Here is a 144,179-nt window from a genome sequence, read left to right on the forward strand (position 1 = left end):
GGCCATGCAGCGTCGTTGGCACTGGAGCGAAAGTTTTGGCACTGTCCATAACACCCGACCGCTGCTGTGAAGCGGACCAACGGACTGTGGGTGTTGGGAGAAACTCTCCCTGCACCCGCAGGGTTGCCCGAAAACGAGCTCTGCAGAAGAGAACTGATGGTCCTCAGGCCCAACATGACCCACGGCAGTCTGTCCACACAACAACCGTCACTGAGGCACACACGGAGAGCGGCTTCCATTGAACGGTGGAACTGCTCACACAGACCATTGGCCTGAGGGTGATAAGCTCTGGTCCAGTGCAGTTTGACCCCAGATCATGGGCAATAGCACACCAAAACTCAGATGAAAGCTGAGTCCCTCTGTCTGAAGTGATAACCGACGGGATGCCAAATCAAGCGATCCACGAGCTAACAAACAATTGCGCCAGCTCCGCAGCGACAACGTGTAGTCCTATGAATGATGGCGAGGAGGTGGGTACACCCAGGGGACGGGGACGATGAGGCAACCAAATCCTCACTCACGTGGTCAAAACACCACCCAGGAACTGCGAACGGAGCCAAAGGAGCCTTGGCATTTCGATGCACCTTCACGTGTTAACTCGCCAAACAAGTACTAGCTCAGTTCCTGACGTCCTTCTTAAGTCCGTGCCACACAAACCTTTCTGTCACCAGTTGCTGTGATATCCTCCGGCTCGGGTGAGAAAGCCTGTGGACCGCATTGAGAAAGTGCTGCCACCAGCTTGCTGGCACAACCAGCCTGGGTCACCCCTTTGACACATCACACAGTTGTGAAACGTCCACCAGTTCCAACTCTGTGTCTGCCGAACGCAGCGCCTGCACGCTGGGTCTGAAACCTGGTCTGCCGCCATTGGAGTGTAGTCCACGCCCAATGGACTGCACCAGTGAAGGACCAGAAATACAGTCAGCCAGGAGGTTACGTTATCCTGCAACGTGCTGGATGTCCGTGGTGAACTCTGGAAAGATGGCGCTGCTGTCGAGCAGACCGAGGTTCAGAGACCTTAGCTTCTCATCCACAAAAGTTGTATCTGAAGAACCCTTTAGGAGAAAAGGAAAATGCCGCACTGCCAAGTACAGGCTGAGACCCTCAGGGTGGAACGTGCTGTACTTGCCCTCATTAGGGCAAAGCTGATGGCTGAAAAAGGCGAGAGGCTGCCCTACACCGTTGACAAGCTGCTCTTGCAGCATGCCGACCGTGCAATCTGATGCACCCGAGTTGAGAGCAATCTGCGTTTCTGGAAGGGGTTACACCAGCAGTGTTGCATTAGACAATGCCTGCCCAGTGTCTGAGAATACCTTGGACCAGTACTCTGTCCAGTCCACAATGTGCTTGGCAGCTTTGCCCCCTAAGGGCCTTGTAGAGGGGGTGCATGAGCTGAGCCACTTTGGGGACCAACCGATGATAAAAGTTTGCTGTGCCCAAAAACTCCTGCAGGGCCTTAATGGTAACTGGCCGAGGGAAACTCTTAATGGCCTCAACTTTAACCGCCAGGGAACTGCCCCCACTGGATTGACATGGTGTCCGAGGAAATTGACCACAGACAGTCCAAACTGGTTGACGATAAGCCCGAGCTGACTAAGGCATTTGCAAAAGGTTCTCAAGTGTAAGAGATGTTCATCCGTAGCAGGAATGGCAAATCCCTGAGATCACTGTCCACGAGGCGCTGAAAGGTCTGGGCTGCGTTCTTCGGCTCGAAGGAACTCAAACAAACCAAATGGTGTAATAACAGCGGTGTTAGGAATGTCACTTGGGTGGACAGGGACCTAGTCAGACCACGATTGAAGTCCACCTTCGAGAAAATAATTTTCCCTACCAGCCGGGCAGAGAAATCCTGGATGTGTGGGATCAGGTATCAGTCAGGGGTTGCGGCATTGTTGAGGTGGTGGGAATTGGGAATCACCACATGGATGCTACCTGCCCCCCCCCCCCCACCCAGTTTTCGTATGATGTGGAGAGGGGAAGCCCATGGATTGTGGAATGCCTGATGATGCCCAGGCACTCCATGATGTCAGACTTTGCCTTCTTGATGATGGCTCGCTCCTCTGGGTTGGGGTGCCTGGTGTGGGCGTGGGTAGGATGGTGGGTAGGATGTGGTCCTCCACCCCATGTTTAACGGTGGAGGAAGAGAAGGTGGGCGTGGTCAGGTCAGGTCCGGGAACTCAGTGAGACATTGGTGGAAATCACTGGAGACAGAAATGGAGCTGGACAACTTTGAAGTGCCAGTGGCACTGAGTGTGCCGCAGAGGGAATCGAAAGTCTCTGTGTTGATGAGGTGTTGATTCTGGACATCAACAAATAAGCTGTTGGCACAGAGGGAGTTGGCGTCCAGCAGGGGTGTAGACACCACCGCCAACACAAAATTCCAGCAGAACCTCTGCCCGCTGAAGCACAACACCATCTCACACTTACCAGAAGTCCAGATGGTACCACCATTCACAGCCTCGAGAGACGGTCCATATTCCCCAGATCGTATGTCCAATTTAGACATAGGCAGGATGCTCACATGAACACTTGTGTCACAGAGGAAATGGTGCCCAGAAACAGAGTCAGTAACAGACAACAACTTCCTGACCTGCTGATGCTCATAGCAGCCGTTCCATTTTCCCAACTCCTGGAATCCGCAGCGTGGGCGACATTTCTTAGCTCTCAGCCCAACCTTCGTGTGATAGAAACTCCTTCGTGTGAAGGAGACTGTCGTTGCGCCGTGGCAATGGTCTCATGTTCTGGTGGTGGCGAGGCGGTGAGGTCCTCCAGCCGCATGGTCACACAGGCTCTCTTGGTGACGGAAAGCGCCTTGTCAGCCTCTCTCGCTAGAGCTCGGAGGTCTCTGAGGGGAGAGCCAGCCAGGGCTGACAACACCTCGCCTGGTAGTTGTTGCAGGGAAAGCTCAAGATGAAACACAGCAGATGTCTGCCAAGGGGGACAACATGTGGTCCATCAACTCTGACAGCTTAGTCGCCTAAGCTGGACAGTGAGAGGAGCTGACGTGCAGGCTCAGACTCAGAAAGTTCAGAAGTCTCTAGTAGGAGATGCTTAAGAGTCTTGTACCTGCCAATAGAGCTGCTGGCTTGCCTTCTTCATAATTGCGTAAATACGTTGTGCCCAGGATAGATCTTCAGAGATGTTGACACCCAGCAACCTGGGTCTGCTCTCCCTTTCTACTGCTGAGTCCTCGATGAGAACTGCTGTGTATATCTCACTGCAGTACGTCTCCTCGATACCACCTGAGATTCTGCAAACAGCCCCTGTGTCATTGGAAATTCATAGATGCTGCTTGAGAGTAGAGGCGCAGATCAGTGGGAGAATTATGCACCTTTGGGGAGTGCTTCTGTTGATTGTCGTCGAGGAAATGTTAGAACTGATTTGAATTCACTGTGTTCTCCTGATGAGGTAGTCAAAATTTCAGATGCCGAGGAAGGTACAGAGGGCAAAATGTTGAAGCTTGTTGATTAGTATTGAAGAGATGATGGTGTTGAATGCTGCTGTAATAGCCCGATGTGGGCATTGCTGTTATTTAGTTGCTCCAAGGCTGAGTGGGGAGCCAGTGAGATTGCATCCACTGTAGACCTATTGTGGCAGTAGGCAAATAGCAGTGGGTTCAGGGCCTTGCTCAGGCAGGGGTTAATTTTAGCCATGCCCAAAATCTCAAAACATTTCATTACGGTGGATGTGAGTGCTACTGGAATATTGTCATTGCTGCAGCTCACCTGGTGTTTCTGATGCTCTTTTGAAACAGATGGGGACCTCTGACTGCAGCAGTGAGTAGCTGGAGATGTCTTTGAACACTCCAGCCAGTTGGTTGGCACAGGTTTACAGTGTCTTGCCAGGTACACCACTGGGGCCTGACATCTTGCGAAGGTTCAGCCTTTAAGACAGAGATCACAAATACTGCAGGGATTTACCACAGGTGTCATTTTATTCCTAGATTTCCAGCATCTGCAGGTTTTCTCTTGTTTGTGTAGTTCTATTTTCCCTTTCAGAGCAGCATAGAAGGCATTGAGCTCATCGGGCAGTGATGCGTCACAATGATTTATAACATTACGTTTTGCCTTGTTGGATGTAATGGCCTGAAAATCCATCCAGAGTTGACGTGCATCCAAGTTTGACTCCAATTTCATTCAAAATTTTTTTTTGTTCTTAAGATAGCCTTTCGTAGTTCATACCTGGACTGGATCAGCAGTCTTGCACGTCACAGATCTAGTCCTCAGCAGACTGCAAATCTCTTCGTTCATCATGATTTTTCATTTGAAAATGTCCAGTATGTTCTCATAGGCACACGTTTATCCTCACAGATCTTGATGAAGTTGGTGACAACTGTAGCATATTAATTCAGATTTGAAAATGGATCCCTGATTATTGTCTAGTCCACCAATTCAAAGCAGTTCTGTGAATGTCCCTCTGCTGCGGTCCTTGCCACTGGTACTGCGGTCCTCAGTCTCTGTCTGTAACAGAGGAGGAGACGTACAGGCAGGTGATGGGATTTGCCGAAGTGTGGGCATGGGGTGGCATTGCGCAAGTTCTTGATCGTAGTGCAACAGTGGTCAATTGTGTGGGCCTCTCATTGCATAAGTGACATGTCGGTGGTAGTTGGTGAGAGATTTTATCAAGCTGGCCTGGTTGAAGTCCCTCACAATGACCGAGAAAACATCAGGTTGCTCTGTCTTGTAACTGTTGGTTACAATGCTCAGGTCCTCCAGTGTGGGCCTGGTGTTGGCCAGGGGTGGACAGCACACTCCAACCAGGATGACAGCGAAAAACTCCCTCAGCAAACAGACTGGACAACAATATATTTCATGTCGGGGGAAGAGTGCTGAACAGATCCGCCATGCCTGTACCTCGATGAGTCAATCATGAAGCAAATGCAATCGACTCTGACTTTACCCGATGCCCCTGCCAGACCATATGGTGGAGGATGAAGCTCTTGGTCCAGAATGCTGGAGGTGAGCCATGCCTCTGTGAAGCTCAGTACACAGCAGTTAATAATGTCCCTCAGGTACTGCAGTCTTTCTCTGAGGTTTTCAATCCATTGACTACACTCACTCAAAAGATGGTGCGGGTGAGGGCCTCAGGGTCCCGCTTTTCAGTCCAGCCTAGCCCCCATGCTTTCTTAAATGGAAACAGCATGTTACTTGGGTGTCTGCAGTCTAGTATCTGCTGATTTGAAGATTGATAGATATTTTTAAATGTTTTGAAACAATGTCACTTCCTAAAGTACCTGTGACTGTGACTGGCCCAAATGGGAATATCTGATGATTCCCTTTGGAGATGCACATAAAATATTGTCGTTGTCCAGCACCATCTTACTAATGATAAGACCATTAGACCATAAGATATAGGGGCAGAAGTAGGCCATTTGGCCCATCGGCTCTGCTCATGACTGATGTATTTTTCCTCTCAGCCCTAATCTTCCGCTTTCTCCCTGTATCCCTTCAACCTCTGCCTTAAATATGCATAAAGACTTGGCCCCCACAGCTGCCTATGGCAATGAATCCCACAGATTCACCACTTTGTGAAACTCCTTTGAACTCTCTCCAATGGTAGCATGTCCTTTCTAAGATCAGGGGCCCAAAACTGCTCATACTATTCTAAGTGAGGCTTCACTAATGCTTTATAAAGCGTCCACATCACATCCTTGCTTTTATATTCTAGTCCTCTTGAAACTAATGCAAATATCACATTTGTCTTCCTCACCACAGATTCAACATGCAAATTAATTTTTAAAGAATCCTGCACAAGGCCTGTCAAAACCCTTTGCACCTCAGATTTTGGAATTTTCTCTCCATTTAGAAAATAGTCTACCCTTTTATTTCTTCTACCAAAGTGAATGACCGTATATTTCCTGACACTGTATTCCATCTGCCATTTCTTTGTCCATTCTCCTAATCTGTCTAAGTCCCTCTATATCATCTCTACTTCCTCAAAACTACCTTCCCCTCCACCTATCTTCATATCATCTGCAAACTTTGCAACAAAACCATCAATTCCATTATCCAAATCATTGACATATAACGTAAAAAGAAGCGATCCCAACACAGACCCCTGAGGAACACCACTAGTTACCGGCAGCCAACCAGAAAAGGCTCCCTTTATTCCCACTCTTTGCCTCCTATCAATCAGCCACTGGTCTATCCATGCTCGTGTCTTCCCCTGTGCCCCAGCTTCTGCAAGCTCTCACACTGGTTCAATGGTCCCTTCAAGATTACCCATTGCATCAACCCAGTCACTTATCGTCTCCAGCTGCCACTGTCCCTCAGCAACACATCTACCTTTCACATGTTCTGCCTCAAGCTCATTGTCCATGGACCTGAGCCTGCACCTCCAGATCATAGGATGGCGGGAGGTGATCCAGTGTACACAGTTTGCTGGTTTATGGATTCATGTTGCTTTGAATGGCGTGTGCAGTACCTGGTCGAATGGAGAAGGTACGTCTTGGTGCCATATGGTTATATTTTAGATCCATCACTCAATGCTGAGTTCCACTGGACCCATCAGGATTGTCCAGGGCTGTGGTGGTTGTCCTGACATGCCTGTCTCTGCTGACACTTCCCAGGAGTCACCTGCCACTTGTTCCAGACTCACCATCTGCAGCCTATTTAGATCCAGTTCAACCCATAGAAACATTCAAGGTTTGAAAGTCTTGGTTCACCTGAAGAAGAATGCTATGCCTCAGTTCCTCAAAGCATGACTATTTCCTTATAGTCCAAGGGAAGAGATTGAAGAAGAGCTGCTGGAAGCTTTTGTCAGTGAACAGGCTGAGTTTGCTGACTGGGCTACACTGATTGTTTTTATAGAGAAGACAATGTTAGAACACAAGAAAAGGTTTGAAGAGGAGGCAAAGATAGATAGAAACACCTGACTAACACTTTTATCTGTCACATGTCCATTGAAACATACAGTGAAATGTGTTGCTTGTGTCAAATCAAATCAGCAAGGATTGTACTGGACAGTCAACTCTCTGGCGCCAACAAAGTACACCCACAACTTACTAACCCTAACCATTCATCTTTGCAATCTGGGAGGAAACCAGAGCACTTGGAGGAAACCCAGCTTGTCACGTGGAGAATGTACAAATTCCTTACAGACACCAGTGGGAATTGAACCCTGATTTTATGACTGGCATTGGAAAGCGTTGCACTAACCGCTACACTACCAGGCTGCCCTACAAAGGTTCAGAGGAATCCACAACTATTACTACCCTTGAACTTTTAAAACAGACTCTCATTTAAGAAAGAGTCAACTAGGAGCATTTTCCAAAGGACCATGGGTATGTTTATCTCTGGTCTAACATCTGTTAAAGGCCACCTGCATGACATTATCCCATCTAGAAAGACAGAACGGAACGTAAAGGGAATTTAGATGATTTATTTCTTGATTCAGAAAGAAGGATTTTGGTTGAAGAAAAACTTTGCTGCAACAGGACTAATCTGCCTCGGTTCTCTTATCTTGTATCAAACAGGTTAATAGAATCTGGTGATCTGAGACGGACAAGCCATTGGAGTACGTGATATCATAAGAATCTGGCAGCAGCTCCTTCCAATCCATGGCTCAGTCAAACAAATTATGCTAATGGTAATGGTCAAATTACAAAGTTCAAAGTACATTTATCATCAAAGTATGTGTTGCGTATACAAAATTGAGATACATCTTACAGACAGCCACTAAACAAGGAAACACGAGAATAAAGCCTCTGAACTGGCTCCATGGCTGTATCCTGCAGCCATTGACACTTGTCTCAGTGCTGAACTTGAGTGTTCAAAGTGGACTGAAGGAGTTCCTATGTCCACCTACTTCTAATTCACAGGCTACAGTTTCAAAATAGAGAATGGTATTCACTCAGACTGTGGAGGTGTTGCTCTGGCTAACTTAGCTATATCCCTCAGAAGGAGTGGGGTGAAGCACATTCGCACAATTTCATATCATCCAGCCACAGACAGTATGGGAGAAAAGATCACTTGGACTGTGAAAGTGGTATGATAAAGATGGCAAGACATGAAACTAGGAGACAAACCTATACACATCAAGAAGACCAACACTTACTCTTGGGCAGGTGTGTCAGAGCACTTAAGGATTTGGTGAAACCAGAGCCATTTTAAAGCAGAGCTTCAATGTGCTTCATGACAAGAGGATTCATGATCATCATTTGTAAGTAAGTGATACTGTATTGGTGTATGATATCATGTAAGAAAAGTGGTTGTGGGGGAGGATCTGTAACAGCATTGGACCATTTGTAGTTGTGGTTTTGTTGATTATAGTTAATGCTGAAGCTTCAAGATTACATATTATACATCAGTCTTCAAATGAACCAGCTGAAGACTTGCTGCATGCCCATGTTTCATCATGTGTTCCTGAAACTGAAATAGTGAAGGAAAATTCAGCTTGAACAGAGATAATGCCGTCACTAGAGTAAAACATGCAAAGTGCTAGAGGAACTCAGCAGATCAGGCAGCGTTTGTGGTTAAGAAGGCATTCAGTGCATTGGCCTTCATCAATCATGGGATTTATTTTAAGAGCCGAGAGGTAATGTTGCAGCTATATAAGACCCTGGTCAGACCCTACTTGGGGTATTGTGCTCAATTCTGGTCGCCTCACTACAGGAAGGACGTGGAAACCATAGAAAGGGTGCGGAGGAGATTTACAAGGATGTTGCCTGGATTGGGGAGCATTCCTTATGAGAATAGGTTGAGTGAACTCGGCCTTTTCTCCTTGGAGCAATGGAGGATGAGAGGTGACCTGATAGAGGTGTAGAAGATGATGAGAGGCATTGATCGTGTGGATAGTCAGAGGCTTTTCCCCAGGATTGAAATGACTAGCATGGGAGGGCATAGTTTTAAGGTGCTTGGAAGTAGGTATAGAGGAGATGTCAGGGGTAAGTTTTTTACACAGAGAGTGGTGAGTACATGAAATGGGCTGCTGGCAGTGGTAGTGGAGGCAGAAACGATCGGGTCTTTTAAGAGACTCCTGGATGGATACGTGAAGCTTAGAAAAATGGAAGACTATGGGTAAAGCCTAAGTAGTTCTAAGTTAGGGACATATTCGACACAGCTTTATGGGCAGAAGGGCCTGTATTGTGCTGTAGGTTTTCTATTTCTATGAATTATAGCCAATGTTATTGTCAAGACCTTCATCATGACCATTCATCAAGATGCTGCCTGATCTCTGCTCTCCTCAGCATTTTGTATGTGTTATTCTGGATTTCCAGCAACTGCAGAATTCTTGTGTTTATAACATTGTAACTGCTTCATTGCAGCTGAGCTCCATTGCACGTAGGAAGGTAGATGGAAGTAGTAAACATGGGAACTTTAATTTTGCTTTTGATGTTGCAGCTGTCGCTTGAGTGGCACTGTGAACACCATGTCCCTCTCCTTAACGTCTTCATCTGCATTATGGGGAATGAAGGTAGTATGTGTCCTTAGGTCCTCTATAATATAGATAAAGTTTCCAAGTATGCATCTTTATAACTAATAGCACTGGCTAACTTAAGAATCTATCAAAAATGAACTAGGAGCAGATGGACAACAATGTGCCATGCTTTGGCATTTAAAAGGATCATGAATGATCAAGATTATGATCTTAACTCTGCATTCTTGTCTGCCTGTGGTAACCATTCATTTTCCCTGCTTCCTTGTTTATAAAGAATCTTTATACCTCTACTTAAAAAAAATTCAAAGATTCCACTCAAGTGCTCCTTAAAGAAATTCCTGAAATCTCATAAAAGAAAACATTCTACATTAAGTCGCAAGACAAAACATCTCCTCATCCACCCTGTTAAGATCTCTTTTGTATTTTTCAGTCAAATCCCTGAAAACTCTTCTAATCTTCAATGGATTCAGAACTAGTCTGTCCAATCTCCCCTTATTAGACAACCTTTCCATTCCAGGCATTTGTCCAGTAAATTTTCTCTGAACAGCTTCCAATATATTAACATCTTTTCTTAAATGAGTGCACCATATTGCAGATAGTATTGCAAATCCAACCTCATCAAAGCCCTGTATAGCTGAAACATAAGCTCCCTTCTTTTGTATTCATTTATCTTTGTAATAAACAATAACATTGTTTTAGAGTTATACTGCAAATGAATGTGCTCTTTGACCCACTGAGTCTGTGCTGACCATTGATTAACCATTTACATGAATCATTATTTATTATTCTGTTCATATTTCCATCAATTTCCCCCAAATTCCTTCATTCATCTACACATTAGGGGCATCTTACAACAAGTGACCAATTAATCTATCAATCCATAAAGCTTTGGCAAGTAGGAGAAAATTGAAGCATGTTTTGCAGGCAGCTCACAAAACATCTAGATATATTTCTTCTGAACTACTATTGCTGCAATCTGCAATCTGTAACTTTTGAACAGTCTAAACCACCTAACTACTTTCTGATTTCCTGAAGGACTCAGTGGACTTGATTCTCAGGAATTAAGGTATAGCATCTAAAGAGGATGATATCAGTGACTATTGTCATTACCAGAAGAAAGAGAGGAGGGGAGGATTTCAAAACGTTAGGTTGTAGAACTTCCTCTACCTGACATCTTGTTAGCAAATGGAGAGCAAGATAGAGGACCTAAGGACAAGATTGATGTATTGGAGGGAAATGAGGGATTGCTCTGTTCTCTTTCATGGAGACTCATCTCTCCTCAGACATATTAGTCCTCGATCAACTGGATGGGATGAACAAATAACTTGAAGAAGGCAAGAAGTGGGGTCTGTGTTTCATGGTAAACTCTTCGTGGTGTTTAAACGTAGCAGTCTTGTCATAGTCCTGTCCTCCTGACCTGGAACATCAAATAGTTAAGTATCATCTGTTCAACTAACTGGAGGAGTTCTCCTCCATGATCCCGAATAGTTTACATACTACCAAAGACAGATGTTAGGTAAGCACTCGATGAATTGAGTGCTATAATAAGCAAACAAGCAACAGTCTATTCTAATGACTTTCAAATAATTGCTGGGATCCTCACGCAGGCTTGCTTGAAGAAATTATAATCAGCACATCACCTGCCACACCAGAGATCCTAATAAACTCAGCCACTCTTACACTATGATTGGGAATGTCTCCATGCCTAGATCACATTTTAGGAAATCCAATCATCTGACTCTTCTTCTCCTACCTGTATACAGGTAGAGGCTAAAGACTAAGGTGCTAGAGATAAGGACAATGATGAGATGGTTGTGGGAAGCACTGGAGAGGCTATGGGATTGCTTTGAGTTGATGGACTGGGCGTGTTCATCAGAGGGTTTGAATGAATACACCATGATTGTCATGGACTTTATAAGGACACTCGTGGACAAGTGTGTTCCCAGAAAATCATTCAGAATCTTCTCCAATCAGAAGCACTGGAAGAACCAAGAGATCCACCGTCTGCTGAGGGCCAGATTGGTGCCATTCAGTTCTGGTGACTGAGGAAAATATAAAATGTCTAAATGCCATCTCACGTGTGCTGCACCAATTCAGGACCAAACCTGAACCACAGCTGCAGCAGGGCTTGAATGCCTACAAAGTAAAATCAAACAACATTTGTCGCAACAAGGTTTCACTCTCAGATGAATTGAATACTTTTTATGCTCACTTTGACCAACAGAACATGGAGGCACCATTATAAACTCCCACAGCCCCTGATGACCTTGTGATTTCAGTCTCTGTAGCAGATGTGAAAGTATCCTTCAGGAAGATTAAACCACAATAAACACTTGGCCCAGGTGGCATACCTGGCCAAGTCCTGAAGACCTGTGCTTATCAACTGGCTGGAAGGTTCAAGCAGACTTCAATTACATGGTAATCTGCTCAGTAACATTTACATCTGGTGGTGATGCAACATATCAACTACTGCCTGAGAAGCAACTTGGTTCCACCAAGTTGCCTATCAGCACAGCAGGTCAACAGCAGATGCCATTTCACTGGCTCTTCACCCAATGTGAAACATCTGGGTTGTGAAGATGTACACATCAGGATGCTCTTCATTGTCTACAGCTCTGCATTCAATATCATCATCCCCTGAAAACTAATCAATAAGCTCCAAGACCTAAGCCTCGATACCTCCTTGTGCCACTGGATCCTTGATTTCCTCACTTGCAGACCACAGTCAGTTTGAATTGGCAAAGATTCAAAGTACATTTTTTATCAAAATATGTATATTGTATACAGCCTTGAGATTCGTCTTCCCACAGACAGCCACATAACAAAGAAAACTTTGTTTGGGGTGGTATGGTAGAGTAGTGGTTAGCACAATGCTTCACATTACTGGTGATCGGGGTTCAATACCCATCACTGCCTGAGTGTGTACATTCTCTCTGTGACAACATGGGTTTCCTCCAGGAGCTCCGGTTTCTTCCCATGGTCCAGAGACGTACCGGTTAGCAGGTTAATTGGTCATTGTAAATTGTCTCATGATTAGGCTAGGGTTAAATCGGGGGATTGCAGGGCAGCACAGCTCGATATGCCTGTAGGGCCTGTTCCACATTGTATGTCAATAAAATAAAAAGTAATATTAAAATCTTGGACCCTGTTCAAAGACAACCATCAACCTCCCTCACATGCCAAAAATACAAATGATCCAAACAGCAAAAAAAAATTGAGTGCAGAGTAGAGAACACAAAATCTAACGAGTCCAGACATATTCAGTTCAGCTCAGTTCATTCCAATTCAGCTCTGTGTCATTCATTACCTGCAGGCCGCTCCGACCAAAATCACCCAAGAAAGCAACGCAAGAGAGGAGTGACCAGAAACCAGAAACACATCAAACCTGAACTACAGAGTCCAAACCACACACCGCACCGATTAAACCTTGTCCAAGACCCAGGACTCAGCGAGAGGGGGAGAGGGAGGCCATTCGAAAGCAGGGACTTTCCTCTAGGACCAGCAAGCGAGAGGAGGAGAGAGAACATCACACACAGACACCTTCCTCTGGCAGCAGTAACTGTAGGCCGGTAGACATTGCTAAACACGGGTTCTCCTTCTGCTCCCATGTCGATGATTTCAATCTTCCTCGACACTTGAATTGGTGAGAAATGAAGTTGATAATGGGCTCCCGCCCTACCTCTAGGCTTCCTTACATAAAGTCTGCATGCTTTGCCCAAATCCTCAGTGTGCACCAGTGGAGACAGCAAAGTGCCAGATCGCACAATCAGCCCGAAAACACACCACATGCACCCACAGGCTGAGCAATCCAGCAGAACTACATCAGAAAGAAAAAGAAATAGTTTCATCAACTATCTGCTGGCCATCACCTTTGGTCGTGCTGTTTGCTGGCGTGATCCTCAACTGGCAGCAACATCTACTCCAAAATCAGCATCAGAACAGGTGCACCACGAGACTATGTGCTTAGCCCCCTGCTCTACTTACCTTATACTTACGATTGTGAGGTTAAGTACAAATACAATGCTAAAGTTTGCTGATGACCCCTCTGTTGTTGGCTGAGTCAAAGATGGTGATGAATCAGCATATAGGAGAGAGATTGAACATCTGGCTGAATGGTGCCCCAACAACAACCTCTCATTCAACATTAGCAAAACCAAAAAAACTGATTATCGACTACAGAAGGAGGAAACCAGAGGTCCATGAACCAGTCCTGTTCAGGAGATCAGAGGTGGGGAGGGTCAGTCACTCCAAATTCCCTGCTCTTAGCACTTCAGATTATCTCTCCTGGCTGCCATTTCAAAGAAAGCTTGGCAGTGCCTCTATTTCCTTAGATGTTTGCGAAGATTTGGCATGTCATCTAAAACTTAAACAAACTTCTGTAACCCGACAGGAGAAGGTATCCTGAGTAGTTGCATCACAGTCTGGTATGGAGACACTCAATGCCCAAGAATGGAAGAGCCCACAAAGAAATGGATACAACCCAGGCCATCACAGGCAAATCCCTCCCCACCATTGAGCACACCTACATGGAGCACCCATCAATAAAGATGCATTCAATTATTGAAGCAACCATCAATAAAGACCCTCACCATCCACGGTGTGCTCTGTTCTCACTGCTTCCATAAGGAAGGAGGTACAGGAGCCTCAGAACTCGCAGCACCAGGTTCAGGAATAGTTACTATCCTCAATCATCAGGCTCCAGAAACAGAGGGGATAAGTCCCATAACCTTTAGACTCATTTTCAAGGAGTCTAGAACTCATGTTCTTGATATTATCTATTTATTATTATTATTACTATTACACATTTCTAAAAAAGTTTTTTGATTTGCATAATTTGTTGTTTTTTTGCACGTGGTTGCTTGTCTGTGTTTATTTGAGCTTATTCATTGATTCTATTGCTAATTATTATTTGCTGTGAATTTCCACAAGAAAATGAATCTCAGGACTGTATAAGGTGACATATATGTACTTTGATTATAAATTTACTTTGAACTTTGTGCTTTGCACTTTGTAGTTTCTTAGCACAAACTCCAGAGATGCTAAAAATACCAAAGTTGTTGATATATACAAGAGATTCTGCAGATGTTGGAAATCTTGAGCAACACGCACACAACAGGGGGACACGGTAGCCTAGTGGTTAACCTGATGCTTTGCAGTACATTAATTCCCGGTGCTGCCGGTAAGGAGTTTGTATGTTCTCCCCATGACTGTGTGGGTTTCCTCTAGGTTAGTGGTCACCAACCTTTTTAAGCCCAAGATCCCCTACCTCGGCCTTAGTGAAAGGCAAGATTGACCCCGGATCGATTAGTTACACGCATGCGCACTGGGGCAGAAAAGACCGGAAGTAAACCCCCACAACCTGGAAGTAGAAATAACGTATAAACACCAGGGGTACCCACCCTTTGTTGCACCACGGACTGGTCTAATATTGACAATATTCTTGCTGACCAGCCAACAGTGGGGGGGGGGGGGGGGTGAGGTGTTAAATGCGACGGGAATACAGCGATACTCGAAGCAGGTTCCTTATGTCCAGTTTATTCTGCAATTTAGTTTTCACGGCTCTCAGCACTTAGCTGTTGTCCTGCGCTTCTCACGGTTTTTCCGCTGAAAAAACTCAACAGGTTTGTCTTTAAGTGCAGGTGCTTGGACTCATGGTGCCAAAGCAGTTTTGAGGCTTCAATGCCTCATTTGACAACCTCCAGGCCCGAACTCCAGTCTCCCGCCTGCCCACCGTCAGCTGCCTTGACCAGGTGCAGCTGGTGGTGGGTGGGGTGAGAGGACAGGGTCAGGGCTGGAGGTCCCCGTACTGGGGCCGTGGTGGTCGCAGTCCAGAGTGACTGACCAATTGAGCGAGGGGTGTGTCTGAACACGCCCACCCCCCTTGTAGGATCTATTGGTCGACAAAAGTTTATTTCAGTAGATCGCAGTGCGGTAGCTGCTCTGTTACTTACGAAACCCTGAGCCCGAATTAGGTCGTCTGCTAATATTTTAGCACCAGGTTCCCCCACCAACATTTGGTGTGGTAAACAGGTTTAGAGGAGGTGCCCATCTGTCCGTGCTCCAGGCCAGTAGCAACAGCGCTTCCCGCCGGCCACCCAAGGCCAACCAGTGATCCCTGGCGCGAGGGTATCACTGTGTTTAGGCGACTGATGACCTCACGTGTATTCAAGTTCAACAGTGGGCATGACAGGGAATGAGGAAAGGTGCAGCTGACTCATATCTTTTCATTGCGGCCCGGTGGTTGGGGACCACTGAATTACACTGTGTTGTGCGTGGCGGGGAGCTACACACATGCGCACTGGGCAGAAAGAATGGAACTAAACCCCCACAACCCGGAAACAATCTCTCAACAGTATTTGTGTATTTATTTTTCATTTTTTTCTGGGATCTATTGGGAAAGTCTCAAAGATTGACCAGTCGATCGTGATCGATGGGTTGATGACCACTACTTTAGGTGCTCCAGTTTCCTCCCACAGTCCAAAGACCTACCGATTGGTAGGTTAACTGGTCATTGTAAATTGTCCTGTGATTGGCTAGGATTAAATCAGGGAATTGCTGGGTTTGAAGAGCTGGAAGTGATGTAACTCAAAAATAACTAAATTAATGCTTGAGGAACTCAGCAAGTCAGGCACCATCTATGGAAGGGAATAGCAGTTGACATTTCAGGCTGAGACCCTACTCAGTGCAAAGCATTAACTGCTTCTCCCCCACCCTCTACAGATATCTTCTGACTTGGGGAATTCTTCCAGCATTTTGTGTGCATGTGTGTCTGTTGGCTCCCTGAATAGACCACTAGCCAGAATATTCAGTGACACAACAGCTCTGTCCTGAATTATGCAGTAAATGCCAGGGATTACTCTTTAACCGTGTGTTAACATGTGAGATGAATACCTAACCTTAGCCTGAAACTTTCAATGACTAGCTGTAAATGTTGTCTTCACCTGCATAGTTTCAACAGTATAGAATCAGGATGTCCACATGCAAGGACATTTATTAACAAGATAAACTTTATTCGTAATAAAAAAAATCAAGAATAAACCGTGCAATGCCTTTTTATTCTTTACATTCAAAGTTGATGCTTTCAGTATTGTTCTATGATATTCCTACACGTCAACCAACAGCACTGCTGCCACTCCTGGGGTGGTATCCTATTCCAGTACTTGAGGGGCTTCCCCCTCTCCCCAGCTTGGCCCTTTCTCTCCAGGAGAAGAACCCTACATTGTGTCTTTCCCCACCAAGAGCTTGTGGTGGTCGCAACAAGCTTGAGTGTGTTCCTCAGCAGGTACTACTGCAATCTGGAATGTGCCAGTCAGCAGCATTCCTCCATGGACATCTCAGTGTGCTGACAGACTAACAATTGTCAGACGGTCAGAACAGTCTGCTCAGGGACTTGTGCAGTGTGACCTCCATCTTAAATCTCCATATGAAAGAATAGGGGTTGGCAACATTTGCGCCAAGTACAGCAGTAGTGAGAGCACCACAAACCTGAAGATCAGGTTCTTCCCAGTGTCGATTGGGAGTATCCTCCTCACAGTCCCAATTTCTGTTTTACATTCCCAATCTGCTCCAGCTAATTTTTGTTCTCTGAACCAGCTTCACATAAACAGATCTGATGGTAAAGGAGACTCTGGATCAATCGGCCCAGTTGCCAAAGAGCATGGCTTCACTTTTCACGTGGATTAAATCTGACCCTTGATGCCAGCTCAAGCAGGTTGCAAATGCTGATCAATCCGTAAAATTTGCCTCGGATCTGAGCACAAGATGGACATGTACTAGAAGGTTTTCACTTGGGTCCCTCCATTGTCTGACAGCATCAACCCTCTCGTGCTCTAGTCCTTCCAGATAGCTTCAGCTAAGAGTTCTATATAGCACATAATCAAGACAAGGGACTGAAGTGAAGTTAAATTGTGAACAGATTTTATTTCCTAAAGACTGGTCTCTTTTCAATTAATCTATGGTTATGTACAGGGTGAAAATACGTCTCTACCTAGGGAGGTGTAGGTGCACCTCCCTCCACTAGTCTGTGGTTCACCCCTGGGCAAAATGGGCCATCCCCACCACCCCTCCCCCCAATCATCTGAAGCCATGGGAGCAGGTGGTGAATGGTATTATGAGCAGCTGGTGATAACACAAGTTCTGGTTATAGAAACATAGAAAACTTACTGCACAATACAGGCCCTTCGGCCCACAAAGTTGTGCTGAACCTGTCCCTATCTTAGAAGTTACTAGGCTTACCTATAGCCCTCTATTTTACTAAGCTCCATGTACCTATCTAAAAGCCTCTTAAAAGACCCTATCATATCCGCCTCCACCACTGTTGCCGGCAACCTATTCCACGCACTCACCACTCTCTGAATAAAAAACTTACCCCTGACATCTCCTCCGTACCTACTCCCCAGCACCCTAAACCTGTGTCCTCTTGTGGCAACCATTTCAGCCCTGGGAAAAAGCCTCTAACTATCCACACAATCAATGCCTCTCATCATATTGTACACCTCTATCAGGTCACCTCTCATCCTCCGTCACTCCAAGGAGAAAAGCCCAAGTTCACTCAACCTATTCTCAAAAGGCATGCTCCCCAATCCAGGCAATGTCCTTGTAAATCCCCCCTGCACTCTTTCTATGGCTTCCACATTCTTCCTATAGTGAGGCGACCAGAACTGAGCACAGTACTCCGAGTGGGGTCTGACCCGGGTCCTGTATAGCTGCAAAATTAACTCTTGGTTCCTAAACTCAATTGATGAAGGCCAATGCACCGTATGCTTTCTTTACCACAGAGTCAACCTGCGCAGCAGCTTTGAGTGTCCAATGGACTCGGACCCCAAGAGTCTGGAGTCCACAGACTCTGGAGTATTAGAGTCTGGAGTCCATTACTTCTTGGTTCCTAAGTTCAATTCCATGATTGATGAAGGCCAATACACCATATGCCTTCTTAACCACAGAGTCAACCTGTGCAGCTGCTTTTAGACCAACTGACAATCTCTGAAGAATATTGACAATGGCTGGGGTCATCCATCTTGTAAAGACACTGCCCAGAAGGCGGCAATGGCAAATCACTTTTTCTAGAAAAATTTGCCAAGAATAGTCATGGTGATGGAAAGACCATGATCGCCCATGTCATGTGACATGGCACGTAATGAACAAATGATAGCTATGCATAATTGCATAGTTCCAGAATAATGCCTTATCAGGGAGAGAGAGAGCTTGTGATATGTTGAATTACTGGGTGAACGAGTAATCTTTGAGGTACTGCAAGTCTGTGTCTTTACTGATGCTTTGCTACATGCTTGAGTGTTTGGTCGGGGCATCAATGGTCTTTTTGCTGGTGGAGGAGGAGGGGTCGTTACTTTGCTGCTGTTCATGTGTGGGAGGGGAGGAGCTGGGGGACTTTGGGGTTCTAACATTTAACTGTCATTCATTCTTTGGAGCACTCCTCTGTTTTTGTGGATGTTGGTGAAGAAAAAGAATTTCAGGATGTATATTGTAAACATTTCTCTGACATTAAATGTAACTTTGAAACCTTTGAAGCAATTTTGGATCAGTGATGATATAATGACAATGATTCAGTATATTTCCAAATCAGGATGGTATGTGAGTTAAAAGAAGTTTTAAATCTTAGTATTCCCTTGCTTTGGCTCTGAGTAGTTAAGCCTACGGATTTGTTTGGAGCTGAGGAAGAAGACTTGGCTTATGAAAGTGGCGTATTTTGTTGAAGGCACAGGCATAGTGCATCAGAGATGGTGGGAGTGACCGTTTAAGAAGACACAATGCAATGTCCTTTATGGTGACTAGTTTGTCCTGGATATTGCCAAACCACTTGAGTTGTTTGTGCTGCCATTATTAATGGAGTCACTTGTAGATACCGAAAAGGATTAGGGAGTGAGAACCTGAGTCACACTCCATGGAATTCCAAGCCTTTCCGCGAGATGATGGTTGTGATTTATTGAACTGCAATCAACACAAATCTAAGCTGCCTGCAGGAGTCTTTATCAACTGCTTTCACAATTTCACAATAGCGTAGCTCTTGCTGGATTACATTAGGACCCCACCCCCCAAAACAAAATTCAATCTTAAATCAACTATTTCATCAAGTAGCATGGATGCCATTTTAAGGCCCATCTCCTGCTCAGAAGCTGAAATGGGCAACAACAACATCAACTTAAAGCTTCAAAAACAAAGGTAAAGTGGCATTGGGAGTTCATAGAAATATCTTTATAAAAGATTCAAGTGATGTATATAAACATTTGTTTGGATGAGGGAACTGCAACAGCACTGAAGTACACTGAGAATTCGAGATCACTGATCTTGCCATGGAGCAAGACTGGCTCCACTACTGTGGGAGGAAGGAGAGGGAGAAGAACATTTTAAATGAAAAGGAGAAGGATCCACTCTTTTTCCATCCTGAACTAAATGGCAGCAAGTACTCTCACACTAACTATTCGACTTAAATATGGAGTTGAACTTCATCCGAGTCAACGTCTAGATATGACAAGTTTATTTTGCTGGAAGAACTTAACACCAGCATTGGTAGTGAGTGGGTTGATGTGATGAGATTAAATGGAGCGGGGTAGATGAAGAGCAATAGGATCCCTCTGGGGATAGCTCTTGTAGAACAGTTTGCTCATCAGTACCAACAGTATTATACAAAATAACAAACACAATCCAACAAGGATGTACTCATAACCCAGACAACAGCACCCAGTCAACCGCATTGTCATCTGCCATCAAGACAACCACTTTGTCACAATTACCAACAGCACGTACAATGTAAAATTCTATAGAACCAAGTCGGTTAAGAAAACATTAAAATTTTGTATTGCTCACACACAACAAATTGCCCAAGATTAGCAGAGCTGCTTCTATCATTGAGAAATCTAGTAGAAAACGCAATGGCACAGCTGTTACAAGTAATGGTCATTATGGGTTCCAATGACCTCGGCACCTCCAAAATACTGATTGCTCAACCTCCATCTCTGACTCCAGCCTTGACCTCCAGGCCAGGTCTCAATGCGCTGCTGCTGAAACTCCTGTCTCTCTTTCCCCCACCACCATTCCACAATCCTGTCTCTCTCAAGTCGCACTGCCAGCTCTTGGGCCCTCAGAGACTCCATCTTCCTCTCACCCCAAACCTCCCTTCTCCTCAGACACTACCAACCTCATTCCTCCCTCTGATCCCAGCTCTCATCCATGCCCTTCCCTTCTGTCCTTCCCTCTCTGAGGCAGAACATTCTGACGTCAGTAAGGACCTCAACTTTGTGCCCACCTCAACGAGTTCCGCGCCCACCATGATGTAGAACTCTTTTTCAACCGTTTCTGTCTCTGAGCCTGTTTTATTGGCAAGGACTCTCCACCCTGCACTAATGACCCCTTCTCCCATCTTCAGCCCTCAACCCTTCCTCCTCTTCCTGGGCACACTGCCCTGATCTTCTGCCTATTCTGAACTTTTTTATTGCCAATTGCCACTGGGACATTAACTGTCTAGATTTTAATACCCCTCTCTCCTATTCCAACCTCACTCCTTCCAAACACTCTACTCTCCACTCCCCCTGTACTAATCCTAAACTCACCATCAAGCCCGCAGTTAAGGGGGCTGCTGGAGTAGACTGGCGTACTGACCTCTACCTCACTGATGCCCAGCGACAGCTCTCAGACACACCTCCTCTTACTTACTGCTCAATTAGGACCGCACTAAGGAACACCAGGCCATAGTCTCCCACAGTATCACTAACCTTATCAACTCTGGGGATCTCCCATCCACTGCCACCAACCTCACAGTTCCCGCACTCCACACCTCCCCTTTTTACCTCCTACCCAAGATCAACCTCCCTGCTTGTCCAGGTAGACCTGTTGTTTCAGCTTGTTCCTGCTCCAACGAACTATCTGCATACCCCAAATTTGTTTTATTCTCCCCTAGTTCAGTCCCTTCCTACCTACATCCATGACACTACACGAGCTCTGGATATTTTCAATGATTTCAGGTTCCCTGGCCCCCATCATCTTATTTTTACTACGGATGTCCAGTCCCTATACACCTCCATCCCCCACCAGGAAGGCCTCAAAGCTCTCTGTTTCTCTCTGGACACCAGACCCAACCAATTTCCCTCCACCACCACTCTCCTCTGGCTAGTGGAACTTGTCATCACTCTAAATAATTTCTCCTTTGGGTCCTCCCACTTCCGTCAAACAAGAGATATAGCCATGGACACTGGCATGGGTTCCAGCTATGCCAGCACTTTTCCTATGCTACATCAACAACTGCATTGATGCTGCTTCCTGCACCTGTGCTGAACTCATCGACTTCATCCACTTTGCCTCCAGCTTCCACCCTGCCTCAAATTTACGGTCATTTTTGACAGCCCCCTCCCCTTTCTTGATCTCACTGCCTCTACCTCTGGAGACAGCCCATCCTCTGATGTCTATTACAAACCCACAGACTCTCACAGCTACATGGACTGTACCTCCTCTCACCCTGTCACTTGTAAAAACACCATCCTCTTCTCTCAATTCCTCCATCTCCGCCGCATCTGCTGTCAGGATGAGGTTTTTTGTTCCAGATCGAAGGAGATGTCCTCCTCCTTCAAAGAAAGCATCTCTTCCATTTCATGTGCATCTGTCTCACCCCATCCTCCTGCCACTCTATCAGGGATAGGGTTCCTCTTGTCCTCACCTACCACCCACCAGACTCTGCATCCAGCACATAATTCTCTGAAACTTCCGCAATCTCCAATGAGATCCCACCACCAAGCACATCTTTCCCTCCCCCACCCTCCCCGCTTACTGCTTTCCAAAGGGATCACTCCCTGCATGGTTCTCTTGTCCATTCGTCCCTCCCACTGATCTCTCTACTGCTACTTACCCTAGCAAGTAGAACATCTGCCCTGCCCCTACACCTCCACCCTCACTACCATTCAGGACCATAAATAGTCCTTCCAGGTGAGGTAACACTTCAGCTGTGAGACAAATACTGTGTCCAGTGCTCCCGGTGAGACTATTAGGACTAAAGTATATTAGGAGACCACTTCATCAAGCACCTATGCCAGAAAAAGTGAGACCTCCCAGTGGCCACCCATTTTAATTCCTTCCCATTCCCATTTCGATATGTCCATCCATGGCCTCCTCCATTGTCGTTATGAGGCCACACTCAGGTTGGAGGAGCAACACCTTATATTGATAGCCTCCAACCCAATGGCCTGAACATCGATTTCTCAAACCACCAGTAGTGGCTCTTCTTCCCCCCCCCCCCCCACCACTTCACCATTGCCCATTCCCTTTTCCCCCCTCACCTTATCTTCTTGCCTTCCCATCACCTCCTTCAGGTGCTCCTCCCCCTTCCCTTTCTTCCATGGCCTTCTGTCCTCTCCTATCAGACTCCCCATCTCCAGCCCTGTATCTCTTTCATGAATCAACTTCCCAGTTGTTTACTTTGTCCCTCCCCTCCCAGTTTCACTAATCACCCTGTGTTTCTCCCTCCCTCTCCCCACCTTTTAAACGTACTCCTCATCTTTTTTGCTCTAGTCTTGCTGAACAGTTTAAACCTGAAATGTCGACTGTACTCTTTTCCATAGATGCTGCCTGGCCTGCTGAGTTCCTCCAGCATTTTGTGCGTATTGCTTGGATTTCCAGCATCTGCACATTTTCTCTTGTTTGTGACTAATCCTCCATCGTGAGTTCCAAGGATTCCCTCCCCATCTGTTGGAAGCATCTCCTTCCCACCTCTGTCCTGAATTGCTGAGCCTTAAAGCTCAGATTGTGATCCCTGGATTTATAGACACCAGAGCCAGAAGAAACATCACTTTTTATTCCTCTTAACTCAAAAGGTTGTAAAAGCTGTAAACTTAATTTCTGCTGACATGACAACACTCTCCCATCTCAAGAATCAGCCTCGTGGCCTTTCATTGCAAACGTTGTTCAGGTTCAGCACTTCTCTGCTTTATGAACTGGAAGTGTCTCTCTCACGCTCATGCTCAGAGGCTGAGGAGCCCATTGTACATTATCTGTCTTCTCCTAGGATTTTGGATGTTACTTGAGTTCCTATCTTCCCTAGCAAGGCCATCTGCAGCAAATTACGCAGCCCTTTCTGTAACAACCTAATTTGGAATGTCTTATCTCACACATTATTCTTCTGCTTGCACGTGTTATTTTGTATGGCTGGGGAACCTGTCCCAGTTTGTTGTCAAGGTTCTGTTGAGGCAGAGTGAATGGTTGTGACGGCACTAGAAATGTATCACTCAGTGTGTGGGGGGTGTATGTGGTTCATCACCATTTAAGCTGATGGTATGTACAGACACATCTTCCTTGGGTTTCTCAAAGGGCTGAGCTTCTCCTTAGATGCTTAAAGCAGGATGTTTCATTGCAGTAGATGATGTTTAATGTTTACAGGTCAGCCACTTGTTAGTTTTTTGGGGTTTGGCCTGTGCTTCAGTAAGGGCTGCAGACTTCAGTCAGTGTGTGGTGTTTTTAAAGTCTTCTCTCTGTGGCGGTCTTGTTCGGCTGTCAGCCATTAGTAATTTCTAAGAACAATGTTTTTGTCACTGTGCATCAGGAGGTTTAGTTCATGGTAGCACAGGGAATTATTTGAGCTTAGTGCTGTAGGGATGACTGTCACAGCTTCCAGGTGAGTGATGTCTACTGAGGCCGTATTTTGCAGTTGCTTAGGACAGGATATAAAATTGTCTCTGTTGTCCTGGGTGAGACTCATTGTTTGCAAATGAGCTTTACTCTTGTCTTGACTTAACTCCCATGTTGTAGAGGTATTGTTCATAAGACAGTGTATGGCCAAGAGTGAAGCCATGGTATTTTGGTGTCAGGGGTGAATGGCCAGAACTATAAGTGCTTCCCTGGATTTCAGATTATTCAGATGGATTAATTTGGTAGTGTTTGTTAAGTTTCCATTTTCTACATTAGGTTTTCCAAGTATACTGAGTGATATCATTTAAATATTCTGGAATGCCTTTACTCATCATCTTGTGTGAGGAGCCATAACTCTGGGTGCTTAAGTTGCCAATGTCTAGTGCCAGCATTGATTTCATAACTGTGTGTGGGCGTCTGATTTTACCTTCGGGATGTACAGGGATCAGACAGCTACTGCTGATGGAATAAATTGGGTAAATAATTTTATTGGATTTCATAGTTTACTTGAGTTTTAATATTATGTCATAGACAGAGAGCATGTCGACCCTGTCTTCAGGACTTCCATCCTCATTGTGAATGGTCAATGATGAAACCAAATTACAAACAATGGAAATATGAAATCTGGGCAGCCCAGCGAGATTCAGGGAAAAACTCCTGTCAGGGTGATGGTTGTGGTTGTAAGAGGTGACTCACCCAAGCTCTGTGTTCCTCAGGGCAGTGTCCTAGGCTTGGCCACCTTTAGCTGTAAACTTCTTTCCACCATGTCAAAAGCTGGTGAGACATGGGTGGGAACTGAAGTCCAGAGGCAGAGGATGGGGCAGTTGGCACACAAGTAATGGCAGCTTGTGGGGAGTTTATGAGGAAGGATAGGCAGATGATAGAGCAAAGATACACTCAGCCTGATGGTTTGAGATGTCTATTTTAATGCAGGGAGTATCATAAACAAGGTGGATGCACTTAGAGCGTGGATCAGTACATGGAACTATGATGTTGTGACCATGATGTCTCAGTAGAGGAATGGCTGCTGAATGTGTCCAGCTTTAGATGTTTCAGAAAGAACAGACAGGGAGGCAAAAGAGGTGGAGGAGTGGCATTGTTATTCAGAGATAGTATCATGGCTGCAGAAAAGGAGGAAGTCATGGAGGGATTGTCCACTTAGTCATTGTGGCTGGAAGTCAGAAACAGGAAGAGGGCAATAACTCTTCTGGGTGACCCCCCCCCCCACCCAATAATAAAAGAGACATTGATGATCAGATAGAGAGGCAGATTCTGGAATGGTGCAATAATAATAGGGTTGTTGTGATGGGTGATTTTAACTTTTTGACTGGAATCTCCTTAGAGAAAAGGCTTTGGATGGGTTGGAGTTTGTCTGGTGTGTTCAGGAAGGTCTCCTGACACAATATCTAGACTAGCCAACTAGAGAAGAGGCCGTACTTGATCTGTTATTGGGAAATGAACCTGGTCAGGTGTCAGATCTCTTAGTGGGAGAGTATTTTGGAGGCATTGATCACAACTCTATCTCCTCTACCATAGTGCTGGAGTGGCATAGGAGCAGACAATCTGGAAAATATTTAATTGGGGTAGGGGAAAAGATTATGCTATTAGGCAGGAACCTGGGAGCATAAATTAGGAGCAGATGTTCTCAGGGAAGTGCATGGAAGAAATATGGCAAATGTTCAGGGAACATTTGCATGGTGTTCTGCATAGGTATGTTCCACTGAGGCAGGGAAAGGATGGTAGGGTTAAAGAACCATGATGTACAAACAATGTAGAAAATCTTGTTACAAAAAAAAAAGAAAAGCTTATGAAAGGTTCAAGAAATCAGGTACTGATAGAGTTCTAGAAAATTACAACGTTGCCAGGAAGGAACTTAAGAATATGGAGAAATTAGGAGAGCCAGAAGGGGCTATGAGAAGGCCTTAGTGTCCAGAATTAAGGAAAACCACAAGGCATTCTACAAGTATGTAAAGAGCAAGAGGATGAGCCGTGTGAGAATAGGACCAATCAGGAGTAAGAGTGGAAACATGTGCATGGAGTTGGAGGAGGTAGTGGAGGTACTTAATTAATACTGTGTTTCAGTATTCCCCAGTGAAAAGGACCTTGGTAATTGTGGGGATGACTTACATCTGACTGAAAACCTTGAGTGTATAGACATTAATGAACAGAATGTGCTGGAGCTTTTGAAAGGTATTAAGTAAGATAAGTTGCCCGGACCAGACGAGATATACACCAGGCTACCAGGCCACTGTGGGAAGCAAAGGAGGAGATTGCTGAGCCTCTGGCAATGATCTTTGCATCATCAATAGGGATGGAAAAAATACCAGAGGATTGGAAAGCTGAAAATGTTGTTCTCTTGTTCAAGAAAGGGAGTAGAGATAACCCAAGAAATTATAGACCTGTGAGTCTTACTTCAGTGGTGGGTAAGTTGTTGAAGATCCTGAGAGGCAGGATTTATGAGCATTTGGAGAGACATAATCCACTTAGGGATTGTCAGCATGGCTTTGTTAACTGCAGGTTGTGCCTTTGGAACCTGACTGAATACTTCGAGGATGTAACAAAACATATTGATGAAGGTAGAGCAGTGGATGTAGTGTATATGGGTTTCAGTAAGGCATTTGATAAGGTTCCCCATGTAAGCCTCATTTAGAAAGAAAGGAGACCTTGCTTTGTGGATCCAAATTTGGCTTGCTCACAGAAAGCAAAGGGTGGTTGTTGATGGTTCGTATCCTGCATGGAGGATGGTGACTAGTGGTGTTCCGCAGGGATCTGTTCTGGGACCCTTCCTTTTTGTGATTTTTATAATTGGCCTGCATGAGGAACTAGAAAGGTGGGTTAGTAAGTTTGCTGATAACACAAAAGCATTGTGGATAGTCTGGCGGGCTGTCAGAGGTTACAGTGTAACAACGATGGGATGCAGAACTAGTCTGAGAAGTGGCAGGTGGAGTTCAACCCAGATAAGTGTGAAGTTGTGCAGTTCAATAGATCTAATTTGAAGACAGAATATAATATTAATGGTAAGACTCTTGGCAGTGTGGAGGATCAGTGAGATCTTGGGATCCATGTCCATAGGACACTCAAAGCTGCTGTGTATTGTTAAGAAGGCTTATGGTGTGTTGGCCTTCAACAACCATGGGATTGAGTTCAGGAGCCATGAGGTAATGTTACAGCTACATAGGACCCTGGTCAGGCCCCACTTGGAGAACTGTGCTCAGTTCTGACCACCTCACTACAGGAAGGATGTGGATACCATAGAGAGAGTGCAGAGGAGATTTACAAGGATGTTGCCTGGATTGGGGAGCATGCCTTATGAGAATAGGTTGAATGAACTTGGGCTTTCCTTCTTGGAGTGACAGAGAATGAGAGATGACCCGATAAAGTGTATAAGATGATGTGAGGCATTGATCATGTGGATAGCCAGAGGCTTTTTCCCATGGCTGAAATGGCTAACGTGAAGGGGCATAGTTTTAAGCAGGTACAAGTGGGATGTCAGGGGTAAGTTTTTCACACCCTGAGAGGTGGGTGCGTGGAATGCCCTGCCAGCGAAGGTGGTGGAGGTGGATATAATAGGGTCTTTTAGATAGATACATGGAGCTTAGAAAAATAGAGGAATATGCGGAAGGAAATTCTAGGCAGTTTCTAGAGTGGGTTACATGGTCTGCAGCACATTGTGGGCCGAAGGGCCAGAAATGTTTCTATGTTAAGTGGAGGTGTTTATTGATCACTACATAATGTTCAATCACATTCAGCAGAAGAAGACGTCAATACTAGGCATGAACCAGGCAGCATTCAGACATTGGCAGATAGTGACAAATAACATTTCCAACTGAAAAACTCCTGAGCACTTGCAAAAGGAATGTGTCTGAGCACTGCCCTTCAAACAACAAATCAGAGGTCTGCATTGACCACAAACTCAGCAGGATCAACCACATAAATGTCATGGCAACAGAGTCTGGTCTACCCTTTGGCAAATTATTCATGTCCTTGCATCACACAGCCTTTAGATCCGCTTCAACGTACAAGCCAGGAGTGTGAAGGTTTGCTCCTCGCTAACCTGGAAGAGCGTAGCACCTGCAACTCATATGAAGGCTGACACTATATAGGATAAAGCAATTCTCCCAACTGGATAAGAGGATAGTAATGGAGAACCAAAACATGGAAGGTGTAATAAAACTGATATATAAACAGAGAACACTGGACTAGTCAGCAGATCAGAAAAACAGAGGTTTCTTTCTTCTCAGAGGATGGTGATTTTTTAAATGTAAACTGAAAAGACTGGGTCCTTTAAAATATTGAGTTCATTAAGCTCTGATGATCAGAAATGTTGAATTCATTAAGCTCTGAAGGATCAAAAAAGTTCCAAGATGCGATATGAGATGCTGTTTTCTGTTCTACCGCCTTCAGGAGTCCATTGTGAGAGAGCAGTGGCAGAGGACTCAGTGGGGCTGGGTGGAAGTTAAGGTGGCAGGTGAATGGAATTAGAAGATCACACCTGCAGACTGAATGTCAGTGTTCCACTTCTGCAATTTGTTCTTGGCCAGGGAAGAACATGCTGCATGTTATTATAAAAATAAGCAGACCTCATTTGGAACGATAGCCAAGTCAACATGAAAGGATGCCTGTGACCCACAAGCAGCTTTCATTAACTGTATCACAGGGTAGCTCCTTGTCTTTGCACATTCCCATGAATCCCTTTCCTCTTTCTCTGGTGCTGTTAACTGAGTGAACTGTGGTTCCCTCCCTCTTCCTGTTGTTTCTGCCCTCCTCTTTCAAGGATGCATGCTAAGTAATATGACATGTGATGATCCTCCGTGCGTTGGTTAGCATAACTAAGGGAGGGAGCTGAGGGTGTGTGGAAGTGATGAGTGAACAAATAGAAATTTGCATAATTGTATCTGCAAGGAAATTGAGTGAGGGGGCAACATGTGGAATAGATATGACAGAACATTGACGTGATGAGGTGGTGTTGTAAATGTGCCGCCATCTTCAAGTACTTGACCTGGTACGGTTATTTAACTACTTTCAACACATGGAATCTAGGCACATGCAGCCAATTAAATTTGGCATTATGTTTAATTCCCTGGAAATTCTCAAGCAATATAAATAAATTAAATTTTGCAACTAGATGTTGCAACAGGCATATGACCCGGAGACTGGGTTACTGGCACTGAGGATGGGTCCGTGGTACAGAGGGGAAAGAGAGTGAAAAGGGGAGTGGTAGTGATAGGGACTCAATAGTCAGGGGAACAGACAGGAGATTCTGTGGATGTGAATGGGACACCCGAATGGTATGTTGCCTCCTAAGTGCCAAGGTCAGGGACGTCTCAGATCACGCCCACAATATTTTGGAGAGGGAGGGAGAGCAGCCAGATGTCTTGGTACATATTGGTACCAATGACATAGGAAGGAAAAGCAAAGATGTCCTGAAGAGAGAATTTACAGAGCTAGGTAGAAAGTTGAGTAGCAGGTCCTCCTGGGTAGTAATTTCTGGACTGCTGCCTGTGCCACACATCAGTGAGGGCAGAAACAGGATGATTTAGCTGATAAATGTGTGGCTGAGAAGCTGGTGCAGAGGCAGGGCTTCAGGCTCTTGGATCATTGGGATTTCTTCTGGGTTCAAAAGTGATGGTTGCACCTGAACCCGAAGGGGGCCAATATTTTTGCCTGCAGATTTGTTAGAGCTGTTGGGGAGGGTTTAAACTAATTAGGCGGGGGGGGGGGGTAACCAGAATGAAGGGACTCAGGATACTGTCATGTAATGAACTGGAGGTGATTAGGGAGCTTAAGGTAAAAGAACCCTTAGGAGATATGATTGAATTCAAGATGGAATTCAACCCAGATAAGTGTCAGGTGGTTCATTTTGGTAGGTCAAATATGATGGCAGAATATAGTATTAATGGCAGTGTGGAGGATCAGAGGGATCTTGGGGTCTGAGTCCATAGGACACTCAAAACTGCTACACAGGTTGACTCAGTGGTTAAGAAGGCATAAGGTGCATTGGTCTTCATCAATCATGGGATTGAGCTTAAGAGCTGAGAGGTAATGTTGCAGCTCTATAGGACCCTGGTCAGACCCCACTTGGAGTACTGTGCTCAGTTCTGATTGGGAAGCATGCCTTATGAGAATAGGTTTAGTGAACTCGGCCTTTTCTCCTTGGAGCGAAGGAGGATGAGAGGTGACCTGATAGAGGTGTACAAGATAATGAGAGGCATTGATCATGTGGATAGTCAGAAGCTTTTCCTCAGGGCTGAATTGACTAGCATGAGAGGGCATAGTTTTAAGGAGCTTGGAAGTAGGTACAGAGGAGATGTCAGGGGTAAGTTTTTTTTATGCAGAGAGTAGTGAGTGTGTGGAATGGGCTGCCGGTGATGGTAGTGGAGGTGGAAATGATGGGGTCTTTTAAGAGACTCCTGGATGGATACGTGGAGCTTAGAAAAATAGAGGGCTATGGGTAAAGCCTAGGTAGTCCTAAGGTAGGGACATGTTCGGCACAGCTCTGTGGACCAAAGGCCTGTATTGTGCTGTAGGTTTTCTATGTTTCTACATTTCAACTTGAAATTTGATAGGGAGAAAGTAAAGTGTGATGTAGCTGTATTTCAGTGGAGTAAGGGAAATTACAGTGGTATGAGAGAGGAACTGGCCAAAGTAAACTGGAAGGAGATGCTGGCAGGGATGACGGCAGAGCAGCAATGGTGTGAGTTTCTGGGAAAAATGAGGAAGGTGCAGGACATGTGTATTCCGAAAACAAAGAAATACTCAAATGGCAAAATAGTACAACTGTAGCTGACAAGTGAAGTCAAAGATAACGTAAAAACAAAGGAGAGGGCATACAACAAAGCAAAAATTAGCAGGAATATAGAGGATTGAGAAGTTTTAAAGAATTAAAGAGAGCAACTAAAACAATTATTAGCAAAGAAAAGATGAAATATGAAAGAAAGATAGCAAACAATATCAACATAGATACTAAAAGCTTTTACAAGTATGTAAAAAATAAAAGAGAGATATGAGTGGATACAGGACTGCTAGAAAATGAGGCTAGATAAATAATAACAGGGACCAAGGAGATGACAGATGAACTAAATAAATGCTTTGCATCAGTCTTCACTGTGGAAGAAACTAGCAATGTCCCAGTTGTTGAAGGGTCTGAGGGAGGAGAAATGAGCTCAGTTACTATTACAAGAGAAAAGGTGCTCAAAAAGCTGAAGGACCTAGGGCAGGGGTCGGCAACCTTTACCACTGAAAGAGCCATTTGGACCCGTTTCACACAGAAAACACTGGGAGCCACAAAACCCGTTTGACATTTAAAATGAAATAACACTGCATACAACGTTTTTTTTGCCTTTCTGCTATGTATAAACAAACTATAATGTGTTGCATTTATGAAATAAATGAACTCCTGCAGAGAAAACAAAATTACATTTCTGCATGCAACAAAAACATTTTGAACTCCGAAAAAAAGACGTTGGGTTGAAGGTTACTTTTAAGTAAAATACTCAATGCCTATTTGAGTCCTTCTTGTATTTATGAAAAACACCGAACTTAAATTGTCCGCCAGCAGCAAACCAAAAATAACGTCAGCCAGCTGTCAACCTGAAAAATAAAAGGACTATTTCACTGAACAATGAAAAAATATGAATATACGTAAAATAATAGGCAATTAAAATATTTATCATAGTTGGTTAATGGGATTTCTGCTCCTGGACCTCAGCGCACAGCGTCTGCACATCAGGGCTGTATGACGTCACCTTCATCTTTACACAGGATCGCAAGCTGTCATCTGTGAGGCGTGCGCGATGTTTGTTTTTAATAAAGTTCATGTTGGAGAACACCTGCTCACATACATATGTGAATCCAAAGATCGACAGGACTCCAAGCGCATACTTTATAATGTTTACATAAATGTCGGGGATAGCATTCCATGTTTGGAACACAAGTTTGTCCGGTTTGAGGAGGTTTTCAACGGGCAACCTCTTCAAGGTCTGCTGTCAAGCATCTAAACTTGGACACCCATTTGTCTTTGTCCGCTATGTCGGCCAGATCCATCTCAAGATCAGGTTGACTCACACCTGCCAATGCAGTCGTATTCAGTAAGGATGGATTGATGCTTAGCGGATTGACCGGGAAGGATAATGTGGTTTTTTTCCTCTCTGAACTCACTGAAGCGTTTCCCAAATTATGTTTGCATTGCGATGATTGCAAAATGTAAATACTCCAAATTTATCATGTCGTGAGCTTGCTTGAACTCTCTCAAATGGGGGAAGTGAGACAATGGGCCTTTCTGTAAATCTCTGGCAAGCACTGTCAACTTGTGCTCGAATGCCAAAACATCCTCCAACATGTGCAGGGCTGTGCGTCCTTTCCCCTGAAGAGCTGTGTTCAGCGTGTTCAGGTGTGCTGTCATGTCTACCATGAAGTGTAACTTTTCCAGCCACTCTGGCTGTTCCAGCTCAGGAAAGGTGAGCCCTTTGCTGCCCAGGAAAGTTTTCACTTCTTCCAGACACGCAACAAAGCGTTTCAGCACCTCCCCTCTGGACAGCCACCGGACTTTGTTGTGCAGCAGGAGATCAGAATATGCGCTTTCCAGCTTGTCCAGTAACAAACGGAAGTGACAGTGATTTAAACTTTTTGCCATTATTTTATTGACAATCTGAATGACAACATCCATTACTTCTGTGCATTCCAGAGGAAATGTTTGAGCGCACAGTGCCTCTTGGTGCAAGATGCAGTGAAAAGTCAGCAGCTTTCTGTCCAGCGACTTCTGCAGTAAAACCACAAATCCCGTGTGCGCTCCTGTCATACTTGGTGCCCCATCAGTAGCTACTGACATCAGGTGGGTAGTCTTTATTCCTTTGGCTCTTAAACAATTCAAGACATCCTCACAGATGTCCTCCCCTCGTGTTTGGCCTTTTAGAGGTATCAACTCAATCATTTCTTCCTGTGGCCTGGCAGAGTTTACATACCGGCAGAACAGCGCTATTTGTTCAATATCACCTTTGTCTTTAGACTCGTCACAGGCAATCGAGTAGGCCACAGCTGAATTGATGTCTTTAATTTGCTGTCTTGTGATGTCTTCTGCCATTTTTATGGTTCTGTCTTTGACAGTCTTTGCAGAGAGGTGCATATCCCTGATTTTCTGCACAATTTCATTCTTGTTTTTAAAGTCCGTGAATAGATGTTCTGAAATCTTAATGAAAGATTCTTTTATATATTCACCATCTGTAAACTGCTTCCCGTGCCTGACTATTTCCTGAGCGGCAACAAAACTAGCATACGTAGTTGATTTTCCAGACTTCATCCACTTCTTGAAATGATTTTTGCTCAGATCAACCTTCCGCATCAGTTCTGAAACGCTTTTGTCTCTCATCTCCATCCGGATATTTTTGAGCAAAGGCTGCGTGTTTATCCTGGAAATGTCTTGCGACATTTGACTTTTTGTTGTTTGCTAGTTTCTCATTGCATATTAAGCATACCGGTAAACCAGTCTTGTCAGCAGTGAAAGCAAATGAATCTGCCCACGTATCATTAAACATTCTGTTTTCTTCAGTCACTTTTCTTTTTTTAGAATTCTCCATAGTTAGCCTACCTTGGATCGAAAAAATAAAGAAATCGCGCACTGGCGGGTGTCAGGCATTGGCAGTGGTGACGTATATTAATAGCGACAAAAACACATTTTATTTAGATTGTACAAGATCACCATAATCTTCAAATTTAGAATTTCATTTCAAAAACTAACAAACTAACATAAAATACATTTTAATTAAATACTCGTCATTTATTTTCCAAAGTCACAGGGAGCCGCAGCACAGAGATGAAAGAGGCGCATGCGGCTCCAGAGACGTGGGTTGCCGACCCCTGACCTAAGGGTACATAAGTCACCCAGATCAGATGAACTGTACCCAAGGGTTCTGAAGGAGGTGCTGGTCGTGATCGTGGAGGCATTGGAAATGTCCTTTCAAAAAAAAAATCACTGGACTCTGGCATGGTGCCAAAGGACTGGAAAATTGCAAATGTCACCCACTCTTTAAGAAAAGAGGAAGGCAGCAGGAAGGGAATTATAGACCAGTTAGCCTGACCTCAGTGGTTGGGAAGATGTTGGAGTTAATTGTTAAGGATGAAGTTACGGAGTACTTGGTGACACAGGACAAGACAGCACAAAGTCAGCATTGTTTCCTTAAGGGAAAATCCTGCCTGACGAACATTTTGGAATTCTTTGAGGAGATTACACATAGGATAGATCAAGGGGATGCAATGAACGTTGTATATTTGGATTTACAGAAGGCCTTTGACAAGGTGCCACACATGAGGCTGGTTATCAAGTTAAGAGCCCATGGTATTACAGCAAAGTTACTGGCATGGTTAGAGCATTGGCTGACTGGTTGGAGGCAGTGAGACTGTCCTGTCTCCCTTTCTCTTCACCATCTACACCTCGGACTTCAACTACAACACAGAGTCTTGCCATCTTCAGAAGTTTTCTGATGACTCTGCCATAGTTGGATGCATCAGCAAGGGAGATGAGGCTGAGTACAGGGCTACAGTGGGAAACTTTGTCACATGGTGTGAACAGAATCATCTGCAGCTTAATGTGAAAAAGACTAAGGAGCTGGTGGTGAACCTGAAGAGGGCTAAGGAACTGGTGACCCCTGTTTCCATCCAAGGGGTCAGTGTGGACATGGTGGAGGATTACAGATACCTGGGGATACAAATTGACAATAAACTGGACTGGTCAAAGAACACTGAGGCTGTCTACAAGAAGGGTCAGAGCCGTCTCTACTGAGACTGAGGCCTTTTAACATCTGCCAGACGATGCTGAGGATGTTCTACGAGGCTGTAGTGGCCAGTGCTATCATGTTTGCTGTTGTGTGCTGGGGCAGCAGGCTGAGGGTAGCAGACACCAACAGAATCAACAAATTCATTCGTAAGGCCAGTGATGTTGTGGGGGTGGAACTGGACACTCTGACGGTGGTGTCTGAAAAGAGGATGCCGTCCAAGTTGCATGCCATCTTGGACAATGACTCCCATCCAATCCATAGTGTACTGGTTAGGCACAGGAGTACATTCAGCCAGAGACTCATTCAACAGAGATGTAACACTGAGCATCAAAGGAAATCATTCCTACTTGTGGCCATCAAACTTTACAACTCCTCCCTCGGGGTGTCAGACACCCTGAGTCAATAGGCTGGTTCTGGACTTATTTCTGCTTGGCATGATTAACTTATTACTATTTAATTATTTGTGGTTTTATATTGCTATATTTCTTCACTCTTCTTGGTTGGTGCTGCTATAACGAAACCCAATTTCCCTCGGGATCAATAAAGTATGTCTGTCTGTCTGAGTGGGAATAAAAGGATCCTTTTCTGATTGGCTGCCAGTGACTATTGGTTTTCTGCAGGGGTTGGTGTTGAGACCACTTCTTTTTATGCTGTATATCAATGATTTAGATGATGGAGTAGATGGCTTTGCTGCCAAGTTTGCAGATGACATGAAGATTTGTTGAGGGGCAGGTACACAGCAGAAGGGCTTAGACCAGACTAAGAGAAAGGGCAAGAGAGTGGCAAATGAAATACAATGTTGGAAAATGCATGGCTATGCACTTAGGTAGTAGAAGTAAACTACCAAAGTATTTTATTAAATGGGGAGAAAATCCAAAAATGTGAGATGCAAAGGGACTTGGAAGCTCCTGTGCAGAATACCTTCAAGGTTAACTTGCAGGTAGAGTCAGTGGTGAGGAAGGCAAATGCAATGTTAGCATTCATTTCAAGAGGTCAAGAATACAAGAGCAGGGATGTGATGCTGAGGCTTTATAAGGTACTGGTGAGGCCTCACCTTGAGTATTGTGAACAGTTTTGGGCTCCTCATCTAAGAAAAGATGTGCTGGTATTGGAGGGGGTTCAGAGGCGGATCATAAGGATGATTCCGGGATGAAAGGGTTATCATACGAGGAATGTTGGATAGCTCTGGGTCAGTACATGTTGGAATTTAGAATGATGCAGAGGGATCTCATTGAAACCTTTCAAATGTTGACAGGCTTAGACAGAGTAGATATGGAAAGGATGTTTCCCACAGTGGGGAGTCTAGGACAAGAGAACACAGTCTCGGGATAGAGGGCTGTCCATTTAAAACAGAGATGTGGAGAAATTTCTTTAGCCAGAGGGTGCTGAATTTGTGGGATTTATTACACCAGGCAGCTGTGGAGGCCAGGTCGTTGGGTGTATTTAAGGCAGAGCTTGATAGGTTCTTGCCTGGACACGATGTCGAAGGTTACGGGAAGAAGGCCGGAGAGTGGGGTTGAGGAGGAGACTGAAGGATCAATCATGATTGATTTGCCGAACAGATTCAATGGGCCAAATGGCCTCATTCTGTTCCTATCTCTTTTGTTCTACCAAAAATCAGCCGAAGTTACAACAGTGTAAAAGAGCCCCATAGAACTGACTAACATGAGGAGATCTGCAGATGCTGGAAATTCAAGCAATACACACAAAATGTTGGTGGAACGCAGCAGGCCAGGCAGCACCTACAGGAAGAAGCACTGTTGACGTTTTGGGCCGAGACCCTTTGTCAGGACTAACTGAAAAAAAAGATAGTAAGAGATTTGAAAGTAGGAGGGGAAGGGAGAAATACGAAATGATAGGAGAAGACAGGAGGGGGTGGGGTGGAGCTGAGAGCCAGAAAGGTGATTGGCAAAAGGGATACAGAGCTGGAGAAGGGAAAGGATCATGGGACGGGAGGCCTAGGGAGAAAGAAAGGGTGACGGGAGCACAAGAGGGAAATGGAGAACAGGCAGAGTGATGGGCAGAGAGAGAGAAAAAAAGGGGGGGAAATAAATAAATCAGGGTTGGGGTAAGAAGGGGAGGAGGGACATTAATGGAAGTTAGGGAAGTCAATGTTCATGCCATCAGGTTGGAAGCTACCCAGACGGTATATAAGGTGTTGTTCCTTCAACCTGAGTGTGGCTTCATCTTGACAGTAGTGTATGTGTACCTGTACCTGTACCTGTACTCTATACTCTGTACTCTGTCCTCACACCATTTTCCCATGTATTGTACTGCAGACCCGACTTTTCCCATGCTCGTCTATTCTAAGCGCATTCGTGTGAATAGTGCAGCCTCTTATGCTGTTCCCAAGCTTTTCTCCCCTTGTAAATAAACTCCTTATTATTAAAACTGACCATCCAGAGCCCTTGCCTTTGAGACCCAAAGAATCGGTCTAATTTCCATCACAACAAAATGCTATCCCCTTCTCACAATTCCTCCGTCTCCACCGCATCTGCTTTTCATTCCAGAATGAAGGAGATGACTTCCTTTTTTAAACACAGGAGCTTCCCTTCTTCCACCATCAACTCTGCTCTCAAACACATCTCTCCCATTTCCCGCACATCTACCCTCACCCCATCCGCCCACCACCCCACTAGGGATAGTGTTCCCCTTGTCCTCACCTACCACCCCACCAGCCTCTGAGTCCAACGTATAATTCTCCGTAACTTCTGCCACCTCCAATGGGATCCCACTACCAAGCACATCTTTCCGTACCCCTCTCTTTCTGCTTTCCGCAGGGATCATTCCCTACACGACTCCCTTGTCCATTCATTCCCCCCCCACCATCCCTTCCCACCGATCTCCCTCCTGGCACTTATCCTTGTAAGCGGAACAAGTGCTACACCTGCCCTTACACTTTCACCGTCACCACCATTCAGGGCCCCAGACAGTCCTTCCAGGTGAGGCGACACTTCACCTGTGAGTCGGCTGGTGTGGTATACTGCATCTGGTGCTCCTGGTGTGGCCTTTTATATATTGGTGAGACCCGACGCAGACTGAGAGACCGTTTCTCTGAACACCTACGCTCGGTCTGCCAGAGAAAGCATGATCTCCCAGTGGCCACACATTTTAATTCCACGTCCCATTCCCATTCTGATATGTCTATCCATGGCCTCCTCTACTGTGAAGATGAAGCCACACTCAGGTTGGAGGAACAACACCTTATATACCAGCTGGGTAGCCTCCAATCTGATGACATGAATATTGACTTCTCTAACTTCTGTTAATGCCCCTCCTCCCTTTCTTATCCCATCCCTGATTTATTTATTTTCCCCCGCCCCCTTTTTTTCTCTCTCTCTGCCCATCACCCTGCCTGTTCTCCATCTCCCTCTGGCGCTCCCCTCCCCCTTTCCTTCTCCCGTGGGACGGGGGGGTCCCACGATCCTTTCCCTTCTCCAGCTCTGTATCCCTTTTGCCAATCACCTATTTGGCTCTCAGTTTCACCCCACCCCCTCCGGTATTCTCCTATCATTTCGCATTTCCCCCTCCCCCTCCTACTTTCAAATCTCTTACTATTTTTTTTCAGTTAGTCCTGATGAAGGGTCTTGTCCTGAAACGTCGACAGTGCTTCTTCCTATTGATGCTGCCTGGCCTGCTGCATTCCACCAGCATTTTGTGTGTGTTGCCCATGTAACTGACTCCTCACTTGTTCCTTTTGTGGCCAGATGCTAGAGCACATCAATACCGCATCCAGATTCTAGTTGATATTCCAGATGGGCTTTAAACGGATCAAGAGTTGGTTTCAGCAAGTCTGTCTGCATTTAAAATGCATGAACCACATGGTACAGTTGAGATGTATGCTTAGGAAACAACAGAAGAAACTGCAGAAGACCTGTAGGGACAACAGTTTTCAAAACGATCTCTTATTTTTCAACTCAATGTTTAAGCATTCTTGTTTCTTTATCCTACTTGTACTTTCTGTATTTTGCTGTCATCTGTCTTTTTCTCTACCTGCATCTAGCAATGCCAGAAGACTGATCCCACAAACAGAACTAAGTTGATGATTAAGTAAATTTTGTTGTAATTGATGACACTGGGTGAAGAACGAACATTAGACAGGAGAACCTGCCCTGTTCTTAGATGCACATGGAGCAGCAGATAGAACTTTGCTGTAAAATCTCACCAGAAAATGACCTGGATTGTTTCTTTAAGATCTTGGAATTGGAATAGAATCACAAGTGAACTGAAAGATGAGAGATAAACAATTTTTCAAGGCTGACTGTTGCACAGTGAGGTCTGGGTTTCCCAGTGGGACTCTGTTTGCTATGATGAGGATGACAAGATTTCAGGCTTGGAGTAAGGCTGAACAGAAGAGCTTCCGCCTGCTACATGATTAGATTCTTATCCAAGCTTCTCTGCACTTGAATTACTCAATTTTCCTACATAATCTTTCCTTTATTGGGTCAAGCAGCATTGGTGGAGGGACAGGACTGCTAAATTCCCCTTGAAATTTGCCTTATTTGGAGTTGCCACATACTGAAATTCACAACCTTTGATATTTTAATTGTTCCAGATAATTGGTTTTATTCTCATTAAACAGTGTACTTACAATCATGCCAAAAATATCTTTGAAACACATATTAAAATATATTAAGATCACACTTTTCACATTTTGTCACACAAACAATATTGAAGGATATAAATGAATTCTTCATTAACCACAATAATATTTATGATTGACAATAAAGAATGTACATCATTACTTCTCTGTTCATATTAAATGAATTAAGTATTGTAAGCTGTAAAGAAAATCTATTAAGATGTACAAAAAAGCTGGATGAACTCAACAGATCGGGCAGCATCCGTTGAAAGGAGTGGTAATAACTTTCAATACACACAACATTGCAAGTTAGTGACCCCATTCAAATACATTTAAAATTGAAGTATTTTAGATTACGTTACAATTATGCTCCACATAGATTAATTAGTAAAATGAATTAGAAAAATCTGGAAAAAAACTCAATATGCCAAGCAGATTCTGTGGAGACACAGCACTCGACTTCGTCCTTTTGTGAAGACTCTGAGATGTCACAGATGAGCACCTTTTGATTAAGAAAATAGCAAGTGAAAGGGCAGTGCTGGGTAATACGAGAAAGAATTGGAAGACTTGTGTAATGCTTCTGTAAAGAACAGGAGATATTTCAATGGCAGAATGGAAGTGACAAGGGTAAATAAATACATCCGTACAACACTGAGTATTCAATGGTAGAATATGGGAATCAGAAACATGCAATATTAGTAAAGCAGAACAAAATTGTTCAGGATAGGGTCAATTAAACGGAACTTGAATTTGCCACTGTACTGATCTGATGAACAATGGGTCAGCTGAGGTGATATCTCAGCAAGGTGTTGCCTCCAGTACCTTGATTCAGACCTTCCTACCACCCTGTGGTATTTATTCTGTTAAGTAATGCAGATTTCTACATAACTCCACAGGTGCAGCATCAGAGGGATTCATCTCACCTACTCAAGGACTGATGAAGGCTAAGAATTTGCTAAGAAAGAAGTCAAAATTGCCAGTTCCATTTTAACATGAAGACCACCAACTTTCTGTGACGATGAAGCCTAGCATGAATTGAAATGATCAACGTAAAATGGCCTGAATCCACTCTGAAAGAAAGAAATAATTTCAACAAAGTATTGGAAAATTGATTGCTTCTGTCTAATTAGATAATAACAGTAAAACCACTGAACCATTCATCAGACTCCAAAAACAAACAATGACTGTCTCAAGGTGTGACTGTCTGAAAAAATAGATTTTTGCAAAGTTTGAAAGCTTCAGTTTGAATATATTCAGCATGTGGTCACAAGGACATCAATGCTGTGCCACAGGTGATTAGTATCAGCACCTTAGCATGTTATGGGAATGGAAGGGGCAAGAATATGCAGAAGTGGCTTATGCTGAGGAGGTGATTAGTGTTTCTAATAAAGCTCATTACTCTCATTTTACAACTGGGGAGAATTTTTGCCACACAGCTGGGGATGGTAGCTATTGGTATTCAGAAAACTTGATTTTAGAGAACACTTTAGTTGCATATTGAGAAATACTCCAACCATCTAATAAAGCATTTTTTCCCAACTTGCCATCTAAACTATTGCAAACAATTGGGAACTGTGGAACTTCAGCCGTTCAGGTTTTTATTGCTTTGATTTGCTTAGACAAGCGTACTGGAAAGCAGAGACCACCCCCACCCTCCCACATGGACTTGCAAGTACAACAATTAAGTTGGAATGCACCCGATAACATTGATGTAAGTTCTACACACCCATTTCCAATGACAGTTTGTATATTTAATTTCATGAACTACGGATCACATGACATGTTATGGGATGAAAAGGAGTGGTCAGCAATGTGTAATGTGATGGCTGATGTGCTCATTAGGGTTCAGTAATGAATGGAATTTATTTCACTGAGATATGGATACATTTAAAAAAGTACCGTAGAACAGAAGAGTCTGTAACTTTGTCAGTAAATTAGTTTGTGCAATAAACACAAGTCCAATTCTCAAAGTTGCTTATTAAAAACTTGAATATTTGGATACTAGCCTATAAAAGCTGCTGAATAATGAAGACTTCTGATAGATCAGAATGATTAACCTGAAATCCTTACATAGTTACAGGAGATGTAATTGCAGCTCCAACAATGTGCTTGACTCTCGACAACTTCAATGAAATGGACTGGCAAGACATTTAGTTCTGTTAAAAAACATTCATAAATGTAACAGTTCATAAAAACCACAACAAGCTTCTCTGAGAAACCATAGACAATATATAGCTATTTTCTTTTGAAAACAAAATCTAATATCTTAAAAATGTTCATAATTTTGCAGTACAATACATAAAACTGCAAATACAACAATTATTGTGTTTAGCTTTTCTGTATTTCATAAGCAATGATCAGATTTGTCCTGCTTTTATACAACATGACATGTTGTCATGAAGAGCCAGATATGATGGGATAGGGAAAAGAGCAATATAAGATCTTCTACAGCTTTGGGCATTATTTTGCATGGCCTTTTAAACCTTAACAGATTAAAATTCAATGTCACTCAGTAATAAATAGAAACAAATTGTACGCCATCATGAATATCCTCATTTAAGATCTAATTCTAATATCTTGCACAGAATGGCTAAATATGCAGTGAGACTATTGGGTCATATTAAAAGTTATATTAAAGATCTCTCTGTGCTTTAGGGAGCTGGCAATGTCTGTTAGTCACTGTGAGCACTGATCAACTTCTGACTTTTACAGTTGCTGATGTGTCATCACTAACACTTTAATTAGCTGTTTTGTACAACAGACAAAATCCTCCTGTCTTCACTTCAGAAGGTCATTTTGAAATATTGGACTTACTACACAATTAATGGATGTTTTTTGTTCTTTTTTGATATCTTATTTCTTCTTTTACTCTACTTCAAACCTGAATGTCTTCTCTAAAATACATTTAAGGAACCACAAGGCTAAGGAACTTAGCAGAAAAATCTTCATTCTCCCATTAGTAAAGCTCAAATGGGGTGAATGAATCTAATAATTACTTGTGAAATTTACATAATGCAAAGATCAGTCTAGGAGACAATAAACTGTTGCACATATCACATTTCCATTTATACATTTACTCAAATATGTTTAATGGACAAGTAAAACAATATAATTTAAAAAGCCAAAATGTTTCTATTTCAACAAAAGAAATACTGTATCTACAGTCTTGGTAGTGAGAGAACAGAAATAGTACATGACACACATCCGTCTTTTAATCAGCATTCCAAGATGTATCCAGGATACCTTGGCCCTGTTTTCTCATTCCTTACTTTTTCTGGGGGTCAGGAAAAGAACAACTGTGAAATTTGAGAGCACTTTACATTCTGTACTTGCAAGCTCCTGGTTTCAGTTAATTACATTCTAAGTATTGTTACTGCCCTTTTATCTGGGAAGGACAACAAAACTGTGGACATCAGTTTGCCAGAAATAGTAAGTGCTCATCTGATCTATTTGCGGTTGATAGCTTATTATTAATCAAGCTAACTCTTTATGTAGGTCTTTATGGAGTATTAGCCAGACAATTCTACACCTGGGCTCAATCTCATTTCTAGTTGCTTTCCTGAAGAACCTGCATTTCCAAGCAGCAATGGAGACCAGCTTGCAGAATGAAGAATGAACTTTAGCAGTGCAGTTGTGCAGCAGGCTGGAATCAACAGTGCGAAATGGAGCTCTGCTTGTTCCTTGTGGAGGCTATCAGAACTGGGCCCATTCCCTCACACAAACAATACCACTGTAGCAAAAGCTATGCACACCTCTCCAGACTGAAATGGGATTGAACTCGAGACTATGAGTCTGAGGAAGGGAGAGTTCCACCAAATAAACCAAAGTGACATTAAAGAAACTGCCTCAATGTTGAACAAAACCAACAGAGCATGCCCAGGTGACTTATGAGACAATGCATTATGTTACTCTATGAGCATTCATCCAAAGACGTGTTCATCTGGATGAAGGAGCTCAAACTTCTGGAAGTGTTTTTGGAATTTCTTCGAGAGTGTCCATTGAAATTCATGTTTCGTAAATCCTTTTTCCTGTATGCCTCAGCACCATCACTTTCAGATGTGTCAAACTCCACTGTCATGTTAGATTCCATGCGGGTGACTGTGTAAGCACTGTTCTGTCGGGTGGGGTGAAACCTGTTCAATTGAAGTTCAAGTTCATCATAGTTGGAAAATTGAATGAAAGGGCACCACTGGAAAGCTTTTTTGAACCCTGCTCGAAATCTGCAAGTACAGAAACAGTGACGGTAATGTAGCCATTAATTCATTTTGAGCTTTGTGCTTAAAAATGTAATGATTGGTTACAAAAAAGGTTATAGAACCAGACAACACCCCAGTGAGCTTCAAGCAGTGTCACTAATGACACTGGCATCTATCTGCCAATGTGAAAAACTGGTTAGTAATGTCCTGCTCATAAAAACATAGAACAAATCCATTGCTGATACTGCACAATCCATCTACTCTCAATCACTAGCACAGTGACAGAACTGCCATCAACACTTCTATGAAGCAATATTTACTCACCAATAGTCTCTTCACTAATGCCCAGTTTGGCAGCTTGGCTTTTTGTAGGTCCAACAGTTCAGATTTTATCACCTCATTACTCGTCCAAAAAGCTGAACTTCAGAGGTGAGGTAGGAGGGACTGCCCTTGTCACAGTGTCATAAGAAACTACAGCACAGAAACAGGCCGGTCAGTTCACGTAGTCCATGCCAGACCATTTAAACTGCCTAGTTCATCGACCTGCACCAGAACCACAGCCCTCCATACCACTACCATCCATATTCCTGTCCAAACTTCTCTTAAACGTTGTAATTGAAATCATATCCACCACTTGCGCTGGCAGCTTGTTCCACACTCCTACCAACCTCTGAGTGAAGTTCACCCTCATATTCCCCTTAAACATTTCACCTTTCACTCACTAACCCATGACCTCTAGCCAAAGTCTTACTCAACCTCAGAAGAAATATCCTATCTATATCACTCATAATTTTGTATAGCTCTATCAAATCTCCCCTCAATCTTATATGTTCTAGGGAATAAAATTCTAACCTATTCAATCTTTCCTTATATCTCAGGTCCTCCAGACCCAGCAACATCCTTGAAAATTTTCTCAGTACTCTTTCAATTTTATTTACTTTTTTCCTGTCAGTAGGTGACTAAAACTAAAACAATATTCCAAGTTAGGCCTCACTATTTCAAGGATGTTTGTGGAGAGTAAGAATTCCAGGTTGTATACTATATACATTCTCTGATATTAAATGGAACAATTAAACCAGTGTCTTATGCCTTATGAGAATAGGTTGAGTGAACTTGGCCTTTTCTCCTTGGAACGAAGGAGGATGAGACGTGACCTGATAGAGGTGTACAAGATGATGAGAGGCATTGATTGTGTGGGTAGTCACAGGCTTTTTGTTAGGGCTGAAATGGTTGCCACAAGAGGACAGAGGTTTCATAATGCTTCAGTATTCACTATGGAAAAGGATCTTGGTGATTGTAGGGATGACTTGCAGCAGATTGAAAAGCTTGAGTATGTAGACATTAAGAAAGGGAATGTGCTGGAGCTTTTGGGAAGCATCAAGTTGGATAAATCGCCAGGACCGGATGAGGTGTACCCCAGGGTACTGTGGGAGGCAAGGGAGGAGATTGCTGAGCCTCTGGCAATGATCTTTACATCATCAATGTCAGTGGGAGAGGTTCCAGAGGATTGGAGGGTTTTGGATGTTGTTCCTTTATTCAAGAAAGGGAGTAGAGATAGCCCAGGAAATTATAGACCAGTGAGTCTTACTTCAGTGGTTGGTAAGTTAATGGAAAAGATCTTGACAGGCAGGATTTATGAACATTTGGAGAGGTATAATATGATTAGGAATAGTCATCATGGCTTCGTCAAAGGCAGGTCGTGCTTTACGAGCCTGTTGAAGTTTTTGAGGATGTGACTAAACACATTGATGAAGGTAGAGCAGTAGATGTAGTGTATATGGATTTCAGCATGGCATTTGATAAGGTACCCCATGCAGGGTTTATTGAGAAATTAAGGAGGTATATGATCCAATGGGATCTTGCTTTTAGGGTCCAGAATTGACTTGCCCACAGAAGGCAAAGAGTGATTGTAGATGAGTCATATTCTGCATGGAGGTTGGTGACCACTGGTGTGCCTCAAGGATCTGTTCTGGGACCTCTTCTCTTCGTGATTTTTATAAATTACCTGGATGAAGAAGTGGAGGAATGGGTTAGTAAATTTGCTGCTGACACAAAGGTTGGGGGTGTGTGGATATGTGGATGGCTGTCAGAGGTTACAGAGGGACATAGATAGAATGCAAAACTGGGCTGAGAAGTAGCAGATGGAGTTCAACCCAGATAAGTGGTTCATTTTGGTAGTTCAAAATTGATAGTCGGAGGCTTTCTCCCAGGGCTGAAATGGTTAACCTGAGAGGGCACAGTTTTAAGGTGCTTGGAAGTAGGTACAGAGGAGATGTCAGGGTAAGTTTTTTTTTTACGCAGTGGGTGGTGAGTGTGTGGAATTGGCAGCCAGTGAAGGTTGTGGAGGCGGATACGATAAGGTCTTTTAAGAGACTCATGGATAGGTACATGGAGCTTAGAAAATAGAAGGCTATGGGTAACCCTAAATAAGTTCCAAAGTAAGTAGATGTTCAGCATAGCATTGTAGACAGAAGGTTTGCTATGTTTTATATACCCTGATTTTTTTTTCCCTGGTAATTTCATTGAAAAACTCTACGAGATTGGTTAGACCACACAAAAAGCCGTGTTGACTATCCCTAATCAGTCTATCTATCCGATCCTTCAGAATACCTTCCAATTACCACTACTGATGTCAGGCTCACTGGCCTATGATTTCCTGGCTTATTCCTAGTATGTTTCTCAAACCATGGAATTACAACAGCTATCCTCCAGTCTTCTGGCTGTGGAGGTTTTATCTATCTCTGCTAGGCCCCTGCAATTTCTGCCCTTGCCTTCCACAGCATTCAAAGAAACACCTTGTCAAGCCCTGTGGATTTGTTTACCCTAATTTGCCTCAAGACAGCAAACACCTCCTCCTCTGTAATTTCTTTAGGGTCCATGATCTCACTGCTGCTTTGCATCACTTCTAAAAACTTTGTATCAATAAGTACAAATGTAAAATATCTATTTAAGATCTTTCCCATCTCTTTTGGCTCCAAGCATAGATTACCATTCTGATCTTCCAGAGGACCAATTTTGTCCTGTTGCTCTTAATTTATCTGAGGAAGCCCTGAGGATTCCCCATCACAGTATCTGCTAGAGGAACATCGTGCCTTCTTTTAGCATCTCTGATTTATTATACTCCTCAAGTATCTCATTTGTTCCTATCTGCTTAAACCTGCTATGCAGCTAATTTTTTTCTGAACCAAAGATAGTTTATTTTACAGAGAGCAGAGTATGCTTCTGCTACATGAGGGACACTTAGGACATTTTCAGATAACCATTTAGATGTAAGAGAAATGGAGGGTTATATGCTGTGTAGAAAGGAAGGGTTAGATTGATCACGGAGTACGTTTATATAAAGTACAGGCTGAAGGTGTCGTCCTGTGCCTCACTATTCCATGTTCTATGTTCTATGAACAACCCAAGGGTAGAGTTCCCTAGGGGACTGGTGTTCTGTGTTCCATGGGGTGGACTTCTAGGGGGGTGGGAGTGTGGGGGGGTTGGAGCTCTGCAGGGGTTGGGGTTCTGAGGGGTCGGGGTACTGCAGGGGTTTGGGTTCTGTAGGGGTTGGGGTTCTGCAGGGGTCAGGGTTCTGCGGGGGTCGCAGTTCTGCAGGGGTCACAGTTCTGTAGGAGTCAGGGTTCTGAGGGGTCAGGGTCCTGTAGGGGTCCTGAATCTTGACTGGAGCAGGCACGTAAGTATCGTTGCTTAAGGAGCAGCTAAAGGGCTGGGTAACCTGTGGTGAAAGACTCAGTTACTGATAAACATAAAAGCCTTGTTACCATCTGAAAGACAGAAATTGAAAATGAAATGGGATATTCTACAAATACCTGGATGCATGCAATCTCACAAGATGTCTTAAGAAGTTCAACACCATCTTGGACTAGGCAGCCATTTGCTGCTTGGGGTTGACTGCAGGTTGTTACATCTACAAGATGCACTGCAGTTCTTCATCATGGTTACCCTGACATCACATCCCAGACTGACAGTCTTTACTGCCAAAACGTTAGGGGCTCAGGTGCAAGGGAACATGGTCACTTGTACATTTCTTTCCCAGTTGCTCATGTAATATCTTTCTTCATCACCGTAAGCTTGAATTCACATAACTCCTTTCCCAACAGTTCTCTGGGAGTATCTTCAACAGAAGGACTGCAATAATTTAAGAAGGTGCCTTAGCACTGTATCTCAATGGTATCAAGCCCTTCAGCTTTATGAATTCATACTCAAAGTCCAGCAGAAGCAGACCAGGAAGGACTGGCAACTTTCCTCCATGATTTATATTAGTGAACTCGCTGGGCTTTGATAACTTGCTGGCTCTTCAGTCACTGTTATTGACACTGAAGTTTAAAGTACAAAGTAAATTTATTATCAAAGTACATATACTGTATGTCACCATCTACAATCCTGAGATTCATTTTCTTTTGGGTACTCACAAGAAAAACAATAGAATTAATAAACCTGTGCAAAAGAAAACACCAAAAACCTGCAAATATAAAGAGAAAAGTAAGGAATAATATTATAAATAAGCAACAAAAGTGAGTCCAGTTCAGCTGAACAGTTCAGTGATGGGGTAAGTGAAGTTGACTGAAGTTTTCCTTTCTGGTTTAATAACTGGTTCAGTTACATGGTGGTGCAAGTCCTGGGGCTCCAGTATCTTCTTCCTGATGGCAGCAGTGTGACGACAGCACGACCTGGAAGGTGATAGTCCTTGATGGTGCTCTTTCCTGTGACAGTGCTCCAGGTAGATATGCTCAATGGAAGGAAGGGCTTTTCCTATAATGCACTGGGCTCTATCCACTACTTTTTCTAGGCTTTTCTGTACAAGGGAATTGGTGTTTCCATACCAAGACTGATGAAACCAGTCAATGTACTCTCCAGCATACATCTCTAAAGTTTTTGATGAAATGCTGAATCTTCACAGACTTCTTAGAAAATAGAGATTTTATCTTGCTTTCTTCATAATGACACTTACTGTACATGCTGGACCTAGGCCTGATCCTCTGAAATTATAACTCATGTGGTTCCATTGTTTAAAAAGGGTTCTAAGAGTAAACCTAGCAATTATCGGCCTGTAAGCTTGACGTCAGTGGTGGGTAAATTAATGGAAAGTACTCTTAGAGATGGTATGTATAATTATCTGGATAGATAGGGTCTGATTAGGAATAGTCAACATGGATTTGTGCGTGGAAGGTCATGTTTGACAAATCTTATTGAATTTTTTGAAGAGGTTACGAGGAAAGTTGACGAGGGTAAAGCAGTGGATGTTCTCTATATGGACTTCAGTAAGGCCTTTGACAAGGTTCCACACATAAGGTTAGTTAGGAAGGTTCAATCGTTAGGTATTAATATTGAAGTAGTAAAATGGATTCAACAGTGGCTGGATAGGAGATGTCAGAGAGTAGTGGTGGATAACTGTTTGTCAGGTGGGAGGCCAGTGTGCCTCAGGGATCTGTACTGGGTCCAATGTTATTTATCATATACATTAATGATCTGGATGATGGGGTGGTAAATTGGATTAGTATGTATACAAATGATACCAAGATAGGTGGTGTTATGGATAATGAAGTAGGTTTTCAAAGCTTACAGAGCGATTTAGGGCCGTTAGAAGAGTGGGCTGAAAGATGGCAGATGGAGTTTAATGCTGATAAGTGTGAGGTGCTACATTTTGGTAGGACTAATCAAAATAGGGCATACATGGTAAATGGTAGGGCATTGAAGAATGCTGTAGAACAGAGTGATCTAGGAATAATGGTGCATAGTTCCCTGAAGGTAGAATCTCATGTAGATAGGGTGGTGAAGAAAGCTTTTGGTATACTGGCCTTTATAAATCAGAGCATTGAGTATAGGAGTTGGGATGTAATGTTAAAACTGTACAAGGCTTTGTTGAGGCCAAATTTGGAGTACTGTGTACAGTTCTGGTCACCGAATTATAGGAAAGGTGTCAACAAAATGGAGAGAATACAGAGGAGATTTACTAGAATGTTACCTGGGTTTCAGCACCTAAGTTACAGAGAAAGGTTGAACAAGTTAGGTCTTTATTCTTTGGAGCGTAGAAGGTTGAGGTGAGACTTAAGAGAGGTATTTGAATTTATGAGGGGGATAGATGGAGTTGACGTGGATAGGCTTTTTCCATTGAAAGTAGAGGAGATTCAAACAAGAGGACTTGAGTTGAGAGTTAGGGGGCAACACAGTTAAGGGTAACACGAGTGGGAATTTCTTTACTTAGAGAGTGGTAGCTGTGTGGAACGAGCTTCCAGTAGAAGTGGTAGAGGCAGGTTCGATACTGTCATTTAAAGTAAAATTGGATAGGTATATGGACAGGAAAGGAATGGAGGGTTATGGGCTGAGTGCAGGTCAGTGGGACTAGGTGACAGTAAGCGTTTGGCATGGACTAGAAGGGCCAAGATGGTCTGTTTCCACGCTGTAATTGTTATATGGTTATATGGTTATAACACTGAGGAAGTTAAAGATGTTGACCATCTCCAGCTCTGATTCCCCATTGAGAACTGGATCATGGACCTTTGGTTTCCTCCTCCTGAATTCGATAATCATCTTTAGTCTACCTGTCATTGAGTGAGAAATTGGTGATGTGGTACCACTCAGTCAGATTTTCAATCTCCCTTCTATATGCTGATTCAACACCACCCTTGATTTGGTTAATGACAGTAGTATCATTGGCACATTTAAATATGGCATTGGAGTTATGCTTAGCCTCTCAGTCATAAGTAGAAAGTGAGTAGAGCAGGGGGCTAAACACACAGCCTTGTGGTGCACCTGTGCTGATGGAGATTGTGGGGGAGATGTTGCCAATCCCAAATAACTAGGGTGTGTAAGTGAGGAAATCAAAGATCCAGTTGCATAAGGATGTAGTGAAGCCTAGGACTTGAAGTTTACTGATTAGTTTTGAGGGGATGGTGGCATTGAATGCCAAGCTGTAGTCAATGAAAATCATCCTGATGTATACATCTTCGCTGTCCAGATGTTCCAGAATTAAGTGAATAACCAATGAAATGGCATCTGCTGTTGACTTGTGATAGTGGACAAACTGGAACAGATCCAAGTGGCCTCTGAGGCATGAGTTGAAATGTTCCATCACCAGCCTCTCAAAGCACTCCATCCCAGTGGATGTATGTGCTATTGGACGAAAGTCATTGAGGCAGGTTATTTCTGATGTATCGAATTAATTTATTATCTCTGGTTCAGATCAGTTATTTCCTAGCCCTTTATATAGGCCTTTTGCTTATTTCCTGTACCTTCCAGTAAGCCTCTTTGGATCTTCATAGCTTCCCACCTTTCTTTGTTTTGGAAATACTCTTTTCTATTCCATTATTCTATTTAGGTCCAAAATGGATTAGCTTGCATTTGTCTGCAAAGAAATCTACTTTAATAGTTTTCTTTTTATCCTTTTGTTTAAATTACTGATAATTAAATGGGAAAATCTCTGGGAAATAGACCCATGTGAACAAATGTAAGGCCATCTATTTTGTAATTTAATGCTTTCATCTATACTAGAGGCAACATGTCAGCTCTTTGTGTTTGCGTACGGGTAGATATATGGTTTTCTCTCCCATGATCTGAATGGCTTATAAATACAACAGTTCTGGATTTGACCAAGACTGACTTTAATGTGATGAGACAGAGATTATTCATGGTAAACAGGGCAGATTGTTAATGAGTAAAATGATGGTGTAGTCATGGGAGATGTTCAAGAAATAACTTAATATGATAGGAAATCATTTTGAGCCCCTAAAGGGCAGGAACATTGCTTGAAATGGAAAACAATCATTGGTGACTAATGCGTTACATAAACCAAAATCAGGCATATAAAATGGAAAAAAAAACTGGCACAATTCCGAGCATCAGGGAAGCAAAGAACAAGATAAAGGTAACAAAATAGATTGATCTACGAAAAGAGGAGCAGGTAAATTTTGCAAAAGATATTAAAAATCATTGCAGAAGAGATCTTAAACTATTATTTACTGAAAAGGAAATGGTCAGGAGCAATGTAGGCATCTTAAAAACTAAAAAGTGACATTAAAAATGAAATAGCGAGTATAGCGGTGATCTTGAATAATCAATGTTACTAAGGGAAAGGACAGGATTCTCTACAATCTCAGGAAGCCAATATTGCGTGATGGACGGCATTTGCTACAATTTGTCACAAAAACATGACACAGGCCCTTAAAAAGATTCTAAAACCTTTGGAACTGTCTAGTATTTCCAGTGTTATACTGAACATGATCAAACACTATATAAAAAGTTCACCACCCATTAGAGTGATGGGTCCACCTAATATCCCATGTTATGTGGGCAATGAGCCAGATCATTAAATCTGACTCATTGCTCACATAACTTGCGATATGTAAGATCACTTCTGTTTCTGATACTATAAAGAAAACCCTTTAGACTTGCAGCTATTAATCTGCTCAAACAAATCCTCAGCTTCTGTGCCACAGTTCCCACTAAATCATTGCCTTCTGACATCCAGTACAGAACTCATCTCCACTGCCTTGTCCAAGGAATACAAACCCAAACTACTTCCACAGATAACTGGTTTGCTTTGTACTGGCACAACTGATTGGGTTACATCAAGCACTACTGGCCCTGCCAAAATTCTGTACAATTTCAGGGTTCAAATGGAATACAAGATATTCCTGCCTTCTTTTTTCAACTACAAAATCTTTTCTTGTCTCTTCCACATTCCCTTAACTGAAGGCAAACAATGTCATCTGGAGCCAAAGCTTCATAAACATGCTTTGACTTCCTTACTCCTGGAGTCATAGAGCTATAGGACCATAGTGCATTGAAATAGGCTCTTCAGCCCACCATGACTATGCTGACTATTGAGTGCTAATCCCATTCATTTACACATGGTCTGTACTCTTCTGTGTCTTGGCAATGGAAAGTGATCATCATGATGCTTAAATATCGTGGGCATACCTCTTACAAGAACATATACCTCGTTTGCTCTCTTTCTACGTCTCCTTTGGAATTGTGCCATATCATTGACAATATCACTCCTCATTCTTAGCATTACTCAGCATTGTTTCAACCCACTTCACCAACCTATTGACATAGCTTTGAAGCCTTTTGCTATTCCCACTTTGTCTTTTTTTGTGATGTTTGACCCAAAGGTGAATTTTAATTTAAATATTTGTGGCTTCATTAAGAACATCTGTTTGCTCTTCCAAGACATTGTCCAGCTCCTGTTCATCTGGTGCTGACAAACACATTTCACTTTTGTTTTGCAACTCCTGTTTACACATCACTTCTGTGCTCTAACCAACAATAGTTTCCCATTAAGCAATCTACCACTTTGTCCCTACCCACCCCAATTCTAAACTCCTCCAGCCCTAAATACCTCCATTTCTCAGTGTTTTGACTCAATGACTTTACTTATCATCGACTGATGTGCAGTTTGCTGCTGAAGCCTTCAGTTTACAATTCAATTTCTATATCTGTCCATCACTCCCCAACTCACCCAAGCTTTTGTAAATCTGCTATGACACCTTTATAACAAATCTTGTTTATTAATGCTGAGCAGAATGACTTAGGGTATTTTTGGTTCCATTATTACTTGCAGCTTAAATGTGAAGGTATCGTTGTATTGTTTTGAGCAGTCTTCAAATTCATCACTCGGCAATTAAAGCACCAGGGAGTTATTCACAAATCATTTGGATTTCAATGCTGAATAGAGAGACATCTTCACCCTCAATGAATTGACTTACCTGCTGTTGAGGCAGCAGTATATGATAGGGTTGTGCATGTTGGAACTCATTGCCAGTAAGAACACGGCCAAGTAAACTTGCTGTATGGGCTTCCATCTACTCACATTTGGGTACTGTTTGGTGACAAGAAAGAAGGTGTGGTAGGGAAGCCAGCAAATGGTGAAGGTGAAAACTACCACAATCATCATTTTAACAACCTACAGAAGAAAACAAATGAGCAGATGAATAATAATCAAAGACATCACCCATTCATTATTTCTAAACAGTGGCAAGGTGATGTAATGCATTAAATACAGCTCTTTAGAACCTCAGGACATCACAATGCACTTTACAGCTTTAGGAGTCACTCCTGTTGTCAGACAGAAGGAAAAAGGAACAAATTTCACGGTCAGATCTCAAAATAATAAACAATAATCACTGAGATACCCAGCAGAATTGAAACAGAGAATACGTACACGACGCTGGAAGAACTCAGCAGGTCAGGCAGCATCCGTGAGAAAAGAGTAGCCAACGTTTCGGTCTGAGACCCTTCATCAGGAATGGGGGGGAGGAGAGGGCCGAAGCCCAGTAATAGAGATAGGGGAGGGGAAGGGCTAGAGGCACCAGATGGAGAACCAGAGGAAGGATAAAGGGGGGAGGGGATAAGCATGAAAGAACTGTAGAGGTAAAGGAGCAGAAAGTTGAAAGGGGAGAGAGGCAGAGAGGGACCTGAGATAGGGGAAGGGGGAGGGGGAGGGAATTACCGGAAATTGGAGAATTCAATGTTCATACCAAGGGGCTGGAGGCTACCCAGACGGTATATGAGGTGTTGCTCCTCCAACCTGAGTTTGGCCTCATCATGGCAGTAGAGGAGATTGTGACGGACGGAGCAGAGGTGCTCAACGAAGCGGTCCCCCAATCTGTGTCGGGTCTTGCTGATGTAGAGGAGGCCACACCGGGAGCACCGGATGCAATAGACGACTCCAGCAGACTCGCAGGTGAAGTGTTGCCTCACCTGGAAGGACTGTCTGGGGCCTGGAATGGTAGTAAGGGGGGAGGTGTGGGGACAGGTGTAGCATTTGCGCTTGCAGGGATAAGTGTTGGGTGGGAGTTCTGTGGGGAGGGATGCGTGGACAAGGTAGTCGCAGAGGGAACTATCCCTGCGAAAAGCTGAGAGGGGTAGGGAGGGAAAGATGTGCTGGGTGGTGGGGTCCTGTTGAAGGTGGCGGAAGTTGCGGATAATGTGTTGGATCCGGAGGCTGGTGGGGTGGTAGGTGAGGACAAGGGGAACCCTGTCCCTGTTGTGGTGACAGGAGGATGGGTTAAGGGCTGAAGTGCGGGTGGTGGAGGAGATGGGGGTGAGGGCATCTTTGATGATGCCAGAAGGGAAATCACGATCCTGAAAGAAAGGGGACATTTGAGAAGTCCTGGAACAGAAAGCCTCATCCTGGGAGCAGATGCGGTGGAGATGGAGGAACTGGGAATAGGGAATGGTATTTTTGCATTGGGCAGGGTGGGAAGAGGTATAGTCAAGGTAGTTATGGGAGTCAGTGGGTTTGTAGAAGATGTCAGTGGACAGTCTGTCTCCGGAGATGGAGACCGAGAGATCAGGAGAGGGGAGAGAAGTGTCCAAGATGGACCAAGTGAATTTAAGACCTCCCACCCGGCACTTATCCCTGCAAGCGCAAATGCTACCTACACCTGTCCCCACACCTCCCCCCTTACCACCATTCCAGGCCCCAGACAGTCCTTCCAGGTGAGGCAACACTTCACCTGTGAGTCGGCTGGAGTTGTCTACTGCATCAGGTGCTCCCGGTGTGGCCTCCTCTACATCGGTGAGACCTGACACAGATTGGGGGACCGCTTCGTCGAGCACCTATGCTCCGTCCGTCACAACAGACAGGATCTCCCGGTTGCCACCCACTTCAACTCTGCCTCTCATTCCCATCTAGATATGTCCATACATGGCCTCCTCTACTGCCAGGATGAGGCCAAACTCAGGTTGGAGGAGCAACACCTCATCTACCGTCTGGGTAGCCTCCAGCCTGGTGGTATGAACATTGAATTCTCCAATTTCCGGTAATTCCCTCCTCCTCCCCCTTCCCCTATCATAGGTCCCTCTCTGCCTCTCTCCCCTTTCAACTTTCTGCTCCTTTTCCTCTACAGTTCTTTCATGCTTATCCCCTCCCCCTTTATCCTTCCTCTGGTTCTCCACTTGGTGCCTCTAGCCCTTCCCCTCCCCTATCTCTATTACTGGGCTTCGGCCTTCTCCTCCCCCCCATTCCTGATGAAGGGTCTCGGCCCGAAACGTTGGCTACTCTTTTCTCACGGATGCTGCCTGACCTGCTGAGTTCTTCCAGCGTCATGTACGTATTCTTTGATCCACAACATCTGCAGTTGTAGTTCTGAGAATTGAAACAGAGTTAGCAATTCAGATCAGTCGCGTGGTGTCAGGGCAGTCAAGAAATAACTGCATCAGGGCACCAAACTGTTACGGATCCTTTTACATCCAGCTCAGGCTGCAGGTAGCACCATGGTTTCTGCCACTTAAAACAAGTCCTGCACAAGTCCTGCACCTGATCTTTTTCTTTTACAAGGTTTTTTAAAAATCTCCCCAAAGGCAGCATTATACCTTCTGTCGTGACAAATATACAGAGCCTTTTACTACTGTGCTCTGAGTGACACACAAACTGCAAACAAAACAAATATGCTGATTGGAAATGTGGTCATCCTTTAGAAATGGAATGAGGTAATGCAATGTTTAAGATAATCAGACAACGTGGGTCTTTATGGGATTATTTAAAGATATATATTCAATTTTCTGTGCTGACAGAGCAACAGCTGTTACAGGAGCTGCTTACATCAGGAAAGGATGAGGTTCTGAGGTTCTGCCCTCTCAAATACATCTCACAAACCAATGACATCTTTGAAGAACAGGATATTCACCTGTTTGTTTTGGCTGATACACATCACGGTGTGAACAATTCTAATACTTGGGTAATCCAAGCAATAGTGCAATGCAAGTTATTGGAGCTTGCTGTACTGAAATCGATAGGCATGGCCCCTATGTTATTGCTAATAAGCACTTCTGAAGTAGAAAGAGCTGTGTAACATCTGGAGTCGCTCAGAAGCATTGTAAGGAACATATGTGCTTTATTTTCCATCTGATGGGGAAATTTCATTTGCACACACTCAATTTAACCAGAAAGCTGCTGCTACATTAACTCATACAAATCACCCCTTAGTTTGAAATGAATTCTGGTGAATAGAAGTCCTAGTGGACAGGGTTTTGTGCAAGTCTGTATGAAGTTACCCATCTAGGGTTACTGGAATGGGCAGATTGTACTGTGAGGAAAGATCTGAAAGACTAGACTTGCATTTATTGAGTTTAGATAAGAGAAATTGACTGAAACACATGGGATATTGAGTGGTCTTGACAGGATATCTTGCAGGAGAATCTAGAACTAGAGGTCACTTCACTGTTCAAAATACGAAGTTGTCCGTTTTGACAGGTGAATTTTTTTCTCTCAGAGAGCAATGAGACTTTGGTACTTGCCTCCTAAAAGGTCAGTGAAGTAATCTGAATATTTGTAGGGAAAAGTCAGTACATACTAGATAGGCAAAGGGAGGGAATTACGGTGATGAGGTTACAAATCAGAACAGCTCTGACGTTTTTTTAAACAGAAGACCAGGGGAACGGTCCCAGTATCCTACTCCTGGTTTTTACCTCATAGGTTTGTATGTATCAGGCAATCAAAATATAGACTGTGTGAAGGCCAATGACCTCTTTACCTTTGGCCCAAATCACCTTACACTGCATCAGTTTGCACAGCAACCACTTCTGAAATATCTGTAATGTCCCAATTTACTTACCAGATTGACCATGCTCTTAAGATTTTAATTTGTAATTTGAGCATTACATCCATTCCAGTCTTCACTTGGGGCTTTACTCACCAACTCTTATGCTTGTTCCACTCTAAGTTTCTTAATGAAACATCCTTGATAATTTCAATGTTCTCCCTGACCTCGTTAACCTTCCTGGATTCTTCGTGCCTAAGCAATTCTAATTTGAAATTCCCAACTTCACACGAATATCCCATCAGAACTCACCATTCCCCACATTCAATCCTCAACTCTTAAAATCCCAAGAACTCTGCTCCTCTGCCTGCATCAGCTGCCTATGCTCCACATTTGAAATTCCAGTTCTAAACTCCTCCTGCTTAAATCTAGCCACTTAACAATCTAGCCTCCTAATTTCTTCCTCTGCATCTTGTTTGTAGTGTATTTAATATTTCCATAACATTGGGGTAATATTGTTTGGTTAAGCATTCTTCGTTTGTTTACATGATTAATTATGGGTTACATATGAGAATGCCTCACTAAAGAAAAGAAAACACATGTCATAGTCAGCTCCTGTGTTTGTTTCCGAGGTTACAAAACATGACATTGGTGTCTAGTTTTCTTCACTGACATCTCTAGGTCAACGGGCAGTCAACACATCACCAGCACCAGCCTTACCCATCATGAAGGAGATATATACAAAAAGATGCTGGAAAAGGGCCAATAAAATCATGAAGGATCCCACCCACCTTGGTCAGGGACTGGTTGTCCCACTCCCATCAGGAGTGATGCCATGCTCAGAAAAGTTACTTTCCATAAGCAGTAAGGCTAATCAACACCTCCATTCACTATCCCACGCCTCCACACCCCCAACTGCCACTACTCTATCATTTCCTGACACTGCAGACAATAATCCTGTGCCTAGTGTCACTTTATGGACATACAAACAATCTACGTATATAAGCTATCTTATGTATCTATATTTATTGGGATTAAAAAAAAATGTGTTCTTTATTGTGACATCAGATTGAGTAACAATTATTTCATCCTCCTTTACACTTGTGTATAGGAAATTACATTTTTCAGTCTTGAATTGTGAATGAAGATGCTTGAGATGCTGAATATAAAGTCACATGTCAGTGTGTAAATTACCCTCCATGTTTCCCCACAGTAGAGCAGTGACTCCACTCTTCAACTGTGTTCCTGTGTCATTTAGCTGTCACTTTGACTAAGGAGATCAACATCCAGATTAAGATCACATAAAGCTGTATATAAAACCATAAAGTATAGGAGCAAAAATGTGGCTATTTGCCCTTTGACATATTTAAAGCAATGGTGGAATAGTGGAAAACAACACAGAAGTCCAGCCACGACCATTTTGGATTTCAAAGACTTGAGGATATACATTGCAGATCCATGCTTAACTTCAGAGCTCTGATCTAATTATTTGAGATGTCAGGAGAAAGGTCAACGGTGGAGGGCTCCAGGCTTGGGCTTTTCTTTTGGTCTTTGTGTCAGAAAGATTGCAGACACACAAAATTTTCAATATCAGCATTGTGATAATATAAAATTTAATAATTATATCCAAGCATAACGGCTGCATGTTATGAGATCAACAAGCAGTAAAATCTGTCTACCTATGTCTTATTCCAATGTGAAACTATTTGTCTCAACTTTAGAAACATTTCACACCATGTAATGTTCAATGCTACATTAAATGTGACAAGTTCTGTCAGAGAAATTTAGCATTATTTGCTTCAGAGCAGATCTTGTAATTACCTTTCGCTTAGCTTTGAGCTGATCATGGTAGCTTTCTGATGTATCACCGGGAATTTCCCCGCCCCACAGCGTGATTCCAATGATGGCATATGTGATACCCATCACAACCAAAGGCAGCACATATCCCAGGATCAACAAAGCAATTTGGTATCTATAAGAGAAAGTCAGATAATAAATAACACAAACTGGTTACCAAAAGGACAGCAATTTCACATGAATGGAAAATGCTCAGTGTATTTACACAAGTCACTTTTGGCAGTTTGTCTATCAACTATAGACAATAGACAATAGGTGCAGAAGTAGACCATTCGGCCCTTCGAGCCTGCACTGCCATTCTGAGATCATGGCTGATCATCTACTATCAATACCCAGTTCCTGCCTTGTCCCCATATCCCTTGATTCCCCTATCCATAAGATACCTATGTAGTTCCTTCTTGAAAGCATCCAGAGAATTGGCCTCCACTGCCTTCTGAGGCAGTACATTCCAGACCCCCACAACTCTCTGGGAAAAGAAGTTTTCCATAACTCTGTCCTAAATAACCTACCCCTTTTTCTCAAACCATGCCCTCTGGTACTGGACTCTCCCAGCATCTGGAACATATTTCCTGCCTCTATCTTATCCAATCCCTTAATAATCTTATATGTTGCAATCAGATCCCCTCTCAATCTCCTTAATTCCAGTGTGTACAAGCCCAGGCTCTCTAACCTCTCTGTGTAAGACAGTCCTGACATCCCAGGAATTAACCTCGTGAATCTACGCTGCACTTCCTCTACAGCCAGGATGTCCTTCCTTAACCCTGGAGACCAAAACTGTACACAATACTCCAGGTGTGGTCTCACCAGGACCCTGTACAAATGCAAGAGGATTTCCTTGCTCTTGTACTCAATTCCCTTTGTAATAAAGGCCAACATTTCATTAGCCTTCTTCACTGCCTGCTGCACTTGCTCATTCACCTTCAGTGACTGATGAACAAGGACTCCTAGATCTCTTTGTATTTCTCCCTTACCTAACTCTACACCGTTTAGATAATAATCTGCCTTCCTGTTCTTACTCCCGAAGTAGATAACCTCACAATGGCTCCTCCATCTAATTTCCTTAGCTGTTGAGGACATGTTGAACATTAAAAAAAAAATAAGCTGTCTTCTTTCCTTCTTACTTACTATTATCTCCCTTAGGTCTCCCTTTCCCTTGTCTCAATGGAAATCCTAGCCCAGACACCTTCTGCGGTCCTTCACTCTCATCGTGCTGACCATTATTCTGATGCTTGTGCTTATCCAAATGAACTTGAAATTCTTTCATATCTTGCCCACCTTATTTAATGTTTGCTGAATTTTGCATCCAACTCCACAGCTTTGATCCCCTGATATACTTTACATTGGTTCTCCACCTCTCCTGCTCTAACTTTGAACGTGATCATTCATTTACTATCTTTGTTATTTTTCCTACTAAATACACTTCATATTTTTGATAAACCTCTGACAAAATCATTGTGGCCCTTTGAACTTCCTGCTCCCAAACACTGTTCTCCCTGAAGTTAATATTACTTCAGTTGCCAAGAATGAAAAAAAGTTGTGCAAGATGTTAAGAAATGGCAAACTTCAGCAGCCTGAGGCAATGTAAAGGTTCAGTTAAGATTCAAGATTCTCAACCAAAGCCATTGACAGACTGAGGAACACCAGTCTCTTTCATGCTGCGGTAAGGACTATTCTTCACTCTGATTTTTCTTTCTTTACCAGATATAATGATCAAGCATATGCTAGCTAGAGATTAATAACCTACTGCAGGCTTCTGTTTAAAACATTCAGTTGTACTTGGTCTTTGCACATATCACTTATACTTCTTGATTTGATTGTAGAGAGCTAAACAAAATTACTTGAGATGAAGGCAGAAGTCTGTGGATCAAGTTACTCTCTAGAACCAGGGCACGCAGAGAAGTTTAAAAATTGCTTCATTTTTTGATGTGTTTTTTTATCAGATGCAATATCACACTGAGCTCCTCTTTGCTTTCTCAAGTGAATGTAAACAATCTCAGGAAAATATTTCAAGGAAGAAATGGGGCATTTATTCCATTGTATAAATGTTGACCAGGAACTCAACAAGTGACATACTAAATCAGAAAGTGCTCTGCATGTCAAGTTGTTGCTGTGATGTGTCTAGTGTGGTAGTGTAGTGAATAGCACTTGTCTCTCACTTTCAGCTTCCATCGCTGGCAAGCAGTCTCACTAAAAGGAGAGCTGACTGCCTCTCCAACAGCAAGCCTCATCTGCCTCCTCACTGGCAACACAGAAACTGAACTCCTGTTAGACTCAGGTTGAACTACAGAGGACTGGGTGGAGGTTTCTGCCCTGCACCCATGGCATGCAAGCTCACCAGTGTGTGGACATGTCCTGGTGCTCGTGAACCAGATCCCCAGCTATGGGTAAATAACCCCACTACCTTGTGGGCAGCATCGGGACAGGGTGATAAATGTATTGCTTTGCTTTCCTTTGGACTACACTGGTGAGGCCGGGAGGGGGATCCTGATGACTGGGCATCTCAGCATCTCCATACCTTCCACCCAGGCTTCAGCCCTGGAGATGTCACTTCAGTGAAGCACAGCCATTGTCGTTTAAGACTGATGGATGCCATCATCAATTAATCAAAGTGCTCTACGAAAGGCATCATATAGAAATGCAGACATCCTTTCTTTGAAAGTTAAAAGCCATCTGCCATCCATTTTAGGAGAGTTCCACAGGGTCCCATGATACCAGTTCCAGTAGAGCATCTTCCATAGGAGCTATTTAATATTTTGTTACCTTGCATTTCTCTGAACTGCTGATATTTCAAAAACAATTCATGTTTAGCATAAATAACAATAATCTACTGATGCGCTGACTGATTAGAAAGAATTGGCATAATAGTGGAATGCGACACACAGCATGCAAAGCCCCTTGTGAACACTGGATGAGGAGGTCAAAAATTTAGTCGATGTTCTATTATTTAAGGGAATAAAGCTTGCAAAAGAAACTCAAAGTTAATTAAAAAATTAACAGATACTGGAGAATTCCTTCCAACAGAGCTCACTAGGTCCCTACTTAATTAGTAGCACAGCCAGTTCACAGCACCAGTAATCAATGATTCTCGCCACTGTCCATGAGGAGTTTGTACATTCTCCTCGTCACTGTGAGGGTTTCCTCTGGATGCACTTGTTTCCGCCCACATTTCAAAGATGTATGGTTAAGGTTAGTGAGTTGTGGGCTGACACTGGAAGAGTTGCGACACTTGCAGGCTGTCCCAAAGTGTTGGTCATTGATGCAAAATGACGCATTTCACTGTGTTTTGATGTTTCGATGTACATGTGACAAACAAAGTTAATCTTTACCAAAAACTAACAGTGTTGACTTAATAGTGTTAACAGTGTTGTTAGTCCTGTCCTTAATGATTAACATAAATTCACTGAAAAGAAAGAAGATAGTTGTGTCTGGGATATGTCTTAGTATACCTTCAGCAGTGTTCGAGGTTGAGGCCAAGGAACCGTGAGGATTCAATGCAGAAAAAATAATTTGGTAAATTGGAATTTTGAGAGAGGTGAATATCTCAAAGGATCCAGCAGGATCCTTTACCTGCAGGGAAGGTCACACTTGCAAAATGGGACAGCCCTCTACAAATGGGAAAACTGCACCTAGAAATATTTGTGAGCAGCACCTGGAAAATTTGTGCAATGTCTTAGGATGTAGGAGTTCTTTGGTATGATGCTTTGAAAGATGCTCAGCTATTTATGTTACAGTATCTCTCAGCAGAAATTTTCCAGATTAGGTTGTTGATTGAAAATAAATGAATCACCGACAACATCCTATAGTGAATATTTCTGAAACCTACACTTGTCTGGAGAACTGAGCTATCACAAACATTATCATCAACACTCAGGGACTTATAGACCTCAATGTGTAGCAAATGATTGATTTTTGCCTTGGATTAGGGGCAGCACTCTCGTCTTTACAATGCAAGATCAAGCACTGCTCCAAATATCTCAGTGCAGAAATTGACATTTAAGACCAGCACTGAGGGATTCCTACACAATCAGATTGGGCTGCAAGAGTGGCCAGTGACACTGGAATTTAGAACAAAACCAACCCAAAATGTGCTCCTCCTTTTGCCTTCACAGATGCTGCTGGACCACCGCTAAACTCATCCAGCAGTTTTCTGCAACTTTGGGCTAACTTACCAGTTTGCCTTAAGGACATCAAGCATTGTTGTAAAAAGAATGGGGGTTTTGGTTCATATGTAATTCTGGTGACGTTGAGACATTACTTTGCAAATAGCATTGTGACTTTTCAATACAACAATGCTTCAAATGTATCAATGATTGAACAAATTAAGGTGGCGGGGTCCAGGCCCCAGAACATTCTGAAGTGACTGAACCCGATGTCTGGATGACAATTTAGGCACCGGGCCAGATTGAAAAGGTCAGGGTGTTGAGACAGGCTGGTTCAGGCTGCTGTCCTGCTCTGAATTAAAGGTTCGTGGGTCGACTCTCTTTGTGGACCTGTTCAGCACACTATTTGTTTGCATGATTTATCTTTTCCCCTGCACATTGGGTGTCTAACGGTTTTCTTTTTTTTATGAGTTCTTTTGGGTTTCTTTGTTTCCTGGCTGCCTATTAGGAGATAAACACAAAGTTCCATAATGTATACATACTTTGATAATAAATGTACTTTGATTGTTAAACACTTTGAAAGAAGGAGGCTTTAGTTTATTGCTACTTTAACATCCCCAATTCAACCTAAAGTCTTTCATATTTTGAAACATTATTATTGCTGTAATGTAAGAAACAAGGCAGTTAATTAAGGGCTAAATATTGATTAAATCATCAGAAATACCTTCCCTGATCTTTAAAAATCAATTCTTGAACGCCATTACATACACCTGTGTGTGGCTGGAGCATCATCACCCAACAGCTGATGTCTCCAGCAGTATTACATTCAGTTAGCAACACCATGGATTTGAGCTTCTAGGTCAAATGAGAAAGAGCAACCAAAGATGAAGGTGAAAGTTTTTGTCTGCTCATACGGAATAAATTTCCCTGTGATCACTGAGGATGCAAGCACATGCTCAGTGAATCATTTTGAAGGCACTTAGCCAGCAAGCAGTAGTCCAAAACCAAACAGGGCAGTGGGTCAAATCACTGAAATACTGGGAGAGCTTGCTGAAATATTTGGGTCTGATCTTACGTAAGCAGACTTGTGAAAGTGGTGTCTCGGGTACGTGGAATTGGAAGTGCCTGAATTATTTTGATTCTAGTTACAGGTTCACTCACAATCGCACACAACCAGCTGTGAGGAGCTTTCTGTATTTGTTCTTCCCCACAGCACTCTTTACCTGCCTTGTGCTCCCTCCTGTTCATCACTTTCTCCTCTAATATTTGATGACAAGCATTCTTCCTCAGAGCAGTGTAGCATCTTATTGTAAGTCTCAGCCCGCTTAGCTCAGAAGCATGGCTCACTTCTAGAGTCAGAAATGCTTATTACAGAGCATCTTCAACAATGCTCTTTAATGTTCACAGATAGCAGTGGCCCGAGTGCCTAAATATTTATCCATGTAGTGCCCAATTAGAAACATGCTCGGTATGACTCAGTTCAACCTCTGGCTTATAGATGACTAGAAGGCAATTATTAAAAAGGTTTGGATCCTTCTGGGCAAATTCTACACACATTTACAAAGTCAATGTGATGAAATTGTGAGATTAGAATTATATTTATGGACATGGATACCTTCTCCTCCAGCAGCTTCTGCCCATTCATCACTGGTATCTATCTGCGCTCTTAGCAGTGTAGTAGAACAGATGTCAAATTGTATGTGCCTCTCAATAATGGGACCTACTTACTTAGGTCAGCCTTTAGTAAATTTGCCATGCTTAGCAAAGTTGACTCTGTGCCATGTGTCGACTGGTGTGGGGCTACAGGAAAGATCAGAAATTTAGGTCTTGCCAACAATAGCCCAAAGGAACTGATATTAATGACTTACATTTAGCAAAGGGAGCAAGTTTTAAATAAGTCTGCTGCTGAGTCTCTTGATACAAGGATAGATGGAAGGGAAGGTAGTATTAAGGGAGTCTGCAGAAATACTCAGACAGGTTAGAAGACTGTGCAAAGCAGTGGCAGATAATACACTGTTGGGAAGTGTATGGTAATACACTTTGGTAGAAGGAATAAAAGTGTGGACTATTTTCTAAATGGGGAGAAAGTTCAGAAAATGGAGGTGCAAAGTGACTTGGGAGTCCCTGTGCAGGATTCCCTACAGGTTAACTTGCAGGTTGAGTTGGTGGTGAAGAAGACAAATGCAATGTTAGTGTTCATTTTGAGGAGACTAGAGTATAGAAGCAAGGATGCTATGCTGAGGCCTCACTTGGAGTTTTGTGAACAGTTTTGGGCCTCTTATCAAAGAAAAGATGTGCTGACATTGGAGAGAGTTCAGTGGAGGTTTGTGAGAATGATTCCAGGGATGAAAGGATTATTGTATGGGAAGCGATTAATAGTCCTGCACCTTTACTCATTGGAATTTAGAAGAATGGAAGGTGGGGGGTGGGGGGGGGGGAATCTTATTGAAACCTATTGAATGTTGAAAGACCAAGATAAAGTGGATGTGGAGAGGATGTTTTCTATAGTGGGGGAGGCTAGGACCAGAAGGCACAATTTCAGAATAGAGATACGTCCATTTAAAACCGAGATTGGGAGGAATTTCTTTAGCCAAATGGTGGTAAATTTGTGGAGTTTTATGCCTCTGTTGTGGAGACTGGGTCAGTGGGTTTATTTAAGGCAGAGATTGATAGGTGCTTAGTAAATCAGGGTGCAAAAGGTTATGGGGAGAAGACAGGAGAATGGAGCTGGGAGGTAAATGGATCTACCATGATCAAATGGCAGAGCAGACTAATTATGCTCTTATGGTCTCATAAATATAGCCTCCTATGTTCAGAAATAAATATTTTTTGTTACTTTAATGCATCTGTTAGGACAAGGGTATCCAATGGGCCATACAAAATGTACACAAAAGACATAGGCAGGAAGAGGGTGGAGGCCCTAAAGGCAGACTACAGGGAGTTGAGAAGCAGGACCACAAAGGTAGCCATTTCGGGATTACTGTCTGTGCCACGTGACAGTGAGTATAGGAATAGAGTGAGGTGGAGGACAAATGCGTGGCTGAAGGAATTGGAGCAGGGGGCAGGGATTCAGATTTCTGGATCATTGGGACCACTTTTCTGGCAGAAGTGACCAGTACAAAAAGGACAGGTTGCACTTGAATCCCAGGGGGACCAATATCCTGGCAGAGAGGTTTGCTAAGGCTATTGTGGAGAGATTAAACTAGGATTTCTGGTGTGTGGGAACCAAACTGAAGAGACAGAGAAGAGGCGGTTGGCTCACAAATAGAGAAACTTGGAGACAGTGCGAGAGGGAAGATAGGCAGGTGATAGTGAAGGGACGTGCTCAGATCAAAGGTTTGAGATGTGTCTAATTTAATGCAAGGAATGTTGTGAACAAAGCGCATGAGCTTAGAGCATGGATCAGTTCTTGGAGATATGATGTGGTGGCCATTACAAAAACTTGGATGGCTCAGGGACAGGAACGGTTACTTCGAATGCCAGGCTTTAGCTGTTTCAGAAAGGACAGGGAGGGAGGCAAAAGAGGTAGGGGCATGGCACTGTTGATCGGAGATAGTGACATGGCCGTAGAAAAGGAGGAAGACATGCAGGGATTGTCTATGGAGTATGTGTGGGTGGAAGTTAGAAACAAGAAGGGGTCAATAACTCTACTGGGTGTTTTTTTATAGACCACCCAATAATAACAGGGACATTGAGGAGCAGATAGAGATAGATTCTGGAAAGGTGTAGTAACACCAGGATTGTCAGGGTGGGAGATTTTAATTTCCCAAATATTGATTGGCATGTCCCTAGAGTGAGGGGTTTAGATGGGGTGGAGTTTGTTAAGTGTGTTCAAGAAGGTTTCTCGACACAAATATGTAGATAAGCTTACAAGAGGAGAGGCTGTACTTGATCTGGTATTGGGAAATGAGCCTGGTCAGGTGTCAGGTCTCTCAGTGAGAGAGCATTTTGGAGATAATGATCACAACTCTATCTCCTTTGCCATAGCATTGGAGAGGGATAGGAACAGATTAGTTCGGAATTGGTGTAAAGGGAAATATGAGGCTATCAGGCAGGAACTTGGAAGCATAAGCTGGGAACAGATGTTCTCAGGGAAATGTAAAGAAGAAATGTGTCAAATGTTCAGGTGATGTTTGCATGGAGTTCTGCATAGGTATGTTTCAATGAGACAGGGAAAGGATAGTAGGGTACAGGAACTATGGTGTACAAAGGCTGTTGTAAATCTAGTCAAGAAGAAAAGAAGAGCTTACGAAAGGTTCAAAAAGCCAGGTAATGATAGAGATCTAGAAGATTATAAGGCTACCAGGAAGGAGTTCAAGAAAGAAATTAGGAGAACCAGAAGGGGTCATGAGAAGGCCTTGGCAGACAGGATTAAGGAAAATCCCAAGACATTTTACAAGTGTGTGAACAGCAAGAGGGTAAGACATGAGTATAGGACCATTCAAGTGTGACAGTGGAAATGTGTGGGTCGAACCAGAGGAGATTGCAGAGATACTTAATGATCACTTTGCTTCAGTATTCATTACAGAAAAGGATCTTGGCGATTGTAGGGATGACTTACAGCAGACTGGAAAGCTTGAGCATGTAGATATTAAAAAATAGGATGAGCAGGGGCTTTTGGAAAGCATCAAGTTGGATAAGTCACCAGGACTGGACGAGATGTACCCCAGGCTACTGTGGGAAGTGAGGGAGGAGGTTGCTGAGCCTCTGGCGATGATCTTTGCATCATCAATGGGAACGGGAGAGATTCCAGAGGATTGGAGGGTTGTGGATGTTGTTCCATTATTCAAGAAAGTGAGTCGAGATAGCCCAGGAAACTATAGAACAGTGGGTCTTACTTCAGTGGTTGGTAAGTTGATGGAGAAGATCCTAAAAGGCAGGATTTATGAACATTTGGAGAGGCATACAATGATTAGGAATAGGCAGCATGGCTTTGTGAAAGGCAGGTGTTGTGGGATATGTGGATGGCTGTCAGAGTTTACAGCGGGACATTGATAGGATGCAAAACTGGGCTGAGAAGTGGCAGATGGAGTTCAACCCAGAGAAGTGTGAGGTGGTTCTTTTTGGTAGGTCAAATATGATGACGGAATATAGTATTAATGGTAAGACTCTTGGCAGTGTGGAGGATCAGAGGGATCTTGGGGTCCGAGTCCATTGGACACTCAAGGCTGCTGCGCAGGTTGACTCTGTGGTTAAGAAAGCATTCGGTGCATTGGCCTTCATTAATCATGGGATTGAGTTTAGGGGCCAAGGGGTAATGTTGTAGCTATATAGGACCCTGGTCAGACCCCACTTGGAGTACTGTGCTCAGTTCTGGTCACCTCACTAAAGGAAGCATGTGGAAGCCATAGAAAGGATGCAGAGGAGATTTACAAGGACATTGCCTGGATTGGGGAGCACGCCTTATGAGAATAGGATGAGTGAAGTCGGCCTTTTTTCCTTGGAGTGACAGAGGATAAGAGGTGACCTGATAGAGGTGTACAAGATGACCAGAGGCTTTGATCATGTGGATAGTCAAAGGATTTTTCCCAGGGCTGAAATGGCTAGCACGAGAGGGCACAGGTTTAAGGTGCTTGTAAGTGGGTACAGAGGAGATGTCAGGGGTAGGTTTTTTTTATGCAGAGAGTGGTGAGTGGATGGAATGGGCAGCCGGTGATGGTTGTGGATGCAGAAATGATAGGGTCTTTTAAGAGACTCCTGGACATGTACATGGAGCTTAGAAAAATAGAGGGCTCTGTGTAATCCTAGGTCCTTTCTAAGGTATGGACATGTTTGGCACAGCTTTGTGGGACGAAAAGCCTGTATTGTGCTGTAGGTTTTCTATTTTTCTATGTTTCTAAAAGCTTTAGAAAAAATGTGGTTGATATGGGTATTATAGTCAAGACCAACTTATTGGTCAGGCTTAGCTGTCCTGAGAGAAATCTTGAAGCATGGCAATCCATGTGGAAGTGCTACCACAAAGCCGCTGGGAAGGGTCTTCCATGATGTTCACCCTGCAGAAGTGGAAGAATGACTAAATGTGTCCACACTACATAGGGCATCATAGTAGTGTAGCAGTTAGCACAATGCCATCATAACTTGGGGCATTAGAGAGTTTGGATTTCAATTCCAGGACCATCTTTAAGGAGTTTGCATAAGGAGTATGAGTGTATGGGTTTTCTCCGGGTGCTCCAGTTTCCTCCCAGTGGTTGGTAAATTAATTGGTCATTGTAAATTGTCCTGTGATTAGGCTAGTGTTATGTAGGTAGGTTGTTGGGCATCGCTGCTCATTGGGCCAGAGGGCCTGGTGCACACAGTATCTTTAAATAAATAGAGTGCCCATTGGCCTGATCCATCAATGAGACAGGATAGAATTTTTATGGTAATATACCAATGTTGAACCTAGCTAGTTGAAATGAGAGTATGTTCTATTCCTCAACACGTTTTTAATGATGATACTAAAATTAAATTCCAGCAGGCATAGAACTTCTGGTCTGGCATTCTATACTAGTGCAGAGATTAATGCCACTCACTCACTGACTCAATCCTAAATGTGCACATTATTTTCTCTTTGATTATTGCTTGTATGTTGTAAAGCAACAGCTAATTCAATGTTGTTCTTATGGGAACCCCTGCAATAAATCTGGCTCACGCTTACATGAAATCCCCTGGCCAACTCAGTTGACAAAGAACACGTCCTGGATGCTGCTTGATTTTGGAGTAATAGCACAGAGGGAATGCAAGAATGGTGGCCAAGCTCCAGATGCTTGCAATGATGACTTTCGTTACTGTTGCTGACATTCTTGGTTGTAGAGGATGTATAATGGCCATGTACCTAAGAAGCAAAAATATAACCATTCTGTTACAACCTTTTAGCACAATTTTCCATATTACAGAGTTTATATTTATTCCATTCTCTGCAGTATTTTTAGTATGCCATTTAAATTTTCCTTTGAGCAACTATTCCATGGGGATAATCAGCATTTCCTGATCTTTGTTCATATAATTGAGCACAGAATTTTCCTTCAGCAATTTCAAATAATCCTGCTTCTGAGAACTTAATAATCAGAAACCCTTCAAATCCATGTGACTAATTCCCGTGTGCCGAAAAATCACAGTCTCTACCCCATATTCCTTGATTCACTTAATATCTAGTCATTTTGGTTATATCAGTAACTGAAATTCTCAGTGCTTTAGGGTAACAATAATCTGGAGTGAAATAAATCCTATAATACTGTTGATATTTCTACTCTGTTGTCTGCTAATCAGTCCTCAACCACACAACTACATTACCCCCTAAATAATTTTGTTTTATAATTTCATGTGCCACTTTACCTGAAAATGCAAACACACCACAATAGTTCACCCATAACTTTTCTTCCAATTAAAAACTCAAACGTTTTAAATTCCTCTTCCATGAGTCCCCTCTCATGAATCCACCTCAACTCTGCCCCATCCCATTATCACTTGTTAATAATCCTAGAATTTCCCTGACTGGTATGTAGTTCCCTTTTCTCTATCTCCCTCATATAACCCTATAACTATTACAGCACAGAAACAGGCCATCTCGGCCCTAGTCCGTGATCATATTGATCTTACTTGCCTGTGTGGAGATTGCATGGCCTTCCAGTTTCCTTTACATGTCAAAGACAGAGTTCACTTGACATGCTTACGTGGAAGCCCCGCTGTAAAATACTTCAAATGCATACTTGAGTGTTCGAATCAGGAGGTAACTCATTTGAACATAGAAAACAAATGGGGTTTTTGATAAAGGGTGTGTTGATGAAACAGTTTCATACTGTGTGACTCTATGTCCCATTACCATAATTCTCTATGCAATTACTCTCACACCTTCTTTTGTGTAACCTCTCCTGTTCCACCATGTCACTGATCTTCCCTTTTCTCTGTCTTCTTTTTCTTCCTGTTGCTTCTTAAAACTTCTCTCTGATATTGCCAAACTGAGATGAAAAACGAGTCAACTGGAAGCTTTTCCCACGGACGCTATCTGAAGTACTGAGCAAGTGCAGTATTCTGTGTTTTATTTTGAAATTCTGTGGGGCTTATTTTCTCCTGCTTCAAGTCATGTGAATTCTGTTTAAACACTTTTCACTGTTTTAATGTTGGTTCAGTCTGAATCAGAATTTTAATCCAGGAAGACCTTCGGCACTGAGAAAAAGCAAGTGCTTAGAGAATTGCTTAGAAGTGCAGGAACACATAATCACTGTTGAAAGTAAAAAGACCCAAATGCTGCAGTTGCTGAGTAACCTCACTGAAATGGCATCAGGAAAACATTGCTACATCTCCTGTCTCATGTCACTTTGGGTACAGGCAGTCACCTTCCACAACCCCCCCCCCCCCCTCCCCGTCCCCTCAATTGCAGATATCCTCAGGAAAAATTTTGTTCCCATTTTACTTTTCAGCTATTGTACGATTCCCTGCAAACACAGCAGAGAAGTCAGATTTAATTAGCCTTCAAAAGGATTTAATTACAGCAAAATTTGAATTAATGTTAATAACTATTTACTGTTATATGTATGATACAAGAAATTTCATGTTGATCAGTTCATTAATAATCTCAAAATGTATTCCAAATTTGTGCAGGAGATATTTACATTTCTAAACCATATTTGGTGACTTCAGCCAAAAGAGCAATACAACTACTAAAAGTAACTTTGAAATGTACTCACTTTTCTTCATGCAAAAAAACGGAAACCAATTTTCATAGTGCAAGGTCCCATGAAATATCCTATAAGTACTAAATTTCTTTGTTGTTAGTTACTGGATAAATATTGCTAGACTTTTTCAGCATTATGCTAGGAGATGACTTGTATTTACATAAAAAACAGAATATGCTTAACATTTGCAGCAAAAGTCATTACCAATTTCTATCCACAAATTCACTTACAAACCGTTCAACCGTGCTCATGAGATGCATTTCACACTTTCCCGTTAAGTGTTGTACACCAAATCAAGGTCATTATCTCAGTTCAACTTCCTATAAAGTCAGAGTGGTCATAACAGTAGACCTTCAGGCCAGAGTTAAAACAAATGAAGCAGCATTGTGTGTGTGTTGCTCGGATTTCCAGCATCTGCAGATTTTCTTGTTTGTGATTGGAAAAGAGTGCTCAATTTAGCTGTTCATGTGCAGTTACATAAATGTTTAAATGCTGATTGCCGAAGTAATGACATCTTGAAGAGTTTTCCTTCGACAACTTCCTATTATGATGTTGGTAACACATGGATTCAATATGAGCTCGAGAATTAGAACCTAGATTTCTCCTTCACGGTGGTGTTGTCTCACAGCCGAACTGCCATCAATCAACAGAGACATGTACTCTTTTAGTTGCCAAAGTACCGTTAGAAGAAATCGCGAAAAACTTTCTTCTGAACTTTAAAACGGGCAAAATAAACTGGTCACTTTTATAGCGAACCCTCACATTTTGCAATGATAAGTTAGCTTTATAGAACTCACTGCGCCAGACAGCATCGACTTAGCTTTGGCAATACATGATAGATATAGGATAGAAATTACAGGGAAACTTTACCAAAGCACTGTTGGTGCACGTACCACTGAAAACGAGAGTAAGTTTTAGTCCCGCCATCGTAGTTGAGGAGGGAATACTAAATTTATTAAGCTTGAGGACAGTGGGGGGTTGGAAAAATCGTGGAGAGAACAAGATTATAAAAACAGAATGGGTCTAACAAACAATAGAAAATGTCAACAATGGGGAACCGACTGTTGTACAGGGCTAATCGTCTGCGAGACAACGTGATTAACGGCTTGTTTGGTACTCAGAGCAATGAGGAACCGATTGTTGTGTAAACTGCGGGAAAAGTGTCTGGAGACCGGCTGATGTAGTGTGATTGGATTTACAGTATAAACTAGAATTGTAACCTTGCGTTAGTGGAGACGTGCGGAACGGCTCCCTGTGAATTAACGAAATATAGGCGGTAACTAGCCTCGAGGTCTTTGCCTACTTTGTGTTTGATCGGTACAAAATTCTCTAATAGAATCTGGCGACAAGAAAGAATCTCAGCGAATTTACTTATCGTCAAAATCGGACCAGGGTACCAACCCGTGATACTTGCTTGAAAGATAGAAGGCAAGAGCGGGGTAGGGAGCGGAGCTGCCCCATTCCGGTCTGTGACCACCCCGGAGTTCAAACTCAGAATAAGGCGGGGTTTGGGAGTTCTGATTAACAGACGGTATTAAAACGAAGGCAATTAAGATCTCCAGATTAACCTGCGCCACTTGCCAATGGAAAAGGATTATATAGAGTATTATCTAGTATGTCTTAAGTGTTTATGTCCTTTGAGAACAATTAACAGGTGATTAAAATGGGTAACAGGAACAGTAAACCCCAGAGAGGGAATCGGAAAAGCAATTCACGCCAGGACTCGAACGGCAGCACCCATGAACCGAACATCCAAAAGAAGATCGAAAAACACAGGAAGACGGAATAGTCCTAGGGGACGCGTTGGCTTGGTTGGAAACAGTTCTGCGATCTCTGTGGGTGGAGTTGAAGGGATTGGCTTGACAGCAGATCCATCGGTCTATAAAAAAGATCACTATTGGCGAAACGAAACAAACACTGGGGGCGGAAATCCTAATTGGGATTTAGAGTATATGATGTGGTGTTTTAACAAATGGGAAGAGGTGGCTAAACATACCAGCCTCCAAAGGTTAAACCTAAAAAAGAGAACAAATTACGCAAAATACCGAGGGACCTCCATCATGGCCCCGGCTCCGGACTATAACCTCGAATAGCACCCCTCCCCGTTATCTGGAACCTCCGGATGAAATGGAAATATTGGAAATGGCTATTGCGATGCCCCGGCATCGTGACCGCCAAAAGCAGCGGCAACAACAGCAACAACCGAGGAACCGCCGGTTCCCGGGAGGGGAGGAGAAGTGAGCGGGGATTGCTGCGATAGAAGCATCACAAACCGTGTCAAGAGAAGGAGCTGTGACAAGATCACTAGTACGTGGAGGGTTAAACTGACAGTGGGGCAGGGTGGCGGCAAATAGCTCGGACACCCTCTCTTCCAGACTCCGCGTATATCGGGGAGGGAACTTCCCGAGAGTTAAACGCTGCACCCCGGGGGAGGGCCCCAACGTGATTAGGGAGGCCCGCAGACCCAAACCAGTAGCCTCTAGACTTGCCAAATGTTTCGCTTATCATCTGGCGATGTCCAGGCATTGCCTAAGGTAGCCTATGGAACTTCATGGCCAGGAGTTAGAACAGATTTCCCAAGGACACAAGGGTACTGGGCCCCTCCACCGAGGAACGAGGGGAATTGTGATGGGCGTCCCGCTGGTGGAATGAATGAATGGCTGAACCGAGCAAAAAATGCTACAGTATTCTCGCAGGAGCCAGGTATCACAGTGACTTTGGAGAGGTAACTAGATGTCAGCAAGAGAAGGGGGATGCTATTACTGATTTTATTGCCCAGTTTAAAGATACTTGGGTATCTAGCGCAGGGATACCAATGGCTCTTACCCTTGGACAACGTCAGTGGCGTGGAGAGGGGAGACTTGCAGCTTGGGCAACTGCCGGTCTTCCATTAAAAAAAACCTTGCCCAGGCTTGTGCCCTGGAAACTTTCCAAGGAGCAAATCCGTGCTCTACCGAGACTAACAGAGGCCTACACGCCCATGGCAGGAAACGACCCAATGATATGCAAACACTTATAAACTGTTTCCAAGCAGATGCAGCACATTCTTTTAAGTTGACCACTCTGGAATGGCAAAACAAAAAATGGGAGAATGTCAGAACATTCCTCAGTAATATGGGTAGGAATAGATTACTTGCAAATCAGAGAGAAAAGGGACCGTGTGTGCAACAAGAGATTGTGATTGGAGAGAAGGGTCAAAGCACAGGGATGATAAGCATAAACCTATGATAGAACCCCTGTCCCAGCCAGTTGAAGGAAAGATTCATGAAAATTTTGTTACAGCTGAGAACTCACCTGTTAATTTGCTTGGACACCAAACACTCTCTGAACTAAATGTCGTTATTCATTGTACCTCCGAAGGATTGTACTGTATCTTGAAATCCCCGAAAACAGATTGCCTGAGCTCCACGCTATGATGCTACAAAAGGGAATTTCTGGACAATTTAATTGGAATTTATAAACTAGTAACTGCACTACATTGTACTGCGGCCTTCCGGGATCGAGATCCTAAGCAAGATTATAGAAACCAAACAAATCAAGATGAAGGCAAGAGAGGGCTAATACCCTTATCTGGTAGGGTAATTTTTGGCTTTGAGGGAATAGCAGCTGACGTTCGGCTCGGCAGAAAACAGGAGGAGCTCTTCCTTGAGGGCTCACATTCACTGTTCCATGTCTCACTGGCAATTAAACCCCCTTTTAAGCCTAAAGACTTGGGAACTATGGTGAGACAGGTGCTGGAAGAGAGGATGTCACCTAACCAAAAAGGGGTGACTGATTATGGACCAGATACATGGGTAATCACAGTAACTGCATTACTTGCCGACTGTGAATTCCATAGACATAACATTGTACACTCTAAGAAATCAGGTGAGCTGGATAGAATCCGGTACAATAATTGAGCAATCTGCAAGATATCCGCGGTGTGGATCCCGTATTGTGACCCACAGCATAATAATCATGTAGGATTAGTGGAGTCCGTAGCTCCCCATCAGGTGTCTCCTGAAACATCTGACTACTCTCCATCACACAATGTCGCCTATCTCCAGGGACCGTCAGGGGCATTGATCCCGTCAGAGACACTCTTGCAACAAGGGGTTCCGCGGCGAACTCAGAGACCTTGCAATACCCCGATATTACCCATCCCCAAGCCGGGGAGACCGGGTGAGTGGCGGCTTGCTCAAGGATTGCGGGCCGTAAATCAGATCACCGCTGATTCCGGACACGAATGTGATACTGGCCTCTGTCCCTTCGGATTCCTGTTGGTATACGGTGAATAATTTGTGCTCCGCCTTTTTCTCTATACCACTGCATGAGGGCAGTATCAGTTTGTTTTTACATATAATGGACAGCAATACACGTGGACAAGATTACCGCAGGGTTATACAGAAAGCCCGACTGTCTACGCAGCCGCTGTCCGGGATGTTCTCGCATGTTTACTACCGCTCGGAGGCAGCATGATTTTACAACATGCAGACGAGTTACTGTAAGACACTGACTGATTGCAGGAAAGGCTGTGACGTCGTTGAATCATTTGGCCGCTGGAGGAAATAGAGACTCCCTGTCAAAATTACAACTCTGCCAGCCGACAGTAACATATCTGGGGTATGTACTGCACAAGGGAACCCGCCGATATGTGCCCCAGCGTGTGACTGCCATTGTGCAGGCTCCCAGACCTGCTAACCAAAAACAGCTTTCCTGGGAATGATGGATTACTGCCGAGATTGGGAACTCAACACCGAATCTATGACTCTGCGCTCCGAGTCACAGTAACCCAGACTGGACCTGATACCTTACGAGGCACTAACAGGTGCCCGAGTACCCCGCCCGGTTACAACAAGCTGTTCCAGCTGTATGTGAATGAAAAGGAGAGTTTCAAAGTGTAGTATTAACCCAAGAACATGGTGGCTTCCGAAAACCAGTGGGACATTATTCCACCTTATTGCCTCTAGTGGTTAGAGGAACGGCAGGAAATGTTTAAGGGCGGTGGCAGCGACATCGGTAATGGTCGAGGAGGCCGCACCGCTAATATCAGACCATGCGTGTACCGTCAGATACCTCATGTTGTAATGCTGCTCCTCAACTCATTGCATCAGTGTGATGCATCGAGCATGCGTAACTGATTAAAAATCTGCTACCAGCCGTGCAGCTGCTCGAACAAATTGTGCGACGTTCAGACCCCATAACTAAAGGAGATGCTGCTGCTAATGCAGCTGCTGGAAAAGCCGCTGGTATGGGGAAAGCTATGCTGGTACGTGACCCCTACCCCAAACCTGCAAGGTTTAATTTCCACCCATGAGGGGACACCGGAAAAGGAGAAGGGAGAGTGGAAGGAAAATTAGTGTTTTAGGTACTGTATCTGGGGTGGGGTGGGGAAGGGGTGGAGGCATCCGGATAATCGCACTGTGTGTCCCAGGAATCTCCTACAGGACTTGTTCGACTAGTACCTGGGAAAGGACATGTAGGAAGGGGGGGGGGGGGGTACTACACATCAAACATAACAACAACGGTTTGCACCAGGGTTTACAGTTGCGGGACAGGTTGTGCGAAGCTGTGTGATTTGCCAGAGCAACAATAGGAGTAAGCCATCTGCTAAATTTGACCATTTGCCACCCATGGAGGCACCATTTGCCAAATTACAGATAGACTCTGTGCACATGCCTGTCAGTGGGGTTATAAATACCGATTAGTAATAATGGACATGTTCTTCAAATGGGTGGAGGCGTTTTCCATTAGAAAAGATGATGCTCAGATAAGACATTCATGAAATTATTCCCAGATTTGGGGTTCCATACACATTTAACAGTAACAGAGGGACATATTTTACATGTAAATTAATTAAGGAATTGGGCTAGACATTAGGATTTCCCTGGGAATATCACTTTCTGTATCAGCCCCAGCCCTCAGGACCAGCAGGAAGAATGAATGGAGTATTAAAAGATACATTGGTAAGGTAGGTCAGGAAACTAGATTGAAATGGCCAGAAGTTCTTCCCATAACATTGTACACTCTAAGAAATCAGGTGAGCTGGACAAGTAAATTGACTCCCTTTGAGGTTTTAATGGGAAGGCCGATGCCAGTGGGGTCTCGGCCCCCTTTGACTAGTACACAAACATCCTTGGTCTGGACTGGTGAGAAAACCATAGATATTGTTAAAGCCCGAGGTGAAGCAATAAGAGCATACCAAGGATGAGTATGTCAGCCGGGGAAGAAAACACGCTTCCCTTTAAACCTGGAGACTGTGTTTATGTAAAGAAGCTTAAGAAAGATTCTCTTTCTCCTGGGTGGGAAGGGCCTGTCAGGTGATCCTGGTGATGAGGAATGTCCAGGGGAAGCTGGATTGGATACACGGAACCATGTGCAAGTTATCTTCTCTTGAAGAAGGGAAGATGGAAGACTGAATAATGAAGAAATTACTTATGTTGTGTGGACAATTGGGCTTTAATATGCTGAGTAGAGCCTAAAGTACTTACTTGGGCCTAGTTTAGGAATATGCCGCATGGACTAATGTTGTTGGGTGTGTTTGGGCATTCCTATGCATAGAGCAGGAGGTTGTACCCTTATGGTCAATTCCCTTAATGAGAAGAAGCGAGAATGCTTTGTTAAAGTAAGTAGCAGTTTTAAAAGCTATTACTGACCAAAGGGAAGGAATGGATGCAGGAGGGAATGGATAATCAACAGAAGAACAAGGCCACATGGATGTCTATCGTATCGGTATCCTTTATGGGAAATTGCTTTGAGGGATATAATTATACTGTAATTTAACAAATCATAATGTGCCTAGATTGCAAGTAGCTACTCAAACAGCTGAAAACTACTCATGCTGGGAAAACAAGACGGGTTAGTTAATGGGAAGGAGTAGGTGCAAAGAAAAGTCTGATTTATGACAGGGTATTCACTGCACCTCTGAGAGGTCCCTGCAATTATTAAATGACACATACTGGATATGTGGGAATCACGCTTGCCCCTGATTACCTCTTAACTGGAAGGAATGCCCTGGATTTGTCATACCGGCGGTACGTCACGCTCATAAGTCATACCCCCTTACCCATCGGGCAATATGGATTCAGAGATGTTCTGTGTAATTATGTTTCCTGTGTATGAGGCAAGCAAAGCAGCTTAAAAGTTGACACGGCTGGCTTCAGCCCTTGAAGGTGGCTAATAACACTGCCTTAGCTCTGGTGGGTACGCAATTGCAGAAAGAGAATTAACCACTGAAATACTACCGACCAGAACTGTGGCTTTACAGAATCCTATGGCCCTAGATGTTGTGTTAGCTGAGAAAGGAGGCACTTGTACCATCAAAGAACAGGAATGTTGTACTTATATTCCTGACAAGTCTGAGAATATAACTAATCTATCAGGACACATTAAGGAGAAAGTGGAAAAGATAATTCCCCAAAGACTTTGTGGTCACTGGGGAATATTCTACGAGGATGGTGGGGATCATTCATACATTATGGGCTGATTCTGGTGTTAATTGTAATAGTGCTACTGGTAATCCGATGTACTGTGCCTGATATTTTGGTCTCAACCCAGCCCTGAATAATTTGATCCTGAGAATGATGGAGATACTTGCTTAAACATGTGGCCTCTGCCCTCAGTTTATGAAGCGCCATATCTGGGCAATGAGGAGGTGTGAGGTTGATCTAGTGATCAAAAAGGAGGGGACTCTGGAGGAAAAATTAAGCTTGAGGACTGGGTGTTGGCAGAATCGTGGGGAGAATATAATAAAAAAGAATAGGTCTATCTTCCTTGTACTAACAATAGATCATGTTATTGATGAGGAACCGATTGTATAGTTGCTAATAATCTGAGAGACAATGTGACTAATGGATTTAAGCAACACGCACAAAATGCTGGAGGAACTCAGTTGATCAGGCAGCAATGATTTTGGGGGGGGGGGCACGAAGAAAAGTGCAGTTGACATCTTGGGCCAAAACCCTTCAGCAGGACTGGAGAAAAAAGGCTGAGGAGTAGATTTAAAAGGTGGGGAGAGAGAAACACCAGGTAATAGGTGAAATGTGGAAGAGAAGGGATGAAGTAAAGAGCTGGGAAGTTGATTGGTGAAAGAGACTGAAGTCCATGGAGGAAAGAAAAAGGGGTTTGAGGAGCACCAGTGGGAGGTGATGGGCAGACAAGGAAATGAGGTGAGGAAGGGAAAAGGGGTTGGGAAATAGTGAAGGGGGAAGGGTGGGGTATTATTGGAAGTTAGAGAAATCAATGTTCATGCCATCAGGTTGGAGGTTACTCAAATGGAATATAAGGTGGTGTTCCTCCAACCTAAGTGTGGCCTCATCACAACAGTGGAGGAGGCCATGGATGGACATATTGGAATGGAAATAGGAAGTGGAGTTAAAATGGATGGCCACTGAGAGATCCCATTTGTTTTGGTGGTCGGAGCGTAGATGCCCAGTGAAGCATCTCCCAATGTATGTCGGGTCTCATCAATATACAGGAGGCCACACTGGGAGCACCAAACTTGAAAATATGTAGCACTGGTACTGCTTGCAAGGGTAAGTGCCAGGAGGGAGATCAGTGGGGAGGGACATAGGGAGCAATCCCTGCGTAAATCAGAACATTGGGGGGGGGGGGGGAGGGAAAGATGTGCTTGGTGGTGGGATCCTGTTGGAGATGGCGGAAGTTTCAGAGAATTATGCGCTGGACGTGAAGGCTGGTGGGGTGGTAGGTGAGGACAAGAGGAACCCTATCTCTGGTAGGGTGGTAGGAGGACGGGGTAAGAGCAGACGTACATGAAATGGAGGAGCTGTGCTTAAGGGATTGTTTGGGAACTGATTGTATTGGTGCTAATGTGTAAATTGCAGAAACAGTGTCTGAAGACTGGCTGACCTAGTGAGGTTAGATTTACTGTATAAATTGAAATTGTAACTCTTATTTTGGCCAAGACATTGTGGGGAATGGCTGCCTGTGAATTCACAATAAAAGGCAGTAACTAGCTATGAGGTCTTTGCCTACTTTGTGTTTGATTGGTACAAAATTCTCTAACAGTGCCAATTATAATCATGAAATTCTTCTCCTACCTCTTTTTAAAAAAATCTCCATTGTGTAGTCTTAAAGCTTACCCTCTTTCACTCCTGATATATATGCCAAGGTATCCAGCTTGAGGGTAGAGAAAACCTTTAATTTGCTGAAGCTGCTATGAAGTATTTCTCATCAAATTGTTTAGTTTGTAATTCTGCTAAATCCCATGATCTTTATTGAAACCTTTTGTACTTTTCCTTTTATCTCAATAGAAGTTTGGGTCCAATATCATTACTAAATATTTAATGTTATGCATCACAGATATTTTGATGGGGCTTTAGTCATAAAGGAAGAGTTATGAATCATATGGACATATTAACAATATAATTTATTATTAATTGTTAACATATTGTGATCAAGGATGTGTGCAAGGACACTGTGACAGTATTAAATAACTTAAAATCTTCAAAGGATTTCTTTTAAGCAGAACTCTAAAATCAATAGTGAAATTTCCACTGAAAAAGTATAATAATTTGGAGTGTAAATAAGGGAAAGGAAGACCTTGGTGTCAAAACATTCAGACCGAAAAGATAGTCAAATCAGTTAAGTTGGTGCCAGAGTGAGCTGAGCAACATGTTGTCCAAACAGGACACACCAAACCCACTTTTGAAGTTAAAAACAAGAAGGATTACAATAATATTACCCAAGGAGAAGGGCCAGAAGAACTTGTTCACTTGTGAGCTGACTCAATAACGATAATGATGGACAGTGAACATCTGCAATCTCCTTGAAATAGGGGAACTGAAGTGTTTTGCCCAAAGGGGAAAAAGGCAGAGAGTTATCCTTCATACCAGTTTTGGCTTAACACCTCGACTAACTCAAAAAGATGGAGGACAAAGAGGAAGGTCAGTGAGAGCTGCAATTTACATCACAGTTTACCATGTTTTGCATTAATATATTGTGTTGATCATGCTAGATTACATTTCTTTATAAAACAATAAAATCGCTCTATTCATTGACTTTTGGGTCACTTGTGAACTTTGGAAAAATACATATTTGACATCTATTGCAATAGTATCACAGCTGTTTCAAGGTTTGTTCCCCAATCAGCTCCAATAGCACAATCCTGCACACTCTTTCTTATCCTTATTTCATTTTTTTCTTGCTCTTTTAAAATACAATAAAATATCCCAAGGGGTTCATAGGAGCGTTACTAAACAAAATCTGCTACACATGAGGAGATATCGGAGCAGGCTTGCCCCTCACCTCTCAATGTTCCAGTGTGAGAGTGGACAAACTTCCAGAACCCAGTGTGGCTGATTGTATGTTTGGGAATATCTGAATGCAGACTGGCTGCAGCCACAGAATGATTGTAAAAGTCAGCAACAGGGTCATTTTTTAATGTCTTTGTCAAGCAAACATTCAACAACTCTTAGCAATAAGAAAGATTAATAAGTTTATTTTTATAAACATGAGAAAGTCTTCAGATGCTGCAAATGCAAAGCAATACACTTAAAATGCTGGAGGAACTCAGCAGGTCATGGAGCTTCTACGGAAAAGATAAACCATAGAACCATAGACCATTACAGCACAGAAACAGGCCTTCTGGCCCTTCTTGGCTGTGCCGAACCATTTTTCTGCCTAGTCCCACTGACCTGCACCCGGCCCATATCCAGTCGATCCATTAACAGTTGATGTATCAGGCTGAGACCCTTCTTCAGGGCTCATTTTATTTTTATGCGGTTTTCATGTTTAATTAGACACTTTAAATCTAAGTAAGAACATAATGAAAACTCCCAACAGCTGAAGTCTGCAATTATTTTTAATGATCTTCTGCATCTTTCATCATTTCAATAGACAGGGTTCTAGCCTAAAAGCTGTTTAAGTCAATAGAAGTTTGAACCGCTCCACTGCATTCTGAGTCCATTGTCTGCAATGCAAGGGAAGGCAATGCCAACATTAACTAAAGGCAAGACAGTAATGCAAACTCATGGTGGGAAATGCGGACAAGTCCTGATGTTATGGCCAGTGTACGAATGGAGTTTAAGTTATTGGAGCAAGTAATCAAAAACCATGTCTCAGGCTACATGCACACTAGACCAGATAATTTTGAAAACGCCGGTTTCGCGTAAAAACGATAGGTGTCCACACTATGCATTTTTGAAAATATCTCTATCCACACTAAAACGGAGATTTCAGCAAATCTCCTCCTCCTGCGCATGCGCAGGACACATCTACCAAAAACAAGCGACACGTTTGATGTTGAATCTCATCGTAAAAGTGCGTGTTTGTGTAGTTACAGACTAGAAAAACTTAAAAAGATGGACAGCTGTTGGCTCTCGCGCAGGAGAACTTAAAACTAAAAAAACATACTGGAGTGTATGGAGGCAACTGACAGGGAGTTCATGGACAGTATGACCCGGTTGACGACGAACATTGAAAAACTGACTAACTCTGTTGCATTAATAAAGCACTTTGTTAAATGTATAAAACATGTCTGCGTCAGTGTTATCTTGTATTTCCATACAATGTTACACTAGGCTGTTACACATCTATTGTCAGAGAAGTACTTGCATAAATAGGGAAACCACCTTCATACGAGCAAGGACAGAAAACAGGGCAAAGTGAGTATACTTATTTATTCAGTAAGTTATGGGTCATAAGTATTTGGTGAGTACATTTCTAACTCTTCTGGCTTCAGTCTCGTTGCCGTCTGTTCTGAAATTGTTAGGTTGCATTCAAGAAAACAATGAAATGGCGTGCTGCCGTCTGACAGCGTTTTCAGACGTCTCCGGTTACCCCGTCCACACTGATCTGCCCGAGCAGTGTTTTCAAAAATAACCCACCCTGGAAAGCGTTTCTGAAAAGCTCCGGTTTCGGGGGCGAAAACGCCGTTTTAGTGTGAACTTTCGTAAAAACGAAGGGAAAAAGCTTCAGTTACAGATTTATCCGGCGTAGTGTGGATGTAGCCTAAGTTAGTTCAAGGGCCAATGTAAACAACGTGAATTTAGTTGACTCCATCTTGGGTACTGGCCTACCAAAGTACCCAGGACATCTTCAAGGAGCAGTGTCTCAGAAAGGCAGTGTACATTATTTATGACCTCCAGCATCCAGGGCATGCCCTTTTCTCACTGTTACCATCAGGTAGGAGGTACAGAAGCCTGAAGGCACACAATCAGTGATTCAGGAACAGCTTCTTCCCCTCTGTCATCCGATTCCCAAATGGACATTGAACCCTTGGACACTACCTCACTTTTTAAATATGTATCAGTTCTTTTTTTGCATGGCTTAAAATCTATCCAATTAACTTATACTGTTATTTATTTCTTATTATAATAGATTGTTTTTTCTTCTATATTATGTATTGCATTGAACTGCTGCTGTTAAGTGAACAAATTTCACATCACATGTCGGTGATAATAAACCTGATTCTGAGAATGAAAGAATGGTAAGTAAGGTGGAATTTCATAATTTAGGGTGTTAGTTGTTGAAAGCATACTGTTGTGTATAGCAAAACTGTGGGTGTTCAAGTGGTCAGAACTGAAATGCAGACAGCTTTGAGTTTGAGCTAACTTTTAAAATTATGAATGTGAAAACAACTTTAAGCATGTTAAAATTCCGGTAGTGCTGGATCAGGACTAAAAGTAAATCAACAAGCACTGGGATGAACAGGAGGCAGCTCTTTCTGATTAGCTCCAATTTATATACATGCACAGTGGCATGCAAAAGTTTGGGCACCCCTGGTCAAAATTTCTGTTACTGTGAATAGCTAAGCAAGTAAAAGATCACCTGATTTCCAAAAGGCATAAAGTTAAAGATGACACATTTTTTTAATATTTTAAGCAAGATTACTTTTTTTATTTCTATCTTTTACTGTTTCAAAATAACAGAAAAGGAAAAGGACCCGAAGCAAAAGTTTGGGCAGTCTGCATGGTCAGTTCTTAGTTACACCCCCTTTGGCAAGTATCACAGCTTGTAAACACTTTCTGTAACCAGTTAAGTGTCTTTTAATTCTCGTTTGAGGGATTTTTGCCCATTTTTCCTTGCAAAAGGCTTCTAGTTCTGTGAGATTCTTGGCTCATCTTGCATGCACTGCTCTTTTGAGGTCTATCCACAGATTTTTGATGATGTTTGGGTCAGGGGACTGTGAGGGCCTTGGCAAAACCTTCAGCTTGTGCCTCTTGAGGTAGTCCATTGTGGATTTTGAGGTGTGTTTAGGATCATTGTCCTGTTGTAGAAGCCATCCTCTTTTCATCTTCAGCTTTTTTACAGATGGTGTGATGTTTACTTCCAGAATTTGCTGGTATTTAATTGAATTCATTCTTCCCTCTACCAGTGAAATGTTCCCCATGCCACTGGCTGTAACACAAGCTGAAAGCATGATCAATCTTGCTTAACAGTTGGAGAGGTGTTCTTTTCATGAAATTCTGCACCCTTTCTTCTCCAAACATACCTTTGCTCATTGCAGCCAAGAAGTTCTATTTTAATTTCATCAGTCCACAGGACCTGTTTCCAAAATGCATCAGGCTTGTTTAGATGTTCCTTTGCAAACTTCTGACACTGAGTTTTGTAGTGAGGACGCAGGAGAGGTTTTCTTCTGATGACTGTTCCATGAAAGTCATATTTGTGCAGGTGTCACTGCACAGTAGAACAGTGCACCACCACTCCAGAGTCTACTAAATATTCCTGAAGTCTTTTGCAGTCAAACAGGGGTTTTGATTTGCTTTTCTAGCAATCCTACAAACAATTCTCTTGGAAAGTTTCCTTGGTCTTCCAGACCTCAACTTGACCTCCACCATTCCTGTTAACTGCCATTTCTTAATTACATTATGAACTGAGGAAATGGCTGCCTGAAAACGCTTTGCTATCTTCTTATAGCCTTCTGCTTTGTGGGCATCAATTATTTTAATTTCCAGAGTGTTCGGCAGCTGCTTAGAGAAGCCCATGGCTGCTGATTGTTGGGACATGGTTTGAGGAGTCAGGGTATTTTTAAAGCTTGAAATTTGCATCACCTGGCCTTTCCTAATGATGACTGTCAACAAGCCATAGCCTTAACAAGCTTATTAAGGTCTGAGACCTTGGTAAAACTTATTTGAGAGCTCAAATCTCCTGGGGTGCCTAAACTTTTGCATGGTGTTCCTTTCCTTTTTTTCACTCTAAAATTGTACAAAACAAAAATAATACACTAATCTTGCTTAAACTGTTGAAAAGAATGCTTCATCTTTAGCTTTATGACTTTTGGAGATCAATTCATCTTCTACTCACTTACTATTTACAGTAACAGAAATTTTGACCAGGGGTGCCCAAACTTCTGCGTGCCACTGATATTGGAAAACTGGACATCAGCCAGTAGAACACTGAAAATGCAGAACTATGGATTAAGGATTATGGGAGAGATGAACTGAACCAGGATAGCCTTTATAGAAGTGATAGTAGAAGTTTAGTGACTGAGCAGATATAGTCATTGGAGGAATAAATGCAACAAGATTGTGACAGCTTCAGCCAGTCACCAGGGAGGAGGGTGACTGGTGGCTGGGGAGCAGAAAGAAAGAAAACAATATTATATTATTGTGAAGATTTTTGTTGACTTAAATTGCTTTAAGTTTGTTAAGGTATTTTAGAAGTGTTGACATTGTAGTTTTACAGAAGAAATATCATCCAATAATCTGTCCTGGTGATACTGGCTGAGGAATAATTTTCAAATCAGTGTCACGAGACTCTTACTTGAGGGCGGATGTAGCTCTGAAAGATGACATCTGGCGTTCACGTGTTAATCTAGATTTTAAGTCAAAGTCTTTTGAATAGTGTTCAAATCCATAATGCCCAGACTCAAAGCCAAGGCTGCAGCTCATTGAGACCCTGTCCAATACTATTCAACTGATAAACTGACCAAAAAGATCTGTAAGTGACATCAATATTCGGAGGGTCAGGCAAAATCTGTGAAGGGTTCAGTTCCAAAGAAAGGTTATCAAACTGAAACATTAACTTTATCTCTCTGAAGATGCTGATCTGCTGAGTGCTTCTTTACTCTCCTGTAAATTCTGCGAGTTTCTTTATTCTTTATGCAAGAAAATGAATCTCAAGATAGTATATGACGATGTATACAAATTGTACCTAGATCATGGATTTACTTTGACTTTCACTTTGCTTCTAGCATTTTCTTTCAAATTGCAGCATTTATAGGTTTCTGTTTGTAGATGATTTTTTGAAGAAAATGGTAAGTGAAATAACTACTTGAGCAGAAGCTTGGATTGGTAGTTAACACCAGAAATGCAAGTGATTTATAGACTGCAAACCCAGTGACTTTTGTGCACATTCTTAAAGAATGAATAAGTTAAAAACACAATTCTCGCTGCCTGTAGGGAATTGCACAGAAAAGAAGGAAAAGATGCAAATTGTAGATGAATCCAAACTATTTTGCTGCCAGTATTTTATGATGGGACTATGGAAAAAGTCCAAGTGGAAATAATTTTGGAACCATTTGATTAAAAAAAACATAAATTACTTTAAAGAAGCAAGGATTCTCAATAGAAGTGAAGATGCAGCATAACCTAGGTAATCAAAACATAACTCAGAACAGATGGTCAAATTTATCAATCAATAGATCAGTGAATCAGGTCTCTCCAACACAAGAGTTCCGAAATGCTACTAACTGGAACACATACTAGACAGTGCAATGGGGCTCACACCCTATCTGTCGCATTTATTGTTCACCCTCTGCTCAGGTGTTTCTATATTTGATATCTGTTTCTCCATTAGCATTTAACTTTGCACAGAACTCTAAGTTCCAGAAGCAGATGGTTCTAGCAGTGTGGGCAAAGTACGATGTAAATCGGAAGGATTTTCATTAATAAAAATCGGGTGATACAGCGGTGTTGCAGGTAATGCTGCATCTTCACAGCACCAACATCCTAGCTTCAATCCTGATTTGATATTGTCTGTGCCGAGTTTGTCCATTCATCTATTTATCTCCAATACCCAAAGCTGTGCTGATTAGTACATTGGTGGTTGGACGTATTACTCTTTATGTAATAAGTTGCAGGAGTTTAATCTTTTTCAGATGTACTTGCAACATACAAAGCCATTCAGCCCATCGTTTACACCAGCTTTCAGATTAATTCCATCAATTTAGATCCCTTAGTCTAAGTACACCACTGTACAACAGGATGTTTGCCTTCCTAACCAACAGACCTCAGATAGTCAGAATGCACAACTGCTCCCCTTCTCCATCATCCTCAGCACAGCTGTCTCCCAGGGCTGTGTGTTGGGATCATGCTGTACACTCTGCTCACACGTGAATGTACGGCCAAGCACAAGATTCCCATTGTCAAGTGCACTGATGATATCACAGTGGTGGGACTCAGCAATGATGAGCGGGTCTCGAGAGAAAGAGCTCGAGGCCTGCTGTCAGGTATATAGCCTCTTCGTCAATGTCAACAAGACAAAGGAAATGTTTATTGACTGCAGGGAAATTCACACCTTGTTGCATTGGAGCCACAGCAATGGAAACTGCAAATGGTTTTAAACTCCTGAGAGTGAACATTTCATGCAACTTCTCATGGTCCAACAACTTATTCTGCACAGTCAGGAAAGCTCACCAAAGCTTTCTGAGGAAGCTGAACTATGCACATCCATACTCGCATCATTCTACAGACGCACAGTAGAAAGCACCCTAACAAGCTGTATCATTGGAAACTGTTCTGCGGCAGACAGGAAGGCTCAATAACAGGTGATCAAAACTGCCAACTGCATCACTTGTACCAGCCCAGAGGCCATCAAGGACATGTATACAGAAAATCAGAATTGGGTTTGTTATCACCGGCATGTGTTGTGAAATTTGTTAACTTAGCAGCAGCAGTTCAATGCAATACATAATCTAGAAAAAAACAAAATATAATAAATAAGTAAATCAATTACAGTATATGTTTACTCGATAGATTAAAAATCATGCAAAAAAAGAAGTAATATGTATTAAAAAAGTGAGGTAGTATCCAAAAGCTTCAATATCTATTTAGGAATCGGATGGCAGAGGGGAAGAAGCTGTTCCTGAATCGCTGAGTATGTGCGTTCAGTCTTCTGTACCTCCTACCTGATGGTAACTGTGAGAAGAGGGCATGTCCTGGGTGCTGTAGGTCACAAGATCACGAGACAAAGCAGTAGAAGCAGGCCATTCGGCCCATCGAGTCTGCTCCGCCACTCCACCATGAGCTAAACTATTCTCCCATCTAATTCCAATTTCTGGCTTTTTCCCCATATCCCTTGATACCCTGATTAATTAGATACCTCCTCCTTAAACACCCTCAATGATTGGGCCTCCACAGCTGTATGTGGCAACAAATTGTGCAAATCCATGACCCTCTGGCAAAAAGCATCCTGCTTATCTCTGTTTGAAATGGGTACCCTCTAATTCTAATACCGTGTCCTCTTGTCCTGGACTCACCCACCAACAGAAACAGCCTTTCCACATCTACTCTGTCCAACCCTTTCAACATTCGAAATGTTTCTATGAGATCCCCCGTCATTCTTCTATACTCCAATGAATACAGTCCAAGAGCTGACAAACGCTCCTCATATGTTAGCCCCTGCATTACAGGAATCATCCTCATAAATCTTCTCTGAAGTCTCTCCAACATCAGCACATCCTTTCTAAGATAGGGGGCCTAAAACTACACACAGTATTCCAAATGAGGTCTCACCAGTGCCCCATAGAGCCTCAACACCTCCTTACTCATACACTATTCCTCTTGTAAGGTCATTAGTAATGGACGCCGCCTTTCTGAGACACTGCTTCTTGAAGATGTCCTAGGTACTTTGAAGGTGTTGAATAAGGGCCAGTAACATCCTGAAGGATCCCACCCACCCTGTTCATAGATTTTAACCCACCTCTCAGTCAGCTAATGCACAGACACTCCAATGCCTAGCGACACGTTATCAATCTGCATGTAAGTTATATTTATTGTGTTCCATATCATATTGCTTTTTCTCCTGGGCTGCATCAGATCCAGAGTAACAATTATTTTGTTCTTCTTTACACTAGTGTACTGGAAATGACATTAAACAATCTTCAATCATGAATCTTGAATCATGTTCCTCACATAGTACCCCTCACATACTCATCATCCAGACACTCATCCACCATTTAAACCACTAGTTAAATTTGAAACTACCAGTTAAACAGCTTTGGCATGTGGGAGGGAACTGGCGCATGAGGGGGAAGCTCCAGCTGTAACTGGAGGAACATACAACTTCACACATTCAGCACCCAAGTATCCCGCCTAGGTCTCCGAAGCTGTGGTCCATTATATTTCTGCTCCTGTGAGGGAAAGCATATACTTGTGGGCTGAATGGCTTATTCTATGTCAGAAGGAAATGTAATGATCAATAAACCAATTTATATGGAATCAAATGACCTTGCCTGCTGTCTCATGCTGGAAGTATCTACAACCTTGCCAATCCCATTCCCCCTGCTGTCTCGGGACTGGGCGTATCTGCACCCATGCCAACATCCCCCCCAACCCCTGCGGTCTTGGTGCTGGGCATATCAACACCCATGCTAACCCCCTGCCCCTGGGGCTGGGTGTATCTGTACCCACACTAACCCCCCCACCCGTGGCATTCCATCTCTGCTAACAGTCCCTCCCCCCCTCCCTCCATGGTGTTTCTCCCTTGCCATTCTCAACATCCTTTGCTCCCACCAGATTTACAAACTCACTCTCTGCTCAATGTAGACAAATACAATGCAAAAGCCTTGGGCATCCAAGATTTAGATATGTGCCTAAGATTTTTGCACAGTACTGTATATGTCACCGTATATGACCTGAGATTCATTTTCTTGTGGGCATACTCGATAAATCTGTGCGAGAATAATAACCGTAACGGAATCAGTGTAAGACCACACCAACTTTGGTGTGCCTCCAGTGTGCAAAAGATAAACTATAACAACCAAGGTAATGAAGCTTACTAGTTAACTTTGAGGAGATGATAATATTGAATGATGAGCTGTGTCAATAAAGAACATCCTGATGTATGCATTTTTACTGACCAGATGTTTCAGGGTTGAGAGAAGAGCCAATGAAATGGCATCTGCTATGGACCTGTTGCTCCAGTAGTCAAATTGGAGCAGATCTAAGTTGCTTCTCAGGCAGGAGTTGATATGTTTCATCACCAACCTCTCAAAGCACTTCATCACTGTGGATGTAAGTGCTACTGGACAGTAGTCATTGAGGCAGATCACCACATTCTTCTTGGGTACCAGTATACTTGAAGCCTGTTTGAAGTAGGTGGGTACCTCAGACCACTGAAGCAAGAGATTAAAATCTGAGTGAACAGTGCAGCCAGATGATTAGCACTTGGCTAGGTACCCCACCTGGGTCGGGTGCACCCTCCTGACCGCTGCTTGCACATCAGCCTCAGAGATTGAAATCACAGGATGATTGAGTGCTATGGGAGTTGTGATGTTTTCTCCCTATTTTGATGGTCAAAGCGAACATAGAAACATTGAGCTAATCTGGAAGTGAAGCCCTGTTATCCCCTTTGTCACTTGATTCATTATAGAAGGTGATAGTATAGAGACTATAAAAACTATTCAAAGATTGACTATTCAAATAGACTATTCAAAGATTGGCGTTTGAATTCATCCTGCATGGCAGATACACCATTAAGGAAGAAAGCATAAACAATAGTTTGTCCCAGAAAGACTTAACCCCTTATCATCCTTCCTGTCCTAAACAGCCAAGTAAATGAGACGGTCAAAGAACTGGAAGGTCTTTAAAGAATACATTAGAATCAGCACAGATGGCTAAGCAAATATTTAAAATGGATTGTCAAAAAAACATGCCAGATCCTCAATATGATAAAAACAAGGCATGTTTTACAAAAGCTTGAATGATTAATTGTTTGCTTGTATCCTGAGCTAGTTGGATTACATTTTAGAGCTTGTGCGCAGGAGATTAATAGTGCCTGGACTGCTTATTTTGGAGACTGAAGTAACATCTGAGGACTAGTGCAAATGCATCTTCAAATTCCTGGAAGCAAATTGACAATCGAGGTGATTACAGAGTAAGTCTTCTAAACAAAGTGAGAAGAATACGTTAAGCTGTATTTGATACGGTGCTGAAAATGGGGCCCAAATCTCTGGATACAGAAGAATAGAAGTGGAGTCAATTGCTCAATATGAGTATGGGTGCACCTCATGCCTCACCACCCTTCCCATCTACAGAACAGCTCAGATTCCACAAGGACAGAGGAAGAACCTGACAAGCCTTTTTTAACTGAAGGCAGATTTTGGTAGATGCAATGAGCATCATTTTTGATTTAATGAGACATGCCCTATCGGCCCAGTGAGCCCATGACACCCGGTTACACCCATGTAACCATTAACCTCCTAACCCACGTCTGGAAATACAGAAGGAAGCTGGAGAAAACCCACACAGTCATGGAGAGAATGGACAAACTCTTTACAGACAGTGGCAGAATCAAACCTGGGCCAAAACGCTCTTGGAATAAAAAGTGACGTTATCAGTAATGGAAACCGAGATAGTGTAAGGGGTGTAGTAGTTCCAGCTCAGATGGAACTCTTTCTAGGCTCATTGTCCAGCAGCTGTGACCACTGAACCTGCATCTTCCAATTAAAATCAATGGTAAGACAGCGGCATTGCCTAGTAATTGTACACAGCAATCAGCAGAAACACCAACATCTCTAAAGTCACACTTCCTTCCATTACCCAAGGGAAGAAAACTATTCAATGCAGGAGGGAAGGGAATGCTGGAATGTGAAGCAGAATCCATGTTTCAGCTGAGTGAATCTTACCCATCCGGATTCTAAGACTTGAGTCATATACAGCCCCAGCACTTCCCAATCACTTCTGTGCACATTTCTGCTTCTAACCTTGGGAGACACAAGCTTCCATTCATTATTTCCACATATAATATTCCATCTGAAATTTTGCTTGGAAGGTGGAGTATTCTTGACGAAGCTCTTAAATCCTCACAATTTATATCATCGGGTTTTGAAATGTCGCTGCTAAAGTTAAATGAGAGGTTTGGTGAAGTTTAAAAAATTTCCTGGATATGATTGTTATAATATAATCAAAACTAGCAAAGAAATGCCTATTTTAATTAGATATCAAATTTACACAGTTGAGCTTAAAATTAGGAAGGCATATTAGGAGTGGATAGAGCAAGACATTTTAACTATACAACATGAAAACAGACACAACGGTCCATGCCAATTAAGAATTGGTCTCATTTCCCTGTGCTTGGCTCATATCCCTTCATACTTTACCTACTTATCAATATAATTGTCTGAAAGTCTTATAAACATTCCAATTTTTTCCACCTCTACCAATTCTTCTGGTAGCTCATTCCACATATCCATCACTCTGTGTGAAATAACTGTCCTTCATCTTCCCCTTAAAACTTTCCCCTTCTACACACCCTCTGCTTTTGATCTCCCTACCATGGGTAAAAAGGCTGACTATTCCACTTCTCTATGCCATCGTTACATTATAAAACTCTACAATGTCCCACTTAAGTCTCCAATGCGCCAGAGAAAGCAGTCCCAGCCTATTCAGTCTTGCCTTAGTATTCACGCCCTCTAGCGGGCAACATCCTTGTGAATCTTTACTGCATCCTTTCCAGCTTACTGACATCCTTCCTGCATTAGTGACTGCAATACTCCAAATGCAACTCAATCCCTGGCCAATGAAGGAAAGTATGCCAACCACTTCCTTCAACACCCCCCCCCCACCCACCCCCCCCCCCGTCTAACTGTGTCACCACTTTCAGAGGACTGTGTCTCTGCTCTATAATACTCCACAGGGTCCTGCTATTTACTGTCTTATTCATGCCCTGGTTTAACTGACAAAAATGCAATGGCTTACTCTTATCCATATTAAATTCCATCTGCTACTCCTTGTCCCATTTTCCCAGTTGATTCTAGACCCTTTGCCATACTAGATAATCTTTTCACTGTCCCCTATGTCACTATAATTTTGATATCATCTGCAAACTTATTAACCATGCCAATCCATTATCCAAATAGTTAATACATATGACAAACAACAGCGAAGTCAGCACTGGTCCCTGTAGCACACAAGTGGTCACTGGCCTCCAATCTGAATAACCACCTTCTACTAATACTCTGCCTCCATCCACCAAGCCTCCGTTTCTTGTATCCAATTGACCTGCTCACCTTGGACCTCAGATGATCTAACTTTCCTGATGAGCCACTTGTTCAGGAGCTTTTCAAAGGCCTTGCTGAAATCCAAATAGATGATGTCTCCCACCCTGTCCATTTTGATCATTTTGGTCACCTCTTCAAAGTCTTGTTCAAATTTGTGAGACACCATTTATGACTCACAAAGCCATGCTGACTTGCCAGTCAATCCTTGCATTTCCAAATACAGGTGGTGTTGTGTATTTAATATTTGAGTGATCTTGTACATATTGGTTGATTAAACATTCTTGTTCATTTAAATAATTAATTCTGGGTTGAGTGCGATATTACATTAATTTCCTATGTCATCACACTACCAAGTGATAAGTGTATGCATTGCTTAAAGTGAAGATGAAACCAGACCCGCATTTTCAGACTCCCTGTATTAGTTTAATGTTTTGAAGTTACAGAACATAACATTGGCAATGAGGCCAGGATTTTTAAAACAAACCGTTAGAACACAGCGAGACATTCTAACTAACAAAACTGGCCTGGCACAGCCCAACGTGTGGAGAGACAGACTTCAGAAGGAAAGACGCAATCAAACTTTTTAAAGTCTGAAAAACGGAAGAATTCAGGATTCATAAAAAAATTAGTAATGCCTGGCTACTTTGGCAAGGTTGATGAGTTTGATTACACAATGGGTAATTGGCTCATGTATACTGAGCTATTGGAACAGTATGTTGCAACAAATGAAATAGCCAACAAGAAGTGAGTACCAAATTTTCTAAATTCATTTGGCTTAAAGGTATACAGTTTGCTTTGAAGTTTAACTGCTCCAACCAAACCATTAGAAATTAGCTTTGCTGCTATTGTACAATAATACAGGAACACTTAGAACCAAAGCCATTGTTGATTACAGAATGCTTTAGGTTCCATAAGTAGAAGCGAAAAGAAGGGAAGTCCATTTCAGCATACATGGTTAAATTGAAGAGACTGTCTGAGCAGTGTCAGTTCAGTAATGGTCTTAATGATACACTGAGAGATTGTTTAGTTTGTGGAATGTTACACAAAAACATTAAAAAATGGCTCCTAACTGAAGCACAACTTACATTTTCAAGAGAGGTGGAAATCACTGTTTCAATGGAAAGTGCAGATAGAGAAGCAATTGAGTTGCAGTCTGGAATGAAAGTGAGTATAAACTAGCCCTGCCAAACAAATTGTGTTACGATTGTGGCAGAGGCTCACATACACCAAATAAATGCAGATTTAAAGGCAAAACTTGCAGAAAATGCAACAAAGTAGGACACATACAAAGAACATGTTGGGCAGACAATAATAAATGGACTACACAGGGAAGAGAAAATGCTAAAAGTCAAGTTACAGTTTCAAAAAGAGCACTAATCAGTGTATTGATGACAAATCTAATAATGATGAGTGACACAGTATTGTGTAGCCTTGAGATCTACAGTGTGAAAATTAGCAATAACAAGCGATATGGCTTACAGCAGAAGAGAACAGTGAATTAATTAAAACTGAATTAGATACAGATTTAGCTGTTCCAGTCATTCCACAAAATTAGCTTGAACAGCATTTGAAAGATACCAATCTGAAGCCTGCAGATATCCAACATACTAAAGAAAAGGTAACTCCTGTGGGAGTAACAATCCTGCCAGTGAAATACAACATCCACCACGCCACACTGAGTTTGAATCAGATAAAAAAGAAGGACCAGCATTGTAGGGGAGTGATTGGCTGAGACAACTACAACTTGATTGGAGATCCATAAACCAATTACATGCCGCATTCCCTATAATGAAACCAACTGAAAATGAATTAAGAAAAGTACTGGATGGGGTGACAACTTCTCCATGCCAAACACCATGAACCATTGCCCAATAGAGAGCAAATAGTTGTTAGTACCAGCCTCTGTGCCTCCGGTTGGAAAGCATGTTGGACCAAGAAAGGACCATATTGCTCAGAGGAAGTGTGAAAGTGATTAAAGCTGTGGTCCAGCTACACAAGTATTTGTAGGCAACATATCTGAGAAAGCTTTGGATATGTTAAGCGGGCAGTTACATGTGAAATGTGGCTCAGGAAAGTTGCAAGTATTCAGCTTTTGTGAGAACAAAGATCGAGAATCTACTCTGTGTGCATTGATATTATTGCATGAACTTCAAGTGGGAGACAAAAAGCTGCATGTAAAACTAAATGCAAAGACCAAAGCCCAGCTGGATGAATGGAAGGCCAAGAAGAAAAGAGATACGAAAACAGTATTTCTCAGAGTATGTTGTGGATGAGAAAACCAAAGAAGAGATTAGATCATAAGGAGAGCAATAGAAGGAATAATAATAAGAGAATATTCCAGTGAAGTAAATGCACCTTCCCAAGAACAAGATGTACAAACCATAAGAAGAAAAAAGATGGAAGAGAGGGAAGGAAAGAATGTAAATAATAAAGAAGAAAGAGTGAAAGAGAAGAAATGTGAGAAAGAAAAAGAAAAGGATCAAAGTAGACTCAGAGAGAGAAAGGGAGAAGAAAGCTGGTTACCGCTGTTAGAACCACTGCTTACAGTCGCAGAGTCAACTCCTACAACCACAGCCACAAGTCTCGCCTGCCAAGCAGAGTGAACCTCCATGTCAGGAAAGATGTTATCCCACAAGAGCAAGAAATCCTCCACAGCGATTTAATGGGCAATTAAAAAAATTACTATGCAGTGGATGTCTATTTATAGTAATTGTACAATATAATATTTATATAGTTCAAATCCATTCTACGTTGGCTTGGAGTTTACAAAAAGGACTATTTACACCTGAAACCAAGGGGAATCAACATCCTTGTGGGCAGATTTGCTAGAGCTGTTGAGGAGGGTTTAAGTTAAGTTGGCGGTGGATGAGAACTGGAGAGATAGGGCTGAGAACAGGGCATTTGGTATACAAGATGGTGCAGTGTGTAGTGAGGCTGTCAGGAAGGTTAGACGGGTGATGGAGTAGCAGCATATGAAGGCAATTTGGAAAATAAAGGGTGCGTTCTGTTTCAGGTAGATACACGATGCTAGTTCTCTAGAGCCTAATTCAGTTCCTTGTAAGAATAGTATTTTTTTAAAAACTGTAAATTAATTAGAGGTTTTAATTCTCAAAATTAAAATCCAGGTTCTAATTCCAAATTTGCCAAGAAGGAAAAGATTTAAAATCATCCTATTATGTATGAAATTGTTGATTAGTAATAAAACTGTTGACAGGTAAAGTCTGTTTGAGCATTACTGTAAATAAGACTTGGGATAGGGTAATGGATAACAACATGAACACAGTAGGTCTGCCAGTGAAAAAGTCAATTTTTAAAGAATCCTCAGGCTCTCTACCAAAATGTAAAAACTGTTGAAGTATAATAAGGGGCCATGTAATATAAGCTACCTATTAGCTACCTATTATGGTATATCAAATGACTGAGGTTGAACACCAACTCCAAATTACCTAAGTAAATGACATTGCTTACAAAGGAACATGAAAGTTGCTAAGATTGTGGTAACAATGATGGCCCTGTAATCCATTGAGATCAATGAAGTTCATTACATTTAAGTTATTGCACTGGGTCCAAATGGCTTTATACCTGATTATGTAAATATAATGGAATTTTCCCATACAGCCAGTTTGAAAAATTGTTACAATTCAAACAAGGAAGGATCCCAGCTCTTACACTGTAATAAAATGGTCCATGTATCGCAAAATGAAAGTCCTATCAGTATATTGACAATTGGTCTATTACTACAGAATCTATCTTGGATTTACAAGGGTCCTGATCTCAAGACAAAAGCAATTTTCATCAAACTTAGAGAAAACTGTTTAACTAAAGACACACAAAATGCTGGAGGAACTCAGCAGGTCAGGCAGCATCAATGGAAATGAATAAACAGTTGCTGTTTTGGGCCAAGATCCTTCTCCAGGAATGAAATGGAAGGCAGAAGATGCCAGAGTTAAAAGGTGGGGAGAGGGGAGGGAGGCTAGCTAGAAGGTGAAAGGTGAACTTTACTCTGCACCCTGCCTATTCCTGTACTATCTTTGTATACTTTAGTCAGAAACCCACACTCACCAGCTTCTGCTGATCTAAGATGAATAAATAAATTTCTCCAGTTTCTCCTCATAATTGAACTGGCGTCCCTGGCAATATCCTGGTCAATTCTTTCTGCAGCTTCCCTTGTGCAATCACATCCTTTCTATAGTGTAGTAGCCAGAACTGTGTACAATAGTCCAGCTGTAGGCGAATCAAACATTTATACATTGCAAATTGCCTCCATTCTCTTACATACTCTGCCTCTCCTACTGAAGGCAAATAGTCTATGTCATCTTCAACAAATTTTCTACCTATGCTGCTTCATTCAGGATCTATGGATTTGTAAACCATCATAACTTTACTCTGCTATTCTCTCTAGTCTCCTACCGTACATGATAACCTTTGGCAGGTCATGACCTTGTTGGACCTGCAAAAATACATGACTTCACACTTTTCCAGATTAAATTCCATCTGCCAGTGGCCCGCCCAATTTACTAACTGATCAATATCATTCTGTGATGCAAGATTATCCTCATCTTAACCAACAAACCTACTAACATTTGTGTCATTTGGAAATGTATTAATTATACCTCATATATTCATATCAAAATTATTACCATGTATGACAAATGCCACAGCACTAATGCTTATGGTACATTACAGTTCATAATCACTATTACAGTTTGTCTTCTATTATCAACACAAATCTGGAACTAATTTGCCTTAAATTGGAATGGCCAAAGGGATACTATCTACCCTTTCACTCTCCTGATAGTCACTCAATTACCCGTGCCCTGTACATAGGCGTAACTACCTCTTTGTATGTCCAGGAAATCAATCTCTCAGCCTCTGGAATGATCCAGAGTTCATCCAACTCCAGCTCCAGTTCCCAAACAGTCTGTATGATGCTCCAGCTGGATGCACTTCCTACCGGTGTAGTTGTCAGAAATACTGGAGGTCTTTCTGTCTTACCACATCCCAGAAGAGGAGCGTTCCACTGTCTTGACTGTTATTCCCACTGCTCTAACTGTGCAATAAGAATAAAAAGAAAGAAACCTACCAGAAGCTTACCTTAGCCTTGGCCTCTCCTCTCCAAAGCCTCTGCTCCAGTCTTACACTAGCCCACTCCAACAATGACCTCTCTACTTAAACCTAACTGCTTACTTTTGGTTCCTGCCTAATAAGCCAAACCATCTCAAGCTCTGCCAAAATTCCCAACACATGCTGCTGGCTTTTTAAAACTCACCACAACTCTCACCAAAACTCTTGATCACCACATGCAACAGCTTGCTTAATGTCAAGCATCATCAAAATTCCTGACAGGTCCCACTCACTTTAAATCTCATACCCACCACAAGCAATGGCTCACGTGATCTCAAGCTCTGCCGAAGGTTGTTGACAGAACTCATCAATTTCATCATCTTTGCCACTACCTTCCGCCCTAACCTCAGATTCACCTGTGCCAGCTTTGATCTCTCCCTCACCCCCTTACTGCTTTCCACAGTGGCCACTCCTTTCGTGGCTCTTATTTCTCCTCATCTCTTTTCTCCTACCCCCACCCATCCACTGGCACTTTCTTCTGCAAGCATAGGAGGTACCTCTTCACCTCCATCCAGGGACTAAACAGCCCTTCAAGGTGAAGCAGAGATTCAACAGCATCTGTCCCAAATTTTGTAGATGCTCACGATGTGGTCCCTACATTGGTGAAATCAACTGTAGACTAGACGTCTATTTTAGGGAGCACCTGTGCACTTTCCTCAGCAGCCACCTCACGATTCTAGTTAGATGTCATTTCAATTCTTCATCCAGCTTCCATACTGACTTATCTGTCCTCAGCCTTCCCCATTTCTATGGAATAACCTGGTGAAACTTGGAACAATATCATCTCATATTCCAAATTTAGGTAACTCACACCTTTGGTGTTCTCCTCCCACACAAACTCATCTGATCATCTAATTTTCTTCTTTGCTTGGCCACTGCTCCCAGTTACCTCTCTCCCTAGTCAATTTCCATCCAGCCATCATCCCCTTCCAATCTGGTTCCATTATGAGCCTCTGTCCCACCTCTCCCTCATCCTCTGTATACTGGCAATCTCTCCTCAGTCCTGATGCAAGGTCTTGACATAAAATATTAACCTTACACCTTTTGCTTCCACAAATGTTGCTTGACATGCTGAGTTTTTTCAGTCTTCAGTATTTTTGTTCCAAATTCTAACACCTACATTCTTTCAGCCTTGTTATTAAATATCTCTATCATGGTCCCAGCAATTTTCTCCTTTGCTTCCCATAGCATAGAACCATAGAACACTACAGCACAGTACAGGCCCTTCAGCCCTCCATGTTGTGCTGACCCATATAATCCTTAAAAAAAGTACTAAACCCACACTACCCCATTACCCTCCATTTATCTTTCATCCATGTGCCTGTCCAAGAGGTTCTTAAATACCCCTAATGTTTTAGCCTCCACCACCATCCCTGGCAAGTCATTCCAGGCATTCACAACCCTCTGTGTAAAAAACTTACCCCTGATGTCTCCCCTAAACTTCCCTCCCTTAATTTTGTACATATGCCCTCTGGTGTTTGCTATTGGTGCCCTGGGAAACAGGTACTGACTATTCACCTTATCAATGCCTCTCATAATCTTGTAGACCTCTATCAAGTCATCTCTCATTCTTCTATGCTCCAAAGAGAAAAGTCCCAGCTCTGCTAACCTTGCTTCATATGACTTGTTCTCCAAACCGGGCAACATCCTGGTAAATCTCCTCTGCACCCTCTCCATAGCTTCCACATCCTTCCTATAATGAGGTGACTAGAACTGAACACAATACTCTAAGTGTGGTCTCACCAGAGATTTGTAGAATTGCAACATGACCTCTCTACTCTTGAGCTCAATCCCCCTGTTAATGAAGCCTAGCATCCCATAGGCCTTCTTAACTACCCTATCAACCTGTGCAGCGACCTTGAGGGGTGTATGGATTTGAACCCCAAGGTCCCTCTGTTCATCCGCACTCTTAAAAAACTGACCATTAATCCTGTACTCAGTCTTCTGGTTTGTCCTTCCAAAATACATCACCTCACACTTGTCCGGATTGAACTCCATCTGCCATTTTTCTGCCCAACTCTGCAGCCCGTCTATATCCTCTTGTAACCTTCGACCATCTATAGCTCCATCCACAACTCCTCCACTTTTTGTGTCATCCACAAACTTACTCACCCACCATTCCACCTCTACATCCAGGTCATTTATAAAAATCACAAATAGCAGGGGTCCTAGGACCGATCCCAGCGGCACTCCACTAGTCACTGACCTCCAGGCAGAATACTTGCCTTCTACAACTACCCTCTGCTTTCTTCCTTTAAGCCAATTTTTTATCCAAGCAGCCAAGGTTCCACTTATCCCATGCCTCATGACTTTCTGGATGAGTCTCTCATGAGGGACCTTGTCAAATGCTTTGCTAAGGTCCATGTAGACCACATCCACTGCCCTACCCTCATCAATTTCTTTTGTTACCTCTTCAAAAAACTCCATCAGGCTCATGAGGCACGATCTTCCCTTCACAAAGCCATGTTGACTAAACATGAGCAGACTGTACTTCTCCGAATGCTCGTAGATCCTATCCTTAAGAATCCTTTCCAGTAGTTTGCATACCACTGACATAAGATTCACCGGTCTATAGTTCCCAGGTTTCTCCCTATTACCTTTTTTAAACAAGGGAACTACATTTGCCATTCTCCAGTCCTCCGGCACTTCCCCTGCAGCCAAAGAGGATTCAAAGATCATAGCTAATGCTCCTGCGATCTCTTCTCTCAATTCCCACAACAACCTGGGGTGTATCATATCCGGCCCTGGGGATTTATCAATCTTAATGTTTTTAAGAAGATCCAGCACTTCTTCTTCCCTAATCTCCACATTGTCCAGCGCACAGGCCTGCTCTACTTCGACCTCATCCTGATCAAGGTGCTTTTCACTTGTGAGTACGGAAGCAAAGTATTCATTTAGGACCTCCAAAATTCTCCGCCTCCAGGCACATGTTGCCCTCTTTATCCTTTAGCGGTCCCACCTTCATTGTCATCATCTTCCTATTCTTCACATACGCATAGAACTCCTTGGGGTTCTCCTTAATCCTACATGCCAAGGCCTTCTCATGCCCCCTTCGAGCTCTCCTAAGTCCTTTCTTTAGCTCCTTCCTGGCTACCCTATATTTCTCATAAGCTCCTCCTACTTCCTGCTTCTTATATCTAACATATGCTTCCTTTTTCCTCTTGACGAGTTGCCTCACATGTTTCGTCAGCCACGGTTCCCTTTTCCTCCCATTTTTTCCTTGCCTCAGTGGGACAAACCTATCCTGAACCCAGCTCAAGTGGTCCCTAAACTTCTCCCATATTACTTCTGTGCTTTCCCCTTTGAACATCTGTTTCCAATTTACTCTCACTAGTTCCTGCCTCATCCCTTCAAAGTTAGCCCTTCCCCAATTAAGCATTTTACCATTTCATCTGATTTTATCCCTTTCCATAGCTATGCTGAAGCTAAGGGAGTTGTGGTCACTCCTGGTATCACTTGTGGTCAGCATCTGGGATCTTATTTGGCCTTGGAGACTTAGCACTTTTATTCCTGCTGAGACATCTGAATTCAAATGAAGTTGTCAACTTAAATTGAAAAAAAATTAAAAGTCTTACATGCATAATTATTTGCATTGCTTAATGCCATATAGTATTTTGGTGAATGTAATTTGCATGGGATCCTAGGGGACATTGCTTTGTGGATTCAGAACTGGCTTGCCCACAGAAGGCAAAGAGTGGTTGTAGACGGGTCATATTCTGTATGGATGTGGGTGACCAGTGGTGTGCCTCAGGAATCTGTTCTGGGACCTCTTCTCCGTGATTTTTATACCTGGATGAGGAAGTGGAGGGGAGGGTTATTAAATTTGCTGATGACACAAAGATTGGGAGTGTTGTGGATAGTGTGGAGAGTTGTCAGAGGTTACAGTGGAACATTGATAGAATGCAAAACTGGGCTGAGAAGTGGCAGATGGAGTTCAACCCAGATGAGTGTGAGGTGGTTCATTTTGGTGGGTTCAATATGATGTTAGAATATAGTATTAGTGGTAAGACTCTTGGAAGTGCAGATGATCAGAGGGAACGGGCTCTGAGTCCATAAGACATTCAAAGCTGCTACCCAGGTTGACTCTGTGGTTAAGAAGGCATACGTGCATTGGCCTTCATCAACTGTGGTATTGAGTTTAGGAGCCAAGAGGTAATGTTGCAGTTATATAGGACACTAGTCAGACCTAACTTGGAGTACTGTGCTCAGTTCTGGTCGCCTCACTACAGGAAGGATGTGGAGACCATAGAAAGGGTGCAGAGTAGATTTACAAGGATGTTGCCTGGATTGGGGGGCATGCTTTATGAGAATAGGTTAAGTGAACTCAGCCTTTTCTCCTTGGAGTGCAGGAGGATAAGGGGTAACTTGATAGAGGTTCTTAAGATGAAGAAAAGAATTGATCATGTGGATGGTCAGAGGCTTTTCCCCGGGGTTGAAATGGCTAACATGAGAGGGCACAGTTTTAAAGTGCTTGGAAGTAGGTACAGAGGAGATGTCAGGGGTACTTGTTTACGCAGAGAGTGGTGAGTGTGTGCAATGGGCTGCCAGCAACAGTAGTGGAGGCAGATACAATAGGGTCTTTTAAGAGACTCCCGGATAGGTACATGGAGCTTAGAAAAATAGAAGGCTATGGGTAACCCTGAGTGATATCTAAAGTAAGGATGTTCAGCACAGCATTGTGGGCTGAAGGGCCTGTGTTGTGCTGTATGTTTCTTAGAATTTTAATTAAGACTATTTAAAATTGTTTATTCCTTTTCCTCTCCACGATCTTTGTCTGTATTTTGTGCTGTTTCAGTAAAGCAGCCAGCATCCACCCTGGACATTCCCTCTTCGCCTATTTCCCACCGGGAAGAAGATACAAAAGCCTGAAACCATATAACATCAAACTCAATGACAGCTTCTTTCAGACTCTTCACCTCACAACCTACCTCATTATGATCTTGAACTTTATTATTTAACTGCTCCGCACTAACTCTCTGGATTTGACACTTTGTTCTGTATTGCTACACCTAGGTGCACTGTGTAATGATTTGATCTGTGTAAAGAGTATACAAGACGAGCTTTTCATTGTATCTTGGTACGTGTGACAATAGTAAACCTTGACATTCAAAGGCTGTCCAAAATCCAATACAGGGTTGACAGTTGTCATTTGAGAACTAATCACTATTCACTGCTCACAGATGACACTGAGAACACTTGGTCATAAGGAGTGTGGTCACAAAGCAGCATAGGCACACACCAATGAATAGGTAGGATCAAACCTTTCTACTATACTATATACTCACTCTAATGTAATATGACTGCCAATTATCCTGAGATAGCCCAATATTTTATCGTTCACTTTTGTCATCTTAATCTCCCTTCAATACCCCTTCTCCAAATATTTTGTGTGTCATTGTCCATATTTACCAAATATTGGGATTTCTGGAGCTATGTTCTTTTCTCTCGTTATCCGTCAATTTTACCCCAGGATACTTGTCATCAAAGTTGTATCACTGCTCTATTTTGTGATTTTGTGTATTTTTCCATATTATGGACAAAACCAACTTGTGGATGTCTCCATGCGTAACCTGAAAATGACAAATACCTGCAATAAGTGGGTTATGAAGAATGGCTGGAGAGGCTCAACTTGTATCTTTTGCAGTTCAGAAGAGTGACAAGTCATTTGATGGAGACAAGATCCTGAGAATGCCACATCTCAGAACTTCCTTTCAGCCATGGGAAAACGACATCTCAAGAGCTTTCTTCCAAGTTGCTCAGCACACTAATGTAAATATAAGTATTTTATATACACAGACTTAAATTTTGACAAGTCCACTGGGTACAGTAGCTGTAGCTTCACAGTATTGTAATGAATGGAGCTAATAACAGCAAATTAGCATCCCTGCCTCGATGCAGTGATACAAAATCATGATCCCAGGGTGAATGACAAGATGTTTCCTTATGTAGTGATCATCCATAAATCATGTTTAAAAACAAGGCATCGACCACTATAAGCAAATTAGGCCATTTCTTTTTCTGTGAAGATGCTTGTAAATCTTGGAACTATTTTACCCCAAAGAATGGTGAAGTCAGAATTTTTGCACAAAGGGTTATCAAACTACCTCAAGCAGATGGGAATGCAATGCAGAATTGAGCTTCTAGTCAGATCAGCCACAATGATCCTTTTAGATGGAAGAGAAATCAGACTCGAAGGATCAACTGGACTACAATCTCTTAATTCAGACGTTTCTATGAAATCAAGCATGTTTTTAACTGGGTCACTAAGTGAAAATTATGATTAACAATTCATTGCTCACAAAAGCTGCTAGAATATATTTTAATTACAATTCTCTCCATTAAATGTTCCAAAGAATTATTAAATGAGAAAAATATCATTTCAGTTTCTATGTTAATGTAGCATACATTACATTAGTATTTTACTGATAATATATGAAAAGTTAATTAAAATTTGCCCTTCATGATTTTAGTCTGTGAATTCTTCATTCACTTTGGTTACTTCATTGATGATGGAACCAAGAATCTGATGTCCAACAGCAATCAAAATGTTATAAATGGGAAAGTGAATGAACTTTGCAGACAGCTTTCTTCAAAACAGTAGTGACTGTCTTTGTTCTATAGCTGAACAAATAAATCCAGGGCAATTTCAAGACAGTTGTTTTATGAAAGTAGGATATACATGTCTCAGTAGAGAAATATAGCAAGGGATTAACAAGGACATCTGTTACCTTGCTGTGAATTTGCCCCTTCCCCCTCCAACCACTTGCAGTAATGATACACAGCACTATGTATGGCAAAGATTTAAATCTTGTACCTTGACAGCTTTGAAGCATCAACTAAGTGGAAGCTGTTTTGCAACCAGTTATTTATGCTAAAGAATATTGTAATTTGATGACCCATTTCCTTCTCTGCTGCTCTCAGTTAACAGAGTAGTATCATTTGCTAAAGTAATTGTTTTATTATATTGCAACATTGCTTCCTGCTTGGGAATTTCTTCCCAAGAGTCTTGCACAGACGTTGCACATTTTATGTTTATTTATTAGACATAAAATAAAGAATGCAAATATTATAGCTAATAGATTTACTTGGCTGGGCAAAATTTAAACGTGAAATTGTACCAACTAGCTGCCAGTTGTTACACACAACTGTTGATAAATTGAGAGATTTTCTGCAATTTATTGATCTGAAGTTGTGTCGCCATTCCCTTTCAATATAGGTATGTTAACTGTCAGTAGCATTACAAAGTCCAGAACCTACTACTGTGTCATTTACTTTAGGTAAAATTACAGTAAAAGATACAGACTTTGTTCAATGCATGATATACCATGCACAGGCAGGAGACAATGTCAGATTATTGTTGTCACTGCAAGTCTATATTGCATAACTTAACAGCCCAGCCAGCCAAGCTGATAGTTAAATACAAAGCAGAATACTTTGAGGCAGGGTGGAAGAACAAATTATTTGAAACCAGAACTAATCATGAGACACAAGCAATAAATATAATTATGACACTCCACCCATGTTTACTGATTGTTATCACAGTAGCTGAAGACCATGGGATTGGCACTGAGCCTTTAATAGTAAAACAGATTTCTTCGAGCACAAGGAAGGAATTCCTGGATTCTGTTCAAACACTCTGTAATACTGAGGCTAACAATATAGTGATAAGAGTCACAGAGCAATGAAATAGGTCTTTTGCCCCACTTGGTCCATGTCAGCTGTCAGTACCTATCTATACTAATGTCCCTGATGATCACTCCCGTTGTAATGACTCTGATGCACACTCTATCCCATGATGTTTCAAAATACTTCTTAAATGTTGCAGCAATACTTGCCTCAACTAATCTCTCACGACGATGTCAACCATCTTCCTCAAGTCCCCCTTTCATTACCATCACTACATTTATTTGTATCAGACAACTCCAACTAAAATCTATCCATCCTCCTCAGCTCTGAAAGCTCCAACTCTTGCAATATTTACAGCCTTTTGAGGTAGGAGAACATATTCTACTGACATTTTTGGGTGAAGTGTGTTTTTATTATTCACTCCATAGTAGTTTAGTGCCATTTAAGATTATTTTGCTGTTTTAAGTTTCCTCAAATTAACCTCCTTGGATCACTGTATTTACTTTACCTACCAATTTTATAAGTCAGCTCTGTCAACTCACCATTTGATAAATTGGTTTTGTCTTTAATTACTAAAATATTCTTTTTCAAGGTAAACGTAATGTTCCATATGGATGATTTTGTTGTCAGATGATGATGCTGATGATGTTACAAAGGGTTGTTTGTTGTTGTCATGGTCCAGTCCGTGAAATTCACATTCCGTTTCATGGTCCAGTCCATGTTCCTTATTCCAGGTTTTCTGGTTTTCCCCAGCTTCTGTTGAGGCAGCTGATTCTCGTTTGGGCTTCAGGATTCAGCCTCTGGCTGCTGGATTGTTCCTGTCTGTATCTCTTCCCTCCTGGAGCCAAGCCTAACTTCGCCTTGCCTGCAATCCTTGTCTTCACTGCTGTCAAGTTCAACCACTGGAGCAAGATAAGGAACTGTCTTTTGTTGTTTTGAACTGTTTTTGTGTCCACAACTTTGCTAGGTAGGTCTGGCCATCTGCTGCTATCTTGTATTGGGAACTGTCTTGTGGTATTCTGCATTCTGTGTAATGAGTCCTGGCCCTATGTCCTGTACCCAAGGAGGGGTCCCAGATGTGTGTTCCATATTCATGTCACTCCCTTGAACCAAGGCTCTGCGTTTCTGTCTCTTCCTTGACTAAGTCAAAGCTTTGGGGTCTCATCTAGTCCTAGCCACGTCCAAGCACCTTGTCCTGTCCAAGCCACGGCTTTGTGTTCTTGCCTTGTCCATGTGCCTTGCCCAGCCTGGTGCTGGGATTTCCTCGTCATATGCTGGGGTTCCCTTGTCCTGTCCAGGTGTCTCTCGTCTAGTCCTGTTGCCTCTCCTCGTCCTGTAGCCACGTCTTGACCACGCCTGGTTCTGGATTCTGAGCCTGAGTCAAGACCCAGGTTCTGGGTCCTTGTCCAGTCTCTGGGTCGGAGTCCTAGCCCAGGCTCCTAGTTCCCAGTTCCATGTCCTGATTCCACTATCCTTTTCAAATCCTAGCCCAGACCTGGAATCCTTGTCTCGTTCAGGTCCTGTGTCATGTTCAGTGTCCTTCCTTCCCCACTTTCCTTGCTTCCTTCTCACACCTAGTTCTGTTTCTGGTAGTTCAGTGTCTGTATCTTGCATTTGTGTCCACTTCCAACACCCTTCTGATGACAGTTGTAATATATATGGTGGATTTTCCCATGAATATATTCATCAAGTTACTTACATTTGCTCTCTTTACATTTTCTCTTGGTTCCTTAAGATTGTTATAGTCAGGGGTAGTGGAGATAAGCTCCCACTAACTATTAAATGCTTCCAATGGTGTGCATCTCAAATAGTCTCTGACAACTAGCTGCAGCTCCTGGCCTTCACATGTGGCTTAGCTACTAAGACTTCTACTGACAGGAGAAGTGGCAAAGACTGGTTACTGATGCCAAAAAAGCAGACACTTCGGGCAGATGGGGCTTGTCAGCCATGGTTGGCAGCTCATCTAGGAGAAGGAAATCTCTGATCTTAAACCTCTGCTGCCTCGCAACTATACCCGCTCACGGGGAAGGCTTTGGGAGTAAACATTTTAGAAAAATTTGGAGCTGGAGGACCTAAGGCAGCCCTACATTGAGTTCAACGCTGACTGACAACTCCTGCGACACTGCTGGTGCCAAACTGTATCAGTCTCTGCTGGTCCTTTGGGCTCAACAGCTGCCTGCTACATGGACAACAGCTTGCTCTCCCTGGCTTGCGTATCATGTAGAGAGCTGGAATGCAATATCCAGAGGCCCTCCCCCTTCCTTCCCCCTTCAGCATTCGGTTCCTTCCACAACTCCGTCTCAGTCTGATATCCACACTAATTACTACTTCTCTCAGCAATTCCTCATACAACAGCAAGAGATACAAGCCCTCCATCCAGGGAATGAAAGCTCTCCTTATTCCTGTGCTCAAAGTATGGGGGGAAAAAACAAACATAAATTGAGTGACCTCTTTGCAGAACATTTCTGTTTGGTCTGAAAGGGTGACTCTGAACTTCCAGCTGCTTTCCATTTGAATTCACCATCTTGCTCCATTCTGATCTGCTTTTGATCTCTTACACCATTCTGACAAAGCATTAAATAAATCTGGGGAACAGCACCTAATCTTCCATCGAGGCATATGATAGTCCTTGGTGCTTAACAAGAACTTCAATATTAAACAACCAGCCTTTCCAATTTATGGCAGAGCTGGAGAGTTGTCATGCAAGGTTATCAGCCTTTAAATTTTTGTTCACTCCAGAGAGGCTACCTCAGATACAGAGTATTTCCATTCTTTCCTGTTTATATTTCAGATAAGATCAGCATCCAGTTTCTGGAAACCTTTCCAGATCACTTTTCCTTTGTTTTTATCCCCTTTTCCAAATAATGCAGTTTAGTTGCAACACTTACAAAATGCTGGAGGAACTCAGCATGTTGCCTTCTCTTTCTCTCTCCAATACACACACAAACACATACACACAGTACCACTCACGCACACACTCTCTCACCCAGGTGCACTCACCCAGGTGCACTCATACACACACTACCCCACTCGTTCTCTTTCCCTCCCATGCACACACACACAAACTCTCTCACACACCCTCTCTCTCGCTCTCACTCACACCCTCATACTCTCTCTTTTTCACTCACACACACTCTGTCACTCTCTCTCTCCTGCCTGTCTTTATATCTCCTAAATGTAGTGATTGTTTGATGCCACCATTTCCTCTAGTAGTGAATCCATATATCAACCACTCTCTGTACAAAACTATTACTCCTCAATCCTTCTAAATCTCCTTACTCTTTCTCTTAAAACTACAGCCACTTATTTTTCATACCCACACTGGGGTGGAGGTGGGTAGATTCTAATTATTAATTCTATCCATGCCTCTTGTAATTTTATATACCGGATGTCTATCAGCCCTGATCCTTCAATGAAAACATACCTCTCCTTTCCCCATAACTAAATCACTCAGACTAAGGAATATCCCGGTGACTCTGCCTAGCAATCTCTCCAATGCAATATCCTTCCTATAACGTGGCACGCTGAACTGCACAAAATACTCCAAATGAAGCCATGCTGGTGCTTAGTAAAGTTGTAACCTAACATCCCAAATTGTATGCCACACCTCTGGGCTAGCATGCCATATGCCTTCACCCGTGCTACCACTTTCAGAAAATGACAGACGCGGACTTCCAGATCGAACTGTTCAATCCTTAGGGCTTTGCCGTTTACTGTATATATGTTCTGTCTCCATTTGACAGATCATCAAATATATCACCTCGCATTTCTCTTTCTCTCTCCAACACACAGTTTCCCTTGTCAACTCTTAATCTCTCTCGAATGCCCATGGACTCCACCCTGATTCGTGTTCCTACCCATCTCAGGGAGAGCATGTGGCAGACAGCGCGGGCGGTCCGAACTAACCCTGGGTCACCGCAGCGGAGGCCCCAACCTCTTCCACTCAGGGTCTTGTCAAAGTATCATTTGCTGACGGATTGTAACTTCATCACAGTTAGGGCCACCTAAGCGTAGTGAAAGGGCTGAGGATCGGACAATACTTCAGGATGAAGTTTCGAAAACTTTTTGTCGAGATCACCGAGTTACAAGAATTTCCAACTACCCAACTGTCGTCGGTGTGAATCAGTTAGTGTGCCGTCCGGATAACTGCAGAGCCACCTGAGATCCTCCCTCAGTAGCCCAGGAGGACTGGAATTTTAAATATACTTGCAGTGCTACTTTGGACACGTATGTAACCAAGTAAGATCTAATTTCGCCCTGGTAGATGCTTTGAGGACGGTCTCGAACCACCCTTACCCACCCGCACCTACCCCCTTTGGTGGTCCTGCTTTGCCCCACCCAATCGCACGCTATGGACCCAGTACAGCATCAGGAAGGAATCTGATCATACCCTGAGGTCTTGCTTTAGAGGAGGACATAACAAACTACCCTACACGTGAAGGGGTGTCTGACGCTGGCTGGTGGGGTTACCTGTCCACAGCAATTGCTGTCATGGAATAGATGCTGGCGAACATGGCGGCGATGGGAAAGAAGTTGTGGAAGCGGCAGTATGTCTCTCCGAAATACCAGTCGTTGTGAACGGCGTAAATGAAATTGACCAAGGTGTTGAAGGCGGCCACAGAGGCGTCCGAGAAGGCGAGGTTGACCAGGAAATAATTAGTCACTGTCCGCATCCTCTTGTGAGCCAAGATGATCCAGATGACGACGACGTTGCCGAAGACGGCTACTGCCACAACCCAGCCGTAGACGATGGACCAGAGCGCGATCTGCCAGAAGGGCTGCACGAATATATTGGTGATGTTGCCATAGGTAGAGTTGTCCGGGGAAGGTCCCTTCTGGATGTATCCGCTGTCCTGGCTGCCGTTTCCACAGAGTCGGGTAAAGTTGGGTGTCAGTGAGTCCATCCCGGCTGCGCCGTGCGCCCACTGATCTCCGGTGGAACGACTTCTCTCTGCGGCAGTGAAGTGGAGCAGCGAGGCAGCTCCCGGTTCTTTTAATCTCTGTGGGGAGGGGTGGCTGTTTCGTCGTTTGATGCAATCGAACAGTCAGAGAAGGGATAGGCTGCGATCCGCCCCAGCACATCCCCGACCGGTGCCTTGCAGGAGGCCAGTGCACACCCAAACCCGGAGAAATCAGGCGGGGAGGAGCGGGCAACTTTGCTGCCGCCAACCTGTTGCTCCGATTGAGCCGAATGAGAGGACAGTACGATCAGTGCAATCCCAGCAAGAGAGAACAATTGTTAAATACAGTCTCACCACCTCCTTGGGATGTTACAGAGTGGATCACAAATAGCCCGTGGAACCGGCACACCATCTCTTTCCGTTCTCACATCATTTCGCCTCCGTCCACTAGATCATTTTGTTTTAAACAACGAATTGACAGATGCTTAAATTTGGACGAATTCCTGCAGTGCCGGTTCGCCGGAGTTCAAGACAGGTTGAGCTGAGCAAACGGGACCGGTGAAGGAACAGCAGTCTCGACATCTACCACAATTCAGTCTCGCCCTTCACACAGGAATGTCGTAACTCGAACCTGCCCCTTGAATCTGCTCCACCAACAATGCCCCTTGAACCGTCTCCTCCTACCCGTCTTTGCCCATTACCCCGCTCTGTATCTCAATTCTGAACGCTCCAACTTTTCCTGCGGACGCGCGGATGGGGAGGACGCTGCGAGCTCACAACCTCCCTTTAAAATACCCCTTTCTCCCAATTCTCAACAGTAATTTAAGATTGTTGTATACGGATATATCGAGTTTGTGTTGGGTTGCCACGGAAGCAATCCTATTGGTCCCATTCTTTCACTCTGTTTACCATTAACCCGCACTAAAGTAAACTACGTAAGTCAATTAACCAGTGTACACATCTGTAGGATAAGGAAGGTATTTGGAATTGAATTTATTTAAATCTTACTCCTTCACGTTGTGGAACGAATGTAAAAATCTTTGCGTTATTACTCTGTTGCAATGTACAGACGTGAACTTATACGTCTAATGGCTTGTAGAAAGAAGCTGTCCCGAAGTCTGTTGGTGCTGGCTTAAATGTGTACCGTTTGCCAGATGGAAGCAGCTGGAACCGTTTAGGGCTGGGGTGTCTGGTGACCGCACTGATCTTCCAGGCCTCCTTTATGCAGCTGCTGCTGTAAATGTCCTCAATGGAGGGAAGTTCACATCCACAGATGCGCTGGGCTGTCCGTACCGCTCTCTGCAGTGCCCAGCGGTCAAGGTTGGTGCAGTTCCCGTATCAGGCGGTGATACAACCAGTCAGGATGCTCTCAATGGTGCCCCTCTAGAAGGTCCTGAGAGCTTGGAAGCGCATGCGGAATTTCTTTAGTCACCTGAGGTGGAAGAGACGCTGTTGTGCTTTTTTTGCTACACAGCCAGTGTGTACAGTCCCGGTGAGATCTTCGGTGATGTGTATACCGAGGAACTTGAAACTACACACCCTCTCAACTGATGTTGATCAGGCGAGCCTGTCTCTGTTCCTCCTGTAATCACGTAAAGTGATATCTGATGAAGACTTATTTGGTCTGAGGGCATAAATGCCAACCCCACACAGATCCATTATCAATCTCCACATTCCCACAGCTCTTTCAACCATCTTTCCTCTCACCTATACTTCTGGAAGGACTACAATCTTCTCCCAATTTTTCCTTCTCTGTGGTATTTACTCCATTGACAAGATGGTTCACACAAATGTCTCTGCGACGTCTTCCTTCTTCCCAAACCATGTTTTGCTCTCTACTGTAGTGGACTGGGCTGTCGACTGCATCTCATCTATTTCCCACATACCTGCTCTCAGCCCCTCTCCTTCTGAATAAATTTCCCCAATCTTCATTTTCTATCTAGTTAGCACTGAATTCAATGGAGTATCCCTGGCAACTTCTGCCATCTCCAGCCAGGTCATATCATCCCCTTTCAGCACTTCAAAGGAACCATCCATCTTTTGACTCACCAATTCACTCTCTTGTCCCTATCAGCTGTTTCCCTTCCTATCGCATTCCCCCATGCCACTTTAGATGTCCAAGACCTAAAGTCCTTCCAAGTGAAGCAGTGATTCTCTGACTGACTGCATTTGCTTTTCACACTGCCACCTCAACAGTGGAGAAACCAAGTGCAGAATGGGAAAATATTTCAGGGAGTACCTGCATTCAGGGGTACACAGGGGCGACTTAAAGCTTCCTGTTGCCTGCCATTTTGATTCTACATCTTACTAGCACTTTGACATCCATCTGTGGCCACCTGCACTGTTCTATCAAAGCCCAACATAAGCTTAAGCAATTGCACAGCAGATTCTGCCCAGGGACTCACAATATCCTTCCTGACTCACTACTGAATTCTAAAACTTCAAATATCTTTCATTCTCTGTCTATTAGAACTGGTCATTGTTGTTGTAAGTCACCCATCTGTAACATTGCTTACTGTTTCCAACGTGGAGTTTCCAACATTGCTGCCTCTCTCCCAGAGGATCCAGATGTTTTTTTATGTTCAATTCGATGTGTCAACACTGAGACCATGAGGAGAGCTGCTGATGCGACCTGCACCTCCATCATCTCTGAGGCTGAGGTACGCAGGTGTTTCCAACGAGTGGGCAGTCGCAAGGCTGTGGGACCAGAAGGCATCCCAGGGTTGGGTACTCAGCATTTGTGTGGCATAAATGGCAGGTGCGTTTGCAGACATTTTTAATCTCTCCCTCTCCCAGTGTAGAGTGTCCTGCTTCAAAACATCCAACATTGTTCCTGTACCTAAAAAGACCATGTCTGCATGACTGGTGCCCTGTCACACTCACCTCAATAATTAGCAAATGCTTCGAGAGGCTGGTCAAGGACTACATCTGCAGCTTGTTATCACCCACACTGGACCCCCTACAATTCACCTACTGACACAACCAGTCAACTGATGACAGAATTGTCACAGCCCTACACACCATCCTTATACATCTGGAGAAGAGGGATGCTTATGTGAGGATGCTGTTCTTGGACTACAGTTCAACATTCAACACCATAATTCCCTTCAGGCTCGACACAAGCTCAGAGCTCAGAGACCTTGGCCTTCACCCTGCCATGTGTAGCTGGATCTTGGACTTCCTGTCAGGTCGCCAGCAGTTGGTAAGAGTGGGCTCTCTCACCTCTGCTCCTCTGACCTGGCTCCCCACAGGGCTGTGTTCAAAGCACCCTCGTTTACTCTCTGTATTCACATGGCTGTGACGCCACCCACAGTTCCAATCTGCTAATTAAATATGCTGACAACACTACACTGATTGGCCTAATCTCAAATAATAATGAGGCAGCCTACAGAGAAGAAGTCATCTCTCTGACAGAGTGATGTCAAGGAAACAACCTCTCCCTCAATGTTGCAAAAATAAAGGAGCTGGTTGTGGACTACAGGAGGAATGGAGACAGGCTAACCTCTATTGACATCAGTGGACCTGGGGTTGAGAGGGCGAACAGCTTTAAATTCCTCAGCATACACATCACCGAGGATCTCACATGGTCTGTACGTACCGGCTGTGTGGTGAGAAAAGGCACAACAGCACTTCTTTCACCTCAGACGGTTAAAGTTTGGTATGGGCCCCAATTCCCAATAACTTTCTGCAGGGGCACAATTAAGAGCATCCTTAAGGCTGCATTACTGCCTGGTCTGGGAACTGTACTTCCTTCAACTGCAGGACTCTGCAGAGAGTGGTGCGAACAGCCCAGCACATCTGTAGATGCGAACTTCCCACTATTCAGGACATTTAAAAAAACAGGTGTGTAAAGAGGGCCTGAAGAACCATTGGGGACCCGAGTCACCCCAACCACAAACTGTTCCAGCTGCTACCATCTGGAAAATGGTACCACAGCATAAAAGCCAGGACCAACAGGCTCCGAGACATCTTCTTCCACCGGGGCATCAGACTGATTAATTCATGCCAATGCAATTGTAGTTCTATGTTATATTGACTGTCCTGTTGTACATACTGTTTATTATAAATTAGTATAATTTGCACATTGCACTTTTAGATGGAGAAGTAACGTAAAGATTTTTACTCCTCATCTATATGAAGGATGTAAGAAATAAAATCAATTCAATTCAATTCAATTCAATTCACTCTGTTAACAAAGAATAGAGTTGCAGCATGTTTCTACAGCCCTGCATTTAACAACTTTTATACTTCCTTGTTTGGATTGTCACTCCCTAACTGCCCTTATTTCATACTTTTGTGTTTGTTTTCTCTTTATCTAACTACCCCATTATTCCATTCACCTGAAAAAGTCTACACCTTATTTCTAGCTACACTATACCCATCACATCCCATCCTCTTGAAATATAAAACCAATTCCTTTTTTTTAGTTTTCCAAAGGTTTCTTGATTTGAAATGTTTACTTTGAGGAAAGAGAATCAGAAAAGTAGTAAAGATATAAAGGTGTAAAGGTAGTAAGGTAGAAGGGCATGTACTTCAATGCAAGAAGCATCAGGAACAAAGGTGATGAACTGAGAGCATGGATACATACATGGAATTCTGTTGTAGTTGTAATTTCAGAGACTTGGCTGGCACCAGGGCAGGAATCCATTCTCAATATTTCTGGATTTCAGTGCTTTAAAAGGGATGGGGGGTGGGGAAGGGAGGAGGGGTGGCATTACTGGTCAGGGATACGATTACAGCTGCAGAAAGGGTGGGTAATGTAACAAGATCTTCTTTTGAGTCAGTATTGTTGGAAGTCATGAACAGGAAGGGAGCAGTTACTCTATTGGGAGTATTCTATAGGTCCCCTGGTAGCAGCAGAAATACTGAGGAGCAGATTGGGAGGCAGATTTTGGAAAGGTGCAAAAATAACAGGGATGTTGTCATGGGTGACTTTAACTTCTGTAATATTGATCGGCACTTGATTAGTTCCAATGCTTTAGATGGGGCAGAGGTTGTTAAGTGTGTCCAGGATGGATTCCTGTCACAGTATGTTGACAAACTGACTAGGGGGAATGCCATATGAGATCTAGTATTAGGTAATGAACCGGGTCAGGTCACAGATCTCTCAGTGGGTGAGCATCTGGGGGACAGTGACCACTGCTCCCTGACCATTAGCATTATCATGGAAAAGGACAGAATCAGAGAGGACAGGAACATTTTTAATTGGGGAAGGGCAAATTATGAGGCTATAAGGCCTGAACTTGCAGGTGTGAATTGGGATGATGTTTTTGCAGGGAAATGTACTATGGACATGTGGTCGATGTTTTAAGGATCTCTTGCAGGATGTTAGGGATAAATTTGTCCCGGTGAGGAAGATAAAGAATGGTAGAGTGAAGGAACCATGGGTGACAAGTGAGGTGGAAAATCAAATCAGGTGGAAGAAGGTTGCATACATGAGGTTTAGGAAGCAAGGATCAGATGGGTCTATTGAGGAATATAGGGTAGCAAGAAAGGAGCTTAAGAAGGGGCTGAGAAGAGCAAGAAGGGGGCATGAGAAGGCCTTGGCGAGTAGGGTAAAGGAAAATCCCAAGGCATTCTTCAATTATGTGAAGAACAAAAGGATGACAGGACTGAAGGTAGGATAAAGGTGGGAAGATGTGCCTGGAGGCTGTGGAAGTGAGCGAGGTCCTCAATGAATACTTCTGTTTGGTATTCACCAATGAGAGGGAACTTGATGACAGTGAGGACAATATGAGTGAGGTTGATGTTCTGGAGCATGTTGATATTAAGGGAGAAGAGGTGTTGGAGTTGTTAAAATACATTAGGATGGGTAAGTCCCCGGGGCCTGATGGAATATTCCCCAGGCTGCTCCACGAGATGAGGGAAGAGATTGCTGAACCTCTGGCTAGGATCTTTATGTTGTCCATGGGAATGGTACCAGAGAATTGGAGGGAGGCGAATGTTGTCCCCTTGTTCAAAAAAGGTAGTCGGGATAGTCCGGGTAATTATAGACCAGTAAGCCTTACGTCTGTGGTGGGAAAACTGTTGGAAAAGATCCCTAGAGATAGGATCTATGGGCATTTAGAGAATCAGGGACAATCAGCATGGCTTTGTGAAGGGCAGATCATGTCTAAGAAGCCTGATAGAGTTCATTGAGGGGGTGACCAGGCATATAGATGAGGGTAATGCAGTGGATGTGATCTACATGGAGTTTAGTAAGGCATTTGACAAGGTTCCACACGGTAGGCTTATTCAGAAAGTCAGAAGGCACGGGATCCAGGGAAGTTTGGCCAGGTGGATTCAGAATTGGCTTGCCTGCAGAAGGCAGAGGGTTGTGGTGGAGGGAGTACATTCAGACTGGAGGGTTGTGACTAGTGGTGTCCCACAGGGATCGGTTCTGGGACCCCCACTTTTTGTGAATTTTATTAATGACCTGGATGTGGGGGTAGGAGGGTGGGTTGGCAAGTTTGCAGACAACACAAAGGTTGGCAGTGTTGTGGATAGTGTGAGGATTGTCGAAGATTGCAGAGAGACATTGATAGGATGCAGAAGAGGGCTGAGAAGTGGCAGATGGAGTTCAACCTGGAGAAGTGTGAGGTGGTACAGTTTGGATGGACAAACTCCAAGGCAGAGTACAAAGTAAGTGACAGGATACTTGTAATGTGGAGGAGCAGAGGGATCTGGGGGTACATGTCCACAGATCCCTGAAAGTTGCCTCACAGGTAGATAGGGTAGTTAAGAAAGCTTATGGGGTGTTAGCTTTCATAAGTTGAGGGATAGAGTTTAGGAGTCGCGGGGCAATGATGCAGCTCTATAAAACTCTGGTTATGCCACACTGTGTACTGTGTCCAGTTCTGGTTGCCTTACTATAGGAAGGATGTGGAAGCATTGGAAAGGGTACAGAGGAGATTTACCAGAATGCTGCCTGGTTCAGAGAGTATGCTTTATGATCAGAGATTAAGGGAGCTAGGACTTTACTCTCTGAAGAGGAGGAGGATGAGAGGAGACATGACAGAGGTATACAAGATATTAAGAGGAATAGATAGAATGGACAGCCAGCACTTCTTCCCCATGGCACCACTACACAGTACAAGAGGACATGGGAAGTTCAAGGGGGATATTAGAGGAGGGTTTTTTACTCAGAGTGGTTGGTGTGTGGAATGCTCTGCCTGAAGTCAGTGGTGGAGGCAGATACATTAGTGAAATTTAAGAGACTACTAGACAGGTATATGGAGGAATTTAAGATGGGGGGATATATGGGAGGCAGGATTTAAGAGTTGGCACAACATTGTTCTATGTTTGTTTTTTTTCCACAGATGCTACCTACCAAATGTTCCAGTATTTTCCGTTTTCTTGCCTGGAACTTTATTTCTACCTAATCCGAACTGGGTGTTATTTATCTCAATTATTATTTGTGGGTCTCTGACCCTTAGTTGTCTGTAATGACCGATAAATGTCACAAACACATTTTAAAGATAAGTAATTAACTGTGAAACACTTGGGAATTACACAAGAAAATGATGAGGCTTTTTTTTTACTATTTAAGATTATTTTTTGCTAGAACTGCACAGAATTTGTTTATAGAAATTACACAGTTGTATTATTTTGAAAATATTTTTAATCCAGTAGGAAAACACAAATTCACTGGGGTTCTCGGAATCAAATCTATGCAGCAGAAAAATGTACCGAGTTGCTGTGAATTCACTGTATTTCCTTTCCTAATAATAATCAAATCAAGTCAAGTCAAGTCAACTTTTATTATCATTTCGACCATAACTGCTGGTACAGTGCATAGTAAAAATGAGACAACGTTTTTCAGGACCATGGTGTTACATGACACAGTACAAAAAACTAGACTGAACTACGTAGTAAAAAAAAACACAGAGAAAGCTATACTACAGACCTACACTGGACTGCATAAAGTGCACAAAAACAGTACCGGCATTATAATAAATAATAAACAGGACAGTAGGGCAAGGTGTCAGTCCAGGTATTGAGGTTTCTGATAGCTTGGGGGAAGAAACTGTTGCATAGTCTGGTCGTGTGAGCCCAAATGCTTCGGAGCCTTTTCCCAGATGGCAGGAGGGAGAAGAGATTGTATGAGGTGTGCATTGGGTCCTTCATAATGCTGTTTCCTTTGCAGATGCAGCGTGTAGTAAAAATGTCCATGATGGCGGGAAGAGAGACCCCGATGAACTTCTCAGCTGACCTCACTATCCGCTGCAGGGTCTTGCGATCCGAGATGGTGCAATTTCCAAACCAGGAAGTGATGCAGCTGCTCAGGATGCTCTCAATACAACCCCTGTAGAATGTGATGAGGATGGGGGTGGTGGGAGATGGACTTTCCTCAGCCTTCACAAAAAGTAGAGACACTGCTGGGCTTTCTTTACTATTGAGCTGGTGTTGAGGGACCAGGTGAGATTCTCCGTCAGGTGAACACCAAGAAATTTTGTGCTCTTTACGACCTCTACCGAGGAGCCGTCGATGTTCAGCGGGGAGTGGTCGCTCCGTGCCCTCCAGAAGTCAACAACCATCTCTTTTGTTTTGTTCACATTAAGAGACAGGTTGTTGGCTCTGCACCAGTCCATTAGCCGCTGCACCTCCTCTCTGTAAGCTGACTCGTTGTTCTTGCTGATGAGACCCACCACGAATAATGACGTAATTTCCGGAATTCAGCTATATGTTCACGAATCATTGGCACGGTAGCATACTAGCTAGTGCAATGCTTTACAGTACTAGTGGCATGGCTTCAATTCTCACTGCTACCTGTAAGGAGATTGCATGTTCACCCGACGAAAACACAGGTTTCCTTCAGGTGCTCCAAGTTCCTCTCACTGTCCAAAGAGGTTAGCTGGGTATTGTCCTGCGATTAGGCTACTATTAATTGGGGGATCTTTGGGCAGTGTAGCTCGAAGGCCTGAAAGGCCTATGCCATGCTGTATCTCAATAAATAAATAAATAAATAAATCGTAAGATCTGCACTTTTGTATTTCCAGAAACAATTGCTAGAAGTAACTTATAAGAATTCGCTGACTAAATGAGGGAAGTATAGCAGTTTCATCAGTGGCTAATTTAACACTGCTCAAATGCTGAAATAGTCTCAAAATATAACCAGAGAGTAGCCTGCAGGGGGAGTTAGTCATACTTGCTGAGTCTTTTAATTTTGTACACCCATTGACTTAAATCCCATTCCATGCAGCTGAAAAATATGCAACTCTTCATAGCAATTAAATAAACAAGTCTGGCCTCCCACTACTTGTCACTTTTTGGAAGAAGAATCGAATACTCATATTTTCTTATGACACAGAAATAGGCCATGTGCCCATCAAGACCATGCTAGCTCTCCGAGAAATCCTATTTCCTATATGCATATTTAGATGTTCATTCTTCAGTTATTGTTTGATTGAATCATATAGTGTCTTGAGGGGTCATTACAAAATGGATGTGAAGAGTGTGTTTCCTCTTGTGGGAATATCTGGGACTTGCATCACTTTAAATGTAAGGAATCACCAAATTAAGACTGAGATAAGGCTTTTTTGCCTCTCAGTTGTGAGAGACAAAGATCTATGGAAGCAGATGCTAAATATTTTTAAGGCACAGTTAGAGAAATATTTGATAATAGATAATGCAACATCGAAGTCAAGAACAGAATAGTCATAATCTTATTAAACGAAATGGGGAGCAGGCTCAAGCACCTTAACGATGTGCACTTGCTCCATATTTGTTATGGTCATAAAGAGATAAATCAGGGAAAGCTTTTTCCAATCCTCTCTGCAACAATTTCATCACACAGGACTACAGTGCAGATTCCAGGGTTAATACTGAAAAGGTTTACATTGCAAAGGCGGACTGCAGTCCTGTTTTGTGTTTCATTGAATGTATACATAAGAGATACATCTACTGGAGGTGGCTATGATGATGAAACAGTAGAAAAAATGATTTCCGCTGTTGGAAGAGTACAGAACAGGTGAGCCTCATAGAAACAGTGAAGTAACTTAATTATGGGGTCATGCTCTTGTTCCTTCATAATGTAATGAAAATCTGGAACACTTTCCCTAGGGCTATTGAGACTTGGTTAGCTGAAAATTTCAAAATCAAGGTTGACAGATCTTTGTTGGGCAAGGATTCTGAAATCCAATCCTTGTTGAACATGATCTGAACAGTCTTACAGAATGTTCATTGACTCAGAACAGAATGATGCTGTACAGTATTCTTTCTCTTCTGCACCTTGAAACCACAGCACACTTTACCTTCCTTGCCTTCACTGGGGCAAAGTCCCTTGGCATGTTGTACTATGGCTTGATATCAATAACTTACATATGTGGAACTGAGTCTGATTCTTTCACATTAACAGCTCACACCCATTGATTCTTCTCATTCCCACCAGACATTTACAATCATTCCACGGTCAAAGTCACTTAGATCACATTTCTCTCCTTTTCTGAAGTTCGGTCTGAACAACAACTGAACCTCTTGACCATGTTTGCATGTTTTTATGCCGCGTGATTGGCTGATGAGCAGGTGTACAGGTGTATCTAATAAAGTAGCCACTGATTGTACATTGCTGGTAACAATGTACCTCTACATACATTTGTAAATCTCCCATCTCTCACGATTTTCACGCATCAAAGTCACTAGAGTTATTTAGTAGTTAAATTAAAATAAGTAGTGCAAAGAAAAAAACGGAAATAAGAACATATTGAGTTAGTGTTCATTGGTTCAACATCCATTTAGGAATCAGATGGCAGAGAGGAAGAAGGTTTTCCTGAATCATTGAGTGTGTGCCTTCAGGCTTCTGTATCTCCTTCCTGATGGTAACAAAGAGAAGAGGGCATGCCCTGGGTGATGGGGGTTCTTAATGATGGACGCTTCCTTCCTAAGGCACCGCTCCTTGAAGATGTCTTGGATACTATGGAGACTAATACCAGTGATGAAGATGACAAATTTTACAAGTTCCTGCAACTTACTTCAATCTTGTGCAGTAGCATCCCCATACTAGACAATGATGCAGCCAGCCAGAATGGTACAGTTGTAAAAGTTTTCAAATGGTTTAGTTGATAAACCGTATCTCCTCAAACTCCAAATGAAATGTAGCCGCTGTCTTGCCTTCTTTATAGATGCATCTATTTGTTGCATCCAGGTTAGGTCCTCAGAGATCTTGACATCCAGGAATTTCAAATTTCTCACTCTTTCCACTTCGTATCCTTCTATGAGGATTGGTTTGTGTTCCCTCATCTCACTCTTCCTGAAGCCCACAATCAGCTCTTTGGTATTGCTGACATTGAGTGCCAGGCTGTTGGTATAACACCACTGAACTAATTGGTATAGCTGGTACCATCTGAAATTCTGCCAACAATGGTTGTATCATCAGCAAATTTAAAATGGTATTTGAGCTGTGCACAGCCACATCGTCATGGATATAGAGAGGGTAGGGGAGTGGGGTAAGTACACACCCCGTGGTATGCCACTGAAGTGGAAATGTTATTTGCAATCCACAGAAAATCCGTTTGTCCGGTTAGGAAGTCGAAGGTTCCATTGCAGAGGGAGGTACTGAAGCCTCAATTCTGTAGCTTTCTGATTAGTACCTCACCCTCTTGAAAGACAGCCTGATGTCGGCCACCCAGACAGAGATGGCAGGGTCACCAGGTACTGCAGGGATCCTCATAGCTGTGGTTTTATTCTCCCTTTCAAAGTGAGCAGAAAAGGTATTGTTCTTGTCTGAGTGTCAGGTATTGCTGGGTTTTGCTTTGTAGGAAGTAATGGCCTGCAAACCCTGATGTTCATCTGGTGTCTCCTCCAACCTTGCTTGGAATTGTTTCTTCACTCTTGAAATAGCCCTCTGCAAGTCATACCTGGTTTTCTTGTACTGATCTGTGTCACCAGATTTGAATGCCACAGATCTAGCCCTCAGCAGACTATGAGCCTTCTGGTTCATCCATGGCATTCGATTTAGGAATCTACCATAAGTTTTAATGTAATAAGTGACAGCTGTGGCCTACTTATCCAGGCTCAAAGATGACTCCCTGAATACAGTCCAGCCCACTGATTCAATGTAGTCCTGTGCGCTCCTGTGCCTCCCTGGTCCATATCTTCTCGGTCCTCACTACTGGTGCTACAGTCTTCAGTCTTTGCCTCGGAGTAGAAGTACAGCTCAGTGATCAGACTTTCCAATGTGTGGCACTCTTTATCTTAGTGTAACAGTGGTCTAGTGTATCATTTCCTCTGGTACCACAGGTGATTTGTTGATAATAATCATTTAGTGACTTTATGAAGCTGGCCTGATTAAAATCTCCCCAAAATGATGGTGAAGGCATCAGGATGTGCTGTTTCCTCAGACATGATAGGTCATTACATGGAGTGTCATGCAGAGACTCTTCAGGAACAATCATGCTGAGTTAGGACCTCCACTGGATCCCAGCAAACAAAACTAGTATTTGACTAACTTTAGTGTTAACCACCTCCAGAAACCCACACAGATGTGAATTGTCTTCAATTCAAGTGTGCAGTTCAAAGGCATATCACTGAACAATGTGCTCTTGTGGGGTTCAAACCTCAATAGTACATGCTTGGGGTCCTCATGATTATCAGAACTGAGTCCATCGTGGAGATGACAGACAGCTTCCTTGTGTGAGAGGATCATCGAGGCTACCTTGTTTCACAACCACCAATTGGACTACAAGATCCTGGAGTACCGATTGAGGGTTCATGTATTTGGTAACTCCCCTTCAACAGTTCTGGCAGTATATGGCCTTCAGAGGACACCTATTGAGGGAGAGAAGGGATTCAGGAGTGAAGAATAATGATCTACCAAAAGATCTTTCTGTGTTAAAGGTCTTAAATAATTTTCTAGTTCCAAACAAACAGTCAGCAAGCTGAGAGCAGCACAAGGCATGTTGGCACAGTCTAATTTCAAATTGCATAAGATTGCACCTGGGGGTGCTGAGGTTACACAATGTTTCTCATCTGAAGATTTGGCCAGAAGTCTACAGAATCTTGATCTTTGACAAGACCTTCCTCTTATTCATCAGTCCGGGTCTTGGATGGAACCTCATTACCAACACTCTTGCTTTCCAGGTCACTGCTACCAAGAAACCCTTAACCCACCGACTATCAATAGCTTACTTGATCTTCTTGGATTTGCTGCTTCAGTCAGTATCCAGGGACACTTCACATTAGGACAATAAAATAACAAACTAGTTCCTCTCCACCACCATTTCCTCTGTCTGGTAGAACTGGTCCTCACCGTCAACAATTTTTTGTTCGGCTACTCCCACTTTCTTCAGTCTCGAGGGGTAGCCATGGGCATCTGCTTGGGCCCCAGCTACTGTTTGCTTTTTTGTTGGCTAATTAGAACAGTCCATTTTCAAAGTCTTCCCTGGTAACGCTCCCTAACTCTTCCTCTGTTACACTGATGACTGCATTGGTGCTGCTCCATGCACCCACACTGAGCTCGTCAATTTCATCAGCTTTGCCTTCAGCTTCCACCCTGCCCTTAAGTTCTCTTGGACTATTTCTGACACCTTCCTCACCTTTCTCAATCTCTTTGTCTCCATCTTTGGAGACAAACTTTCGACTAATATCTTTTATATACCTACTGATTCCCATGGCTATCTTGTCTCCTGTAAAAATGCTATTCCCTTTTCTCAGTTCCTTCGTCTCCGCCGCACCTGCTCCCAGCATTTGACTTTCCTTTCCATGGCATAAAAGATGCCTCCTTCTTCAAAGTAAGGGGCTTCCCTTCCTCTACCATTGATGCTGCCCTTACCCACATCTCCACCATTTCCCAAACATCTGCGCTCACTCCACCTTTCTGCCGCCTTAACAGTGATAAGAGTTCCTCTTGTCCTTACCTATCACTCCATGAGCCTCCACATCTAACAGATCATTCCTCTCTCACCTCCATTCAGAGCCCCAAACAGTCCTTTCAGGTGAGGCAACACTTCAGCTGCGAAGCTGCTGGGCCCGTCTATTATATGACGTCCTCATGGGACCCTCCTCCTTCCCTTTCTCCTATAGTCTATTCCCCTCTCCTATCAGATTCCTTCCCTTCCAGCCCTTTACCTTTCCTACACACCTGGCTTTACCTAATACCCTCTAGCTATCCTCCTTCCCCACCCCCCATCTTTCTATTCTGTTGTCTTTCCTATTCCTTTCCAATCCTGAAGAAGGGTCTCGGCCCAAAAATTCTATTCATTTCCATAGATGCTGCCTGACCTCATTTCTCCAGTATTTTGTGTGTGTTACTTGGATTTCCAGAATCTGAAGAATTTCTCATGTTTATGGTAACTGAAGCTAGCAGCAACTGATTGAAACTGGATGGTTTGATGGGTGAACAAGGACTGTTGGTGAGAGCTGGGTTTAAATAGGCTGCATAGGTGAGTTGGAAATGAGTGGCAGGTGATGCCTATTAGTTGGGTGGAGGCTGGGAAGTGGCTGCATGTGTAGGCCCTATAGGACCCCCTTCCTACAGCCAGCCCCTGATGGCCCAGGAAAATCCAGATGGGTCTGGTGGAAGTCCTCAATGAGCGATGGAATCAAGATGTAACTTGATGGCAGCCAAGAACTCTCCTTTGGACTGTACCCTTCCCAGTCGACCAGATACTGCACCCCTGCCCATGGTGACATGAATTGTCTACCCTGGACCACCTTCCACCTTCTAGGTTCCAGAGGAACAGGCTCAGGTGGGTTGTGTGGTCCATGGACAATGGGCTTGAGGCAGGTCACCTGGAAGGTAGGTGTGATCCAGAGGAATGGTAGCAGCTGCAGATGGTAAGTGAGTGGATTGACGTGATGGGTAATTTTGAAGGGACAAATGAACTGGGGTGGGAGCTTGTGGGTGTGCAGGGGCAGTTCTCTGGTGGACAGCTAGACACAGTCCCCAGGCCATTGTAGTCTGGTTGGACATTGTAGGCAGTTGGCCTGGCAGCAGTAGATGCGGATGGCAGCTCGGACCTCCATACCCTCTTTCAAACATTCCATCAACATCAAACCAGGGCCCTAGCGGATGGGACCTCCACCATTGGCTCCTCTGTGGGGAGCAACAGGGGTTGGTAACCATGAAGCACTTTAATGCATAATGCACAGGATGTGTGTAGATTGTGGAAACGCTCTGCCAAGATGATACTTCTTCAGTGTTGAAGGGTTAGAGGCAGTGAATTATCAGAGATAAATCCTCACTTGCTGAATGCCTCTTTATGACTGGCCTTTGGTCTTCAGATAATTGCCTGAGTACAAGCTCACTGTGGTGTGGAGGAGGGAGGACAAGGCTCATCAGAAGTGGGAGACAAATTGTGGGCATTGTGAGACACATTGCCCAACACAATGTCACGAGGGAAACAGTGAGAGTGAACTACATGTTGTAGAACCAGGTCCACTGTCCCAGCGGCTGATGGAAGTTTGGGAAGGGGAATGAAGTGGACTGCCTTGGAGAACTGGTCCACCGCTGTCAAGATCACTATGGTCCCATTGGGAGGTGGAAAACGCAAGACAAAATCCATGAGCATTGAGGAGACCAGTAGAGGCCACAAGAGTCCAGAGGGCTATTGGTTGGAGGAATTGGTCTGAACACATTGAAGGCAGGCAGTGATACACTGATGTATATTTGTGATCATGGTGGGCCACCAGAACTGGTGTCACAGAAAATCAAGTGTCCATTGTGCACCTGGATGTCTGGAGAGAAGTGAGGGGTGAGGCCATTGGAGTACCCCCACCAACTTGTGTCTGCTGATGTCAGGTCTGTCAGCAGGGTAGGCTTGTGCTGTAGGGCCTGGTGGATCTAGTTCTCAAGGTCCTAGATGATCAGAGAGGATGGAATGATGGGTTGAGGGTCAATCTCCATTTCAACTGGGTCAAACTGTCATGACAGGGTGTCCATCTTAGTGTTCATGGAGCTGGGTCCGTATGCGGTGGTAATGTTTAATTGCTCAAAGGAAAGTTCCCAGTGAGCCTGAGATGGGTTGAGTTGGGGGGCCTGGTGTATGGTTGAGGTTTTAGAGGTCAGTCCAGATTAGGAAAGGCTCAATGGTTCCCATCGGCCAAAGTCTCCATTCCTCCAGTGATGAGTAGCTCCCTGTATCCTACCTCATTATGGTGCTGTGTCGAGTTGAACTTGTTTGAGAAGGCACAAGTGTGTGTCTTCCCTTTCACTTCTCCCTGGGATGGGATGGCCCCCAATGCCCACCCCAGCTGCAGCTTCATCCACCACAATACGGATTGCCTTTATTATATTTTTACTATTGAGCTCTGTTTGGCAGATCTTCCTCAGTATTGAAGTAAATTCTGTCACAAGTTTATTATTATTATTTCCTTTTTTTCTTATTGCATCTGTAAAGTTTGTTGTCTTGCACGTTAGTTGTTGCCTGTCTTGTTTGGCATGGACTTTCATTGTTCCTATTGTGTTTCTCATATTTCCTGTGAATGCCTGCAAGAAAATGAATCTCATGGTTGTAAATGGTGACATATATGTATTTTAATTATAAATGTACCTTGAACTTTGAAGATACCCCTCAGCTTCTCTGACACTTCTGAGATCTGTGGAGACCTGACATTGATTCTGGAGTTAAATGGATATTTATGTTCTACAAAAGGTTAATGGGCTTTACCCACATTAACATATTCTTTAAGCATAATATCCTGATCCAAAACTGATCATGGAAAATTTACAGAAGGAGGAAAAGGAATAATGGACATAAAAATTGACACAAGTCAAATAAAACTTCTAAGGATTTATTTTCATCAACGGAAACGGGATTCAGCACTCCATGTGAGCATATGCAATTCTGATCAGAAGAATGGACCACTAAACTAAAATGAAAGCACAACCCAGAAGAATGAAGGAATTATCATCATGGAAGAAAACATTAATCAGTTAACCAGTGGAAGAGCATGACCCTCCATGGAAGACATCCCCATGATCTGAGCAGACTAGATGTTGGCAAGGAAGCAACGAATGCCTGGGTCAGAGTTGGAAACCTCTTCCCAGAAACAGAAGGATACCTTGTGGCAATTCAGGACCAGGTGGTTAACACAAAAAAATTATCAAAAATACATAATAAAACACCAATAAATTCAAGATGATAAATGCAAAAAATGCAAAGAGAAACCAGAAACAATCCAACACATTACAGGGTCCTGCAACAGCTTAATATTATTACTTTACAGGCACAATCAAGTGGCAAACCTGAATACAAGCCTGAGTCAGAGTCCTACAAATTATATTGCAACTGATCCATTATTACAGATAGGCCAATCCATAATAACTATCTGGATATATATATATTACCATATAAACAAGCAAGAGCGACTTACTTAATAGATATAGTCATTCCAAAGAACAACTTACTTAATAGATATAGCCATGCCAAACACGCATACAGAAATCAGTTAGTGAAAAACACCAGAAATATGCTGAATTAAAAGAGGGACTTGAAAGACTATGGAACATATGAAAAAGGGTATACATCACCCCAATAGTAATATGTACAACAGTATCATTCCAAGGCACTAAACAATAGCATTAAATAATTAGGCCTCCACGGCAATATTTACAGTATGTAAATCTCTAGAAAGCCATAATACTGAATGCAAGTTGGGAAGATCCTAGCAATTGAGAAATTAGTGTGCTTGGTTATGCCTGTACCTCAGGCATTTCCTGTGATGGACTGGCCATATCCACTACATTTTGTCGGCTTTTCCATTCAAGGGCATTGGTGTTTCCATAATAATCAATATACTCTCCACCACATATCTAGAGATGTTCGTCAAATGACAAGTCAAATTTTCCAAGTACTTTTCCATCTCTTGGGACCTAGCACCAACCTGATTTTCCCAATCTACCTTCATTTTGAAATCTCCCATGACTTTTTAAAAGCCTTTTCTATCTCCAGTTGTCCTGGCTGATGCTTAAGGCCTGTATCTAACTTCCATCAGGGTCTTTTTATTCTTCTTAACTCTACCCACAAGGATTCTACACCTTCCAATCCCATGTCACTTCTTTCTAAGGATCTGATTTAATTTTTTTACAACAAAACCACCCTACCTTCTCTGCCTAATTGTCTATCCTTTCAACACAATGAGTATCCTTGGATGCTAATCTCCCAGCTATGATCTTCAGCCATATCTCAGTGATGCCTACAACATCATACCTGCCAAGCTCTAACTGTGTTACAAGATCATCTAGCTTATTCAGTATGCTACATGCTTTTAATGTGGCACCTTCAGTCCTGTATTCATCACCTTTTTAGATTTTGGCCCCATGTAACACTTCAACTCATCTCACCAACTGCAATTTTGCCCTTTCATCTGCCTGACCTTCCTCAGTCTCACAGTCTACTTGTATACCAATTGCCCCATCCTCAGCCCTAACACTCGGGTTCCTGCTGAATTAGATTAAAGCCTCCCCAACAGCTCTAGTAAACCTGCCTGCAAGGATATTGATCACCCTTGCATTTCAGATGTAACCCATCCTCTTTGTACAGGTCATACCTTCCCCAGAAGAGATTCCAATGCTCCAGAAATCTGAAATCCTTTCCCAAGCACCAATTCCTCAGCCACAAATTCATCTTCTGGTAAGATGATGGTGAGCTCGGCTTCTGCGGGATCAACCAAAGCTGTTATTCTCTTTTTTTTTACAATTACAAGACTCTGCTGAACATTAAAGTAATACATGCCAATAGTAAAGTAGTACAGGCCTACCCCATCGGTGAATTGCTCGTTAGTAAGAGCTGTAGTTGGTGTAGATTATCGTGCTACCTGAGATAGACAGCCATTGGTGTATGAAGGAGGTGTGCAGTCCAACAGCGAGTGCTTGTCTTAATTGCCTTTCTTCTGATTGCAACACCCTGTTGAAGGTGTGGGATGCTGTAAGTCCAATTCATTGGTTTATTGCTGAATGGCAGGATCAGACAGCTGTTTAGTGTTTTCTACATATACAGTATACTATATAATACAACTGCTGCTGTACAGACATTCACAGCATAGTAAATTCTAAATTGTCCCATTCAGGACTAGAGATTTAATAACCGTGTAGGCATTCCTACTCTTGTAGGACAATGTCTTTCCTGACAAGGAAGGGGAGACTTGTGGCTGTGAAACAATCTCAGGTTCTGAGGCCACCTCCATGGTGGTTGTAGGAGTTGTGTCTGGGACTGCAGAAAGTGTTCTGACAGTTAAAGACACCTTCCTTCTCCAACAATTGACTCTGCTCACCTCAACTGTTGTCTCCAGATGACATCAGACATAATCTCCGCTGTGCAGGAGAGCGGTCCAGTTCTGTCCTTAATTTTTCCAAGGACCCATTTTTGATCAGCTTTGTAGTCCCTTCCCAGGAGTGAAACATCGAACCTCCTTTCTTGAAGAGCCCTCAATTTGTCTCAGCTGTTTGTCTTGCAGACTTCTGAGACTGGGATGAGGAGATCCAAGCGTAAACTCAAGGGATGACCCAGGATCAGCATAGTTGCTGTTTGTGCAGTGTGCTGCAATGCGATTGCAAGGAGGAAATTGGCGAGCTTCTGATTCAGTGTCAGTGTAGTGTGCTTTTCTGAAATTTCTCACAGTGTATTCTTTAGATCCTGGAGAAACTTTTCCACCAAGCCAGTTGTAGCTGAGTGGTAGTCTGCAGACATAATATGTCTTATTCCATCCATGTACGGGAATGACCAAATTATTCCGAAACAAACTGTGGTCCATTGTCACTGACTGAGTGTTCTGGAACACCAGTCCTTGAGAAGAGGCTTCTCAACATGTCAACAGAGAGTGAGGCTGTAGTGGAGACTACTGGGAACACTTCCAGCCACTTTCTGGCTGCATCCACTACTACTAAGAAATTTATGTCCGTGAATTATCTGGCAAAATCCACATGAATCTTCTGCCAAGGCAATGCAAATGATTCCCAGGATGGAGAGACATTGGTCTTAGCGTTTTTGGACATGCTGGCATCCCAAACAGTGCATGGCAAGCTCCTCGATCTGCTGATCTATCCCAGGCCACCAGACAAAGCTTCAAGCCAATGCTTTCAGTTTAACCACGACTAAATAACTGGCATGTAGCTCCTCTAATACTTTAGCTTTCCGCTTGGATGGTAAGATAGTTCTCAGTTGCCAGATAAAGTTAACCCCTGTCAAGAACAAATTCATCCCAGTGTTAGCGATTTGGGGGAACTGGGATTTCTGTTGCATATTCCGGACATTTTGTGTGGCCATGTGGATGTATGACAGTGTTCCCCTTAAGGCATTTGTTTAGCTTTATTACATTTTCGCTTTAGTAATTCATTTGTGATTATTTTCTAGTTAAAGTTAAGGCTGTTGAAAGTAAATTCATTGTCTGTGTTGTATTGCGGCATGCGATGACGTCACACCCGGTTTCGCCGCGTCTTGTGGGTAAATACTGGTTTGGAGAAACGGGAAGGAGGGGGCTTGTGTGTACAGGATTAGTGTAAGAAAAGTTTTATTCTACGCACTAAGAAACATCATAGAAGCAATGTCGTAAGTTCATATGAGAATCGATATGTTGGAGTAAAAATGTTAACGCTGATTCTGTTAAAAATAATGATGATTGATAAAGTTTATTTTCTTGTGCTACTGAAAGCGTTGCTGGGTAGTTTGTGTTGAAGTGTATTTAAAGTTGTTGATGGCGTAAGTAGATTCTGACTGTATGTTGTACCTTAATGTAATATAGTTTGTTGTAGTTTTACTTTTACAAGTATTTATGATGTAACTGTGATGCCAAGAAGGAAACAAATACTGTATATATTTTGTATTGTTTTATCAACAGTTTTCACCATACATTAATGTGGAAGAATGAACAGTAAATGGTTAATCTTACGGCGATCCTGCCTCATTGACTTCAGTTTAACTCAGTGTTTAGTTCAGAGTTTCTACACCTACACGAGAACTCTACAGTGGGGTTTCCAGGTTTCCCGTTGGATCAATTTATGCTGTAAGAGGGAGACTTCTGATTTGCACTGGGAAGAGAGTGTCAACAGCCATGTCCTCTTTTGTAACTATTTCAGATATTTATATTTCCAAGGGTAAACAGCACAATCCATCAGCATTTCCGTGATTAGTCATCTTCCTGAATTCAATTGTGTCCTCCAAGAACCAGAGCCTATCTCTACATTGGTGCTGCTGAAGTCAGTGGCAAACCTTTCTGTGGGTTGAAAATGGACACCAGTGGTTGATGATCAACAATGAGGATAAACTCTCTCCCATACGTGTATTAATTAAAATGTTTTACACCCCAAACCAGACTCAAGGCCCTCTGCCAATCTGCACTTAACTTTTCTCTGCAGTGGTAAACAAATGTGACGCAAAGGCTATGGGCCATTCACTCCCATTGCCTATAACATATATCATGACTACACCTACAGTATACCATAAGGTAAGGAATCACAGGTAAGCATTGCTGGATGATGTGGATTATACTGTGTGAGTATAGTGTCTGATGCCACCATTTCCTTTACCTTTTGGAAGCCACCTCACTCTGCTTTGTCCATTGCCATTTCTTCCCGATCTGTCATAAGTTCAAGGGGTGGAGTACAGTAGCTAGGTGTTCCAGGAACCTGTTACAGTAGTTCAAAAATCCTAAAAAGGACTGCTATTGTGACACATCCTTAGACCTTGGGCATCTACCACTGCTTGAATTTTCTCAGAGCACTTGTGAAATACTTGTGCATCAATGATGTTTGGTTTAAAAGAATCACATTTGTTGCATTGGGCTCTAAGCCCATAATCTTCTAATCTTTTTAACACTGTCTTGAGATTTTATTGATGTTACTTGTCATCTTTACTGGTAACAATGCAGTTTAACAGTTAACACTGAATGCCTGGGAAGCCTTATAGCACCTGGTCCATAGCTTTCTGCCAGAGTGTAGGTGCAGATGCTACTCCAAAAACATGTCTATTATAGCGACAAAGCCCTTTGTGAGTGTTTATGGTGAGAAACACTTTGGACTCTTTCATCTCCATCTGTGGGTAGACCAACAAAGTCCACTTTGCTGAAGTGTTTTCCTCCAGAAAGGTTTGCAAAGATTTACTCTATCCTAGGCAGAAGGTATTAATCTACTTTCAGTACTGGGTTAGTGATGACCTTAAAATCACCACAAATCTTGACAAACTCATTCTTCTTGGCCTCTAGGACCACTGGTGTTGCCCATTCAACCTTTGGAAAGATTTCTGCAGCCTCCACATGAAGTAGCTTGCTGGCTACTTTATCACGGATTGCTTAAGGAACTGGATGGATTTTGTAAAACTTGGCTGTGGCATTTTCATTTAAGGCCATTTTATACTTAATATATTTGAGTTACCTAATGCCTTCCTTGAACACTATTGTGGCACCATCCAGTGAATTTCTTAATTCACTTTCAGTTGACTTTTACTGGGGATGTGGCATGCAAATGATGAATGTTCTCTAATCAAGTTGTAGTTGTGTCAGACAATCATGGTCCCACAATGCTGGCCCTCTTGTTTTACCACATGAAAGCCCAATGTGGCTTGTTGGTTCTTGTATTTCACAGTTAGGAATGTCATTGCCACTGGAGTTACCGAGTTACCTCTTCTCCAGTATAAGTTCTGAAGGCTTCAAATTTAGAATCTTTCAAATGCCGTTAAAACTCATTTTGTGGAATGACGGAAACAGCCAAACTAGTGTTCAATTTCATTTTAATTAATTTGCTGTTCACTTCATGTGTAAGCCATGTTGCTTGTCTGTTAGTTTTCATGTTGTAAATCACAAGCTATCTGTCCTGTATCACTATCAGATTTTTCATAAACAGCCTGCAGATCAGTGCTTTTTCTGAAACTGCAACTTGACTTTCTATTTTTTTTTCATTTCCCTGTGCAATCCAGCTATTTTTGTCTGCCTGGCATGCAGACAATATGGGTGTGTCCTACTCTTCTGCATTTTCTGCACATTTCATCTTTAAACCTGCATCAGTCTGGTGTATGTGACCCCCTGCCATAATGGTGTCGCAGTTTGTTCAGCCAGACAGACCTCCGCTTAGATGATACAATTTTCATTCCTGACTGCAACTCAATTGTGTTGCAGTTTCCATAGAAACAGTAATTTCAACTGCTCTTTTAAATGTAAGTTGTGCTTCAGTCAGCAGTTATTTGTAAATGCTGCTTTGTAATATTCCAGAAGCTAAATGATCTTTAAGTCCATCATTGAACTGACAAGCTCAATCTGACAATTTCTTCAACTCTGCCACGTAAACTGAAATTGACTCCCCTTCCTTTTGGTTCTTGTTCTGAAATCAACAATGGCTTTGGTCTTAGCTGTTCCTGCAGTACTTTCTCATTTTGGCTGGTTTGTTTGGAGCAATTAAACTTCTAAGCAAACAGTGTGCTTTTCCATCTACTGCTCTCAGCAAAACTGGCACTTGTTTTATTTGCTTGAAAATACAGCTCAGTTTGGTCAGTATGCATCAGCCATTTATCCACTGTGCAATCAAACATGTCTATCTTTCTGATGTAGCCAGTCCTTTCTGCTCTTTTTTAATTTATTATCAGTATCACCTGGCACTCACTATTTATGAACCTGTGAATTTTGTACGTTTTTGCCCTAATTTTCAAATTGACTATTTTTCTCTTCCCCCTTCTGAAGAAACAAGAAAGCATTGTGCTTTTTTTCTCCTCAACCATTTCTCTTTTCTTGTAAAAGAAGTGTCTTGTGGTTTTTAAACAAAACCCTTGCTGCGAGTCAAGTCGGGTTTGTTTTAAAACTTACTCATTACTACTGTTATGGCTTAAAATTCCAAAACATAAAACTAATTGAAAGAAAAACACTGATCCAGGAATAACGTGTCTACTTTGTTCTTATGTAACACTTACCCAACAGGCTGGTATATGTCTAGAGGAAAAGGAGATCCAGCCACTCACCAACCCACCTCCTGTACACGCAGGTGCTGTGAGAATCAAGTTTATGCCGCACGCACACACACCATATCAAACTCACACCAGATACCATTATGGAATACACTTTAAAGATTTTACTAAAACTAAAAGAGTACTATGCAGTACAGTATATATGAAGGAAAAGAAAATAAAGTAAAAGGTGCCAACTTATCAAAGTTCAGTCAGTTTAGTGCACATCGTTGGAGCTCAACCATCGAACCATTCGACCTCTCGTCACTTTCCTCCGACCTCCACGTCCTCGCACCTGGGACCACCCGGGTGGTCGGCTGAGCAGTGCAGCGCACGTCCACCTTCCTCGGCGTCTTCTTCCCGACTGCCCTGAAAAGACCACAAAACCCCCGCTCCCAGACCCACCAGACAAAATAACATTCCCCATTGGTCAACAAATGAATACAATCCCGATATCAGCAAGTCTAAAGCTAAACAACTGCGAGAGAAAGCACTTATCATACAAAGAAGCATTCCTACTCTTAACAAAACAAAGAAGCCATTTTGATTAACATACACAGTACATTGTACATTCTCCACCCACCAGCAAATGTCATGCCCTCATGACATTACCAGAGTTCCCCGAGGCTTCTTGCAACACACAAAACCCAATCCAGGTGCAGAAAGCAGCGACATAACTACCCAGAGCAGTAGAAATCACACTCGGTTCTCCTGGCACCACATATGTCATCCGAGGGGCACATACTTCTCTGAGATCTCTGTACTCCTTCTGCCGACCCTTCCACCTCAGACCCCGTGGGGGACACTCCTGTCGGACCCTCATCCTCCCCCTCACTGGGCTCCCTTTTCACCTGCAAACCCTCTGCCTCAGACACTCCAGGTCTACCTGTCAGTCCCTCATCCCCTCCCCCACGGGCATCCCCCCCTCACCTGAGAACCCACTGGCTCATGATTGGGTTTCACCCTCTCTCCCACCAACGCTGGCTGCCTCTCCATCTGACCATCAACACCTTCCCTCCTCTCACCCAACTCGGTATGGGAAGGGCCAGGAGCCTCCTCTTCTGGTACTGGAGCACCAGTGAATGGGAACAGGGGCCACTCATCTGAGTCATCATCTTCCGAATTGGTATCCATTCCCGGGTGAGGGACCCGTCCCCGCTCTTCAGCAGCGGCCTCTTCCCTTGCTCCGCGCCCTCGCAGAGTCCTTGTACTAGGCACAACCTCCCACTCTGTCTCCTTGTCCACCTGCACCACTTGACGCAGGGGATTACCTTGATTGGCCCATTCCCATCCACAGGTTTCACCCGGTAAACTGGTAGATTCGGCATCTGGCTCTCTACCACGTAGGGGGTGGCTGCCCATCGATCTGCCAACTTGTGCTTACCAGGGAGTCCCAGATTCCATAAAAGGACCTGGTCACCCGGCAATAATTGAGCAAACTTCACCTTTTGATCATATCTCCTCTTAGTCCTCTGATTTTGTTTGGTAGCCGCTGCCTCGGCCAACTCATACGCCTGCTGTAACTCCCTCTTCATGTCGGACACATACTTTAGATAGGGCTTCCCAGGTAGTTCACCCACTTCAGCCCCAAACAACAAGTCAATGGACAACCTCGCTTCCCGCCCGAACATCAGATAATAGGGCGAGTACCCTGTAGCATCATTGCCAGTAAAATTGTAACAGTGAACCAATTGTCCAATATGACAACTCCACTTATTTTTCTGCCTAATCTCCAGCATCCCAAGCATATCCAATAGGGACCTGTTAAACCTCTCAGGTTGAGGATCACCCTGTGGGTGATAGGGGGTGGTCCTGTATTTCTCAACCCCAAGCATAGTCAGTAATTCTCGGATAAGGCGGCTCTCAAAGTCCTGCCCCTGATCACTATGGATCCGTCTGGGAAGGCCGTAATGAACAAAATACTTCTCCTGTAACACCTTCGCCACTGTCGTCGCCTTCTGATCCTTAGTGGGAAATGCCTGAGCATAGCGAGTGTAATGATCGGTGATGACTAAGACATTCGCGGTGTTGTTGGTGTCAGGCTCAATCGACAGGAAATCCATACACACCAGGTTCAGAGGTCCTGCACTCTGCAAGTGCGACAGTGGAGCCGCTGACACTGGCAGGGTCTTCCTCTGGATGCAACGACGGCATCCCCTACAGTATTCTTCGACTTCCCCCCTCATCCGGGGCCAGTAGAACCGGTCTTTGAGTAATCCATTGGCCTTTTCCACCCCCAAGTGTCTGGAATTATAAACATAAACATAAGAACATAAGAGATAGGAGCAGGAGTAGGCCAATCGGCCCCTCAAGCCTGCTCCACCATTCAACAAGATCATGGCTGATCCAATCTTAATTCTAGTTTTCACCGAATCCCACAAGGCAACAGTGCCAACTAACAGGGCACCATGCCGCCCATTTTATTTTATTATTCATCCCACCCAAACCCATGTGATCACCCGGGGGAGAAAAAAAACGATTTGCCAATTGAGGAGAAAAAATCTGGAAAATTCCTCTCCGACCCATCCAGGCTATCGAAAACTGGTCCAGGAGATCACATGGCTGATCTAAACCTAGCCTCATGTCCACTTACCTGCTCGTTCACCATATCCCCTAATGCCATTTTTTATCCAGGAAAATGTCTATCTCCGTTTTGAATTTATTGAGTGTAGTAGCTTCCACAGCTCTCTGGGGCAGTAAATTCCACAGCCCCACTACCCTCTGAGTGAAGAAATTTCTCTTCATCTCAGTCCTGGAATGGCATCCCCTTATTTTAAGATTATGCCCCCTAGTCCTAGTTACACCCATCATTGGGAACATTCTCCCCACATACACCTGATCAAGCCCCTTCACAATCTTATATGTTTCAATAAGATCGCCTCTCATTCTTCGGAACTCCAATGAGTAGAGTCCCAATCTACTCAACCTCTCATCATACATCAACCCACCCATCCCCGGAATTAACCTAGTGAACCTTCTCTGCACTGCCTCGAGAGCCAGTATGTCCTTTCTTAAATATGGACACCAGAACTGCACGCAGTACTCCAGGTGTGGTCTCATCAATACCCGGTACAACTGCAGTTCTTATACTCCATCCCCCTAGCAATAAAATCCAGCATTCCATTGGCCTTCTTGACCACCTGCTGCACTTGCATACTAACTTTTTGTGTTTCCTGCACCAGGACCCCCAGATCCCTTTGCACAGAAGCACTTTCCAGTTTCTCTCCATTTAGATAATAACTTGCTCTATTATTTTTCCTGCCAAAGTGCAAGACCTCACACTTGTCAATATTATATTTCATCTGCCAAATGTCTGCCCAATCACTCAGCCTATCTATGTCCCCCTGCAGGGTTTCAGTGTCCTCCACACTCATTACACTCCCTCCCATCTTTGTGTCATCAGCAAACTTCGATACGTTGTACTTAGTCCCTTTCTCCAAATCATTAATATAGATTGTAAAGAGTTGGGGTCCCAACACCGAACCCTGCGGAACACCACTAGTCACCAACTGCCAGTCTGAGAATAAACCATTTATCCCAACTCTCTGTTTTCTGTTAGAAAGCCAATCCTCCACCCATGCCAGAATCTTATCCCCAATCCCATAATTTTTTTACTTTAAGTAATAATCTTTGGTGTGGCACCTTGTCAAATGCCTTTTGGAAGTCCAAGTACACCACATCCACTGGTTCCCCTATATCTACCCTATGTGTTATGTCCTCAAAGAACTCCAACAAATTTGTCAAACATGACTTCCCTTTTGTAAAGCCATGCTGACTTTGTCCAATTAAGCTATGTTTATCCAAATGCCCTGTTACTGTTTCCTTAATTATCGATTCCAACATTTTGCCAACCACAGATGTTAGGCTAACTGGCCTATAATTCCCAGCCTTCTGTCTATTGCCCTTCATCATGCAAGGCCTGGAGTACAGTCTGCTGATACTTCTCCGGCAGGACCAGTTGCCAACAGCGGGGTTGGTCCGGAGGCGCCGTGACCCGGTACAAGATTTGGTTCTTTAACTTTAACCAAGGCCACTCCTTCAATAACAAAGGCACGCATGGGTGTTTCGCCTTCTCAGCCAACGCCCCATACACCTTCTCGACTGCTCTCCACACTGTGCCAAGACCCGGGTCATTTTGCTGAGCAGCTGCCACTTCCCCCGGACTCAGTTCCGGCAACTGTTTAGTCTGCAGTGCAGTCAGGTCACAGTAAGCTAGGGGTATGGCATCGTCAAAAACCCCCAAGTGGTCCACGGCTCTTTCTATCCTCCCTCTTCCCTCAGCCTTCATGGTGATAGCAAACTGACACATTGCCTTCACTCCAGGGGCAGGGACACTCTCCCACTCCTCGTCCTTCTCCTGTTCCCCAGGCTCCTGCCATGACAAAGCATCCGCATCGACATTCCTGCTTCCGGAGCGGTACCTCAGGTTGAAATCATATACCAACAAGGCTGCCAGCCACCGATGTCCTGTGGCATCCAGCTTCGCCGAAGTCAAAATATAAGTGAGAGGATTGTTATCCGTTCTCACCTTAAACTTGGCTCCGTACAGATAATCGCTCAGCTTGTCCGCCACCGTCCATTTCAGCGCCAGGAACTATAACTTGTGAGTGGGATAGTTTTTCTCAGATGACGACAATCTTTGGCTGACAAAGGCTACCGGTCTCAATGCTTTGCCATGCTCCTGGTGCGGAACAGCCCCGAGACCCTCTCGGCTGGCATCAGTGGGCAGCACATATGGCTTCTGGGGATCGGCAAAAGCCAACACCGGGGCCTGGGTCAGGGACCTTTTCAAAGATTGGAACACCTCTTTACATCGATCATCCCATCTCGAGCCAAAAGGTTCCACCGGGTTCCAGCATCCTCCAGCGTCTTGCCTCCGGTCCCCCTTCCTTTTCTTTCCCAGCGGGGGATAGCAACACAACAGCTGAGTCATCGGATGACACATTTTGGCATATCCTTTCACGAATCGGCGGTAATACCCACAGAACCCCAAAAATGAGCGCAGAGCGCTCACTTTCTGGGGTCTCGGCCAGGTGGTCACGGCCTCTATCTTGGTTGGATCAGTATCCACTCCCTCTTGCGAAATGATATGGTTGGCTGACCGACGACTTGCGGAACTGGCATTTGTCCAGGGAAAGCTTCAACCCTTCTTCATTAAGCCGGCCCAACACCTTCAACAGCCTCTCCTCATGTTCCTCCAAAGTCGATCCAAACACTATCAAATTGTCCAGGTACACCAGCACCTCCAACAGATTCATATCCCCCACAGTCCTCTCCATGAGCCTCTGGAAGGTGGCTGGGGCCCCCGATATGCCTTGGGGCATTCGTTCGAACTGAAAGAACCCCAGTGGGCAGATAAAAGCAGTCTTCTCTTTATCGGCCGCACTCATCGGGATCTGGTAATATCCACTTCTTAAGTCCAGCACAATGAACCACTTCGCACCGCTCAGGCAGGCCAGCGTGTCCTCGACCCTTGGGATGGTATATTGATCAGGGACAGTTCGCCGATTCAAAGTCCTGTAGTCAACACACATGCGCACTCTCCCATTCTTCTTCCGTGCCACCACTATTGGGGACGCATAAGGACTTCGAGACTCAGCTATGATTCCACCAGCCTCCTTCAACGTGCACAAGTGCTGCCACACATCTTCAACATCTGCCGGGATCTCTCTCGGAACGGGGTGTCCTCCGTCACCCAGATGGTGTGGCAAGTGCTTTTGGAGCAGCCCACATCAAACTCGCCCCGAGAAAAAACAGCTTCCATCTTCAGCATCTTTTCCACTAGCCTGCATTTCCACTCTGGCGCCACAGGAGAATCCCCGAAGTTAAAGGCTTCAGCGGTCAGCTCCCTTCGATGCTCCAACCCCTCCCCGTTAGGGGTCCTCACTGGTGTGCTAGACATTACCGTCACCAGGAACAGGTGTACCAGCAGCATTCCCCTCTTAAAGGTGATTTCTCTCGCCGTAGTTCTCCTGACACCTACAGCTATATGCCTCGCATGTATCACTCCTGGTCTCTGCACTTCGGGCCTCACCAGCGCCCCTGCCGGAAATCGTGTCTCCCCTTCACGATCGTCCAGGGCGTCTACTAACAGGGCTTCACCGGCCGGCACTCCAGGAAATCTGGGGGTCCCCATCACGAGTGCTACCTCCCCTGGTCATATCACCTTAGGCCTCGCCTGCGTACACCACACTGTCTCTCGTTTACACTCCGGGTCCAGCCCCTGGGGGGCAACCCCTTCTTCGAATACCGCTCGAAACACTGGATGCACCAAGAGGGTCTCCAGAAAGTGTTCCCCCCTTTCTCCTTACAAGCTCCCGGGAGCCGTCGCACAATGGGGGAGTTAGTCCCCACCAGGAGGGCAGCACCACCAGTTTCCACCGGGTCCGGATGCACCAACACCAACGTCTCAATAGCTTCGGACACTCCCACATCACCCTCCGAGAACTCCAATCTCACCAATAGGTATCCATCATAGGGGTAGTCACCCTCGCTCACACCCCAAATCTGCAGGGCATCAAATGGGGTTATGGGCAAATGCTTTAGATGTTTGTTGTAGAACGACCGGTACAATAAGGTCACCTGCGATCCCGTATCAAGAACGGCTTTTGCGTAAGCTCCCTCTATCCATAGACACACACTGGCACGGGGTCCTACCAGCCCCTCCAGAATAGAGGCGTGGGCACCCAGTGGTCCCCTGGCTGATCTCTGGGAATGTGTTCCTGCAGAGGCTCCAGTCCATTCCCTCACTGAGCCTCTCCTAAGTTTCCCGACACCTCGGGACGCCTTGTTTCTCACAATCCCACCAAAAGTGTCCCTCCTCTCCACAGCTATAGCACACCCTTGGCCGCCCACAGTCCCGCCTGAAATGCCCCTCTTTCTCACACTTAAAGCACAAGCTGCCCGCCACCCCTCTTCTCCCAGGGCGGCCCCCACTCCCAGCCCACTGCACGGGCTGCCCCCGGGAGTGGGTACCTTCAATGTCTTTTCCCTCCAGACGGGGTCCCTACTCCCCTGGGAGTTTTCAATCCTCCACTCAGCCACCACTTCCTGTATTGCTGAGGATCGCTCCCGCAGGCCCGAGCCCCTTTTCTGCCCCAACGCTCTCTCTTCCTCCCTCACCTCTCTGATCAGTTGCCCGAAGGATGGAGGGGGGCCCTTCCTATAAGCCTGCCGGATAGTCCACGCCACCTTGTCCTCCTCCAGAGAGCCACTGAATAGCTGACTCATCCTCATGCTAGCCACGTCAGGCGCCTTCACTACCCCCCGGCGCCGCAGCCCCGAGAGCATCCCCTCCATCCTAAATATGTACTCGGAGAGCTTTTCCCCTCTCCGTTGTTTCAGGCATTGAAACTGCTAAAAGCAGCCAGGGTTCCCCTGACAACCCAAACGCTCCCTCCAAAACTTCTATACACTCCTCCACTGAGGCCCCAGGCTTCTCAGCTTTCAACTCCCGGACTGTTTTGGTTGCCGAACCCCTCAAACTTCCCACCAATCGCTGCCTCCTCCTCCTCCTCCGAGCCTGGCCACTTCTCTAACATCGAATACGTATGCTCGATCCAGGTCTCATAGTCTACCTCCCCGTCCGGAGTAGGCTTGGCTCCGGAGAACACCCCCAGCTTCAGCCATGGTCTCTCGCAGGGAGTTAAGTGCGGCTGCCAGCTCCGAGGCCTCCACCGTCCCTGGGGGGTGGGGCCTAGCCACGCCTTCCTCCTCTGACCTCCCTTTACTTGTGACGGGCACCTCTCTGGGGGCCGCTTCTAGTTCTAGTTCCTCCTCTGGTGTCTCATCATCCTCATCCTCGGAGAGGGTGTGGAGTCCCCACAGCCCCACCTCCCCTGGAACACTGACCGCCGCTGGCAGTTCCACCGTCAAGACGTCAGCACTTGTACGAACCAACATCCAACTAGACTCTACCTCTTTACCACACCATCTAGCTACCAATTCTATCTGCCCCATACCTTCTACCAAACTTAACCCCCGCACTAACGCATCTCCTGAAACTTGAAAATCCACTCAGCTCACTACACAGGCATACTGCACCGGTACATCTTCCAACTTGCACCAGCTAACAATCTTATCTCTGTCCATCTGCGCTCTGCTGCCTGTGCGATTCCACAGCCCCTGACAATCCAATCCCGGACAAGCCCCCACAAATGTAACACTCACCCAACAGGCTGGTATATGTCTAGGGGAAAAAGAGATCCAACCACTCAACAACCCCACCTCCCTTACACGCAGGTGCTGTGAGAATCCAGTTTAAGCTGCGCGCACACACACCATATCAAACTCACACCAGATACCATTATGGAATACACTTTAAAAGATTTTACTAAAACTAAAAGAGTACTATGCAATTCAGTATGTATGAAGGAAAAGAAAATAAAGTAAAAGGTGTCAACTTATCAAAGTTCAGTCTGTTTAGTGCACATCGTTGGAGTTCAACCCTTGTCACTTTCCTCCGACCTCCACGTCTTTGCACCTGGGACCAGGTCCAGCGCAGCGCACGTCCACCTTCCTCGGCGTCTTCTTCCCAACTCCCCTGAAAAGACCACAACACCCCCGCTCCCAGACCCACCAGACAAAATAACATTCCCCATTGGTCAACAAATGAATACAATCCCGATATCAACAAATCTGAAGCTAAACAACTTTGAGAGAAAGCACTTATCATACAAAGAAGCATTCCTACTCTTAACAAAACAAAGAAGCCATTTTGATTAACATACACAGTACATTGTACACTTACTTTAGTGAGGCATGCACATATGACGTGGTGGTGTAATGACGTATGCCATTCACGTACTTTTACATAGCTGACATACATCCATGCTGGAGTTGGTCCTGCTCCCCAGTGTTTGCTCAGCAGAAAACA

At 43.5% G+C, this 144,179-nt stretch overlaps 1 protein-coding gene and 1 long non-coding RNA gene across 2 annotated transcripts; one reads left to right on the plus strand and one right to left on the minus strand.

The window, feature by feature from the left end:
- The first annotated feature begins 7,661 nt into the window (after positions 1-7,661).
- Positions 7,662-120,358, plus strand: LOC132394233 (uncharacterized). Its single transcript, XR_009512226.1, has 3 exons — positions 7,662-8,164; positions 107,317-107,530; positions 119,590-120,358. It is a non-coding gene; the product is annotated as an uncharacterized LOC132394233 (long non-coding RNA).
- LOC132394232 (neuromedin-K receptor-like) lies at positions 43,268-111,262 on the minus strand. The gene is made up of 5 exons (XM_059970112.1): positions 111,034-111,262; positions 69,635-69,811; positions 58,862-59,012; positions 53,264-53,460; positions 43,268-43,577 (listed from the first exon to the last, which is right to left on the minus strand). The coding sequence occupies exons 1-5, from the start codon at positions 111,234-111,236 to the stop codon at positions 43,268-43,270; spliced, it is 1,038 nt and encodes a 345-aa protein (XP_059826095.1). The 5' UTR covers positions 111,237-111,262.
- Positions 120,359-144,179: the final 23,821 nt, after the last annotated feature.

The sequence above is a fragment of the Hypanus sabinus genome, chromosome 5 (genome assembly GCF_030144855.1).
Source record: "Hypanus sabinus isolate sHypSab1 chromosome 5, sHypSab1.hap1, whole genome shotgun sequence".
Taxonomy (NCBI): Eukaryota; Metazoa; Chordata; class Chondrichthyes; order Myliobatiformes; family Dasyatidae; genus Hypanus; species Hypanus sabinus.

What these genes read in the sequence shown, in the direction of transcription:
- LOC132394232 (XM_059970112.1), bottom strand. Translation starts at nt 111,236, where the DNA reads ATGCGGACAGTGACTAATTATTTCCTGGTCAACCTCGCCTTCTCGGAC. An exon ending in AGCTCAAAGCTAAGCGAAAG is followed by an intron (nt 53,461 to 58,861) that starts GTAATTACAAGA and finishes TTTCTTCTGTAG; the next exon opens with GTTGTTAAAATGATGATTGT. An exon ending in TACTGCTGCCTCAACAGCAG is followed by an intron (nt 43,578 to 53,263) that starts GTAAGTCAATTC and finishes CTGTACTTGCAG; the next exon opens with ATTTCGAGCAGGGTTCAAAA.